Source organism: Crassostrea angulata, chromosome 8, assembly GCF_025612915.1.
Source record: "Crassostrea angulata isolate pt1a10 chromosome 8, ASM2561291v2, whole genome shotgun sequence".
In the NCBI taxonomy this organism is placed as follows: Eukaryota; Metazoa; Mollusca; class Bivalvia; order Ostreida; family Ostreidae; genus Magallana; species Magallana angulata.
In genome coordinates this window covers 4,826,172-4,952,558 of record NC_069118.1, presented here as the reverse complement: position 1 = coordinate 4,952,558, position 126,387 = coordinate 4,826,172, and the positions used below count along the sequence as shown (strand labels likewise).

General features: G+C 33.1%; 12 protein-coding genes, 1 long non-coding RNA gene and 3 pseudogenes across 17 annotated transcripts in view; 7 read left to right on the top strand and 9 right to left on the bottom strand.

The window, feature by feature from the left end:
- The first annotated feature begins 1,293 nt into the window (after positions 1-1,293).
- LOC128159439 (glyoxylate/hydroxypyruvate reductase A-like) lies at positions 1,294-9,141 on the top strand. Its single transcript, XM_052822537.1, has 11 exons — positions 1,294-1,382; positions 3,688-3,892; positions 5,071-5,226; positions 5,506-5,537; positions 5,820-5,959; positions 6,323-6,399; positions 6,535-6,619; positions 6,885-7,005; positions 7,295-7,362; positions 7,497-7,626; positions 8,673-9,141. The coding sequence occupies exons 2-11, from the start codon at positions 3,757-3,759 to the stop codon at positions 8,757-8,759; spliced, it is 1,032 nt and encodes a 343-aa protein (XP_052678497.1). The 5' UTR covers positions 1,294-1,382; positions 3,688-3,756; the 3' UTR covers positions 8,760-9,141.
- A 2,765-nt stretch (positions 9,142-11,906) lies between these two features.
- LOC128161466 (E3 ubiquitin-protein ligase TRIM4-like) lies at positions 11,907-13,995 on the top strand. The gene has a single exon (XM_052824743.1). The coding sequence runs from the start codon at positions 11,962-11,964 to the stop codon at positions 13,837-13,839; it is 1,878 nt and encodes a 625-aa protein (XP_052680703.1). The 5' UTR covers positions 11,907-11,961; the 3' UTR covers positions 13,840-13,995.
- On the bottom strand, positions 13,994-18,576 carry LOC128161467 (glyoxylate/hydroxypyruvate reductase A-like). The gene is made up of 10 exons (XM_052824744.1): positions 18,422-18,576; positions 18,184-18,297; positions 18,045-18,076; positions 17,537-17,679; positions 17,233-17,306; positions 16,983-17,070; positions 16,237-16,357; positions 15,903-15,970; positions 15,586-15,715; positions 13,994-14,398 (listed from the first exon to the last, which is right to left on the bottom strand). Exons 1-10 carry the CDS (start codon positions 18,534-18,536, stop codon positions 14,312-14,314), a joined length of 972 nt encoding a protein of 323 aa, XP_052680704.1. The 5' UTR covers positions 18,537-18,576; the 3' UTR covers positions 13,994-14,311.
- Positions 18,577-20,723: 2,147 nt separating this feature from the next.
- On the bottom strand, positions 20,724-52,769 carry LOC128158924 (serine/threonine-protein kinase Nek3-like). 3 transcript variants are annotated; one of them, XM_052821916.1, is made up of 11 exons: positions 52,562-52,769; positions 48,776-49,039; positions 48,573-48,676; positions 48,366-48,462; positions 30,155-30,262; positions 29,732-29,872; positions 28,900-29,388; positions 28,575-28,611; positions 28,395-28,452; positions 28,086-28,170; positions 20,724-22,251 (listed from the first exon to the last, which is right to left on the bottom strand). In XM_052821916.1, the coding sequence occupies exons 1-11, from the start codon at positions 52,661-52,663 to the stop codon at positions 22,126-22,128; spliced, it is 1,611 nt and encodes a 536-aa protein (XP_052677876.1). In that variant the 5' UTR covers positions 52,664-52,769; the 3' UTR covers positions 20,724-22,125. The 3 variants fall into 3 exon arrangements, 2 of the variants coding, with proteins under 2 accessions (XP_052677876.1, XP_052677877.1); XM_052821917.1 differs by lacking the exon at positions 28,086-28,170 and adding an exon at positions 27,952-28,036; XR_008240067.1 differs by having other exon boundaries at positions 22,113-22,251; positions 27,952-28,170.
- On the bottom strand, positions 39,543-48,312 carry LOC128158925 (uncharacterized). Its single transcript, XR_008240068.1, has 6 exons — positions 47,528-48,312; positions 44,275-44,345; positions 43,107-43,194; positions 42,662-42,781; positions 41,195-41,453; positions 39,543-39,844 (listed from the first exon to the last, which is right to left on the bottom strand). It is a non-coding gene; the product is annotated as an uncharacterized LOC128158925 (long non-coding RNA).
- A 1,613-nt stretch (positions 52,770-54,382) lies between the features above and the next one.
- On the bottom strand, positions 54,383-58,464 carry LOC128160558 (uncharacterized). 2 transcript variants are annotated; one of them, XM_052823897.1, is made up of 7 exons: positions 58,368-58,464; positions 58,070-58,145; positions 57,286-57,344; positions 56,555-56,757; positions 55,488-55,585; positions 55,024-55,141; positions 54,383-54,699 (listed from the first exon to the last, which is right to left on the bottom strand). In XM_052823897.1, the coding sequence occupies exons 1-7, from the start codon at positions 58,369-58,371 to the stop codon at positions 54,505-54,507; spliced, it is 753 nt and encodes a 250-aa protein (XP_052679857.1). In that variant the 5' UTR covers positions 58,372-58,464; the 3' UTR covers positions 54,383-54,504. The 2 variants fall into 2 exon arrangements, with proteins under 2 accessions (XP_052679857.1, XP_052679856.1); XM_052823896.1 differs by having other exon boundaries at positions 55,024-55,148; positions 55,489-55,585; positions 58,368-58,460.
- Positions 58,465-59,089: 625 nt separating this feature from the next.
- Positions 59,090-62,410, top strand: LOC128159879 (uncharacterized). Of its 2 annotated transcripts, none has more exons than XM_052823095.1 (6): positions 59,090-59,811; positions 59,937-60,007; positions 60,129-60,217; positions 60,451-60,577; positions 60,718-60,839; positions 62,065-62,410. In XM_052823095.1, exons 1-6 carry the CDS (start codon positions 59,696-59,698, stop codon positions 62,314-62,316), a joined length of 777 nt encoding a protein of 258 aa, XP_052679055.1. In that variant the 5' UTR covers positions 59,090-59,695; the 3' UTR covers positions 62,317-62,410. The 2 variants fall into 2 exon arrangements, with proteins under 2 accessions (XP_052679055.1, XP_052679054.1); XM_052823094.1 differs by having other exon boundaries at positions 59,094-59,811; positions 60,442-60,577.
- Positions 62,411-62,633: 223 nt separating this feature from the next.
- On the bottom strand, positions 62,634-65,152 carry LOC128159880 (ryncolin-2-like). Its single transcript, XM_052823096.1, has 5 exons — positions 65,000-65,152; positions 64,301-64,437; positions 63,296-63,392; positions 63,041-63,205; positions 62,634-62,917 (listed from the first exon to the last, which is right to left on the bottom strand). Exons 1-5 carry the CDS (start codon positions 65,109-65,111, stop codon positions 62,682-62,684), a joined length of 747 nt encoding a protein of 248 aa, XP_052679056.1. The 5' UTR covers positions 65,112-65,152; the 3' UTR covers positions 62,634-62,681.
- Positions 65,153-68,649: 3,497 nt separating this feature from the next.
- Positions 68,650-77,272, top strand: LOC128157778 (uncharacterized). The gene is made up of 5 exons (XM_052820400.1): positions 68,650-69,341; positions 69,622-69,773; positions 75,176-75,338; positions 75,643-75,772; positions 76,583-77,272. Exons 1-5 carry the CDS (start codon positions 68,820-68,822, stop codon positions 76,753-76,755), a joined length of 1,140 nt encoding a protein of 379 aa, XP_052676360.1. The 5' UTR covers positions 68,650-68,819; the 3' UTR covers positions 76,756-77,272.
- On the bottom strand, positions 71,997-74,596 carry LOC128157777 (protein unc-13 homolog C-like). The gene has a single exon (XM_052820399.1). The coding sequence runs from the start codon at positions 74,417-74,419 to the stop codon at positions 73,364-73,366; it is 1,056 nt and encodes a 351-aa protein (XP_052676359.1). The 5' UTR covers positions 74,420-74,596; the 3' UTR covers positions 71,997-73,363.
- A 1,516-nt stretch (positions 77,273-78,788) lies between the features above and the next one.
- Positions 78,789-80,998, bottom strand: LOC128157729 (ryncolin-1-like). The gene is made up of 5 exons (XM_052820333.1): positions 80,840-80,998; positions 80,169-80,305; positions 79,768-79,864; positions 79,500-79,664; positions 78,789-79,080 (listed from the first exon to the last, which is right to left on the bottom strand). The coding sequence occupies exons 1-5, from the start codon at positions 80,949-80,951 to the stop codon at positions 79,025-79,027; spliced, it is 567 nt and encodes a 188-aa protein (XP_052676293.1). The 5' UTR covers positions 80,952-80,998; the 3' UTR covers positions 78,789-79,024.
- A 1,760-nt stretch (positions 80,999-82,758) lies between these two features.
- Positions 82,759-85,852, top strand: LOC128159192 (uncharacterized). The gene is made up of 7 exons (XM_052822254.1): positions 82,759-82,777; positions 83,514-83,580; positions 83,973-84,061; positions 84,630-84,854; positions 85,050-85,131; positions 85,494-85,558; positions 85,665-85,852. The coding sequence occupies exons 1-7, from the start codon at positions 82,759-82,761 to the stop codon at positions 85,850-85,852; spliced, it is 735 nt and encodes a 244-aa protein (XP_052678214.1).
- A 938-nt stretch (positions 85,853-86,790) lies between these two features.
- LOC128159190 (fibrinogen C domain-containing protein 1-like) lies at positions 86,791-91,565 on the bottom strand (annotated as a pseudogene).
- LOC128157730 (uncharacterized) lies at positions 91,526-97,094 on the top strand (annotated as a pseudogene).
- A 3,417-nt stretch (positions 97,095-100,511) lies between these two features.
- Positions 100,512-111,495, bottom strand: LOC128158183 (techylectin-5A-like; annotated as a pseudogene).
- A 13,299-nt stretch (positions 111,496-124,794) lies between these two features.
- LOC128160514 (uncharacterized) overlaps positions 124,795-126,387 on the top strand; it is a 16,163-nt gene continuing 14,570 nt past the window's right edge. Inside the window, exons 1-2 of the mRNA XM_052823844.1 lie at positions 124,795-124,815; positions 126,284-126,359. Of these exons, the coding sequence (XP_052679804.1) occupies position 124,815; positions 126,284-126,359 (77 nt within the window). The 5' untranslated portion in view covers positions 124,795-124,814. The remainder of the gene's footprint in view (positions 124,816-126,283; positions 126,360-126,387) is intronic.

Genomic DNA, 126,387 nt, shown 5'->3' with positions numbered 1-126,387 from the left:
CTGTAAAGTGAAGTGGTGCAGTTTGTTAACATTTAAAATTGGCGACTCTCGAGCACGACGTGAATTTAACATACTTTAATTTCCGAGATCGGTAAGTTTGAGGCAAGTTAAGTACCGATATCAGTAGTAAATTGAATGAAAAATTAAATTGTGTTAAATGTTTTCACAGAATAAATTCGGAAATAAGGTAAATCAGTCAAAAACTAGCGCAAATTTTTTGTGCGCCGTAAATTGCAGTTTTTAGCCGGAGAGTCCTGGCAATCGCCAATGTAACTATAAATAGCACAACTTCAAAAGTAAACAAAAAACCAAACAGCGTCAAAGTAAAAGCTTCCGCTATACCAAATAGTTACACAAAGAGCCACGTTTTGTCAAAAGTCTTTTGTTTGTTTTTTTTAATTTCAAGAGAATTGTCTATCTTTTTTAGATTTTTTTTATTAAATACGTGTTTTAAAAACAAGACTATGCATTTTGGACACATACAGTGCGCATGGATTTCCATGAACTACTTTGCTGTGCATCGAAGAAATGGGGATTGGATATATAACGCTTGTTGCAAAATTCAATGCAGCAACTGTTGAATTTTTTTCTGCTAGACAGACATATTTTTGTTTATAACCGCTTACAAAATTTGGTCTCTTTCTGACGCTTTGCCGATATTGAAAGCATATGAGAGAGAGAGAGAGAGAGAGAGAGAGAGAGAGAGAGAGAGAGAGAGAGAGAGAGAGAGATTTTCAGTCTTTACTACACAATATGCATAAAGACACACCAAAAGAGTACGGCTTTCAGTACTTCAGTACTTTGATTTACTATAGGAGGCACTGTAGCTCCCCGGTCTTCCATCCGATTTTTTTCAGACCGGGAGCTACAAACCTGCAGCTACATCACATAATAAAATGTGCATGTATTAATAAACGCTATCTACAGTATATTTATAAATCAATAAAACCCGAAGAGCTCTACTAATGGATTTAGCCATGCTTTACCAAAATTTTCACTTCATAATATTCAAAGAATGGCTTCTTATAACTTATATTTATTCATTTTTAGCAACTGTACGATTAAATGTCAGAATATTGATAAATACTCATGTGATTTTCATTTCTAGACTTTTAATCATGCAAACCCCGTTCGCGCCTCAACAATACGTAATTCGAATTTACTGGACTGTAAATACAAAATTAATCTGTAGTGTTATCACAGGCAAAGACACTTAAAAATGTTAATATTGAGATTTAAACTTTACCGCTCGAATATACACATGTAGGTAGAAATCTTCTGTATGGAAGATATAAAAGTCTCAATTTTGCTTAGAAAACGAAACTAGAAATGTGACTATCAGCTGTATAATTATTTTTGGCCATGTCCTTTGTATTTCGTAGGTAAGACATAGATCTTATGTATAAATACTTTTCATACAGTTGTTTGTTTACACATTTTTAAGGCATTCATTGATTAAATAACAAGAAGCATATTTGCCATCTTCGAGTGTTTATCATTACATGATCATCTGGTGCTAAACGCTATTACGAATTAGGATGCTTTTGTCAGTAGATTTGATCGAGACAAGCATCGTGCAGACGCGCATCCATGCTTCCAACGTAGCTGTTAAAAGTCTGTCCATTATTGTAAATGATTTCCGGTGAAAAGACCCCTCCCACATTTATGTGCATGCAATGCAGCTTATATTCATACCCCGGTGTGTGTGTTTGTGTGTGTAGATAGATAGATAGATAGATAGATAGATAGATAGATAGATAGATAGATAGATAGATAGATAGATAGATAGATAGATAGATAGATAGATAGATAGATAGATAGATAGATAGATAGATAGATAGATAGATAGATAGATAGATAGATAGATAGATAGATAGATAGATAGATAGATAGATAGATAGATAGATAGATAGATAGATAGATAGATAGATAGATAGATAGATAGATAGATAGATAGATAGATAGATAGATAGATAGATAGATAGATAGATAGATAGATAGATAGATAGATAGATAGATAGATAGATAGATAGATAGATAGATAGATAGATAGATAGATAGATAGATAGATAGATAGATTATATCTATCTATCTATCTATCTATCTATCTATCTATCTATTAAAAGCTGAACATCGCGCTCGCAAATAGGCACTGTCACGCAGGTACCTGGTTTATAAACCTTTCGATTCCGTTACACCCGATTGCACACCTGAAACTCCTGGCAGACGTGTAGTGTTCCTTTCGTTGTCTTTGGACTTTTATGCATATAATTCTAATTTTATGTGAATATTATGTTTGTAAATAATGCATTGACCAGTTAATTTGATGTTTAGTACTATCCTGGTTTGAGAAAAGTGCGTAAAACTTTATAGCATAATCGCGACCGAATAACAGGGCGAAGCAAGATCTTCGTCCACACAGGTGAGACCTCTACAGCAAAGTACTTTAAACTGTTAAGGTACTTCACTACACCGAGACTTATACTTTTTAAGACACTACGTCACAAGGTGGCGATTTAATTGTTTTGCTAAACTGTTTGTATCAATCGATTCAGGTGTATATAGTCATAGCTCAGTGGTTAAAGTATCAGGTTTGTGAACCGCAGGTCATGAGTTCGAGTCCACCTTGGGCTTCTGTTTATATTTACTGAATGAAATTTTTGAAAATACCATTATTTATCTAAAATTGCACATTTTCCCCCTATTTGATATATATACATCTTATTTATCATGCTTTCTATCATAATCAAGTAATTTGCTGCTAATTTCAAGGTGTAGTGAGGCACCTTAAATGTGGCTTATATAGGGGTTGTAGGGAAAGCGGTGCTGAAAGAGAAATATGGGGGACAGTGCCTATTTACGAGCGGTGTTGGGCTTTAATAAGAAAAAAAAATGAAGGGACTGTCCTCCCCTTACCCTTCCTTGATCGCAACTGGGAACATGTTAGAAATTGTAGATACCGTTTAATTAACAAATTAAATATAATATTATACTGGGTACAATAGGAGTTAGGGGTACAATAGGCCTATACACTGAACCCCCCCCCCCCCCTCCCATGTGTTAATACTAACGTATTGCTTTGAGGGATTGTGTATTTGTAGCTGTTTATTTCCGTACTTGCAAATAAATGTATACCCTTAAAATTGCATATGTGTATGATCAGAATTTAAGTAAGTGTGCCCACCCCCCCCACCCCCCCCCCCCCCCCCACACACACACACACACTTTCAAAAACAGTGTTATGCATGTGTCTGATTTAGGGACGCTGAGTGCTTGTTATGTTAAATTTAATGGTTATAAACACTATACATATTATATAAAGTTACAATCTCATTTTTTGTTTGAAAAGTATTTTGAATCTTTATATTTATTTTTTTACAAATGATTGAACAGGAGGAGGTTGGAGAGGCTTTTTATATGCATGTACTAAAAAGTTGATGGATAGGCCTAGATAAACGGGAATAGGGTCTTTTGTAAAGAAGTCAACTTTCCTTCTTTATAAGGTGTTTAGCATTTTTATTGAGAAGGCCTAGATAAAGTTAAGGCCTAAATAATGTTAATGCCAACAATTGATCGCATAAAGTGTACACGTGCCGTGTGTATGCATAAGGTTTTGTTTCATTTCCCTAATAATAAATGCAAAGTTGAGTCATGAGTGCATTGGCTTATTTGTATTCACAGTCACAGTGACTGTCTCTATCTTCAAGTACATAGTACCCACTGGGACTCGCTGATTTCCGGTTGTAGCTTGAAGCGATGAGCGGCGTGAATCCACAACCTCGGGACCATCAGCCCCATACTGTGTACATAGTGTCACCGTTATCCCGCTTACCGGAACTTGTACGGACTCTCGTACCCGACCTGAATGTCCTCAGTTATCCAATACCCGAGGGTTTGTATAACAAGGGTTGTGTATAAAATAACTTGATGTTTTGCCTTTGTTCTCGTATTTTCAAAACATAGATTTGGCAGTCCGATATTAGTGATTTGATATTAAACTCGATCTGACTATTCATTAAATACGATTTATAGTATTATATTTACATCTACCAAGTATGATTCCCTCTATTTCTTACGGAAACTTATAGTTAATTCATAGCTCTATAGAAACAGCCAGACTGAAATCGACACGCCATTTTTATCAATTGGTCAAAACCTACAGCGACCTGAGAAAAATCATGGACTGCACGAACTAATCATCATGATCAGATGTCTGACTCAAAGTCTCACAGGAGACGATTTGACTGTTACTTTTAGCTAACATACTTGTGTGCATTAACAGTAGGCCTAATTTAGTGAATTTTACTTACTTTTCATAATCAATTTATTTATTAACTGAATGAAAAATAATATTATGAACAATAAAATGCTTGCTTTCTTTGATGATTCATGCGGGTTATGAAGGTAGCGATTATTCCAGAAAAAACATTTACATAACCCGCTGGCGCGGGTTATTTATTTTTTCTGCATTGTCAAAACTTTCATATCCCGACTTTACAGCTTTGTGTAAATTAAAAAAATTCATATTTTGATGCATTTTTCTTGAGATTTAAACTTTTATAGTGACATAATTATTCAATCATACTTAAATGATTAAACAATTTAATCGGGAAGTTCTCTAGCCTCGCCTACTATAAATGTAAAGTTAAGTTACATGTGTATTCGGAAAACAACAAAACATTGCAAATTATGCTATTTGATGCATGTTGTAGTTTCGGCATAACATTAACTTATTTCATAATACTGATAGTTCATATCACATGCCAATCATTTCTTTAAAAGGAATACCTTGTCTGTACCGTTTACCGTCAACTTTACAATTACAGCGCCTTTGAACTTATATGTGTCATATGGCACGGAATCCCGATCCCGATTCAGATAAACTTGTGCTAGCCTGGTTCCCTGCGCTACCCATTACGCACAGGAACCAGGCTAGCTCATGCGCAGGCTGAATTTTCCCCATAGCATCCGGTTTTACCTCGCTTATATATTTTCTGCGTGGACCTCAGGGTCCACGCAAAAAACATCATTTTGTGGTGAATGCTACAGACATGAGTCTTCTTATTTTAGATTTCCGCATAGATCCATCAGAATATTCCAAACTTGCAAAGCTCATTGATGACAGCAAGGCAGACATTATCATTACTTTTCATACCACATTACGCAATCTGGTGCAGAGTGGCCTCTCGTGTGATGATCTGCGATGGTTCCAGTCATGTAGCGCGGGTAAACTTTGAATAATTTAAATTTGTATAACAAATACTTCCGCATTTTTGTAACAGTGGGTGTTTTTGAAAGCAAAGTGAATTTGAATATTAATTTCATTAAAGAAAAGTAACTTGTAGTAATTTATATCAAATGAAAAATGTATTTATTTTAACCAACTGCAGAAACAGTTTATCCCGTGTATTGTAATGCATTTTGAATAGCAATTAATGGGTATCGTTTAAACCAGTAATTATATTCATTCTTAATTCTCATCATCTTTTTGTACAAAATATAAAGGTATTGATCAACTATTTCGAGCATTTCAAAAGGTAACCTTTTTCTTCTCATTACAAACAATGAAAGTAGTTTGCATTAATTAAATAAATCTGCATCGTTTGTTATAATTTTTTTTCTTTTACCTTTACTTATAATGATTTCAGATCACGTTAAACTTTACAACGATTATAATAGTTATCATGAAATACTTGGTTTTCCTTTCATTATCTTTATAGATCTAAAGATGAAATTAAACGTCAGTAAATACATGTACCAATAAAGTTTACGTAAACAATCATGACCTGTTTGCGATTAATCCCATTCACAAATTGTAGCCACCAGAGCACATGGTCTTCACACGTATGGGTGAAGGGTTTGGGGAGCTCATGGCCGAGTACGTGCTGGGCCAGATTATTTCCCGGGAACACTACTTCCCTCAGATGGCGGAGTACCAACGACAGAAGGTCTGGAGCAGGTTCAGTATCCGAGATCAGTTTGTTTGTTTTGTTTGTTTTTACATTTTTCAGTAATAGTCCACTCGCATTTACTCATTCCATGGTAGAACCAAAATGTACATTTATAATTGTGTATTTGAAAGTTTTTTTAAACGTATTTTTTATTTATGCACACATTTGTTCTATCTGAAATGTACATTTATGCTCAACAATGCAGGCTGGTAAGTAGTGAGGTTCTCTGTTGAGCCTTCGACGATGCATTAATGGTTTGGGTATAAAATAAAAAAAATTGAAGTACCAACAAGAGAATGTAATATTATAAAACTGAGATTGTAACAATTTCCGTTTACAGATTAAGTGCATTTAAATACTTTTTTTTACAGATCCAAATTTATCCAGAAACGGTCTCTATCGACCATGACTATTGGAATTCTGGGAACTGGTGCCATTGGCTCTAAGAGTACGGTATACCCTTGGAGATTTTAAGAACACTATGACATACGTTACAATGGCATGATTTGTATTTAAATATGTCCTAAATGTTATACTTAGTTAGTAAATGCTTATGTTACTAAGTATTTCTTATTGGGCACAGTTGCTGCAGCATGCAAAGCTTTTGGAATGACCGTCAGGGGACTTTGTAGAACGAAAAAGCGATTACCAAACTTTGACGTTCTTTTGTAAGTAACAACTTACTCTGTGTACCTATATACATAAATAGTACATGACTAGTACTGCTCAAGCTGATGCTTTTATAATTGTGTACTGATTCCATTATTTCATTTGCAATTTATTGTTAAATTGACACGACTCAAAATTTTCTAAATCTTTGTACTATATATTTGTGAAATAGTTTCCTGTTAATGCTAACAATTAAATGTTGTTTATATAATTATAGTCATATCTAGTATGATGGGGTATATTAATTATAATTTTTCATTACAGACGGAACGAAGATCTCTCCAAATTCCTCACCGGATGTGATTATGTCTGCAGTATTCTACCAAGTACAGCGGAAACTAAAGGAATGTTATCGGGAGATGTTTTAAAAGCTTGTCAAGATAAGGTAAATTTTATATAAGACAGCGTTACATTTAATTTATTATATGAAATTGAACCCGGATAATCATTATAATCTATATTTCATGACAATAAAAAATGTGAATTACTCTAAATTTAGAATTTATGAAGTACTGTAACAAAGTTTTCCAAGAAATTAAAAAGCTAGAGTTACCTTGTAATATTATCATTAAAGTTGTATATGTATCAGTTATACCACTTTATTGGTAAATACATTAAATAACATACTTTAGAAATTGTTCCGATTTTTATCCCTATTTTAATCAAATTTACAGAGAAGTGTGTTTATCAATGTAGGCCGAGGTGACGTCATTGATGAAGCTTCTATCGTGAGGGCTCTCAAGTAAGATATCCATACAATATACAATTTGATATTTCACAACATGAGATTAATGAAATTTAACTATGGATCTTTTACACGGTTTTTAAATTGTACAATGGTGTAATTCTTAAAAAGGCAGTTTTTTATCCTTTTAGCAATAGCTGGATAGGTGGCGCCATTTTGGACGCCATAGACAGGGAACCACTACCCGCGGACAGTCCGCTGTGGACACACCCAGATGTCGTAATAACGCCTCACGTATCCGGACCTCCGTCCACAGACACGGTATACATCATTTCTCTTTTTGAGATTTTGAGTCCCGAGATGCAATTTATTCTACTACAGTTATTGCCGAGATCAAAGATATGCCGCGGACATTATTCTCCAATATACCACGAACGTCATCAGTAAATTATCAGATCAGAAATACCTATTTGTCTCGCACTGATCATGAAAGTACAACTTCATACCTTAAAAAGTTTTAATACCATGTCAATTTCACGTGTTAGTTCCAGTCAAAACGATGTGTACTGCCTCAAATGTTTATTTTTAAGAGATCAATACGGCTGTTCCTAGGACTTCCTTAGTACATTTTCACTGCGTGTTTTTGCATAAAATATTTAACGTGTAGTAGTAATTAATAATCGCATTAAATTGCCCTTAAAATATTAGGAATATGATTCAAAGATATTTTATAAATAAGGGAAGAGTTTTAAAAATCCGAAGGAAAAAAAATGTCGTCTGCATGTGATTCCTTTGATCGATACACATATAAACATTACCAACAAAACCGTTGGGGTTACACGGAAAAGCCGTCAAGATCGTCTCTCTATAGGAGAAACGATCTGTAGAAATACTGGGCTGTTAGTAGAATAGAAATAAAGTTCGTGTTATCGTGAATGTTGCAGAATAACCTCCTCGATATCGAAATGTTGTTTGAAATATAAAAGCATCGGCTTTTATATTTCAAAACAACATTTCTCGACATCGGAGATTATTCTGCAACATTCACGATAACTCGTACTTTATTTCTTAAACAAATGCTACTCTACCAAATGATTGCTTACCCAATCTTAGTGTAAAAGTTTGAAGGAGCAGTTTTACAAATCGAACTTTAATTGGATGGATTCTAATTTAACATTACTTCATGTGGCTGTAATTTAATTTCTCAAAACATAATAGAATTTATATTTGATATTTGATTTTAAAAAAATGGTTAAAAACTTTTAGTAATATCTTACTACTTACTGTTTAATTTCTTAAGCTATAACACTTTTACAATACCTAATTGAATACCATATACATTTATAATATTATATTTTTTCACGCAGATTGCTAGAGTATTTGTTTCAAACTATCAGAAGTTTATCAGAGGGGAGCCTCCGGATTATATGGTGGACTGGAAGCTGGGATACTAGCGTGTTGTACACTGTATAATTATGTATATCATGTATTAACCGATACGTGGAAATGTTCATATCTAGTACTACTTTAAATGTGTTTGAACTATTCTAGATAATGATAAAGTTATTTAACTTCATCTGTATCGATACACATTACATATGTAATGTATTTATGCCGTTTTTCTGTCCAACTGTGTAGAATACGTAACAATGTGTGTTTCAAAGGTACTGAGTATTTATTTTAGAGGAAAATTGTGATGATGCATTATTCAGGAAATCAGTTCTTATTTTTGTTGGTCAAGTAAGACATTGATCAAACTTTAAAAAAATGATGAAGTCAAGCTTGAGTATTTTGTTTTCGTTAATTAATTAAGATAATTAAAACATCTAAACACTCCTGTTACAGTTATCTTTTGTAATTCTGTGTAAGACTTTAGTGTTGAGATTGTATTTTTAATTTGGTATTTTACCTTTTCAGACATTTTAAGAAAATATCAAACGATATTTTTACACGTAAACGATGTAGCATACCCGTACTAACTTAAACAATAAAATAACTTTCTTTGGTGATGTATACTTGGTATGAGGGTATAGCTACCTTTGCAAAAAAAAATTATCAAAGAAAGCATTTTCTTGTTTATATTTACATCTTTTCATTAAGAAATTGATGATTTAATCGTACAGAGTAATTAAATGCAAGTATTTTATCGTTGATGTACAGCAGTACGTTAGATAAAAGAAATTATAGCCAAGCCGTCTTATATGAAAATTTGTCAAACATCCTGATTATAACGTGCAGTCCGTGACTTTTCTTAGGTTGTTGAAGGTTTCGACCGATGGATAAACTGGTTAGAAATAGATACGGGGTGCGTTCAGAGTATTTCCAGTGGTACCAATACCAGTTTGCCAATGGTAACAATTTGTGCCATTGGTGCCATTGGACCCATATATACTCTGAACGAGTTTTGGGGTACAGATAGAAGGAAATTTACCAATGTTAACAATGGTACCTTTGGTGTACCATTGTTAACACTGGCTGATTATTTAGCGGAAAATGTCAAACCAAGATGCAATATTTTTGCCTTGTTAATCATTTTGCATTCAAAATTATAATTTGTGTAAAATAAAGAATTTTTTTCTTACAGATTTTTCTTCTCCCGTAAAACGTGTGTATATCTTTGGAAAAACATGGCTAGAGCGAGTCATACCTATGCGATTACTTTAATACCATAATATAGACACCCGATGATTTTGATACCGTTTGTCCAGGGACAAATTTGAAAGTCAATGCTATGGTTAATACCGACAACAATTTAAATGGCCCCACCCCTAATGTTGAAAAGGAACTATTGATGTTTTGTGGAAACTACGTTTGAGAACTTTCGATGTATGGCTGAACGGTTTTAGAACATCTTCAAAAGAAAGTTTTTTATAGAGTATTTTCTCCTCTTTAAAAAATATTAAGGCCAAATAAATAGCCTTCATCACAATTAAGCAAATAACTGGAGAAAACTTTCAATTTCAAAATGTTTTGGTGCTTTAGATGGCAGTCATATTCAAACCAATAACCCCCATACACCTGCAACATGCCTACATATACGGAAAGATTTTTTTTTCAGTTGTATTTTTGGAATATTACAATGCTTTAAGGACTTGTTCAGCTACAACAAGGTTTAAGGTGGAAACGCTGTGAAATTACTCTGTTGCCTTCAGTGCATACAAAATATCCGCCATTTTTGTGACGTCATAAAAAGAGTTGCCATCGCTAACAGAGCTCTAGATCGTCTGCAGAAATGTCTACCTATGGTAAATTTTATCGGCAAACATTGGTACCGTTTGTATACCAATGGTAAAAAAAATTGCCAGTGGTAACTTTTGTCTGCCAACGGCAGTACCCTGAACGCACCCAATGTAAATTCAGCTCTCTCAGTATCTATTGCGCTGTGAATTACAGTCGGTTGATGTAAACATATGTTCCTTTATTTCCTATGTCGCTTATAGCGCGAGATCTTCTTGGTTAACAAGCAGAGTGTAAAAAACACACCATGTGACGTCACTATAGTGGTAAACTTCCTGTTTTTGTTTTTGTTGTTGTTTTTTTTTTTTTTTTTTTGGCGGGGGGGGGGGGGGGGGGGGGCTTGTCAAGATGTTTTTGATGAGTCCCCCCCCCCCCCCCCCCCCACACACACACACTTTAAAAGACGATGCTACGTGCCTGTTAATCTAGTCAGCACTTGCCTGTTCAAGAAAAATTGCAAATTGCAGCTACTTGAGTCTTAAATAAATTATAAATGTAATACTGTCGAAGTTGTTTTCCGCTTGTCTAAAAGACACTGAAAGTTGCAGTTGCAATTTAAGCAAAAACATCGATATTCTGATTTCGGGGGGGGGGGAAATAAGTCCACACTGATTGATTTACAATTCTTACCTGCTATACACCCGAAATAAACCCGATATAAACTTAATATATAGATCACCCTAGACAATTTTTACATTAAACCGGAAACAAAGTCAAACTTAAGATAGGAGCAGTAAGGCAATAAGGGGTGGAGATAGATCTATATGACTTATAAACATTTCAGTGCAAACATTAAGCTTAACAGAACTCGATAATTATTTCATGTTGACTGTAAGCGCCATATTCTAAACAAAATTTCTCTACTGCCTGGCACTTACCAAAAATGATATTTCACATTAATACAAACAACATTCTAAAAATATTGCCTGTTTGGGAGGCCCCATGGTAACAGTTGAAATTCACATCCCGAGAAAATTAGTGTCAACCGACGCGAAGCGGACTGTGGTTTACAAAGGTTTTCGAGGGTTCAACAGGTACCGTTTTAGTATAATGAATGTCTTAATTTAAAAAAAAGCTTTAATGCTTTTATATAAAACGACGTGAATTTTACGGCGAACCGTATGCGCAAAATTTACGCGCACGTTGTGTTACCCAGTGCCAAGGGTGTTGCTAACACTGAGCGTAAGACAACGGATTATAAACTGCGTCTTAATCAATCAGATTTCAGTATTTAACATGAAAGTATAATAAAATATCATGTTACAACTCTATTAACTACAGTGTAATATATTGAAAATCTATCTGCTGTCTTCGGCATATTAAAAAGACTTTCTTCAGAAGTTAAATAAATCATTCAATCGGGATCGGAAAGCATTTTATATCAAACATGAAAACAATCAGCTGACCAGATCATCAGATATGGCATTTGCTGATAGTAAAAGTAGATTTGGAGATAATCTAGGCAATATGTTTTTATGCTCCGTATGTTGTGAGAAGTTTAAATCTCCAAGAATTCTGCCGTGTGGTCATTCCTTCTGTCATTCGTGCATAGCCTCGGCTGTAAACTCTTCCTGTGAACACAAAGAGGCACCTGTGGGGTTCAATTGCCCTTTATGTCGAGATTTTATTCCTTGTTTCGGAGATCAAAAAGAGTGGGTAAACCATTTTTTTCTAAATAAAACATTAACGCATGTTATAGACATATCTGAGAAAAATCTTTGCGGAGCTTGTGAAATCGAAAATGAGGAAACTCAAGGCGTTAACTACTGTTTTGAATGTTGTGAAGCTATGTGCGAAACGTGCACTAAATTTCACAAGAAAAGTGCAGCATCTCGAAGACACACCGTCTGTCCTTTTAGCAGCGCTTTGGATGCATGTATGCAACAAAATATGAACAATTTGTGCGTAAAGCACCAAGAAAGACTTGTTGAATTAGTCTGCAACGACCACGATGAACCTTGTTGTTTGCTCTGTGCAGCAACTCAACACAGAACATGCCACAGTGTCGAGCCAATAGATGTTGCTGCAAAGAAAATCAGAGAAAGTAGTGTCATTCAAGATATCGTCAGTAAGTTAAAAGCTTATGAGCAAAAACTTTCAAAAGTAAAATTTTCGGAGGAAAAAAATATTGATGAAATTGACAAAGAATCTGAGAGATTAGGAGAGGAGGCTGAAAAGTTGGAAGAGGATATAGTAAGATACGTCAGTGAATTAAAAAATACATTCCTTAATAAACTTGCGAAAATGACAAAAGCTAGCAAAGAAAAAATCAACAAAAGCACAACAAGCTTAAATGACCAGATACAGTGCATCAAAAAATGTCAACATTCGCTATCAAACATAGTCGAAACCTCAGATGTTGCGAATCAAGTCGTAGAAGTCTGTAAAGCTAAACAAATTGTTGGTCAATTAAAATCGTTTCGAACAAAGGAAGTTCACATTTCTTTAGCAGCTCAAGAGGTTCCTGGTTTCAAAGAGAATAAGAAGAAAACGTTACTATTTCCTAAATTACAGCAATTTGAAGTCACAAATGACATAGTTCTTGAAATTGATATTAGGACAGCAATGCTAAAAAAAGGAGTATCATTTTCAGTAAGTGGTAAACAGATATATAACGGCTCGTTTCTCCATGACGGAACTATGATGTTTCCGCAATACATTAAGAGCGGACAATGCTTTTTATTTAAGAAAAATGGCACACAAATAAAGCAAATTGAGTTTGGTCAACATCCTTTATGTGTTCGAAATGATGGAGAAGAAATTTTTATTACAAGGGGCAGAGAAATGAAAATCAGTGCAATTTGTTCCAAAACATTTCAACATATTCGTTCATTTTCCACGACGAAAAAATGCTTTGGACTTGATGTTTTCAACAACCATCTGTATATTGCATGCATAGACTCAATAGAAGTGGTGGACAAAAGCGGCACTCTAATTCAATCGCATGCTGTTGAGAAAAGTGTTGAATGTGTTATTGTCACCAGGCAGGGAAATATTGTTTACAGCGCCTGTGATAAAGACAAAGTGACATCCATGGATAATACAGGGAATACATTATGGACGTACACAAGTCCAAATCTGAGATTTCCGTACGGCTTGGAGAAAGATTCAAAGGACAATATATACATTGCGGGCAAGGACAGTAACAACATTCACGTGGTATCACGTGATGGGGATCCCCTTAAAGTGTTTGATAACATCGAGAAGCCATGGTTCATAATGATTCCCCCTGATGACGACAGTGTTTGCTGCATCTGTAGTGATAACACTAAAATGACCGTCTATCGTATAACATAAGTGTTCACGGCTGCGCTGTATAAATGGAGAAAAGCAGTCAAACACAAACTTTATTAACAGTCATTATTAATACTGTAGAGAACACGCACAGTGTTGCATCTAAAGAAGTCTTAAGAATAAATGTAATAAAACAATATCATTTTTTATTTAAATTTTTTGGCAAATGTAAATGAATATTTGAACAATGAATCTGTAATGTAACTGTTATTTTTTCTTAAAAGCATTTACAATTACTGAGTATACATAATAATATTAAAGGTAATTTCCCGAAAACACAAAGACACTGGATTTGATTAATTATATAACATGAGTAAACGTAAATTTCGTAAAAGATTAATGCTTCAATCAATTTATTGATAAATGTTTCAATTAATTTCTGAATTGTGTAATTTATTGTATGTTTACAACATATGCTACATGTAGGTCTTTATCTATTTCTTGTACAAAAATCAATAACAATAGACAAAAACGTTCAATAGCCTTTTTCCCAATTCACCACGTGATCTAAGCTCTGGTTGTTGACGTATTTCTCGTAATTCCGAACGAACACTTCAGCAATCTGAAGAAGAATGAAAAGAGCTGTAAGTATTTTAAAAGTTTTATAAAGAAGATGAGGGAATAAGGTATGGCGCGAATGCCCATTCGGTTTAGTCGTGAAATACAATTTCCCAATTAAATCTATTCAAATATATTACTAGTATAATAAGAGTTTGCAAGAGCACAATTTCTAACTATATTCAGTTTTTAATATATTTAACAAAAAATAAGAAAAAAAATTTGCCTGAAACTTTGGTGGTATCGAACCCATACCATAAAAAACCTAGATATACAAGATTAGCCTTTGTCAGGAACTCTAACCATTGAGCCATTTCAAACACAACAAAGTAGGCTATTTAGATATTATGTGTCACTTTGGCAACGAATTTACGGACTTGTATTATTTTTTCAAAACGTTCAATTGTTGGGATACAAAACAATACTTTTAACATCTCTCCACGTTTTTGTTGATTGAAATCGGTTTGTTTTCCATTAGACCTTAATTAGACTATGAGAAAAATATGGAGCCCAGACCCACTCTATAAAAGAAAATGCTTTAAAAGTTCTAAAAAATGACACTAATTGCAGGTTTTGATACGTAAACGCCTGTTTGAGTCAACATGTTCCAAATATTGAACATATTTATAGGTTTAAAATCAATGTTATGTTAAATATATATTGTTTTAAATGATTTTTTAAAAAAGAATATAACATTTATTGATATTTTAATTTTTCAGTAGCTTGAAAGTTGTCCGACCGTGTATGGGCAATTTACACGCCTTATCCACCCGTCTTCTTAAAATAAATGCATATTTATAGTTTCTATGCATACTCCCAAATACAAAACCGTAAAAAACGTACTAGTAAACCTATAAATTACAAACAATCCCTAAATGAAAAGGTCGCAGTAGCCAGGACACGCTGCCTTACAAGTACCTCTTCGTCCCACTGATCCATGCATGGACGCCAATTCACCTATTGTCATTGTATATTTTTATACATTCGCAGTGAGTGAGATATTCAGTGTACGCCAGTGCCCTTTACATGTATCACTGCACTGTATGTACGTTTGTTATATACATGTACATTCGTATCTCTTTATGGGTGGATTTTGATAAACTTAAATTAACAAAAGTTACACTCGTGCTTTCTGTCCATCATTGACCCGTTTAAATGGACGTTAACGCAATTAAAAATAAACAAACTTACGTTTTCTGCCACACTTGGGCCAGATATGTGGGGAGTAACCGTCACTTTTGGGTGTGACCATAAGGGGCTATTTACCGGAAGTGGCTCCTCTTTAAACACATCCAACACCGCACCACGTAACCAACCATTCCTTACGGTTGTAAAAATGCAATTACATGACATATTGTATGTGTTACGCGACAAATATTTCAAGGGTCCGAATCACTTTTGTAGCATTCATATTTATTTTGCGATAAATAATAATTAAATTATTTTTACATGAAGCATTTTCGTGTGATGATTATTAAATACTTAAATATATAGGTTTTGGTATTTACTCGAGAGCAGCAAGTAGTGATTCCTCGCTGATGATGCCTCCACGTCCGACATTGATGAAAACCGGACTCTGTAATAGTAATAACAAATTTCAAGTATTTATAAATAAGCGCCATACACGTACATATATACCTAGTTTCAGTGAAAAAAAAAATGAATTTGCTCACATCAAATTGAACAACAATTGAACCTGCACGGAAATACCTATTAAATGTTGCTGTTTAATAACGGTTTACTGGAAACACTTTATCCAAAAAAAAACTCAAATAAAGAGAAAGCGACGATCATTAAACCAATGACAATTGCTGATGCCGTTATTCGTTATGACCTTGTTACCTTGGACTTGCAGCATGATAGAGCGTCTCCCGACAGTAAGTCCTGGGTCTCTGTCGTACTGGGGAGAACGTTACAGATGTAGTCACACCCCGCCAGGAACTCGCACAGGTTACCGACCGTTCTGTGTAAGATATTTCCAATAACATTGACAATTTGACAGTTATCGTTCATTGGCAGAGACAGGAATCTAGTTACATGTAATTGAGCATAATAAAGACAGGAATCTAGTTACATGTAATTGAGCATAATAAAGACAGGAATCTAGTTACATGTAATTGAGCATAATAAAGACAGGAATCTAGTTACATGTAATTGAGCATTATAAAGACAGGAATCTAGTTACATATAATTGAGCATAATAAAGACAGGAATCTAGTTACATGTAATTGAGCATAATAAAGACAGGAATCTAGTTACATGTAATTGAGCATAATAAAGACCAAATACGGGCATGGGTACACAAACATGTACTTGTTTTTCGCTTTGAGCAAAGTCGTGATTAAAAGCAAACAAATATACGGTCTCGTGAGGCAATAATATAGTTCCTGTGTATTTTTTGAACATGTAATTTCTATGAGACTAAGATCATTTATTGATGCCATTTATTTGTAATTTAATTTGTAATTAAAATATTTCTCCTTTGTAAAGTGGAATAGAGGACTTTTTAGGCATTCCAGAAGAGAAAAAAAACCCATTCAATGTATAAATCATTACATGCAATGCAGTTATAAATGCTTAATTCTCACGTCAGACGATTAAATTCCGGCCTGGACTGTTTTTTCGCTCTACATAGTCCCCACACTGTCATTCCGACAGCCCGACTCAACCGGGCAACTACAATAAAAATGTTGACATCACGTGATATGAAATATAAAAATTCACAAGAAAAAAAAAAGGAGTTAGAATAAGCATAGTCATATTTTCGTCTTGCAGCTTATTCTATAATAATATCTTTTTAAAATGATAATCAATCAAAAAAGATTTTAAAAAATTTACTTTCTGTACTGATGGATCCGACCCCCAGGACACCAAGGGTTATTGAGGTCAGCATCCGTCTGTCCTCTGCAGGGCTAATTAACGAAAAAGATCGTCTATACATGTACATGTACTTTTGCACGTGGCGATTTGGTATTCTGTCAATTGGCTTATTTATAGCAACACAGGATGCAACGGGAACGATATGATTTATCATTAAAATAACATTGTGAGAGATGCATGAAAAAGTTTCATTTACTGTAATTCTATTTGTTTATTATATATAGTTACTGATATTTTTTTTGTGGGGGGGGGGGGGGCATACCTTTTGTCCCACATGTTATTCTGCTGTTGCTGGCTGAATTTCACAACAGAGAGCTCCCTGGATAAGATATTGCCGACGACATACTCTGCCATCAAGCGACCAAACCCGTCACCCATGCGTGTAATGGACACCCCTTCCGGAGGCTTGGAATTATATTTTACAATGTTCAGACAAAAATTACCAAATCAATAAAGAAAATTACTTTAAAAAAGAAGAAAAGAAATCTATCATCATTACTCGTTGAACGGTTATTTGTTATTTTTTTATGTTAATTTTTGAATGCGTTGTTTAAACTGTTAAACATATTTTCGTAATTTTAACCGCCTTTCATTACAATCAAACATATTCATAAAATATAAGAAGATTTTATTTTCCTGTTTGTTACGCAATGAAAATTGTTTTATTTTTTTAAAGGGTGGGGCTGGGGGGTGTTTTCTTTTTATGTACATGTATATGCTCGTTGAATTACATTTATGATGCGAATAACAGATTTTAACTGTGAACTTACCGTTGGAAAGGCTCTAAAAAGCGCTTCAACGCCTTTAATAAAGAAAAGATAATCAGTTGATACCGTAGCCGTTTATTTTATAAATCATCAGACAGATCGCCAAGAAATAATGTCAACATTCTTGATAGGCCTAACTCACCTGCCCAGGTGCTTTGTGCCCATTGCAGATTAATATGGCCGTCTTTTATACAAGTAATAATAGTCGGGGTATCACCGAACAATATTTCTGTGTTAGCAGGAATTCGAGATCTGCCTGCAATAAAAGTTTGATCCTCCACTGAAATATGTAGCAAACTAAGAGAGGTAACTCTCATGTATTCTTGCTGACCGATTTACTGATAACTACACTGGGAATTTTTAATACCATTTTTACTTACCATCCTCACCCGGGGTTGCTTCCAGGATTTCTGCCGCCGGAAGCAACTGACGGACGACGGCAGCGAGTCGCGGCACGAGACTCGAAACACAAACCACCGGAAGTTTTGTCGTCATTTAGCCGGTCCGCTGAAAATTCGGTCAGAATGCGCAAATCCGAATAGTTCTTACAGTTGTGGTTCGTCTTATTACCCGGAAAAGGGCAATAATAAGGACGGCTAGTAGCGACATTTTGAAGGTACATGAAACTTTCCAACAAAAGGGCATGTTATCATGAACACATATACACCAGACAACCAACATCACCTGTAAAATTTGGAATTTATTTTTCGTGTAAAACAAATGTAAATCACTTTTTTTTCATTTTCGCAGAAGTTTAAAATTTATCATAAACAGCTTTTTTAAATCATTTAAAAATACTGGTCCTTAAAATCCATATTTACAAGTAATGATGATTTAGAGTACGAATTTTCCACTCGTATGAGAGTTACATGTACAGCAATGGCGGGGATAAAGCTCGAGCCGATCTAGAAATTAAACGAACTTGTGACATGACCTCTCTATGATCTCTCTTCATCTACATATGGATGCAGATGGGTCAGACGTTCTGCAACATTTTATCTTTGAAACCATTGACGGTATTCAGAATAAAAATAAATTAAACATTAAAATACCCGGTAGTTAGTGATACTAGCATTTTAGCAATGCAATATTGTTTACGTTTGCAGTACTTGGCAGTTGTTAATTCCTGCAACTATATATACTATATGATTCAAATAGAGAGGTCTGGACGTTGACTGGTTTGATTTTCCGATTATAAATTGGGACTATAGTCTGTCGATCCCAAAATATTCATGCTGCACATTTGGACGATTTTGAAAAAAAATACACATACCTGTAAAAGATGCAATTGAAGTCTAAGGATGAAACGGGAAATATCCAAGAAACTTCACCGACACATTGTCATTTTATATATTTACATTTTCCTGAGTGTCTTTGCCTGTGATACATGTAACACTACATATCGATTTTGTACTATACATGTATATATATAACCCATACCTTCAAATGACGCCAAACTGAGGTGCCAGCGTGGACTATTTTTTCTCTCATTTGGCTTTGTAGTGCTTAAAAAAAATAAAGTCGAACGGTGAATTATATTGAAGGGGGTATGAGGCAATACAAATTGACGTCAAAAATATATATTTTGTTCGCAAAACGGGGAAAATGACCATTCTGTAAAAGAACTGTTTTGCTCATCTGCATACGAAATGTCATCCCAAACTGTTATTTATCGTACATGTTTTATTGTACAGTAGTCATCAATAAAGGAAAACATTCCAGGTCATAAAAAATTGGAAATACAGCTTTTTTCCAAAATCTTTTAATATTTTTTTTTCTCCTGTCCAGGTTTTCAATGTTAGTATTGAAACGTTATCCAATATTAGTATTACGCCAAAAACAGTCGTATTTTAATCAATTAATTAACTATTGTCATATTTTATTAACAGTAAAGCCGCAATTATATAAGATCAATTCTTTCTAAACTAAGTATATAAAATGTCTGATGTAATATCGATGTGGCAACTGAATGATTAAAAAGTCTAACAAAAATAACGCTCCAATTAATATTTTTCATACACATGTAACAACAGAAATAAAAATTTATATCGAATGTAAAACACGTTTTGCATAAATTAAATATGAAGTAAAGAAAAATATCTTTATATATATATATTAAATTGTATATATGCGTAAAATACTGGTAGAACTAAAAAATAATGAAAATTCTGAAGCTTCAATTTGTTAGTGATACACGCAGGAAATTTAGTTTTATTAAGGAAGAATTCTTTTAAATTATTGACAACGACTGCAAAAATTAAGCCACATCATTTCATGAGGTTGCTTGTTTTTTGATTCAATATTGTCCCACCTCTAGCTGTTATGATGCATGTATTTGACAGGACAATTATAAAAAATTAAGATGGTTGATAAAATCAATTGCACATTTTTGTTTACATTCCAATGTGGTACACGTAGATTTTTTTAAATACAAAATTTCCTTCTGATTGCTGAGGATTTTAATCTCCATTTTCGTTTTTCTTTTGAAAAGGAAGGGGGGTAGGGTACAATTGGGTGTGGTTAGATATAAACTAAATTAATTGGAAATACAGAGATCTGTCATATTTCAACACATCATCCTGAAACTAACTAAAGGAAGGCTTCAATAGCTCTTTTTCTTTTAAGAAAATGTTAGGGTACCTCAGTCTTAACTTTCATAAATCGAACTAAAAACATCGGATCATTTTCAAAATTTATTTGTGATGACTTTTTGCCAATGCATTTATATACTTCAAATTAAATATATATTCAACAGCACAGATTATTTGTTTAAAATAACTGTATATACATGTATTTCAGAAATCACTACTACATATAATGTATTATGTATCTGAAATTGCCTACCAAATGCGCTATGGTTTGTTTAAACAGACTATCCATCAAATCAAAAACTGACACTACGGATACATGCACAGTATAGGGTGGTATTAACTTCACTGGGAATACAGGGTCACAACTGTAAAAATGATGAAAGAGATACAATATTTTGATTACTTTAACCTACTAGAATCAACATTTTATTTTTCATTCCATAATCCAAACGTTTAGTCATATATGATTATCATATATAAATCTAACATGAGTTGCACAGCATATACATTTACCTATATTCCAAAAAAAATTACAGATCAAAACAATCTTAATATGTATTTTCTGATAACACTTCTAAAAGCAGGCAAATATCAGTCCAGATATCATGCAAACATGAAAAACATACATTGGAAATAATTCATTAAATAATACAGCATGCCTTCTAGTAAGGCACAATCTCAGCCAATTTTAAGGGACATGGCCTGCAATACTAAGTGGATGGTCAAATTGAATTTTCTCTATTGATTTAAAAAAGGTACAAGACAAAGCATTTTCTTTGGTACAAGGAAGCTAGTTCATAATATTATGAATAAACAAACTTTTGGACAAAAATGCTATCCTGGAAACTCTTATGTACAACATCTATCAACTTGTACATGTAACAAATAATAAACAGTACATGTCAAGTAACATACCAAGTCTTGCTGAGACTTCCAAGCTTCTCTTGTCACATACACTGTACATGTAGTTTTAATTATCATTTTTAGATTTATCAATTCAACAAGATAGAGTTTTCTAGACTAGGATAATTGTAATATACAAATAGCACAATATTGTTAGAAAGAAACTCAGCAACAATTTAGATGTTCATAGATAAAATATTTACATGTGTCATGTATAGACAGCAAGAACATCAGGTCATAGTCACATATACATATGTATATTCACATACAGGTAAATATATACTGGTATATAATATTATACAGTTACATGTATGTACACCAAACTACCTGTTAGCCCAAGAATTATATCTATTGGCTTTATTAACCAGCGTCTTTTACAGCACAATGTGCAAAAAACCAGCATCAATTATAACCTAGTTACTATGTGAAATTAGTCGTTGTACAAAGAAACATGAATAAATACAAAACAAAACAAAGACTTTCGTGAAAAGAAACACAATAATATATAAATTTTCAAAGTCAGTTAACCTGGTACATCATTCACTCAATGTTATATCTAGATAAAACACCCAGCCAATCAAATGGCTTATCTACGCGGTTGAGTGTCCTCTGCCATCCTTTAGCTTCTGCAGATTGTACTCGAAATTCTTGCAATAGAACAGCTGTACTCCGACAACTGCAAACTTCTCGGGGGACAGGAGACGTATGAGCTTCTCCTGAAATGTCAAATATATATGAATGTTATTGTCTAAGCTAGGCTATATTTAATTATATGTCTGAATCTGAGAAAGAGAGGGTAGGTCTGGACAAGTCTATCAAGATTGGTGCGTGAAAAGGTTTCATTATACGCCAGAAGGAAAAAAAATCATAAATCCTTCCAGATATCAATATACAATGCAGATAAATACAACACAATATATTGTATTGAAAATAACATACTTTCATTTCTTACTTTCATACTTTCAATTTGAAGGGAAACTTAAACTGGAATTACATGTAATTAATATCAAAATATGTGGAGTTCTTTCTGGAGTCCCTGAAAATGATCTGCGTATTCCATGCAAGCAACAGGATACAATTATAGCTAAACGGCAACTGCATGATTATTTTATGGGAATATACATGTATGAGGAAAATATGAGCAATGCACACACAGACTTATAATATGAGCCTTCCGAATAGTAAATTCAAATATGTTTTAAAAAATGATAGTCAGACAAAAGAAATGAAATTAGATGAATTGATAAAACAAAATCCAAAACTTCATGACATTTTCATAATATATAAAATCAAATAAGCATTTTTTGTTTGACATATAATGAACCATCATTCTTCCTGCACTATAAGTTAATAAAGTGCCTCTCATTGAGAAACTTTATAATCATACACAAAAATAGATAATGGAAGGAAACTGGAGTGGATAATGTGTATCATTTTTGGATTTCATGGAGTCAAATTAAGTACACTTTAATAATGTATCCCACAAAATGTAGAGAATGAAAAAAATATGGAAATAAGTGGTACTCATGATTACACTTGCTCCATTACCAGTGATAAGCAAAACAACATAACTTGACTTGGAGGTTACATTGTGTATATGTATAAAGCAGACTGAGTTTAAATTCTTTGCTCATACTGTGCTTGGAATACAATATACTCCTCCCATATTTACGCTTTTACTTATTTACGACTGAATTTTAGGTATGAGAATGAAATTTGAGAGAATGGAGTTTAGGTACAGGGTACCTATAACTAAGTTAATATTTTTTTTATCTACAGACTAGAGCAGCTGGGATGGCATGACATAAATAACTGAGTCTGTCTCTAATTCCCCCTGACAACCCAATACAATTTCACTCCAGGCAAAGGAAACAGTTACAGGATGTAGGAAACTTCTAAATAAAATGAAGGATTTGTTTTACATGTTTCTATATACACTACAGTATTCACACAAATGTTTTTCTCATATCATGAGTATGTAAGCCACTTTTTTAATAAATAGGTCAATATATATATGACATAGCGGTGGTATGCCACAATGCCAGTCTGTCGTTATTAAGTATGCCCCTCTTGATAAAACCATCAATTTATCCTATTATCATTGTGATTATACATACTACATATTGGCACCTCATTGTGAATGTATATACCACATATTGGCAACTTTGTCCTGATTTCTGAACTATTTACATGTTTCCTTGTTTTGTTTTGTTTAAATCAACTTAAGAGTGTTTTATATCATAATCATGATCTTAAAAAAAATAGTGTATGTGCTGTCAGTGACATTTACCCAACTAACATAAAACATGTAAAGGATTATGCCATTTCTGATATCACTAGAACACATGCATCAGTACTTTAGTACCCTGCCTTTAGTTCCTGTACTGACAGGCAATGATAGGAGTGTAGCGGTAATAAAATCTTTATAAATCTTATTTTATCTCATACGTGTGGTATATATTACTCGTATGATAAACCTTTGCTAATTCAAATGGCTGATGCTTTATCAAATACTTCCAGTCCGAACTAATTTTGACACAGCCTCTTGCTTCAACGCTTCAGTGACCTATTTTCAAAGATTTGCTAGTACCTTCAACATAACTACATCTACTACAAAAATTGATATTGCTGTATATGGATTTTGTCAAAGATTTAAATTACAAATATGAAGGAAAACACATAACTGCGTAGCACAGGCGTCGGACTGGGGGGGTGGGGGTGGGGGGGGGGGGGGGGGCTTAGCACCCTCCCCCCTCCCCCCCCTTTTTGCAAAGGTATACATATTAACTGTAACCATAAGATCCTTTTTTTACTTGTTTTTCAAGACTTTATTTATAAGTTTAACCCCCTTTCAACTTTTAATTTGCTTTGTGTAGTTTATAAAACTGCAAATTACGTTAACTATCAAGGAGTTCATCCTGACGATGCGATGAAGGTTGTGTTCATATATACAAGAACTTACCGAAATAATGTTTTGTAAGACTATTATTCCACCTTATTCAAGCATCCTTATTCACTATTTTCAATTTCAAATCATTAGGCTAGTGTTTGTTTTATAAAACGTCAACAACTGTTCCTCGTGCGAGTCAATTCAAACTAACGAGCATTCCCAACTTTGTGTATGTCAACAAACTTGATTATTCAAGTCTTCTGATCAGTGCATTTCCATTTCATCAAGTGAATAAGCTCTAAGAAAAATTATTTAGAGCTGAAAAATTATTTCAAGATTTACTTTAGTGAAACTTTACATCAAAACAGTTAGATTTATCTCAGAAATGACGTACTAAATTGTATTGTGCAAGGTCACAATAACCGCGTAACACAACGTTGCATCATCGTTCTTAATCTTTGAAAAAACTCAATTCGGGTCATAAAAAGGCCCTGTCACACCAAGCTGCGTCCCCACGGCGTGTTCATGGCGTTGTAAAATTCATGGAATCGCCCTACGATAGCAAGGAAAATTTTAAAAAAATGTACAGTTTTATTTGAAAATTTAACAAGTGGAGATGTCATGGCATCCTGATGGCGACCGAGGCGTTCTTACGGAGCTCCAACGGCATGTAACTGCATTTCCATGGAGTTCTACTTGGCGATTAACTGCGCTCTTGTTGAGTTTTTACCGCACGTCCACCGCGTGCTCTGCGCACTGACTGCATGCACAAGACGTTATTTACTTCTTGGTAGGTTAATATTAATTTGTATGGGAAACAAACAAGAATTTATGACTAGTAAAGAAATGATTAAAAAATTGTTTTGATTTTATGAAATCATTGACATTGTAATTGAACCATAACTACTTCAAACCAATTTGTGAAGGACTAGGACAAAACTCTTAGTAGTTAGGTCTACAAAAAAGATCCGTTATTAGTTGTTAGAAAACATATAAAAGATGTGAAAACATCAGAACCAAATGGCATGAATTCCATCTACGTCCATTGATAGGTGTTGGAATATTAGCAAATGCTACTTTTTACATAGTCACCTACATCCAGTTTGATAATAATTACATCGCTTGCTATTGTACAACAGCCATTGTTCGAGTTTTCGTGGTCTTAATGACAACACACTAGAAACACCGTGGGAGCGCGGTATAAACGCAGAAGAAACGTCACGAGAGCGCGATGAACGCAGCAACAGCTCTTTGGGGTCGTTGTATGAACGCAGCCAAATGAAAAACAACTTGTTCAAATGCTGTGGATGCGCAGTGAGAGCGTGATAGAAATGCAGTGAAATCCCAAAGGACTCCGTGAGGTCTCCGTGCAAGCGCAATTGACCTATCACTGTGCCTTCACTGCGATTAGCTGCGTTCCTTGAGTGCACCGACGGAGCTCTCTTGGCACTGTTGGAGATCTTATGGCGCTGTCATGACGACCTCACTATGCTTCTACGGCGTGTTTATCAGAACGCAGAGCCATGGCACGTACTTTGTGCATGTTCTAAGTGCGCGCCTTCGCATGGCGTTCTAAAATGTTCGAGGCGATCCTACTGCGATTGATGAAGATGCCGTTGCATTGTTACTGCGTTGTAGGAGACTCCACTGCGTTTACCTTGGCGTTTTACATTATTTAAGGATGCAGCGGGATCGCCGTGAGGACGCAGCTCCGGTGTGAGAGGACTTTAAGGGACTGTCTCAAAAGCTTCATAATATAAATCAAATTGTATGAGATATATAGAACATCTATAATTGTGTGATTTTATATTTGCTTTATCCAACTCGTTGAAATGGTTATATTCACTGTGCAAGCCTCGCGAATATATACACCATTTCAACTCGTTAGATAATTAAAAGCAAATATAAAATCACACAATATAGATATCCTCTATCTATTACATATATTATCATAATTATAAATAAAACAGTATCATGATATCAGTCGCTAAAAAAATCAACATGTGCTGAAAAATATTTATTTTAATTATCATTTTTTTCAAAAGATGTACTGTAGTGACTAGCAAAAGCATATGCAAAATTCTTAAAGAGCACCAAGCAACTTACATGTATAATGTAATTATGCATGTATTCTTACTATATTTTAATACTCTATTACACAGTAAATTTGATAGACTGGCAATTGTTTCTTTCAATCAAAACATGCACAGGTACTTGCCACATAAACTAAAAGTCAATCAAGAGACACTTTCAATGCTGTACCTGTTTATTGTTTTATAATTGTTTTGGGGGTAAAATGGATGTATTTGGGTTTAGGATATGGATGGAGGTTGTTGCAGAAAGGGGGGAGGGTACCCTCATTCCTAAACCCAAGAAAAACTTGAGTATTTGAAAAAAAGATTTTATAGACATGCACAATCCATAAATGTTGTCTATTAATTCTACAGTATGTTATGTTTACCAATATATGCAAATAAACCTTAAAGCTGACATGAATTCATAAATAGGCATTATTTCCCTTTTATCTCCGACTACCGCCATATTAGTTGTCGATTTCTATTGTTCTGCTCATCGCTACACACCCCCTATATAAGGCCGAGAGCACTATTCATGCTTCACCGCATTCAGGAATTTCATACACCCGAACACGTTACCTTGGATGAAAAGACTTGTAAAAACGCGTTTTTAACAAAAAATAACATGACAACCACTGCACTGGCAAGATATATCCAATAAACGATGAAATAAGACAGAGTGAAATCCAGGCGCAGATACTTCGAAAATTCCTCGATAATTGTAGACCGTTTTCCTGTATATGTTATAACATCACACATGCGCGAACCACACACTGTGGCAGATCGAGCAAAATAAATTATCGCATTGATTTTAGAAATGGGGCGTTTTTGTAGGAACGGATTGAAACGCTGTTACTTTCTTGGATTTACTATCATTTAGCTACTGTGTTGGATGTAGTGTCGCCGGGGTTTTCAAGAAGATGCAGACGTTATGCAAGACACACGTGTTCGATGTGCATGCGAAGTAAAACAGCACTGTCTGTGCATAATAATACAGATACCTTGGACATTTTTTCAAAGAATAAATACATTTTGTATTTCATTGATTGTTGTTTTTTTTATTCTTTATTACTACAAGGTGTAGTTCATGCATTTAGAAGTCCGTGCAACGCGAATGCCTCGATCGGAAAGCAACCGACCGTAACTTTCTCAACCAGTATATATACCCCAGTGGCAGTAGAGGAGCGATTGAAACTAATATGGCGACCAAATGCTTTTATGAATTCATGTAAAATAATGTAAAAAGTGAAGTTTTTCATTTAGTGAGTCTTGTCACAAAACTTTAAGAATTCATTAATTTTTAGTGTCTACATTAGGAATCTACAGTATGCACTGCAATGGTTTAAGCACATACTAGAAGTCGTATTAATCAAGGTCAAAGGTTTATGAAAATACGGCAAAATTTGTGACAAAAGTCGGTGCAATGCAGGGTAAATAGACAACCCCCTCACCTCTAGCTCGACATCTTCAACTCGACTCTCAAGTATAGCATAGGACTCCTGCAGTGCAGGTAGCCCTATACAGTGAGCACAATATCTGTAAGAGAGAAAGCTGAGAGGTCAGAAACAGAGGAAATGTGAGTTACCTCAAGCTGCATGTTGTCGTCCGTCTGATCCAAAACATCATAGGCCTTGGCAAACAGTTGGTACCCTAGAACCTGGCAACAGTGCCTGAAGTATAAGGAAATTGTGTTGATTATATAGACGCCTTGTAGCTGCCCAAAAAGACGTTATATTTCTTAACTTCTTAGATTTTTTTTTAGAACATAGTATTGAAGAGCTATATAGCATTTTCACACTTCCATCTGGCCACTGCCCAATAAAGCACATATCCCACATCATTTACAATACCCGGTATTTGGAATTTAGACATCTGTGAGAGAAATGATACCTACTTCTGTAGCTGTTCTATTTGATGCAGCAACATGGCCTCTGGGTCACTTCTTGTAGAATCTGACATAATAATAATTACGGTCGTATCTTAGTATATGTGTATTCAGTTAATATCTTTCCCTGTCAAATTATGATATTATCTTATGAATTTCATTTCATTATTGGTACAACAAGAGACTTACCTGGTATACTAATCTCCCCACCTGATGCCCCGCCTCCCTACAAAGTGAAAGTGAAAGTAGGCTGAATGTTTTCACTATGTCACCAATCAAACCACCACATAATATCTACATTTTTAAAACATGTTTAAGGAACATGATGTAATAAAATATTGGCTGTGGTTGATTGTAGTACATGTACTTCTATTATTTGAATACATTTTACAAAGAACTTGTTTTTTTAAGGTCTTATAATTTTTTTGTCCAAACTTCTTTTTTGCCTGTTGAGATCTATCATTATGTTAGACAAGGAAAGACCAGGATCGAGAACTTGTAGATAATACTTCACCTTGGGAAACACCTGTGTGAGAGTCCTGACCACCAGGTTCATCATCTGGAGGGGGTCTGGGGGTGGGGGCAGGGCTGCCCGAGCCTCATCGTCTGCCTTCATTGTACTCTCTAGATCATCCTCTTCAAGGCTAATGTCTGAAGCACTGGCTACAGATCTAGCGCCCGGGTTCTTGCAGAACTTCCCTTTTTCGTGCAGGCCTTTTTTCATTGTCTTGTCTGTGATTGTCTTGTTCCCGTCTTCATAGGTAGAATTGAGAAATTTACTGTGCACACTAGCTGTGTTGATGATGGAGCTGAATCCATCTGGATTGGCAGCCTTGATTTTTTTCTTCTTCTTCTGGCTGATTTTTTCACTGAGGGTTTCCATGAGATTGCTCATATCAAACTTGTCTCCTTTAGACTGATTTAGTTTACTAATAAGAATGGAGTTCCCTCGCATTGACTTCATGCCCAAGGCTCCCTTCTTATCTGGTAATGAAGGTGGTGCCTACAGAATCAAGTAAACCATATGATACCAAAGATCAAGTCATCGAATCTTTGTTCATTGTTAAAATCTAAGACAAATGCAGGTAAATACACATTTATATCCAATGAAAGGAACTTTTCTTGTTCTATCTAATGTCTCCTCCAATTATTTGCAAGCAGTGATACCTCATAGTAGGTGAAAATTATAAATTATAAATTTTGTTTGAGGTCTCAATGTTCAAAGAGATTTTTACCAAAATTTTTTGGAATTATGTAAAATTATATCACTCTGAAGCAAAAAAAGCCATTGTTAAACTATAATGCAGAACTAAATTTGACGTTTGATAATTTCTGTATTGTCTTACTTGAGGAGATTTATGCTTCTTGAAGAGGACATCTTGCAGAAGCTCTGTTGCTGAGGGTCTCTTGTCCGTTTCCCGACACATCATTCTCTCCATGATGTTGATCAGCTGTGAACTGTACTTATCCTTGGGCATCGGGGGTAACTATATATCAATAAAATATTCTTAGTTAGTGAGAACTATACACATAATGCTGACAGCACACTGATGAAATTTTATTAAAAATTTCTTATTTTCAAATTCATGAAGTGTAATAAGAGCAAAAGGTAAAAAACAACCTTAGGCTAGTAATTAATGTTTAGTTTCTTAAGAACTCTGAGGCTAACACAATTATATATCTTTTGGTCAAACTTATCATAAATAAAACACTCTACAAGAAAAATAATATAACATTTAGATGAATTTGAGGATCAGGATCTAGCTCACCTGACCATGAACAATTTTAAACACCAGCTGCTGCATCAGCGTGGCATCAAAGGGTCGCTCCAGGGTGGCCATTTCGTACACACACACTCCCATTGCCCAGATGTCACTCTGCATAAAAAAAACCCAATTTTTGTCTGTTAATTTTTTTCTTGAGCTAATAAAAATAATCTAAAATAAGATTCTACTTTTTAATGAAGTCAGAAATATCATTACATACAATTACTTTTATAATCTCATCCCCTGATCACATTCATATGTAGTAAATAGAGAACATAAAAGCATCATTGTTATAATACTGTGATACTGTCAATAAATCATTTTATTAGGATGTAAATGTTAATTGAAGGACAACTTTACTGTACATGTATTAAATAAATCTTAAAAGACTTAGACAGCTATGATATAACTGTTAATTGAACATGTTGAAGGACAATTTCACTATACATGTATAACTGAAGGTTTCATATGCATGACTATGCTGAAGGTACACTATTTATACTGCTCATATAATGTAATATATGATACATGTATACATATATTTCAGGATAATCACAAAAACACGAAGGGAAAACTTCTGACTATAAAATAAAACAAATTTGATACAACCTCATTTTTTATGCATCTATAATGCTTATGCAAGATGCTATATTTTTCTTAAATGCACCTTTCCAGGAAATAACAGAATATTCTCAGATATAATGGTCATAGATAAGAATACAGACAATTGGAACTCTTAATATTCCATAGTCATGTAAATGATTGGTAATTAAAAGCCTCACCAATGTTTAATCATGGTTTATGACAATGTCCACAGTGCTAAAAATCTTAAATGGATAACATGGATATTAATTTTGTAAGAATTCAATGAAAAATCATGTTGTCATTGGTTTCAATACATAATGTATTTATATAGTTAGATAGCATTATGGATAACTGCCACAGGTCAAGTCTATGCTTTGATCATACACCAAGATAAAACATCCCCAGGTCTTTATGTCTATTAAGTAGGGTAGTAAAATGGCCTAAAATACACCTATTAGGCTAATTCATATTTATGTGTAATATGAGATAAGAGTAACAAGAGGCCCATGGGCCACATCGCTCACCTGAGGAACAATAGGTATGATAAAATCAGCTTAATGGAGTCATAATACAAACTATCTGGACAATGTACAATAATACATGTTGATCCTGTATAAATAAAATCCATTTTCCCCTGGATATTCTTATGTTTATAATCATAATCCCTTTTCTAACAAAACGATTTTATAGTCATATCATATGTTGAGTATTGCAGTTCTCAAAAAGATCCTTAACAATTGTTTATATATGGGATATAAACGTACATAAACTCTGAACCTTCTTGTGAGGCCAAAGAATTGTCCTGGGGCCAAAGTCTTAACAATTATAAAGAATCATCTGGCTGATTAGTTTCTGAGAAGAAGATTTTTAAAGATTTACCATATATATTCCTTTGTTAAACTTTGAACCCCCATTGTGGCCCCACCCTACCCCTGGGGATCATGATTTTCACAACTTTGAATTTACACTACCTGAGGACGCTGCCACACAAGTTTAAGCTTTCCTAGCTGATTAGTTTCTGAGAAGAAGATTTTTAAAGATTTACCATATATATTCCTATGTAAAACTTTGACCTTCCATTGTGGCCCCACCCTACCCCCGGGGGTCATGATTTTCACAACTATGAATCTACACTACCTGATGATGCTTCCACACAAGTGTCAGCTTTCCTGGCTGATTAGTTTCTGAGAAGAAGATTTTTAAAGATTTACTCTATATATTCCTATGTAAAACTTCGATCCCCCATTGTGGCCCCACCCTACCCCCGGGGGTCATGATTTTCACAACTTTGAATCTACACTACCTGAGGATGCTTCCACACAAGTTTCAGCTTTCCTGGCTGATTAGTTTCTGAGAAGAAGATTTTTAAAGATTTACTCTATATATTCCTATGTAATAAAACTCCGACACCTCATTGTGGCCCCACCCTACCCCTGGGGATCATGAATTTCACAACTTTGAATCTACACTACCTGAGGATGCTTCCACACAAGTTTCAGCTTTCCTGGCTGATTAGTTTCTGAAAGGAAGATTTTTAAAGATTTACTTTATATATTCCTATGTTAAACTTCTACACCCCATTGTGGCCCCACCCTACCCCCGGGGGTCATGATTTTCACAAATTAGAATTTACACTACCTGAGGATGCTTCCACACAAGTTTCAGCTTTCCTGGTCTTATGGTTCATGAGAAGAAGATTTTTAAAGATTTACTTTATATATTCCTATGTTAAATTTCGACCCCCAATTGTGGCCCCACCCTACCCCCGGGGGTCATGATTTTCACAAATTAGAATTTACACTACCTGAGGATGCTTCCACACAAGTTTCAGCTTTCCTGGTCTTATGGTTCATGAGAAGAAGATTTTTAAAGATTTACTCTATATATTCCTATGTAAAACTTTGACCCCCCCATTGTGGCCCCACCCTACCCTCGAGGGTCATGATTTTCACAAATTAGAATTTACACTACCTGAGGATGCTTCCACACAAGTTTCAGCTTTCCTGGTCTTATGGTTCATGAGAAGAAGATTTTTAAAGATTTACCCTATATATTCCTATGTTTAATTTCGACCCCCCATTGTGGCCCAACCCTACCCTCGGGGGTCATGATTTTCACAAATTAGAATTTACACTACCTGAGGATGCTTCCACACAAGTTTCAGCTTTCCTGGTCTTATGGTTCATGAGAAGAAGATTTTCAAAGATTTACTCTGTATATTCCTTTGTAAAACTTCGACCCCCCATTGTGGCCCCACCCTACCCCCGGGGGTCATGATTTTCACAAATTAGAATCTACACTACCAGATGATGCTTCCACACAAGTTTCAGCTTTCCTGGTCTTATGGTTCATGAGAAGAAGATTTTTAAAGATTTACTTTATATATTCCTATGTTAAATTTCGACCCCCAATTGTGGCCCCACCCTACCCCCGGGGGTCATGATTTTCACAACTTTGAATCTACACTACCTGAGGATGCTTCCACACAAGTTTCAGCTTTCCTGGCTGATTAGTTTCTGAGAAGAAGATTTTTAAAGATTTACTCTATATATTCCTATGTAATAAAACTCCGACACCTCATTGTGGCCCCACCCTACCCCTGGGGATCATGAACTTCACAACTTTGAATCTACACTACCTGAGGATGCTTCCACACAAGTTTCAGCTTTCCTGGCTGATTAGTTTCTGAAAGGAAGATTTTTAAAGATTTACTTTATATATTCCTATGTTAAACTTCTACACCCCATTGTGGCCCCACCCTACCCCCGGGGGTCATGATTTTCACAAATTAGAATTTACACTACCTGAGGATGCTTCCACACAAGTTTCAGCTTTCCTGGTCTTATGGTTCATGAGAAGAAGATTTTTAAAGATTTACTTTATATATTCCTATGTTAAATTTCGACCCCCAATTGTGGCCCCACCCTACCCCCGGGGGTCATGATTTTCACAAATTAGAATTTACACTACCTGAGGATGCTTCCACACAAGTTTCAGCTTTCCTGGTCTTATGGTTCATGAGAAGAAGATTTTTAAAGATTTACTCTATATATTCCTATGTAAAACTTTGACCCCCCCATTGTGGCCCCACCCTACCCTCGAGGGTCATGATTTTCACAAATTAGAATTTACACTACCTGAGGATGCTTCCACACAAGTTTCAGCTTTCCTGGTCTTATGGTTCATGAGAAGAAGATTTTTAAAGATTTACCCTATATATTCCTATGTTTAATTTCGACCCCCCATTGTGGCCCAACCCTACCCTCGGGGGTCATGATTTTCACAAATTAGAATTTACACTACCTGAGGATGCTTCCACACAAGTTTCAGCTTTCCTGGTCTTATGGTTCATGAGAAGAAGATTTTCAAAGATTTACTCTGTATATTCCTTTGTAAAACTTCGACCCCCCATTGTGGCCCCACCCTACCCCCGGGGGTCATGATTTTCACAAATTAGAATCTACACTACCAGATGATGCTTCCACACAAGTTTCAGCTTTCCTGGTCTTATGGTTCATGAGAAGAAGATTTTTAAAGATTTACTTTATATATTCCTATGTTAAATTTCGACCCCCAATTGTGGCCCCACCCTACCCCCGGGGGTCATGATTTTCACAAATTAGAATTTACACTACCTGAGGATGCTTCCACACAAGTTTCAGCTTTCCTGGTCTTATGGTTCATGAGAAGAAGATTTTTAAAGATTTACTCTATATATTCCTATGTTAAATTTCGACCCCCCATTGTGGCCCCACCCTACCCTCGAGGGTCATGATTTTCACAAATTAGAATTTACACTACCTGAGGATGCTTCCACACAAGTTTCAGCTTTCCTGGTCTTATGGTTCATGAGAAGAAGATTTTTAAAGATTTACCCTATATATTCCTATGTTTAATTTCGACCCCCCATTGTGGCCCAACCCTACCCTCGGGGGTCATGATTTTCACAAATTAGAATTTACACTACCTGAGGATGCTTCCACACAAGTTTCAGCTTTCCTGGTCTTATGGTTCATGAGAAGAAGATTTTCAAAGATTTACTCTGTATATTCCTATGTAAAACTTCGACCCCCCATTGTGGCCCCACCCTACCCCCGGGGGTCATGATTTTCACAAATTAGAATCTACACTACCAGATGATGCTTCCACACAAGTTTCAGCTTTCCTGGTCTTATGGTTCATGAGAAGAAGATTTTTGAAAATTTCTCGAAAATTTTCATAAATTCCTAATTATCTCCCTTTACAAAAGGGCGTGATCCTTAATTTTCACAAATTGAAATCCCCTTAGGCTAAGGATGCTTTGTGCCAAGTTTGGTTGAAATTGGCCCAGTGGTTCTTGAGAAGATGTTGAAAATGTGAAAAGTTTACAGACAGACGGACAGACGGACAGACAGACAGACGGACAGACAGACACACATTTAGACATATATTGGGTACTTAGTGTCCAAAACTTTATTGGGTATCATTATTGGGTACATAATATGGTTTCACACGAGAATACATTTATTGGGTTAAATTTCTTTGCAGATGTATTGGGTATCAACAAATGTCCATCAACTTCTTGGGTACATAATTCTAGATATTACCATGCATTTTTGATATAAACTTATTAAAATAATTATTTTTATCTAATTCATGAAATTTTTTAAATAATTCACAAAGCATAAAATAGTAATTTTTTTAAGTATATTTTTACAGTACCCCAACAAAGCATAAGATAAAGTAATACTCAACAGAGAACGAACAGGCCTGTGACCTACTTTGTTTTAATCTAGTATAGGAATTTATTTGATTAGGAACATTAAAGAAAAGGGGGGGGGGGGGGGGGGCTACTAGGTCATAGATATGGGGATTACCATATAAAGTGACCTATAGGGTATTACCCAAGTAAGCATTGATCATTGTCCATGTTTCGTTGGGTAATACCCTATAAGTCACAGACTTGTCCAAGTTTTGTTGGGTAATACCCTATAAGTCACAGACCTGTCCATGTTTTGTTGGGTAGTACCCTATAAGTTACAGACTTGTCCAAGTTTTGTTGGGTAATACCCTATAAGTCACAGACTTGTCCATGTTTTGTTGGGTAATACCCTATAAGTCACAGACTTGCCCATGCTTTGTTGGGTAATACCCTATAAGTCACAGACTTGTCCATTATTTCTTTGTTTATACCTTATAAGTCTTACACTTCTCCATGCTTTCCTGGGTATTGTTCTTATAATAACCCAATAAGTAAACAGTAAGTAAAACACTCACTGTTTTTGGGGGTAAATACCTATACTAGTATCCATTACCCATTAAGTCAGAGACTTGTCCATGCTTTTTTGGGTTTATTCCTTATAACATTTACCCAATAAAGCATGGAAAAGTCAGTGGCTTACTGGGTAATACAGAAATGTTCAATTGTAGCCAACAAAGTAATTCAGGGAAACATCTGAGTTAAAGTACGGTCTTTGCAACATGTATGCAATACCGCATATACGGTAATTTTTGCAATGATCTACATGTAATTTTCGCGACCACTTTTATATCTTAATTTTTTGAATTCACAGAAATAATATCCCGTATTCTTTTCTTTTAGAAATTTTTCAAAACGCAAGAAATGACTGACGCAAATTAAAAATATTACATATCTCTCCCATTTTCGCAAATTTGTGACACGTAAAAAAATCCTTTATGCGGTATTTTAACTTGCAGTTATGTATGCTTTTCCTTCGAGTAATTTTTGTGAGTTGATTTTAATCAACTCTCCTATGCAGTTACTATGGCAAACGGGAATTGAAACAGAGTTTGTACCTATGCACACATCATCACTGCTGACAAGACTTTGTACTTGGAAATAATTAATAATTTTGTTGTAATGTATTCAGAACCATTGTTTTTCACAGAAACTTATTTATAAATACCTTGAAAATAGTCAGATTTTAAATGGTACGAACAATTTAGATATTTTTTGTAGTCGTATGTATTCCTTCGCCAAAGTTCAATATTGCTGGGATGCAATTTTGAAGATATATTTCAATTACTGATACATAATGCTTGGCAGAGTTTGATGGCGTTAAATCTATTCTTAAATATTATACAACATTATTCACGTGGGGTTTTCCGTCTATAGCTCAGAAAAGCCGGTAATTCATAGTAGAAAAATTGTTTTAATACAGCTATGAAACTACATATTATACTTACCATACAAAATTACACATCGTTGATTTTAAGATAAACAATAATCAATAAAATTAACTCCCGTCATTACTTTGATTTAAAAAATTTAACACACTCAAGTTTTTGATAACTTCATCTTTAAATGCATCGAATATACTGTGAAATCATTAAAATTCGTGGATTGCTTAAATTTTACAAGTTTGCGGGGACGTTATTTATAACCCTTAATTATTTATCCATGGAGGACGTTAATTTGTGGATAAGAGGCACCCATAAATTCAACGAAAATTGAGCATCATTAATATTTTATTAAGGAAAGTGAAAAACAACAACTTAAAGGAACTTTAAACAACAATTTATGATCATAAACTCAAAATTAATCAATTTACATAACTGTCATAAACTTTGAAAATCTCAACATTATCAACAATTTCAACAATTATCATCAAATATGAAATATTCACAAATGCATATGCATGTACACAAATTTATCAAATCTTGCAGAAAGATTGTCAGACATCTTACATGTATGGTTAAGAAGATCAAACAGACCATTCCATAAACCTTAAAACTGGCATAATATTCAGCTCGCATACAAAAATGCAGAGAAGGTTTAAATATTCAACAGTTATTGGCTGACTCATAAAAATACACATCCAAAAATATTCAAAAAATGTTCATATCCACATACTGGTACATTTCGGTTTTTTTTTTAAAACAGTGACAAAGATTTTTGTATGTGTGGAATTACAATTCACATACTGTAACTCATCATAAACTTTGAAAATCTTAACATGATCAACAATTTCAATACAATATTTACTGGTATTACAATGCATATGCGTGATGTTCTTTTCTATGAGCACACACATATATTATTAACAATTTCATCAAAGTTATATGTACACTAAGACATAACTCAATCAAAAGTGCAAATCTTAGCTAATTTATTACTTTTTTACTATGTTAAGGTCATTCCATATTTTTTCTTTATGGTCTCCCATATATCCTTTTCCACAATATTCTTCTGCACTTTTAGTTACATTCTGTAAGTCTTGGGCACATTTTCATTCATGGGAGTGTATTTGATGTGCAACAGTCTGAAAAATATTCCCTTACTTCCTTTTCCTCTTGTTTGACCATTTTACTCTTGTTGCTATATATAATATATAATACAAAAATATGGAATGTTTTTCCTGTATCAACACTCTGTATTGAAGAAAATTGTAAATGTTTATCTTCATAACCACCCTCTAAGGTCATGACCTACACAATGAACAAGAATATTTATTGTTTAGGGGTGAAGATCCCATTTGTTTTTAAGGAGATATTTGGTCATCATTTCAAGTTTATGGGGGTTAAGATTGTACAATTAATCTGCAAAATTAAGATGTCCCTATCTTCAAAACTGTTGGGAGGAGTTATTTGCACAAAAGATGTACCCTATAAGCAAATGACTAGTTCAAAAGTGGGTATTTTTTGCAAAAATTTATAAAGTTAAAATCCTAGCAATAATGCATATCTCGATTATATATACAATTGATCTGCAAAACAAAAAAACCTTAATATCTTGAAAACTGTATGAGTTGTCCAGACAAAGGGGGTACCCTTTTGGCAACCGCCCGTCATTTCACCACTTCAATTACCAGGTTTTTCTGATGGTAAAACCCATTAAACGCTTTCTAACACTAGCTGTGTATTTTTCCTGCAATGCTCTCTACCTTCCTATCCACATGAAACGCCTGAGTATAGTCCACTGATGCATTTTCCATAGGCGGTAGGTATTGTAAACATTCCGATTCATAGTTCCGGCCCTACTTTTCGTTCAGCAACGAGGGACCTCTTGAATGAAAGCTCATCAAATTGCCTCTTTCCTGTTAAAATTTTATGGTGTGAAGTCTGTACTGAAAAACTCTAAAAATGAAAGTAAAAGTAGGGAATTTCACAGTTTTGGACAGGGTGTACATCAAACAATTTCAATTCTTTCCTTCAAATGATAATTTAATTATGACACTTGCTTTTAAAATTGCAAATCCTTTTTTCTAACATGTGTCAAGCATTCTGATTTCAAATGTCCCAATAAATGTATATACACTCTGCAATTTAGCAATTTTTTTGCTTAAAGAGGTTCACTCCTTAGGTTTTGGGTATAGCCATTTTGGGTCATCTCTAGTCTGAAAATTCTGCATCACATATTAATTCTAGTAGTATATTCATATTTTCAGGTTTTCAAGAAGGAAACTCACTAGTTTTAGAGTACCGGGTACTGTTACTTTAGCTTCCTAATTTTCAGCGCAGACCAAACTTCTAGATAGTTTGTGTATTACGATATATTCATAATGTTCTAAAAAACATATTAAAACAATATTTTGATATTCCTATCGGTATATTTTGGCATATTTAGCTTATATTTCATAGAAGTTAAGAAAAAATTAACTCCAATTTTGGCCTAATATTAGCTTATTCCATGCTTTATCTCAAATTTTTGAGATGTGACCCCTTCTTGTTGTACTTTTAAATGAGACATTAAATGTATGTCTTTTTGTATGCAAAGTTTTGGAAAGATGACAATTTACTATAACTTTTTAATTTGCGTTATAATTTGATTACTCCAAAATTTTGTAACATCTGTTGTTTAGTTCATTATGTACTGGCCTTTGAAGCCACAGTAAAGCAAGAATTTTTAAACTTTGACTTAGATTTTACTAAAAGAATAAAAATACCCACTAAGTCTGTGAAATATGTATAATCAATATAAAGTTTCCCAGTAATTATCTGCATGTCAAATACTGAATATATAGTTTTTACAGGTTCCTTCTTTCAAACTTGGACAAGTGTAATTACCCGGTAGACATCATTGTTACAAAAATAAATTTTACTTCATCTAGTGTGTCTCATTGTTGTGTTTTAATCTTTGATGAAGTTCCAATTCAATATACAAGGTATCTAAAATGAAATGTTTTGATTTATTTAATACTCAGAGAGAGAGAGAGAGAGAGAGAGAGAACAGCTAGACAACAAACAACTACTGTAACATCTCCGACACATTTGTACAACCTAAACACCAACACCAACACCCCCCCCCCCCTTCAAACATTCAATATCAACCCCCACCCCCAAAAATTAATCTATTGTTTTAAAAGTGTGAATAGATAAATACAGGTAATTATCTAAATAAAATGATTACAGATAATTTCATTCAATATTTTGATTATGAGGCCTAACAAAAAAATAGGTTTGTTTCCGCTTTCAGGCTAAAAAAAAATAGGGGCGGTAGGTCGGCTTCTTTTTTTTTTGTTCTTTTTTTTTCCCTCTCCATCTGTTCAATTGTGCATATTAAACCATTTATCTATTAAACTGGGTAAGATAAAAAAAACAACCCAAGTATTTGTTGTCATTGTTTAAATGATCTGATGAACTTTTTCCACGGCTGGTGGGAACATTTCTCGACCTCAACTGGCACGACATGTGCTGCCATTTGTAAATAACAAACCTCTACACAAAACTGATCACATCTAAATAAGTTCTATAAGCATTTTTATGACTTAAATTCAGAGGAAACAATAAATTTTTAAATCCGATAAAAACGAAATTTTAACAATAAACAGATAAAACGGAAATTTACGAAAAAACTCGAAATTTTTTTTTGGGTCGGTGGGTTTAAGTATGGGTCGGTCGGGAAAGCAGAAACAAACCTTTTTTTTTGTTAGGCCTGATTAACAAGGATAGGTTTTATGGATTAAGTACTAAGCAACATGGTAGGCTTTCACATATTAAAGTGTGCATACGTACATCTAAAGTCATGTCACATACATGGCAGATTTGTTTACACAAATTTAATGCACATCTATAATCATAATCATAGAATTGGAACCTACCAGGCATTAAATGCAACTCCCTTACAATGCAAACTAATATTACATGTAGATAGCTAGACACTGCTTAAATGAATTATTTTCCTAGAAACTTTCTACTTATCTACGTTCACTTTTACTCGCTTGAAATGATCGCACTAAAAACCAAATGCGATATTTTTTTTAATATAAAAACTCAAAATAAATTACATTCAAGTCAAAATCAGAATTTCTTCAATTCATTAAATTGGTTTTCTGAAAATCCCAAAGGGGATGGGGTGGGGGTGGGGGTTGTGATGGATTTTTTCTTATAGAATGAGTTATTTAAATGATTGAATTTCTTGGAAATTTAGGTTGTTCACATAATTGAGAAGATGTACAACAGAGAAAATTAATGCATGTTTATCATAATAATTGTAAATAAACAAGGAATATACCTTACCAGCATGGAGTTCAATATTGGTATAGTCCACTAATGCATTTCCATAGGCGGTAATGTTAACGTTCAGGTTCATAGCTCCAAAGCCTTAATTTTCGTTCAGCAACGAGGGACCTCTTGAATGAAAGCTCATCAAATTGCCTCTTTCTTGTTAAAATTTCGTAATGTGAAGTCAGATTCTTTTTCCGGCAAAATGTGTCTGTATTGAAAATGCAATGTAGTGAATTTCACAGTTGTAGGTCAGGTAGACTGCTTGCTATTTCTGCAATTGATAAAAAAATATATTGATTAAATATTGAAATCAAATTTAATTTCTATTTAAATAACATAGATGATATCCCGCACAAGCACTGGAATTTGTACACTAATATGATACAATGCTTCATGTACATGACCTTTATTTATTCATTACAAATTGTTTTATTTTATATCAAATCAGGGAGTGGATGTATACTGTAGTGCATCATATCTCTCTCTTTTCTAATTTTTTTTTAGGTCAATTTTCACGTTAACTATTATCACTGTCCCAAATAAGAATTTTCAGATAATTCAACTTCCTTGTTTTATGCATACATCATCTATTTATACAGACAGAGAATTGTTAACACAATCTGTTCATGGTTCACAAATTAACGTACAAGCTTAGAGTACATGTACTACCGATAAAAAGTGGTATAAAAATGTATGTAATTTAAAACTAATTTATATACATACATAATTATTTATTTGCAGATCTTAATTCAAAATTTTCAGATCCAAGGTAACTGCCCGATGATTAACCCTAATAATATATATCATAAATCAAATTCATAGGGCCTATAAAAAAAAATGTTTGTTTCCGCTTTCATGCTGAAAAAAAGTAGGGTCGGGTCGGTCGGAATTTTTTTTTTATTATTTTCAAATATTTTTTTTTCCTTCAATATTGCAGTATCCATACATGTCGGTTAGATACTGACACTGCTGAATGGTATTAAATGCGAAATACTTTTCATATCATTCCTGACTATTAAGCTGGTCTTAAGAAAACACAAAAACGATATTATATATCACATACTTCCTCTGACAACGATGAGAGCATTATTAAAATCTATAACACATGGAAACATACAGCCATTTTGAAACAAAACATTTGTGTTACACTGATTTGAGAAGAGTAACTGCTTCAAGCGTTTTTGTGACCAAAATTTTGAGTAATTTTTTTCAAAATCGGATAAAAACGACAATAAACGATTTTCCATCAAAAATCCTTTAAAAAAGTTTTGAGTCGGGGGGTAAAAGCAAGGGTCGGTCAGGAAAGCGGACACAAACAATTTTTTTTTTAGGCCTAGGATAAACCTTTGCCCTTCTGAAAGTTAACAAAAACTTGACTGAATGACATATTTTTGCCAGAAACCTTTCAGTTCACAAATAGCAGTTTTCTCTTATGATTATTTTTACACATAGGAACCCATACATATTTAATGCAAATACCTTGCCCCTGGCCTCAACAAGGTCTTGCGTGTCCAAGGTTTCTTTTCCAGAGTTGAAAGGTCTGCATGCAGTGATTTTTCTGTGTTGCTAACCTAAATTCTGTTCACAAAAACTTTCAACCTACAAATTAGAATTAATATTTATGTGTGTGTGTTTCATATGACCGCTAGCATTCTTTTATGATTGTGTACAGCTGACACTTCACAATGAATCAGAAAATTTGTCTTTGTCTCCAATAGAAATAATGCAATATAATAAGTTAACAAATTACAATAAAAGTCTTTTTTTTTTAAAGAATGTATTTAGGTATGTTTAGAAAATTATTATTTATATTATCCAAGGTTCAACTCTTTTTTCTACAGAATCAAAAAAAACCTTAAATTGTTTGACAGGTACAAGATAATATAATTATATACATACATAATTATACAAGTGTTGTACAAACCTTTAAACTGTGAATCTAGGCCTCGATCCACTTTTGCTCTTTGTCCAGATGTCAGTATAGCTCTGATCATCATCATCATCATGTGATTCTACAACAACAAAGAAATATTTCAGATTTTTTATAAAGTTATAACACAGGCACTTGACTTTATATAATTTTCTTGTAATACAAAAATACTCTTATATTACACAATTAAGGTACACCTCGCCGCCATTTTGGATTTTTCTAGGACAGTCATACCTGCAGGAATTTCGGTGGAGATTCATTGATAAAGTTAATTAATTTGCAATACTCTCCATCTTCAAATGGTCGTTCGACATCTACATAAGCTTTAACTAATTCAACCAAATCAATGCATTTCATCTGTCAACAATGAAAATGACCCCTCATCCTGCATCTACTGCTTTTGATATGGGATGAATGGTTAAACAGAGGACAGAAGTTGACATTTTAATGTCATACTTAGGGTAATCCCTTCCAAATAAAGCAATGATACAGATACCAAAAATTCAAGGCTTACTTATTTACTAGACCCCCAATATGTTCTGAAGAAAAAATGGCACACTATATATACAAAAGCCAAAATCTCATTGGTCAACACTTTATGATTAACCAATGAAAATCAATGAAACATAACATTACGGCAGGGAAATTGATGTCAATCATGGTATCACTGAATAAATCATAAAATCTCTCCCGAACCAGGATATATTAACCAATATAATTATAATTATTTAAGGCAGTTAATGTGAATTTAATAACAACAAAGAGGTTCATGCTGAAAGGAAAGCTGATCCAGAACATGATATTTATAAATGGTAGTCGACGGAACTCGGAAAGGTCTTAGTGACGGCACTTAGCCTGTCTCCTAGTATGGTCATTTAGAAATTGAGTTTAATTAAATGTATATGAAAGACTGCAAAACCAAGAGGATCAAAAATAGTTTTATGATTGAGTTTCAGGCTTAAAATCGGACTGAAGTGTTAGTTTTGAATAAATTAATCCAAGCTATTAGATGGCAGCGATGTGTACCTTGTGTATTTTTAGGTATAGGGTATATTTTTTTATTATGGAAAAGATATATTACATCATGCAGGTGCCTGTGAACATGAAACATGTACATACATTACACAAATGTTGTACATACATCGTGCATGTGTTGACTTACCATTAAAAAGCTTATCCAGGCTTGACTTCTACTTCCAGGTGCTAAATCAAAAGGGTCATCATCACATGATTCTACAAAAAACAAAGAAAAAGTATATGGATATGACATAGTTAGCTTATTTGTTCATTTTGGGGTCCAAAGAGGTCCATACAACTTTCCTACTGCACCCAATATATACATGTACATATATAGCCATTAGGTTTCTAAAGATCCCATACCAATGAATCTTATCACAGGTAAATATTGGTAGCTCGAACAAGAGATATCTCGAATACCCTGCTTATGTTGAAGTCTAACGCTGGTCCCGACCGTTTAATCTCTATAAAAATGTAATGATTTTAAAAACTCCTGATATCTCGAATATGGTACATATTTTCGATTACCCTTCTTATGTAAAAGTATATTGAAGGGCTAAAACGCTAATTTTACCTGATTTATCTAAAAGTGGAGTAATTTTTTTTTAACAGCTGAACATAATTGCATGGTATCATTACTTCACACGGCAATATTTACACCTTTCAAAACTATTGTTACCTCAATCTTGCGAGACATAGTTTATTAAGATGGCAGCTTGTGTGTTTTGGGCATGTAAGGTGGTGTGGGGCACATCTTTTTTCAAAAGCTTTTTTGGGGTTCAATATTGTAAAATTTGAAAATTCTAAACCGGTGAAAGTATTCTAATTATAATTAATAAATGTACTTGAATCCACAGTAATATCGACAGATGTCCCATCCCATACCACCTTATTACATATCTATAAAATTTAGATTAAACACAGCCATGATTATCGCAAATGTGTTTAATAAAACACACGTACTGTATACGGACATATTGAATACACAGCTTGTGAAGTGACTATGATTTATCATACATGTGAAATGTTTCCACTTTTCAATAATATGTTTTACGGTGTGACCGTTGGGGCGAGCGCAGAAGGAACCACACATCTGTCATCATTGTTAAATGCAACCCGTGGACTTGCCCTAACCAAAAAACTTTGGCTTTGTCTCGAAAACTTTTACCACCGCAAGGAACCCGAAATTAACAAACTCCTATTCCAATGGCCCCTTCCTAGTCTTATACACTTAAACAAACTACCACTGAGCATTAATAAAATGTTAAACAGACTTACATTGTATTAAAATATTTTGATAAACACAACGCCGTTTTTTTTTTATGTAGATACAATTATGTTTTATCTTTTCTTTACCTTTTAATAATGATCATTAAAATCAGTAAAAATAAATTTTGTTTGTTATTTCTCATTTTGTTCCTTGTTGTAACCCGTGTTTTAATTATTTTCATCAGTGACATTAATTTTGTTTTAAATCTTTTTAATTTTTGTACGCTATATAAGCGTTGTAGACATGTGCCCTCACCCCTTTCTTAGTGTGTAATATCCAATATTATTTGACCACATATGCAACTATATAACAAATACATATACCGGTAGATATTTTAACAGTTTAATTCTTTTCATTTATCTATTCATTACAAAATGACGTGGCTGCACGTAGATCTAATAATGATTAGACTTTTCTTTCTTAATAATTTTTTGTCACCTACCTAACGTATGCATATATGATTGGATCAATATGACAATAAATTTAGCATGGAACTTGCATGTGTATTTACTAAGCAAAAAAAAAATCATCAAAACAAAACTAATCAGCCAAAGAGTCACCGTTAACACTGATACTGAGTACTTAAAAATTCCTACATGATCCAGTACATATGCTTGATCCACCTCTAAATGTATCGCGGGAAATATTAAAACGCGAGATCTTTGTGACGTCATAGTTAACATTCTTTTGCGCTCGACAGTTCTCGTAAATTGTCGGACAAATTCGGAGAAGGAAATGACATCATATGTCAGCAAAAGTTCAGTTTTTTTACGTAAGCTTATGTGTTGTTTACTGTAATGTTTTTAGAAGGATTTTTTTATTGTTAAATGAAAATGATGTATGCGATGTAGAGGTAAGAATTTTCCGTAGAAACACTTTCTGTTCTACTATGTTGCTATGCACCGCAAAGGATCACTGGGATAGTAGAACGTTTTCACGTGGCCTTATAAAATTTTCTTTGAACAATGTGCAGATTTCAACTCGAATTTCCTCCGTTCGTACACGTTGTCTATGGAGCTCGCTACGCGAGCGGCGCTTCGCGCCGCCTCGCTGCGCTCGCTATAATTACTAGATATGAGGACTGATTAGCACAATAAATTAATATAAAATACATTAGCTTCACAAACACAATAAATACAAAAATATACTGTGTGTATTAGCTAGATAATAAAAATTATATGTGTTATTTGTTAAATTTCAAGCCGTATTTTTCATTTCATACGTGATAAATTTCAGTAATTACATGGTAAGTGCTTCATCCCATTGCAAGTTGTAAACTGTCGAGTGACAAAAATTTTAAGTCATATTTAAAAGGAAACATTGATTTAATAATCAAAAAATTTAAGTCATATTTAAAACGAAACATTGATTTAATAATTTATATAAGAATGGAATTAATCAGAAAGCCACTTTAGATATCTTGAACCCCTGGATATTTGTATCTCGAAATTTTGTTGAAGTCACCTCAATTAAGTTCAAGATACCAATGTTTACCTGTATTTTCAATCTATTACCATTTACAATTTTCCCGAAATGTTTCTATGTTAGACCCCAAGAAGTGGTTATAAAGTTGATTTGGAACAGCTAAAGAAATTTAATCATTGAAACAATGTCAATTTTTAAGACAAAAAGTTAATTAAACAATTAATCACTATGAAAAAAGTATTAAAGGGACAATGTCACGATTTTTGTCATAATTTATTTTGCTGTTTTGAATGCACAAATAAGGCATTTAAAATGATTAATCGAAATAATTGTCAGTTGTTAAGTTTTATGCAAGATAGTTCACTGTGACACAATTTAAGGCTTTGTAATGTAAACAAGGATTGTGCAATGATTTTGTTTACATACATTAAAGACCAGTTTTAAAACTGAAATCAATGTGTAAAATGATTGGAAATGAAAATTTATGCCAAAAACAAACTAGCAGATAGAAAAAATCTTCTTGATGGAAAGTTTTACAATAAAACTTCTTTAAAACAAACACAAGAAGCATTGACAAACTTGTTGGGTACTTAGACTAATTCTTCCATATCAGTAGTGTTGTTTATGATTAAAATAGATTTTGTCAATATATCTTTAAAAATATGAAAAGAAAAGAAATATATAAGACTTTAAAATAACTTACATTCTTATCCAGATAGCAATAAGGCCTTGAATGAGTTTTTTCTAGTTCCAGGTGATATGTTCATCTAGCATCTGTTTCAGTAGCCATTGCTACTTTCTGATTGGATAATCTTATCACATGTCATAGTTGTTTGGAACTCTTCTGAATTCTTCATTGTTGATGATAAAACCAAAGGCATTCCGAAAGAATTTGATTTCAACAAACAGTAAAGTCCATTAGATGGACTAGATTTCATAGACAAATCTCAGACAAACATTTATTGGGTTTGTGTTATCCAATACCCAGTAAATGTCTCTGGAACACAATGAAAGCAATTGGATTATTGGGTATACCCAATAAATCAAAAGTACCCAATAAGTGTTCCAATGACATAAATTGAACCCAATAAATATTCTCTCGTGAACACAGACGGACGGACGGACGGACAGACAGACAGACAGACGGACGACAGACAAAATGTGATCAGAATAGCTCACTTGAGCTTTCAGCTCGGTGAGCTAAAAACCAGTGGGTTCCTTCACTGCCATCTTAAAAATATCTTAAATTGATCAACAATGTAAAAACTTATCCCAAATATTTGTGTGTAGTACTCTAAATGTGGAATTGTTTGTTTGAAAGAATTTTTTTTTACAAATTGTATGATACATGTAAATGAAGTTTTGCAAAATTTAATCTTTAACATTGGTAAAAATATTTCTTTCTGCAACAATAGCATTGACCTGAAAGCTTTGATAAATTATTATAATAAAACACAGAATTCTATCCCATGAATATTATACAATTATTTGTTTTAGATGTCGGATTTCAGGATTTTTAATAATGTTAAAAATATGCTTACCTTAGAGTCATAAGGTTTACAAGCAAATATTTCAGGACTCATGTAGTACGGACTACCACAAAAAGTGACAGCTTTCTGTGTGGGTTTCTCCAACACTCTGAAACAGATTTTGATCGCTGCAGATGAAAACTGGTCTGTCAAATGATTAAATAATTGACAAATATTTCAGACTTATTATAAACTTGTGTGATATCGAATTTTACATACTTAGCCAGGCCAAGATCTCCCAACTTAGCTGTCATTTCCACACCAGTCAGGAATACATTTTGAGTCTTCATGTCCCTGTGAAGGACGTGTCTTCCATGCAAATACTTGGTAAGGGAAAAATTGATTATTCATGATATACCGGTATAATCACTGTATATATTTGATCAATATATGAGTAAATGTACATATTACCAACTGTTTACCTCTAAAGCGCTGCAGATTTGTCTAAACCATTCCACTATCCGTTGCTCATCTAGCGACACCCCATTTCTACTCTCCAGGAACTGTGCTAGATCCCCCTTGTCACAGAATTCTGTCACTATACACAGTGCCCCCTGTTCCTGGAATGAGGTCACAGCATGCAGTATAAATTCATGCTGCAGATTTGTCAACAATTTGGCCTCTTTTTCTGCCAAGTCACGTTCATCTTCTGATGACTTTGTCAGATCTATCACTTTCATGGCATACTGAAAAGGAAAATTAAGTCTGATTCACAGCAACAATGTCACACTGTCATTATTAAAATTTTACTATGTTAATATAGTTTGTATAAAAATCAATTTCTATGTTCTATGAATATATCCATGCATATAAAAAAATATCTTGTGTGCACCAAAATCATTTTATGTCAACAATTTTCTTGTAAGGTATGCATTTATGATCATTAAACGTTTAACATCACTGGAATAAAGGCCCATCCCTTAGAGAAAAGAACTGGCTTTTTCCCATTGAAATTCCATTGAACTTTCATTGATTTTCCAGTTTTCATTGAAACACCATTGATTGTGCATTTATTTTTCTTGTGTCTTCATCTGACCAGTTTAATACCTACCAGTTAAATAGCAGTTTTCAGATAACTGCATTTTCAATGGCCTGCAACTCTCAGTGAAACACCAGTTTTCCATTTCACTTCTTAAACTTCAATGTTTTTGTTTCCCAGTAAAATACCATTTATTTTCAGGAGCAGTTAAATGGAATTCTTATACACATTTCTAGATTTACATTGTATTTCAAGCTGAGTTGCCAATCTGGGTCACTGGCCTCTGCCAAATAAACTGACCACTCAGAATTAAGATTACTGCGTGACAGGAAGTTGAGTTGCAAATTTTGAATGTTCATCTTGGAGCCTAAATGTGATGTACATTGTAAGGAAAATGTGTTATTGTTGGGCATCCTGCTTTTTGTGGCATATTTATACAGTGAATTTATGGAACTTTTTTGGGGGATATATTCTTGATCACTTGAGGTAATATTTTTTATATTAATTAAATTCCGACTCTTGTATGATTTGATACAAATTTGTGTAAAAAGACTAATTAACATTTATACACACTATCAAGTGATTTAAGTGAATGCAAGCAGCTAGTGCATGGATGTATTGAACAAAAGTTATGTAATATAGCTTCATGTCTACCATTTTAGATTGTATTTGGAAGTCAATAAACTAGTAAATAATTTAATTATGCATGTAAGTATGCATGTGCATGCATGAGAACATTTAGATAATATTTACCTTTTTATATCAATATTAAGTACAATTAAGTTGTCCTTATTTATTGCTCATATGAATTTTGTACACTTACATGTATAACATTAGAATTATGGGGAGATTTGAATTGATCTATATTGAGATTTCTTCTCTGGGTCAGTATTCTGCAAAATGTTCAGGGTTATCTTATGATGCAACTTGATCTTGACCTACTTATCTTCTATAAAGCAATCAAATAATAATCAATAGAAAATCAATGGGTTTTCAATGGGCTTTCAATGCATTTGTGTAAACCATCCTTTTTCCATTAATTTAGCATTGAAAGATGACATCATTTAACGGGTGCAAACTGATTTGCATAAGTATTCATTTTCAATGGTGTTTCAATGGATTTTCACTGAGTTTTCACTGTGTTTTAACTGGAAACTGGAAATTCAATGGGTTTTTTTGGTAGACAACAGGCTTGGGGTAATGCTAAATGTAATGGTAATGCATTGCAATGCATTACATGTTTTCAAAGTAATGCCAGTAATGTGTAATGCCTCAAAATTAGCATTACAAGTAATGCTAATGTAATGCATTACTTTCCAAAATCTAGTGTAATGCTGGCATTACATGGCATTACTTTGCATTACTATGCATATTTATGCATGTTCACTTTAAAAATTGTGATGAATAAATTAATAGTTGAAATTGAATTTGATTAAATTTATTTTTAAAGAAGAAAGAAATAATTCTAATTGAGAAAAAAATGTTTTAATTGTACAAGTTTTATTAAAAAGGGTTTTATAAAATTCATTTTTGAATTGTTTATATTACTAGAGATAACAGCAGAATTTCATAACATTTTTAAGAGTGTTGTTATTAAGAGTTTTTAATCATTTAAACAATTTACTCAAATTAGTTTGCACTTCAATAAGAAATGTGTCAACAACACACTATGCCCCCAGGATAATCTAAGTATAAAAACAATCTATTGTTATAAGAAGTGCTAAACACCCCAATCCCCTTCCCTTCGCTATGTCACAATAGAATAGGAGACAGACATGCACCTTTAAAAGCAAAATGAATGCACTGTCCATCCATGATGAAAATCAATATCACTTCCAATATTATAACCCATTTGAAAATAATCTTACTTATTTTTCTCTCTCTCTCTCTCTCTCTCTCTTGTATATTAATTACACTGTACATTAGTTTGGACTGATAGAAAATACAAGATTTATGTATTTAATCTATTATTGCACTTAATATATCCTAAGATAAAGATCGTCAAACAGTATTTTCCAGTCCAAGCTTCGACTGCACCTGCAAAACATTTATTTAGTATATCCCGGAAGATGGATGCATTTAAAAGATGATCCCTTTGAAACTTCGATCATAAAGTGCAACGGAAATCTTTAGTCTTAAAGTATCCTCTATAAAAAGAAATACGATTAAAATATATTAAGAAATATAACTGGGAAAAATCATCTGTTTATAAATTAATAAAATTAAGTGTCCAAAATTATAAAGATTTGTGTAATCTGGGGATATATCTATATTTAGCTTTTAAAAACTGCAACATTATTTCATAAATTGTTTTTTGTTACGCATGTTATCCTGTGTCTCTATTTCATATCTGATATTGTATCATGCCAAATGTCTATAAATATCATTTTACTTATGTAATATGTTGTTCATATTGCCACAATATGATTATATATTGAGCAAATAAAGAATGACTTTTGTTTATTCATTGAATTTGAACCTGATACTAAGCAAGTAGCTGTAGATATGTTAAAGAGTGTTGTATATTTGAAACATTTGCAAAAACTCTTTATTAGCTTTCCTTTAAAAAAAAAAAGTAATGGTAATGGTAATGCATTACTTTACTCATGTAATGGTAATGTAATGCATTACTTCAAGAAAATCAAGTAATGGTAATGGTAATTTAATGCCCAAATTCATGAAGTAATGGTAATGTAATGCATTACTTTACAATGTAATTCGCCCCAAGCCTGGTAGACAATATATAATGCCATTTTATGTCACATCTTGGTAACTGGAAAAGCAATGGGGTTTCAATGATCAGAAATAAACTGTGGAAATAATGGAAGTTCAATGGCATTCTTTTCTGTAAGGGCAGGGACTAAATTGCAAGAAATCAGCACAAAATAAACCAATTTTTACTGCTTTTACTACTTTCATGGAGCAAAAAAGGATGTGTCTTGACCGACTATATTTTGTAGATAGGGTTAATACTAAATATACAACATTGTATACTTCTTGACTAAGGACAATACACACTGCGAAGATATATGCAAACCGAAACTAGGAAATCGATACACAACACGTACAATAATTTCAACATTTTTATCATTCTTGCAGAAATTACAAATTTGAATCGAATTTTCTAGCTTTTGATTTCAGAATTCAGTATATCTAGAATGAAATAAAAACATTGTAAATCCTTCAAATGTATTTTTAACAATTACAAATATCGCACTAGGCAACACACCTTCTTGTCATTATCGCTTCTGTCAAAGCACTCATATACTTTGCCGAAAGCTCCTTCTCCTAAAGTGTCTCCGATTTCAAAACGAGTGTCACTAGTTGCCATCTTCACTGTATTTTAAAGGAACTCCCTAATATTATCGTCTAGAGCTAAATGTTCTTTCCATTTCAATTCACGTCTCTTCACGAGCGCGGATCTTCCTGTTTCTATAAATAGCTTTAGCAGAAAAACGCTGAACATCGAGCCCGAGTTTAAAACAGACCCCCCCCCAAAAAAAAAAGAAAGAAAGAAAGAACAAAAACAAACAAACAAAACAAAACCATATAAGACAGTCTAGCTGCATGTCCCCACTATGGGCCCTCAAAAGATGTCAAAAATTGTAAAAATAAATGTTAATTTACTTTTATCAAAAATTGAATTCTTGATATTAAAATTCATGTTTGGTATTAGAAATTCTATTTCTTTAAAATAGAAAATGGTTTTCTGATATCAGGAAGTCGATTTTTTATATATAAAATAAAAACAGATTTTAAGTATTTATACATGTAATTACGATCGACTCAGTGAATACTCTGATGCAACTTTCATCTTCCAGCCATTTTTTTTTTCGAGTTTGTAAATGCATGCCGGGAACTTAAAACAAGAGGTACATGGGCCATATCGCTCAACTGAACAACAATATGATAAAATAGGCTTAATGGAATCAAAATGCAAAATATTTTGACAGTGTTGTATAATACAATCATGTAGATCGGATCCTGTATAAATAAAAATCCCCCCCCCCCCCCCTGGATATTGTATGTTTATAACCAAGTCTCTTTTCTAACAGGATGATTTTATAGTCATATCACATGTTGGGCATTGCAGTTCTAAAAAAGATCCTAAACAATTGTTTATATAAGAGATATAAACCTACATTAAATTCTTAACCCATTGTGAAGTCCTAGAATCGTCTAGGCCGAAGTCTAAACACCTTTAAAGAATCAGCAATATGTAAAAATGCTTGCATATAAGTAAAACAATACATAATAACATTTCAGTTTTTGTGAATAATTTTAAAAAAACGTTTTCCTTTGTACAACTGGATCCCCAATGTGGCCCCACCCTACTCCTCAAGATTTTGATTTTAACTATTTGAAGTTGCTTTGAATTCACTAAAGTTACAGCTTTTCTAGGCATTCCTTTTTTAGAAAAAGATTTTTAAGATCTTTATCTATATATTCCTATGTAAAAATTTGTCACCTACCCCTGTTGTGACCCAATGCTACCCCCAGTGATCATGATTTGAACAAACTTGAATCTACACTACCTAACGATACTTCCACACAAATTTCAGCTTTCCTGGCTGATTGATTTCAGTTGGTTTCTGAATTGAAAATTTTTAAAAGACTTCTATATAAATTCTATTCCTATGTAAAACCCCCCACAGTGGGCCCGCCCTACCACCTGGTGGTAATGATTTTCCCAACTTTAAATCAACACTATCTGAGGATGCTTTCGCATGAGTTTCAGCTTTCCTGGTTCTTGGGAAGACGATTTTTTAAATTTCTCAAAAAAAAAAATTGATACTTCCTAATTATCTCCTCTTGTAAAAGGGCGTGGTGGTCCTTAATTTTCACATATGGCGAAACATAGCACAGTATAATATATCATTTTTTTTTAAAACCTACGACATGAATTTATGTAAGTTTTATGTCCTACAGAATCCACGGAATTGAGACTTACAAGTATTGAGGTTATGTGTATCTCGGCATCCTTCACATATGATATTCGATTGGCTGTTAAAAATTAAACACCTTTTAAATCATTCAATCAAAACAAAGATAAAAGTTTTTATACATAATGTATTGTATACTCATATATTGTATTTATTTTTTCTGAACATACAATGGTTTGTATTTAACATCCACTTGTACACAGAACGCTGATCAGTTTGTTGGTGCTCTCTACTCATGGTACTTTGCCACTGGTATGTTTTGCAGGCAACTGCCAATCCTCGATGGAAATGCTGTCCATACTGCCTTTTTGAATTTTGCCGACATATGGCATTTTGCATGTCTAGCGAAGCAGGTTCCGACGGCTCCTTTGGGCCAAACACACGTGTCTGTGTCCCCAGGACACTCGGAATCGTGGTGGCAAATCTGTGACCAAATTTAATACTTATGATTTAAAGATCTACAGTGCATTCTCACAAATGTATCGTTGTTTACAACATTTAGGTTGAAAGCATGCAATAAAAAAGATACTTCGTCCTTCACCGTTCGAATCTTACACACAAAATCTGATATTGTCTCGAATATTTACAATATATGTGGCATTAATTTACATTCTAATTACGCAATAATTGTGATACGTTGTAATAGGACAGAAGTCTATATGGTTGATTTCATCAACATTTTTGAAGCTTTAGTAAAATACATAGTTACCTACATAATTTTGTGTCTAAACATGCATTAGCAACATACCTTTACATCACAACTGTATCCCCCAGATTTTAAGCTGATCTTCTGGTAAAGAGATACGTCACTGTTCCAACATCCTGACCAGTCACAGACGCCGTTATGAACGACCCCGTGGGCATCAAGTTCCCCTGTATGAACAATAGAGAGTTGTGGTTTAATATAATCCAAGCGAGATTCTTCGAGACTGAAAAATTTTGAAGGACGTTTGAAAAGACTTCCGTCAAAATTGTTCAGTCTCGACGAATCTCGCTGAGATTAGCTAGGTTTGATAATACAACCTGTCCCCGATGCACTGTAAGAACTGAATTTTGCAAAAAAAAAAAAAAAGGATTGACACGAATGAGAAAAATGAACTGTTGATCCCCATTGGATTCTGTTGATATATCAAAATATATTATAGTTACTTCTGTCATGTACTAGTATATCAAAAGTCACTCTAACATGGAACACGAGTGTGCGCATGCGTACCTGTGACGAGATAGGTTTGGTTGATGGAAAACGAAGAGGAGCAACCTGACATGTATTCATGGACATCAACATTTATTTCTGAATCTGGTAAAATGTCCTGTAAGTAAAGGACAGTAGATGTGTTGTCATTATACTGGTTTTAACTTTTTCACGCAAAGATGTATTCGTAAATAATTTGATGCAAAATTATCATCAGTTATAATAGTACTTGATCGCATTCAATTTCCATTTCATCCAAACTCAAAATGAAATGCTCTGCGAAAGAAAAAAAAAAGAGAATATATTCTTTAAAGGGGCATGGTCACGATTTTGGTCAATTTCTATATTTATTTTTTTAGTATTTACAATGCTTTAGAAATGCATTTCTAATGATCAAATAAAATTTGAGAGTCATTCGTAGAGTTTTAAGCAAGATACGTGGCTCACAGTTCTCTTGTCATGTAAACAAGGCTCGTGCCCTGTTTTTGTTTACATAGGTTCAATATACCAGTAAAAAATGTTTTTCCAGCTTATTTGTCTATCTTTTTATTAACCTAAGGCATTGATGAGCAATTCCTAACGTTTAACACATTCGTTTTAGGTTTTAAACTGGAATTTTTTACTTCAACGTTCAAAATGTAAACAAACGCTTTGTTTACATAGCGAAGAATTTCAAGCTCTGTAACTCGCTTATAACTCAACAAATGACACTCAAATTTCGGTTGCCTATTGAAAATGCCTTTCTGAGGCATAGTAAATATTAAAACTAGAAATTTAAAGTAATTTTTGACCAAAATCGTGACCATGCCCCTTTAAAAAATCAATTCAAGAGAAATGTGTGTGTGTATGTGGGTGGGGGGGGGGGGGTCATTTAAAATTGTAAAGACCAATATTCGTGTAGTTTCTCAAAAATATAAGATCATGAAAATATGCACACATTGAATGTTAACAGTATAATATCTCAATATAATTCTATAACTTAAAGTTTTCAGTTAGCAGAACAATCCCTACTCCCCACTCCTACGAAATATGAAATGGCATTAATTATGAATCGGCAAACGGAATGGAAATTAGGTAATGTACTTACGCCTTTAAACACTTCCTCGACATGGAACTTGTATGTCATGGTCTTCCGGGTCATCGGTTGTTGGTCGGAGAGTTGGGGGGGAGGCAGTAAAAAGCTCCGCCTTTTTCTGAAGACACTGGAGGGATCCCGTATTAGCAGGGGACGAATTTTTATTGCCGGGGCAGCTGATAGGGTGAACACTCTGAGCGCACGTCCCTTGAATGCTATTAAAGGAACCGTTAAAATGCACAATTAAATATTGAATCATTTTAACAACAGCTTGGACTTTGGGTATTGGTGTTTAAGAGCAATGTGATGTTGGTCTGTCTATCTCGTTGCTGGCCACTCTTCAAATCAACAATATTTGTCTGGCTTTTGAGCTAAGACTACGCAATCTGTCCATATTGAACGCAAAATTGGCACTATTATTAACTTGTTTTTAGGCAAGATATAGATAGTTACATTATACCGAAAGTCTAAGGTCTTGTTAAAATGGTTCTATTTCGGCTTTAAACATTGTACAATATAGATAAAAGGAAGCTTCGTGATCACTAAAGTAAACATCGGATCTCGAAAAAGTAATCAACAAAGGTCGCCTCTCTATATACTCTGAAAAGTATTAGTCTTATTATTTGCGCACTTGTACCAAAATTACAAAATCCCGAATTCATTAACGAAAATTACTTCATATTTTGCTGAACTGAAACAAAAAGTGATATGTTCATGACATGCACACAGCCCTCTTTACTAACCTGCTTCTGATGAACAGAATTTTTCCTGCGGATGTTTAGTAAAACAGCCACAGTCATCGCTAAAATAATGATAAAGCAATATCATTTATTATTGTTTTACCGACAGTCAACTAAAATACAAATTATAATGAAACCCAAAAATTTTAGAGAAATATATATCATAGCTAAATATTTTCATCAGAGGAGATGTAAATTAAATAATACAGCTAATCGTAAGTTATTTGTCAGCTATCTTTAAAAATAATACTGAGCATGATTTTGGTCAATCAAATCTAAGTTTGATCCCCCTAAATCAAACAAAGCAGAATAATGAAAATTGTCTAGTAAACAGCGTACAAATTCACTCACATATATTGTATATTGATAATTCATATTATGTAAAACAGTATTGATATCTTAAGGAATTAATTGTTTGATAATACTCTTCTGTGTTGAGGTAAACCAAGAACTTGCAGATTTAAACAAAAATTGGCAAGCTAACAAAAGATTTAATTAAAAAAAAATCATTTATGCTTATACAGTTAGAATATGGCCATTATATTTGTAAATTAATCGTATCCACATTGAATATTTTGTTATTGTTTCAAGTACTAGAATTCTACAGTAAATTTTCGATATTATGCCATTTTTCTTAACTGCAAAAAAGAAAGAAAACGGGGGAAATAAAGCAAAAAATAAAAACACCCCAAAAAACCAACAATCAAACAAACAAAAAACAAAAATCCAAAATAAACCAAGGTAACCCAATGCGTCATTATCATAGTTCACTGATACATGTACTTACACAGTGGGGTCCTCGCCGACTGTTGGTCCGTAAACAAGTCCCCATACCAACACAGCGCACAACAGATGACGGTACGCTGTCGTAGATGTTAGATTCAAAAATAACAAAAGTTTAACATCATTACATGGACAAATTTACTGCCGAAAACCCAATCACTTCGTTGCTTGTGTATGACAAAATTAACAGTCATGTTTCCATAATAAACAAACCTGTCTATACGAATGAGCTCGCTTAAATCTATTTGAATAAAGAGTTAAAAAGATAGACAATAATTTTCATTAAACTTGTAACATCTTACCCATGTATCTTGTCTCAAGTCCACAGTGTAAAGTATTTACCTCTATTAGTACAGGAATATATATTTATTCAAAATTTTCTTTAAAAAGAATACCATACAATTCAATCAATGGCCATTTCAATATTTATTGCTTTTAAGGTAACCGCCCAAATTGTGTATAGCGATTCAACTTTCATCTTTTCTTCATCATTTTTCGATTATTTCGAAAAAAGGTATGGTCATTTATTCTATATTAGCTGGTAACATCTTTTATCCTTGTGGGTCCAAATTCGTATATATACAAAAAATCATAATTACCAAGAAAGTGAATGGCCAAAACCCTTATTTTTATGTTTAAGCACTTACATCACAAAGTGGACCAAATTCAAATCGAATGTAATTGAACACTTAAATATACAGTACAAACATTCTTTTATTATTAAACGTGATTGCAAAGGTACTTTCAAAACTTAAGATTGTAAACAAAACAATGCATAATATACATTAATATACAATGATATACAGTACTAATAATATTTTACATAATAATATACCTATAATAAGTATTGAATACAATATACAAAAATATTAAATATAGTAACATAATGTAAAATTAATGTACTTTAAGATATAATAAATTGTGATACTAAAAGTATACGTATTTCTCTGTTAATGAACGGTACCAATTATTTTACTTTGAATTGATGATAATAGTTTCTCTAATCAGATGACCAGTGTCATTTATATAATATGACCTATGCTTTTATAAAGGAGGAATCACTTTAACAGCTTTCTATAGCAGCTTTCAATTATAAGAAATGAAAACGAATGTCGCACACATGATTTAATGTAAGAGCCTTTTTTATATTAGGAGAGGCGTCATCTCATTTCTAATCTATCATCAACAGCCATGAAATCAAACTGTTACATTCCACGTTTCTAAAGAATATACAGACAGAAAAAAGTCCAAATGTCCATTAAACGCAGTAATACACGGTTTAATGTTCAGTTTGATAATGAAAACAACATGTTTTTACTTATACTCAATTAGAAAACATAATAAAAAGTTTTACCATATGTAAAGCACATCTGGAGCCAAATATTTGTGGTTTCACCTTGTTATATATATTTATTGAGAAAATTCCCTGGAAGAATTACGCGAGTTCTCAGGTAAGACGACGGTATAGCGCATTTCTGAGTTTACCCATTAATCTACATTAATGTTTGACTTAAGCTATCCACCTTATTTTCAAAAAATAGAATACACAGTATAATACGTTTATAGAAACATTATTTTATGTTTAAAACGTATTTATTTCACATGTTACTTACATTTAATATAAACCACAATGAACACTGTACACCACTTGTCTTTACACAGAACAGTGAGTTTGTACGGAGAGAGTTCTACCACAATGTTGAGACTTATAATCACATCAGTACTGGTGTACTTAGTTTGGTCTCAGTAAGTATTCTTTTGTTTTTTTTATATAAGTAATTATGTGTTAGTTAAAATGTCAGTAAAAATATATATATAAAAACCAGGCTTATTATGAATACATGTAATATTCTCTGTTCTCCTTTGATCAGGAAAAAAGATTGTGTCCCTATGAAAATGCTTCAAAGAAAACTATGTCAGGCTATGGAATCTGGTCAAGTTGGTAAATGCTCATTTATGTTTGTCTTCAACTACATGGATATCATATTGTACTTCCCGGTATAGTCTACTTGTTGCAAAGTCCTTAAGAAAATAATTTGCAAATAATCATTTTTTCTTACTAGTTTTAAAAATGAAGGTTCGGAAAGATCTCACGAACTCCCCTGAGGATAACCACAGATACAGCATGAAGATCATACGCAAAGTTAATAAAGTAAGTAAACATGTTATTCTTCACAACAAATAAGATGTTTTTAAAAAATGTTTTGATCAACATATATTTAGATTAAAAGATATAAATATCATCTAGCTCTACAAATCATTATGTGTTCGATGCTTCAGTCAGTAAAATGTTTAGGAAAAGTGTTCATTGGCAGCATTACTAACAAAAACTGTTCCTAACCAATAAATAAATCATATGATTCTATCTTTATTGAGCTGTTAAAGGAGGATCACATCATAAGACTTCAACAGTACAGTACTTCTGGTAACGGCATACTTCGATGTAAATCTTGTGTCATAGAAATCCCAAGGGAGTGTAATTTGGATGTTGGAGCAAAGTATCTTGTTACCGGTAAGTCGAGGAGAAAATAAATAGAAATAACAGACCAAGTTTCTTCTAGGGTAGAGTCAAATCGAGTAAAAAAATTCAAAACCACACCCCCCCCCCCAAAAAAAAAACCCCACTGCAAATGATCCCATCTTCTCTTGTAGCCTCCTATCAAACAGACAAAGCTCTGTTAATAGCTGGTTGTGACGATGTTATAGAGTGGGCGGATCTTTCCAATTTCCAAAGAGGACGCCTACTTGGGCACGGATATAGCTGTAACACAGAGGTAAAGACATTCTCTGACAATAACACACATGAAGAGTAAAAGTGGTCTTGAACCCTATATTTGTATACCCTTTTTATATTATTGACTTTTTTCAAGTTCATTCTTCTGTCTCTATTGCATTTTGTTTTCGACTGAAATGTCACATTTTCATTGGTTTAAACATAGCACGTGATTGCCTCATATATCTCTATAATGTTCTGTGAGAAATAATATTAGGCAATATGGCCGTCATTGGTCGACGCTTCGCTTACTCATTTCGACATTTCATAGTATTTAATACATAAACCGCTAGCCGTAAGTTCTTAAAGTATTTGGAGTAGTTGCCCTTTGAAATTCTTTAAAATTAGAGTAGTTGTCCTTAGAATATTGACGTCACATTGTTTTGTCTGGAGCAGAACAAAATGGCAGGGTCGAAATTTGCTCAAATATCTGCAGAGGAAAGGGAGAAAAACATTTAAAATTGAATAGCAACAAAACATTGTAAGTAAACATGGGTGAAGCAAGGATTTTTAACGAATATTTGAAAGGTGAGATTGAAAATTTGGAAGAGTTTAAATGAGTTAAATTGGACGAGATGTTAGGCATCTTGTACATGGCTTTACGTAGATCATCGCTATTTGTGAATAAATATGTCTCTTGATAGTCCTCGGGAAAACAAAACACTTATTAGGTTAGTTACTGACTCACTACGGAAATATATTGAGTTGATCAATCTCATAGACGGCTCGGCTTCGCCTCGCCATCTATGAGATTGATCAACCCAATATATTTCCGTAGCGAGTCAGTAACTAACCTAATAAGTAATAATAATGCGCCTTGTCAAAAATGAACATTCTGCTTATTTGCTTCATATTTTGCTAGCTTGTTTCATACATACATGAATATCGTTTATATAATCATATAGTTAAGTTTTATTTATATTAATCGTAACTTGATCTATAGTAACCTATTGTGTCATACAGTTTATCATACCTATTAATAAATCAATGCTATCATCATTTGACTATACATGTATGTAATTAAGACAACCATTTGATCCCACCGTTTTGTAACTATATATAAAAACATGTGTGAGATTTATACAAAAACTTTGATTTTAAAATAAGAGAGTTTTTCTTGCGCTCGCGTACCTTTTTACCGATACACGAGCTGAGGAGTGTCATAATAGTATTGCATTGGGAATTTCTGTATATGTCATTAAGTGTATGCTATTGTATTATAACAGATCTGCTATGATGACTGTATAGATGATGAGAGGTGTAAGAAGGACGCCGAACCAGTGGCCTGTCAACTAAACAGAGATAATTTCGATTGTTACGACAAATACGCAGAATGCTCGACCAATCAGGACAGTTCTAACGGGGATTGGAATATGCTGACACCAGAGTTTAATTCTTGTCTTTTATTGGATAATTCTGATCCTTTTCCAACAAACCCACCGAACTCGTCCAATTCAACAAACGTGACATCTACATAATAATCCTGTAAAGCTATAAAAGCTTGACTCTTGTGTTTAATGGACAGCACTAATCTCGAGGGTTCCTATATGTTAATTACTGATACAATAAAACGACATCCAATAAGGTTCAAGCATTCCATTTAATATATGAACTACATATTGATTTCATGGAATAGAAAAGTAGACTAGATCATATCTTTACTAACAGATAAAAACATTGATTTGACTATCTTAAACAGTGCACAACGATGACAGTTTTTAAAGCGAATCTTCAAAGGGCAATGTAAATCATTTAAAATGTTCGATGCTGAAACTAGCACTCATAAACAGACACCCTGATTTTATTTTGATTTTATTGTAAAAGTAGGCATAGGCCCAGATCTTTACAATCGTCTGATTTTCATTTCGGTGTATTTAAGAGAGTAATTGAATCCATGCCAGGTTTTCCACTCGATGCCGTCGGCAAAGGACGAGTGGCTGCCTTTCAGGTAGACTCCGTTGAGATTGGCCTGATGACAGTTTGTGTACCACCAGCCGCCCTTGAACCGGGCAGCACACGTATTGTAATCATGGTCCTTGGTGTAGAACTGGGAGCCATTATGAAACGACATGCAATCTCCTTAAAGAATAGAACTATTTTGTCACGAATATCATAAGCTTACAAAACATATTATTTCCGTATAGTACAACAATGGAATCCAAGAAAAGATTTGTATGTAATTTTCAGCCAGAGACATACAACCTGCATTTCCAATGTAGTCCTCGATTAAAAGCTTAAAGCCCTGACTCTCATCCCCGACAGAAAATCGTCGGTAAACTGCATATCGACTCTCTCCGGCGAAATCGGACATGTCAATCCGAAGTTCGTAAAATCCCTGACTGACAATTTCATTGATACGATGGTTTCCTGAGAAAGACAAACCAATTTTATTATGTCTTAAATCTTCAGACTCCTTATATTTTGCGTCATCTATATAAATATTAAAGAGGAATTTACCTAGCCAGAACTCTCTTGATATGTTTCCAAAGCCATACTTGTAGTCTGTCAAGTTTCTGAAAAAATCTTCAGATCCATCCTCTCTCCTCTGTATAACCTGTTTAGAGTTTGATGATGCTCCTTAAACACGTACTGTCTTTGAAAAACTAATACTGAAGTATCTAGATACTACTCATGAATATAATGCATTATATGCATATATGGTATGGTATACAATTGCAACGACTTTATCTTTACCTAATGGATGAAATAAACACTATCAGGTGAGTTTTTTGTCAAAGCAATATCGGCTGCATGTTTGGTCTGTGTTAATTAAAACGTTGCTTTAAAAAAAAGAAAAGAAAAAGGCTTTTAGAATTTGTAATTTTGTGGTTAAAGGTAATTCATAGGTATTGATTCAGCTAAATTACCTTTTGTTGTCATGCGACAATTTTTTTTTGTTTATGAAATGATTAAAACTCCTCATTTAGATATGATTTTACAGTCTTGTTTTATATTGCTTTAATCATAATCTTTAAATGAACCTCTTTACAAAAAAGGAAAAATTCAAGTTTGAAAATGTTTACATCAAATCAATTTTCAGATTATCCAAATTAGCCACTTTAACAAAAGTCGACATTATAAAGTTTGTCTTAAGTTTTACCTTTAATCTCTAAGAGCAATTGAAATAAAGATTCAGATGTATCAGTAACACGCATGAACTTTACTTAAAGTCAATGATAGATATGTTACGATTGTTTGTATAGGAATTTGTTTAGAAAACATAACATAAATCTGGAACGTTAGACACATGGTTTACAAAAACCTTCAGTCATAACCGTCACGGTTCTTACAGCTGAAAGTAAAGTACCTTAATATGCACATGGTAACAGTTTTAAAAACACTTTTAGGGAAGAACAGCCAATTAGGCCATGCTGGCTCATTTACAAATCAAATAAATAATTTAAAAAAAGAACAAAAAAAACCAAAACAAAACAAAAAAACAAAACAACAACAAAAACAGACCGTCCATCCTCCTCCATCAGTTTGCTGGTCACAGTAGACATTCAGTCGTCCGCCTTTCTGGGGATAGATGGTGTACAGTCCGTTTTGACTATATCCCTCCCATTGGTAATCCTGACAGTCCCTGGGGGCCGGAAATACTGGAATTAGAAATTCAGGTCATTTGATACCCCTTTTAAAAATGGTGGTATTGCTTATTGCTGGTATTTCAATATTCATACTTTTGTACAAAATCGGCTAATCAGTTAAATCTATGTATCTATATGTAGAACTGTTCATTTTATTTGTATCATGCATTTACGATTTAGATTCGATTCAAGAAAAGAATCGGTAAACGAACATCAACGTTTAAGTCTAACATTGCCAATTTATTTCTTATCTATATAATAGCGAATGGTATTTCACTTGATACAGCAATACAACAAATTGGCAAGACATTCATCACGTTTCTCTTGACACCATATCATGACCTGTGATCAGTAACCAATGTTTCTGGGATTAAAATTTGTTAAACCATACGGTTCGTAACGCTCCTTCTACCGAGCATTATATTGTGCATTGTATAATACGTTTGTAGAAATCTTTAGTAAATTACTATCCAATTATAATAACATATTGCTCATCTGTTAAAACATAAAACATGTTCTTTAAAAAAAACCAAATTCAATGATAAATAAACAACTTTAGAGTATATGTATTTACCCGGGGCATTAGTTGGCTGCCTTGTTACATGTATGGAATCCAAAAGAAGTCCAGAAACTGTCGCAAATGGCGAGAGCAGTACCAATAAGCAGTTAAGTACATGTACGACCATTCTGTATGTTATGGTTGTACGGACACTTCCTATCAGTTAGGTCAAGGTCAATCAACTGTGTGTTATATACAGAAGATTAAGAGTAAGAAAAGTTCCTGAAGTGAAGTGCCATTCACTTTAGATGAACTATTTTTTACACACGAAAAGTAATTACATAAAGATATCTAGTATATATGAGTGTTATAATTAATACTTAAAAATTTACTTCCAGTATGTAAGATTTCCTCGTTGTCAAAGGGAGAATTTAAGATTGGGCGAATTCTATATTGCAAATAATATTTTTGTTAACACAACTGCATCTAGGCGAATTCAGGACAGGGCGAAACAGTTTGCAATTGCTAATGGGCGAAAATAACACCTATACAGTAGTTGTAATTTATAGATATATAGAAACTGCAATTCTGACCAGTTCACGATCGGTGGAAGGATTCAGAAAACTAAGAGAAATCACTGACTGCACGAAATAATCCTGATAAAATAAACTCCCATCAAAGACTCTTTGGCTGTTTCTTTACTCTAACATACTGATGTACATTGCTAATGGGCGAAAATAACAACTACATGTATACAGTAATTGTAATTTATAGATATATTGAAACTGCAATTCAGTTCTAACCAGTTCACGATCGGTCGAAGCATTCAGCAAACTAAGAGAAATCACTGACTGCACGAAATAATCAAGATAATATAAAACTCCCATCAAAGACCCTTTTGCTGTTTTTTTTAATCTAACATACTGATGTACATTGACAATACTTGAGTTCATTTGACTTACTTTTAACGATCAAATCATGTTAAAAGAAGGATGTAATTATAAACAATATAATGCTTTATTTGATGACGCACTGACGCGGCTTATGTATTTTTATTGCAATGTTGCTTCCTTCATATCACCCCCCCCCCCAAAAAAAAAATAGTGTTTAAATAAAGCTTCCGTACAATCGTTACATACAACATGGTCGTGGTCATTTACTTGTTAATGTTGTTTGCATCATTCGCGCAGCTTCTGGATTTCGGTTGGATCACCTATGTAGGAATCGGTCAAGCACAAAGAATCCGAGAAGTAGTGTGGTGATGTTTACATATTTTGTTTTCAAAAATCAACAATTATTTCAATAATTGAAAACTTATTATTTGTAGGTGGATATCATGAATAAGGGTACTCCCTCCCCCAAGGTCGATCAATGATCTCCAATCCCCCTATCCCCCCCTTCCCCCATCTCGGTGTTCTTTCCATATGATTTAAGACGGTTAACTGATTTGCGTATGTACGATATTTTATTCTTTTTTACTCCTTTTAGAGACTGTTAAAAATACTTTTGAAAGCTGAAATGTGTTTTCTCCTTCAATATTGAGCGTCATTTCCTGTGTTTGAATGAATAGATAATTCATATGTGCCTCCAGCCCCCCCCCCCTCCACTACAAAACCAATTCAAATACTATTCATGCATGGGGCTGTGCTGCTTCAAATAGTGAATTAGTGAAAGACTGTGGTATATAGAGATTTATTTCATGTTTTGAATGTTTATTTCACTATTTATTGTTCATATAAAAACAATCTTTGACTCTAAACTCACTACCACATAATAGTAAGGCCATTCCTGGTTTTTTTTCTATGTTTAGCGTCCGCGGACAGATTGGTTTTGAGATGTAAAAAAAACAAAAAAAAAACCACAATTGTTGTTCATAAAATTAGATCGCTTTTTCATATGTCGGGCTCAGGATCGCATTTTTAAACTCCGGATCAGAAATCAAATGAAAAAACATTAAAAATGGAAATCATTTAGTAGGTATTTGTTATTTTTGTTACAAAATAAAGAAAATATTTCAAAATGTATAACAAATTTTATTTTGTTGAACCTTTAAAGTTGTGTGTTTTTTTTCTAAGGTTTATGTTTTTTTTCCTGATAGAAAGACAGGTTTTTGAGTTTTGGATGGACGTTTAACAAAGAAAAAACTTGCAATGGCCTGAATTAAAATCATATGCATGCATTTAAAAACATCGCTGGTAAACAAATTTTACTGTATTGATTATTTTTAAATCAATAATAATGAACTTAGAAGTTTAGCCTATCGAAAAACGACAAAATATGCTGCATGCAATTTGAAAAAAAATGATGATGTGTTAAAATGATTATATATATGTATTTATGCATGCACTTTTAGTATTTATTGATTTTGCAAAAACCACTTAATTCTGCAGAGTTAGGTCACAGACGCAATCTAATTTTTAAAAAAAAGAGACTTGTAAAACCGCTCTAGACTTGCTTTTCCAAAACTGAAAATATGCCTGATTATTGTGCCGGGTTTACCAGATGCCAAGCTGACATGCTACCGTGTACTCGGAGATGGACTAAAAATAATCATGGGATTTCCAGTTTTTAAGTATTTCCATACTTTATTGCCTTGTTGTGAAATGAAGTTGGTAGGAATGAAGTTGATAAAACTTTACAACTAAACATGTACGTATAAGTATTATTTTGCCGTACGTTAATCAGGGATATATTTACACCACGTGTTTACGATTATTTACCAGGTTCGAAGTTCCCTAAATATAAAACCAGTTGCTAATATATTTCCCTAAATGAAAATATATTTCCTGATAAATATGTATGTAGATCGTTTGGTGTAGATCGTTTGTGTGTGTATTTCTGAACGTATATAGACTAAAACGTCAAATAAAAAAATGAACAGGAATGTTAAAATGTTTACCTGGATATGAACTTGGGTAATCAAATATTGCAAAGCCCAAAAGGCAGCCTTTTCAGATTCAGATTAAACATTTTAAACTGTATTTTATGTGTATCATTGTGACGTCAAAACATCGCACAGGCTGTTGTTGTAACGATTGCATTATCAAAACATTTTTACACGGTGGTGTTTATATTTCTGAACGATTTAGAACCAATACCTATCCCGTGAATTCTTTAAATTCGTTAAAAAATTAACGGGATAGGAACTGGGTTCTTACGTACGTGGTCAAATCGTTTAAGAAACCGTTGGTGAACTTTAACCTGTTTATTTTTTTTTAAATAAAGTTACATAAGGATTTATTTCTATTTCAAAAATATTTCTGTTGGCCCAGTTGTTCCACCTTGAATGACATTGAATCTGAAGTGGAAGTAAAGATCAGTATGATGCCATAACACCAGGGTATCAGAAACACTGCGAATAAGGAGCAAATGGAACCCCATGATATGATCCATATTGTTTTTGTTTATGCCAAAGAAGATTACGACACATTTATGGATTTTTTAGGGTGGTTTAAGGAAATTTTACGAACGCTAGAACATGGCGATACTGTAATATATGAAACACACGATAGCGAACTGTTCCCAGAACAACAAGATGACAATCATTGTAACATTTGTGAAAGAGCAATATACATCTTGCCATTTCTCTCTCCTTCCTATTGCTCTAATAAAAGGATCAGATTTTTCACCAGTGACGCGATTGGCAAGACAAGGTTACGATCAATTTGCCCTAAAGGAGCACTGGAAAATACCTTAAGAAAGCAGAAGAAGTACGCTGTGAGACCTATCCATACTGCAGACCCCCGTAGTGGTACATATCGTATTCCAACTGGGCTTACTATGATGAAAGGGATTGAATTTTACAGCAAAGATAAATATGTTGGATATGTAAAAAAACCAAGTAACGGGAATAATCAAAGAAGCTATCAGAAAGTTTGATGAGAGAAAGGCAGCCATGGACAATGCACTTACTGGTATTGATCAAATCCCGGAAATAGTTGAAGAAAGATCTGAGAAACAAACTGGGTCTCGTCTAATAAAACCAGACATTGGAATCGTTTCACATAATAATCCAAATGATCTGGCTCTCACAAAAAATGGATTTGGTGTCCAAGAAAAACCGGTTAAGAGTCTGGGAAGGGGAGAGTATTCAACTGAAATGACCACTGAATATATGACTGCAGAAACTGATGGTAACACTTTCTTGACCGACAATGCTTCATTATATACTCAAGGATATAAACAATTCTATTATGCAACGGCTTTGACTAACAGAAAGACAAATTCGTCCAAAACAAGAAAAACTTCTGAAGGTGAAACGTTAAGATTGTTGGAAGAGGCGAGAAATGTCTTCATTGATGACCGTGATGGTTTTAGATTAGCTACGTCTCATAATGATGTATTACTGGAAATAGATAATGAATCACTGAACAAAAATACAGTACGAAATGCACCACTGAAAGTGGCAAAAGCCCAGGTAATTATTTCTTTTATCAGTATTTTATTATTGCAACAAAGTTAATTGAGCAATGATTTTTTTTAATTTGTCTTTAAAAATAACAGTAAAAAATAAAGGGTATAATTGTTGGATCATGATCAATTTAATTTGCTTTAACATTATTGACAAGTTTCATAGGGCAAGATACCTTTTCGTATTTAGAATATAGAAACAGTTTGTTGCTTGAGACCTGTTCAACTGTTGATTTGAGGATAACTATATTCTGTCAAATACCTTTTTTTTTATTTTTTTGGACCAGGAATGCACAGACAGAGCCCTCAATATTGGTCTCGGGGTCAGATTAAGCAAAGACTCTGGGAAGGGATTGAGGACCAATTATATGTCTTGTACAGGGTCCACTGTTTATAACAACACTGAAGAAAATCCAAGAAATAATTGCCAAATAATCACGTTAGTGAAAATATGTTCAATTCTTTATTTCTTTAAGCTTTACAGCTTATCAGTATGACATATGTATAACATGAGGTGGTAGTGTATTTACAGGAGAACTTGTGCACGTACAGATAATAACATTTACTGTTACATATACAGGTTGAGAAAACAAAAGACTACAATTATGTAATACAGTTGTCCCTTAATAACATACTTTTTGAGATGAATTTGCCAAGATTACGGAGATCTTTGACATTGTCAGTATTAAAAAGTTGAATTAATTTAAACATACAAGGTTTTTTATAATAATATTCTTTCATGTATAATCTGCGCAATGTTCTGTATAGAGGACAAACAAATAAAAAATGGAATTCATCTTCAACACTAGATTTGCAATGTGGACAAAATCTATTTTCTCTATTTGTGTTATTATATCTACCAGTTTCAATAGCCAGGCGATGTGACGATAGTCGTAATTTAGTTATATATTTCTGTAATTTAATGGGAATAGATTTTCTTAAATAGTATTGAAGATGTATACCATCGATAAGATATTTGTAAAAAGAACATTTCTTTGAATTCTCAATATTTGCAAAAATATCTTGTTTTGCCTGATCAAAAATTCTTTGTTCTACAAGTTGTAAAATACCATTGTTTATTTTTTGGTTAGACCATATATCAAAAAAACCGAGGTCAATGAGAATTTTCTTTACAAAGAAAACCCAGTTTTTATAACCGTGTTCTTCACAATTAATATACATAACTTCGTAGCAATGTCTAATTATACAATTGTCACTAATTAAGACATTTTTCCAAAACTTAATAATGTTAAACATTCTATAATGTACAAGGGGCACACGGTCTAATTCAGCATATAAGTAAGCAGTATTTGTACTTTTCTTCACTCCGAGAATTTGTTTACAGAAGTCTGTATGAAGTTTCTCGATATTGCAACCTATATTATTTCCCCATATTTCTGAACAGTAATTAACAATTCCACCAATAAAACAATCAAAAAGCGACAATAATGTTTCTATATTAAATGACATTCCCCGTATATTCTTTCTAAGCGCAAACAATGCTTTTCTACCTTGTTCAGATAATTGTTTTTCAGCTTTGGTAAACTTGTTGTTAAAGTTGAAAAGTATTCCTAAGTAAGTGAATTGTTGTACAATTTCTAAAACATCATTACCAATATGCCAACACTCACTATCTTTTACTCTGCCATTGTTTCTAAAAACCACAATTTTTGACTTTTCCGCATTAACATGCATTTTCCAAGTATTACAATAGCTATGTAGTTCATTCAAAAGACATTGTAAACCTTCCACAGATTCAGAGAACAGGACCATATCATCAGCGTACATTAAAAGAAACAGATTTAGGGAAGATAACTCGTAAGACAAACAACCGGCATTTAAAAAGCTATTTTCGAAATCGTTAACATATAAATTGAATAAAATAGGTGATAACACTTCGCCCTGCATTAATCCTAGGTTATTACAAAAACATTCACTCAAAAATCCATCAACACCAATACAGGATTTCACATGACGATATAACGCTTTAATAACTGACAATAATTTTCCTTCAATGCCAACCTTTGAAAGTTTAAGCCACAAAAGTCGTCTATCAATAGAATCAAACGCTTTTTTAAAATCGATGAACGCACAATATAACCTCTTCTTTTTACATAGACTGTTACTAATAATAGAATGTAAAGCAAAAATAGCATCACGTGTTCCACAGCTTGGTTTAAAACCAAATTGTGCATCCGTTATAACATCATTATATTTTGACCATTCCAATAACCTTTTGTTTAAAATTGAAGTAAATAACTTACACATATTACTAACAAGACTTATACCCCTGTAGTTGTTAGGGTCTGTAGAATCACCCTTTTTAAACACTGGAATAATTATTGAGGAAGACCACGTACTGGGAAAAATACCAGTATTTAATATACAATTAAAAAGATTATGTAGTATAGGTAAAAAATAGTCTTGAAATTCAATAAAATATTCGTTCAAAATTCCATCTTCACCGTGGGATTTTCCAGGCTTTAGATTACCGATAGCCTCTTTAATTTCATCAATACTAATGTTTTTATCTAGCTCTTCAAAAATACAATTAATATCTAAACCTTCATTTCCACTTTCGATGACACCGTCATCCTGCGTGGAAGCAATTGATTTAAAATGCTCGTAAAAATTTTCCAAAGAAATATTTGAAGTAGTTTTAGACCTTTTCTTAAATTTGGCGAAAAATTGTTTTGGGTTGTTTTGTTTTAACAAAGATAATTGGTCACCTTCAGTATTTTTGTAGATACGTTTGGCTTTGGCTTCGTGTTTTTTGTAGATACGTTTTTTACTTAAAAGATCCGCATGGTTAGAATTACATTTATAACTGTTAAATTTGCGCAACGCGACAACATAATCCTTATACAAAGATTTTAATTTCCCATCAAACCAGGGCTTATCGTCAACCGATAGGTATACTGTACGTCTATGGGTACTGCGTACTGTATTTGTTTGTTTCGGATTTTTGGATTGAAGCTTAAAATGTTGGCCAAAAGAGGAGTCTAACAAATTAACGAGTATTTGTAGACGTTCGTCAAGTTCGCCTTGTGACGTAATACACTCAAAATTTACGGTATTGCTGATATTTTCACATGCAAAAAGTGATTCTTTACACAGATCTAAATAGCAAGGATCCCATTTAAAAACATCACGGGATCTTAAAAAATCATTGTTTACAATATTGTATGCATCCAAAAAGCAATGAAGTTCAATATGTAGTGGAGCATGATCAGAAAACATTGTAAAATTGCCAACGATATATTTACTAATGGTGTCAAACATGTCAGATGTTGTTAAGAGATAGTCAATAGTGCTTAGTCCACGCGCACCGTTAAAAGTAAAGTCATTCGAATAGCCTCCTTTGTGTCGCCCGTTCACAATGCGCACGCCTGTGGCCTTACATAGGGACAATAGCCGTGTTCCATACTCGTTGTGACCTACATCTGGGTTGATCCGCTCAGTCAGCTGATCGTCATTTGAATACGACAACACGGAAACAGAATCATGAACAGCATCATTTTCAATGTAATCAGGCTTATTTCTTGTTCTACTGTTAAAATCCCCAAATAGAAACACATAACCAAAATCCATATACTTACATAAATGTTTTTCTAATTCAAAAAATAAATCTACATCATTTTCTTTAAAAAACACAGAGTTACTAGGAGGTAAATATGTAAAGGCTATAAACAAATCTTTCTGAAGTTTTACAAGACTTTTGCTTAGCTTAAGCCATATTATGGTATCATATAAGGATTCAACAACAGATATATACGGGGTATATTCAGTTTTTATCAGAATAATTGAGCCTCCTCCCTGTGTTGATTTGGATTTCCTAGGGAAGATATATGCTTTATAATCTGGATCGTCCATTGTGAATTCCTTGTCGATCCAACACTCGGACAGACAAATTATGTCGTACGTACACAAAAAGTTCTTAAAGTTTCTTTCTTTCCATTTATTTTCAAAGCCTCCGTGGATATTCCATCCTATGATTTTTAGGCCCTTTAGGTTGTTCTCCTGACCTCCTTAGCGAGTCCTGCGTCCCCTTCCGCCACCTCTCGTATCCCTTCTCTCCCAGCGTCCGCCTGGAGAGCTATGGCCCTCAGCTCCCTGCGCCGGTACCGGTGCGTCCAAGTGGTCAGCTTCCGTTGCTGGAGGGTGGTATGGTTTCCCATCAATAAAGAGCTTATCCTTTATAAGGACCGCTTTTCGCTGCCTATCTTTTGCCTCCTTCATCACTGGAAGCAGTTTCTTTCTTCTCTCTTGGATGATTTTAGGGAATTGTTCACCAATCGAGATATTAGCACCTTTGAGCTTGAATGCCGACTTTCTGACGACCTCGCGTTGAGGAAATCTGGAGAACTTGGCTACGATAGGGCGTGGTCGATTGTCATTGGGTCTGCCGATTCTGTGAGCTCTTTCAATTAGAACATCATCTGTTATATTCAGAGAAGAACGACATATATCAAGAACAATTTTTTCACAGTCTTCCATTTCCCCCCTTTGGGCCTCAGCCACCCCGTAGAACAACAGATTATCCCGCATAGATCGGCACTGGAGGTCAAGAATTTCCTCGCTTAACTGATTGTTGGCTCTTATTGAGTCTTCAAGTGAAGTTTTGAGATTGTCAAGCTCATTAAGGGCTATAGCATTGGTTTTTGTACTTTCATCGTAAGAGTTTGAAATAAATTGTTGACTTTTCTCTACTTCTAAGACACGGGTGCTCAAACTATTAAGTTCGCCCTGCATGCGGGAGAGAGAAGTTTCAATGGAATCAAGCTTTTCAAGTTTTTTATGTACACTCTGAATTTGTAGGGAAATATCTTGGGCCCACGGTGGGGGGATATGGGAAGTGTTCGGAGTGTTCGAATAGGTTGAGTTAGGGTGGTTTTGAAATGATGTAGAGCACTGCATAGCTTGCTGCATAGGTTGTATATGTTGCATCGGCTGCATTTGGTGGTATGTTTCGTTGCCGACTTGAATAATATGCTGCATGGGACTACATGATGGATTAGAAATGGGAGTCGTACCTTGGCACTGTGCTTGTCCTTGTCCCTGTCCCTGTCCCTGAGCGGCAGCCATCTTGACTTGTGATTTGGTTTTCTGTTTTTTTCTTTTTTGGTGGTTTCGAGGGAGACGGAGTACCAAAATTCATTAGAGTAGACAATTGACGCACACTTACACTAACCTCCGACTATATACCTATCATAGGAGACACCAATTGAAAGCAGTCCTTAGATTCCAAAACACTGAGCAGCACTCCAGAGAAACACGTCCACCTCCATGAAGGTCAAGGTCAATGCGTCATTGTTTACAATGTTGTAAAATATCTCTTTTGATGTTGTGCAAATATAGTTAATTAGGTATTATTCATTATTCACTTTGTACAATACACCGGTATATATTATCTTTGAAACAATTATATTTTAATTATGATAAGTACAGGGTATAGGTTTCTTTGTTATTACAAAGGTGCACATTAGAGAAAGATCTCTTTTTAATACAAAAATTAGAGGTTCATGTACATGTACTTGCAATATCATCAATCAAGTTGTCTTTTCCACCAACACCCACACCCTCTCTTCCTTGATCTATTTGTCACCCCTTCTATTACATAAAAGTACAAACTTGGTACTGAATTTAGTATGTCTTTATTGCTTTATTTTTACTACTAAATGGCAGTGGATGTTATGTTAAAACCGTGCTGAATTATCATCAATGGTGTAAAATAATACAATTTTGTGCTACAATATATAGACATAGACTCTTTGTGACGATTGCATGCTTTAAAAATTTAGTATCACAAATAAATGCAAAAAAAATATTTTCTTTTGATAGGAAGTACATGTATGCTCAATACAATTATCCGTGTATTAATGAAACAAAATGTAATGATACCGGCTCAACCACACAAAATTCTGAGAGTGAGACCAGCTGGAATGTTCTGAGGTTGACTGAGGAATCCTTCAGTGAGACCAGAACTAAAATCGTGACAAATGAGGTAAATCTAGAGATAAATGCATGGAATATATTACATAAAGAAGCTATATGAATTAACCCTAAAAAATGCATGCACTTGCTTAAATCATATAATCAATTGTATAATTAACATGCATCATAAAAAGGTATATGGTTATGCGTACCTGATGTTCATTTGTTTTCAAAATGTGCAAGTCCGTAAAAATAAAACGAATTATGTTTAGATCGGGTTAAAGTCAAGGCAAAAATTATGTCGTATGAAAAAAGAAAAAAACGTCTTTATCTTAATAAAGTAAATTTACACTCTTTTTTATTATATTCTGTAGGACACCCTAAGCAAAGGATTTGATACCACAGACATTGATAATGATGGTTGTTTATTTGTTGACAAATTTCCAAATAACTTCAGTCGTACATCACAAAATGTCAAACACTTATCTCAAGGTGAAACCCACAGTAAGTTTTTTAGTGCTTTCAGGAGGTACTTTTTTAAAACGTTATACAAAAATAGGGGATACCTCTCGCCGGCGAATGTCAGGTGCTTAAAACAAGGATATTGCAAACTTTGTAATGGATCCTACTTTTTTATCTTTCAAAAATACCATCAAGTTGATCTGCCTTCTAGGTGGTAAAACAACAAGTGTTAGTAGATAGCTATTAAAGGTAGGGGTTAAAGGTAGGGATTTGTAGTCTTGGTCGCAAAGTAGATTGCCTCGCACGACTTATGTACATATTACCCCCTTGCAAACCCGTACAATACATAGCATTCTCAACTCCATTGGGAGCATAAAAGCAGAGCTGCCAAATTTCGGTGCTAATGCTTTACATTCACAACACCAGCTCCTCTCATGTGACATGTACCCATTTTAACACCTGGGTGGAGAGAGTGCACTAGTAGAGTTGATTAATTTGCCCAAGGTTACAATGTTACCGCGATAGCAACGGACCAGACTCAAACTTGGGACTAACGCGTCTTAATCGGTCGACGCTCTCAAATGAGCCTCTCTCAGAATTTATGTTGTTGTTATTTTTATTTGTGGACGAAGAATTGAAAGCCCGATCATTAGAATATCTAAAACCTTATAAAGAGGGAATGCGTTGCGAATTTATTATTGGCATTAAATGCGTGAACATTTCTTAATTATATGAAATATAAAACTGACCATTAAGTTTCTATTGATAATAAATTTTATTACAAATGCACGTCGTAGGATCTTGGCAGTGTATTTTCCATTATGCTGATCATTCTATGATTCTACCTTCCAGGCCCTCTTAGGAGTACACTTGACTCCTATGAGCCAGTACTGAGACTCTGTAAGAACACAACAAAGATATTTGGTTCCTTAAACAATGGATATCACACAAACTTCAGTCACATCTACAAGACAAGTCTGACTCGCCGCCCAGGGACTGAACAAGATGACGACGAAGTGGATTGATGACTGTGTTTGCTCAATCAGATTTAAAGATTTAATGGTTTATGATTAAGATTCTGAATCTGTATTAGGTATCTGAGAGTCCATTAGCAAGTCTGGCGGTTGGAAAATGTTGTCTATTTGAGGAATACGTCAAAAGCTTTAATGATAGAAAGAGGAGCAAATAAATGTTTTGTTTTGCACAATCAACTATTACATTTCATATACTTTAAGCAATTTTTTTCTGGATCATTTCAATAATGTTAAAAGTCCAGGAATGTAAACAGCTTAGAACGAATTGCCATAAATATTCTTAACTGCTTCATTTTCTTAATGCAGATTCTGATTCAGTGTCAATTTGAATTTAAAAAAAAGAAGCACACAAAATGGGAATCTATATCAATCGAATTTATCTAAATCATTTCAGAAAAGAAATATAATCTAAACATTTTCTTTTTTGATTTGGTTGCCAGAATCAGTACCCTATCAAATGATGTTCTAACAAAAATGTCAATAGTTTGAAAAATATGATCCAATAAAGATTTTTATAACAGTTGTTCATGTTTGATAAAACAAATACTATTGTTACGAATATTTGTTAAGGCTGCATAATTGTGGTGAAATAAAAATCTTGGGAGGGATTTATTATGGTAATTATTTGTGTAAAAAAAACTGTTTTCATCGCGTCTTTAGAATTAACTCTATGACAGCTATGGTGATATACAGTTTTCTTAACTACATACCAATGTGTTTTACTCAATTTTTTAAAGTTTAAACCTTTTCAAAATCCATCATAAATCAATTTTGAATTGTGGAATATCCAGCAAATCTCTGAAAACTAGATCACTGAAGCATTTAAGCAAGGGGCTGTGTCAAAAATAGTTCGAATGTATTTTATAGAAGCATCACCCGTTAGTAAAGCAAATGTTTATCACACAGGTAATATACATCACGCATTGGAGATAAATTTCATAAAAATATTTAAAACATATATATTAATATATATAATAAATTGTCCTTAAGTATTTGTTGGATTTTTTTATCTAAAAGAAGTCCAGAAACTGCTGCAAATAAACAGAGCAGTACTAACAAGCAATTAACTACAACCATTTTGTGTGTAATGGTTAAGGTCAAGGTCACCATAAGTTATATATTCAGAAAAGTTGTACATGTTCGTGTAAGAAATGATCATCCAAATATTTTTCATTCACGTTATAATTGTACGTGAAATGACTGTTAGACTACATGTAAATAAAACAAAATCTCAATCAATTTTGTCTGCAGTTATGGATATCAAACAACGTCTAGTACATCCTAGATTTTAAGACCAATGGTATGCATGAGAGATGAAAAAATGACAATAACAAACCGTCAACCATCTCAAAAATCCATAAAAAGAAACGAAATACAAATTCAAAGCAGAGCAACACTGACCTCCAAAACGATAGAACAGGATCAGGTGCCTAGCAGGAGTGAGCATCGTCTGCTGACCGGGCACACCCGCTGTGTTCTTAATCGGGAAAAAAAACAGAAAAATCCGTAGACAATTAGTGTTAAGTAATAAAGTTATTTTCGTAAGTTACTGTACACTCCAATATCTGTATATGTAAAAAAGCTTTTCACGCGATACCATCAGCATAACTGGTGCGGATGAAGCCAACAACACCAACAATCAGTTGACTACAACCATCTTGTATACAATGATTATGAGGAAGCACCATATAATTGAGGTAAAGGTCAACTAATGTTATGTAAAATTACAAAAGATCCGAAAACTTTAAAGTAGTAAGGCTCCTTACGATTTTTTATTCATCCTGTATGTCAAATCAATCAATTTTGATTGCAATTATAAATTTTTTCACAATGTCAAATGCACTTCAGATTTCAAAACATATAATAAAATTTTCTAGCAATATTTATTTTCAATAAGGCTATATTTATTGTCTAAGTTGATGTACATCCTGTTAATGAATAAATGGAATCAAATTTACTGACATTCGAACAATTTTAAGTAATAGTGTTTTAGTAAAATAAAACGAATAACACTGGCACTGTTTTATTTATTTTTATTGACACAGGTAATTTTTAATTCACAGTGATAAACCAAAAACTGTTATAGTCGCCTAATCTTCATTTCTGTAAACTTCAGCGAGTAATTGTAACCATGCCAAGCTTTCCACTCGATACCGTCGGCAAAAGACGAGTGACTACCATTTAGGTAAATGCCGTTCAGATTGGCCCAATGGCAGTTTTTGTACCACCAGCCGCCCTTGTATTGAGCAGCACAAGAGTTTTAATCGTGGTCTTTGGTGTAGAACTGGGCTCCATTATGTCCCGACATAGAATCCCCTTTCAAACAATATTTCATGAAAATATTGAAAGTAAAATTCATTCAAATCTGTTAATAACGCTTCAAAACAAAATACCAATTTATCTTTCCCCACAATTATCCAAATGTTGAAGCAAACCTGAATTAATTCTTCTGAGTTATATGTTAGAATATCATATCTTTGATAACAAAACAACAAGCAAGTCGGAAGGAGAGATGTTTCATTGCTTTGAGAATGAAAATTACATGCAAATTTTTGGGAGTGAGTGATGACCTCTCTGTAAAGCTCATACAGTCAGAAAATTTAGTTTTAAAATGAAAGTCTAAATGCTCAAATTTTTATGTGCAAAGTAAGTAAGCAATTGCGTTGCAAAGTACTAGTATGTAACCTTTTCTTTGATTTATATTTTCATTTGTTATGAACGATTGGCAATACAACCTGATGTCCCAATGTAGTCCTCAATTAAAAGCTGGAAGCCTTTATTTTCGTCCCCGATGGAAAATCGCCGGTAAACTGCATAGCGACTTTCCCCGGCAAAATCCGACATGTCAATTCGTAGTTCGTAGAATCCTTGACTGACGATTTCATATATGCGATGATTACCTTCAATAAATCTTACCAACATCATCAATAGTAAATAAACATTAAATGGTCATTTCATTTCCATTGCCAGTAAGTACCTTATTTTTTACGGGTTTACACCTACCAAGCCAGAACTCGTTAGAAAGGTTTCCAAAACCATATTTATAATCAACCCAGTTTCTGAAAAAGTCAACCGAGCCATCTTGACGTCTTTGTATAACCTATCAAAGATTTAATCGTCTTTTTTTGTTAAAATATTCCTAAACTAAAGGTTTAAAGGTTTTTAATTTAGTAATTATCTTTTATTCTAAAAAAAAGATCCAAATTTTGGTTTACAAAATGAATGAGATGTTTGAAAAGTAATCCAATATGTTATAGATAAACTAAAACGACTCCAAAAATAGGATATCTAAAACATACCTCTGTGAAACGAATAATCAAATCCATATAATGTTAGGTGCTTTGTAAGACGCAATATTTTATGTTTTTGATCATTTGTAATAAACAACTTGTGTTTGATATTACCGTCCATCCTCCTCCATCAGTTTGCTGGTCACAATAGACGTTCAGTCGTCCGCCTTTCTGGGGATAGATGGTGTACAGTCCGTTTTGTCTATATCCCTCCCACAGGTAATCCTGACAGTCCATGGGGGCAGGAAATACTGAAACAATTTAATATTTTATCTGCATTGCGTTTTTTCTTTCAGTGGCTGTATACGAATTGTTTGATACGCTTAAATTAAGAAACATATTTATCTGTAGAGTTCAATTCTAAAGTGGGAAAAGTATGTCGTGTCTGCGTGTTATATAATCTACGTTATTATCAAGAGCATTTGGTCGTACACAATCCTAGTATCTCGTTCCATACCTGTTCTAATACAGATATACTATCAAAACTCTTATTTTGCAAAATGTTATTGAGACGACCTTCGACAGATATGGTTCACTCTTTTTGAACAAAAAATATCTGGTGTGACGTGGATAGCTATCAAAACATGTCAGCAACTTTAACTGATAAGATTATAATCGAAAAGCACAATTAAGTGCCAACTTATATATAAAACTTTCTCTGCAATCAAATACTGCTTTTTCACTTAATCCATTAATTGATATAAATATGTTTTCTCGCGATTAATATGAGGCAGAAATAAAGATTAAAACACAAAGTCAACAAAATACAGATATGGCAAGATTACCTGGAGCATGAGTTGGATGCGTTGTTACATGTTCATTCGTGGGATACAAAAGTAGTCCAAAAACCGATGGAAATAATGCAATAAAAACTATAGGGCGTCCAGTCACTACCATGTTGTCGATATACTGTTGTTGATAACAAGTGTACGCATTGGAATGTGTCCTATCTTTTAGGTCTGGGACAAAGGCTTATTATCTCTGTACAAGGAAAACAACAAACTCAAATTTATGCTTCCTTTGAACATTTTTAATAATTAAAAACCCCTGCATAATTGATTCTTGATAATGATTATTAATTACATGTACACAGTTTTTCAACCGGATATAATTCATCCTAAAATATACGACGGATGCCAATATAAACCCATACACATCGTTTTTGTTACAGATGTTTTAACAATACATCTTAATAACATGTACATGTACTAGAAGTAAGTGAATACTAAGCTATTATTAAGGTCTTCCGTTTCCAACGGAAGACCTTATTGTTATTCTTCGGTTTCTTTTTCCCTATTATTATTATTTTTCTTTTTTTTTCTTACAAATTTTGTGCACGCGATTTCTCAAAAACGGTTCAACTGATTTCCATGAAACTTTCAGATCTGATAGATAATGATCGAAACCTTATAGGTTTTTTTTTGATGATGTCACTTCCGTTTTTGAGAAATTGACGTTTTAGCGGTTTTTAGAGGGGTCGCTTGTACCTCTATGATCTCCTTAACTTTCAGGGATAGTAGACAAAAGATTGTAGATTTGTAATTTTATTTTCATTTTGATCTGTCTTGAAAGGCGCCGAAGCTCGCCTGGACCCGAAAATTGAGATGCAAAAAACGTCGTAATTTTTTCTGGTTTTCTTTAATTATCTCTTTTCTGAAATATATTTTGTTAAGACATGTAAAGTAAAAAACGTTTCTATTTACATGACCTTTTCTTTGAAATCAAGAAAAAGGGACTGGCCCCTCAAATAAGGGGTCCAAAGGGCTCTAAAGTCTTTAATCTGTAGCCCTTTACTGAGAGATATTTTGTTAAATGTTATAGAAGCAAATATGTTTATCTCACAGTTATATATCTAAGTAATAGAAGGATATTATCATGTGTTATGTAATTAGGGGTTTTTAGGGGCCAAAAGTCCAAAATTTTGATCACCCATATCTCAGAAAGGAAAAATATTTTGTAATGCAATACAGAAGAAAAGTTGTTCAAAATGATGTTCTTAACGAAATGCAAACTTCAAAATTTCGTCAAACGGCCCCTATAAGGGGATAAGGGATCGGCCCCTAAAACCTTCTTTCTCATATATCTCCAGAACATTAACGAATTTCTAAACACTTGTTGAACAAAATGTGTATAAAATTAGATGACCTTTCATATGATATCAAGAAAAAGGGGCTGGCCCCTTAAAGAAGGGAACCAAAGGGCTCTGAAGTCTTTTACATATATCTTTTTACTCAGGGATATTTTGTTAAATGTTATAGAAGCAAATATGTTTATCTTACAGTAATATATCTAAGTAATAGAAGGATTTTATCATGTGTTATGTAATTAGGGGTTTTTAGGGGCCAAAAGTCCGAAAATTTCGATCACCCATATCTCAGAAAGGAAAAATATTTTGAAATGCAGTATAGAAGAAAAGTTGTTCAAAATAATGTTCTTAACGAAATGCAACCTTCAAAATTTCATAAAACGGCTCCAATAAGGGGATAAGGGATCGGCCCCTAAAGCCTTCTTTCTCATATATCTCCAGAACATTAACGAATTTCTAAACACTTGTTGAACAAAATGTGTTTAGAATTATATGACCTTTCATATGATATCAAGAAAAAGGGGCTGGCCCCTTAAATAAGGAGACAAAAGGGCTCTAAAGTCTTTTATCTGTAGCCCTTTACTGAGAGATATTTTGTGAAATGTTTTAGAAGCAAATATGTTTACCTTACAGTTATGTATTCAGGAAATGTAAGAATTTTATCATCTGTAACGTAATTAGGGGTTTGTAGGGGCCAAAAGTCCCAAAATTTGATCAACCATACCTCAGAAAGAAATTTTTGTTTGAAATGCAGTATAGAAGAAAAGTTGTTCAAAATAATGTTCTTAACGAAATGCAAACTTCAAAATTTCGTCAAACGGCCCCTATAAGGGGATAAGGGATCGGCCCCTAAAACCTTTTTTCTCATATGTCTCCAGAACGATAACGAAGTTTTAAACACTTGTTGAACAAAATGTGTTTAGAATTAGATGACCTTTCATATGATATCAAGAAAAAGGGGCTGGCCCCTTAAATTAGGGAACCAAAGGGCTTTAAAGTATTTTACCTATATCCTTTTACTCAGAGCCATTTTGTTTAAGGTTATTAAAGCTAGATTATGTATAATACGTTAATAAATCCTAACAACATAATGATTTTCTTATCTTTACTATCTGTATTGGAAGAGTGCAAGTATTTAAAAAAGCAATGTCAGAGAACTTATAAAAAGAGGTACAACAAAAACATTAGTACTCCACTCCTTTTTTCATGTCATGTTTTGTTGTCGAAAATCAAAGTCAATGACGTCACATTTCCTTATAATAATCGTACGGAAGACCTCCTCGTTGCTCGCAACGAGATCGTGTCTAGTTCTTATTTATAGTTCATTATCAAGAAACTACAACCTTCAAAATTTACCTTGCATTTATTTTCAGTGTATCGAGGACTAAGTGTAATTCTCCTTTATGCTACTGTCTTGTGTATTGGGGGCTGTAATGGAAGGTAAGATGGTTTGAAAAACGAATCTTCACATAATTTACAAAATAACTGTTACAAAGCAGACTTATTAAACATATAACAATCTTTTTTTTTTTTAATTCTTTTTAGATAGGATTTGATATATCATGTCTCAAACGTTTTGAATAAAAAAAATAAAGAAAACCTCTTAGAATAATACGACTATGTGTTGTCTATGATTTTATTTTATTCTTTTTAATTTAAAAAATATTGTCAAGAAATAACAGAAACTGCCTTTTTTCCAGCATTAACACAAAAACATTCATTATAGATGCAAACTAATTGGCAATCATCATAGAGACATTTCATTTATTACACATGTGGACAGAGACATGGTATGTGAGTTAAATACTAAACTAAAAATACTTATTTTTCAGCGCTACTTATAACCACACAGGAAAAAATGATGAAAACCAGAAAATCAACAGAATGACATTTTTAACAACATGGATAAATCAAACGGACAGTATGTTTTATGCATTAGTACTTGTGATCGAATATTTGAAATTATGTTTTATTAAGCAATATTTATGGACAAACTATTAGCTCTACATTCAATGTGTTTAGACGTTAATTCGACAAACACTTTTTTGATGGTCCATGTGGCTGGAAATGTTGTGAGCATAAAGGACCAAATACGGGTCCCGGGTGAAATATTGTTGTTAGTAATGTCAATTGTCAAATTTGCAATTCGAAAGATCAAAGAAAACATATCAAATTTTTACATTTACAGTTTTTCATATCGAGTTACTGATTTATAGAGAGGAAACATACATATTTTGTTAAGTAAATATAAGTGCATATGTTTTAATCTAGAACAATATGCTTCCGCGTCAGTATTTGTTTTCATTATGATGTAAGCAAGGACATCTCTCTCTCTCTCTCTCTCTCTCTCTCTCTCTCTCTCTCTCTCTCTCTCTCTCTCTCTGGATGTGGGATATATGGGGATGTCTAAACGGTCTAGACATTTCAGTAATTAATAGAATCAAATATTCATTGTGGTAATATTTTATCTTCATCTAACTTACATCTAGATCACAAACAAACACACTTGTTGGAATACCTAAACAACAAGACTTGTCCAGTGAAAGTGATAAGAAATGACATAAATACATGTTTGTGTACAACCGAAGTGTGCGCCAAAATTGAATGTATTGGTTCTGAAAAAGGTTCCCATTTATCCATCAATTGTAAGATAGAGATGGTTCTTGTAAATCATGTGGATTGTTCTGTTTTTGTTGTGATCGACGACCTTTCATGTAAGTAAATTAAATAAGATTACAAAAATTTGAATAGAAAATAAGAAGTAATCTATCTATCGATCGATCAATCTATCTTTATTTCTCTCTCTCTCTCTCTCTCTCTCTCTCTCTCTCTCTCTCTCTCTCTCTCTCTCTCTCTCTCTTAAAAGAATTATATTTTAATTATAAAATTATTTGTTTGTCCAAATATAGATGGACCTATAAGAAAATACATTTGTACATCATGCAGCAGAAAAATGTTTTCCATTGAAGAAATTCGATTGCAAGGAATAGTGTAAGAATTTTGCACCTTTTTCATCTTCTATTCATGAAACGTTTATTTACTTGTTTATATATTTTTTTTCAAAAAAAAAAAAACTCGTTCCGCAATAAATCGAAGATTTTGTAGGTATACATTGTATTGAGTCGTGAATTTTGATAATCAACAAGTTGATAAAATTGAGATGAAAAGAAAAGTCCAAAAAGCTCAAAAGATATTACCGGACACGGGCTATACGTGTTAAAATATGCATAACATACAAAAGTTATTCCTTATTCTTAATTAAAATGCAATTAGTTTAAAAAAAAGTCAATAAAGCAAAACTACATACATAAACACGCTGGTATTTGTAATATCTATATGTAAGGGTTTTATAGATTATCAGATTGGGACACACTTACCACTGTAAATTTAGGAGAACGAGATGATATGAAATCGCATGGTATGTACATCTTGGTCACATCATGTGCGAACGAACTTCAAATTCCAATGGTGTCCTAGTAGAAAGAGAGTTAAAATGAAACAAATTTTATTTTTAGATTCATCAGAAGGAGTTTTTGATGCTTTTCGAGATTGTAGCGATAATGCAGATATCGCTGCATTTTTTACAATGAGAAAATCAGTATTATACTTCTGTGTCACTGGAAATTGCAAGAATCTTTGTATCATATCCAAAGGTAAAGTAAGGATTCAGAGCAGTCAAAAAACCATTTGGCATTCAGTGTTCTCCAAGTAAATATTTTGGAATACTTTTTAAGTGAAGTACATGTATTCTTAGTCGTCTTAAGAGCAAGCTGTTTGTAGTCGTTTTTTTTCTATCTCATTCGTAGGACCACTCCATATAATTGAAGTTTAGTAGAAAAGCAAGCTTTGATATTCGGTCATCAAAATCGGTCATGTCAATTCGTAGTTCGTAGAATCATTGACTGACAATTTTATTCGATGATTTCCTACGATAAATCATCATATCCAGTTTAGAAACATTAAATGACCATTTTATTTTCGTTGCCATTATTACCTTATTTTTGATAGATTTACACGTACCAAGCCAGACTATTAGAAAATAGAAATCTATTTTATTTAATGCCTGTCCTCCATAAAAAATGACAATTGTATAGTAATCCTCATTGTCATTTTAATCATTAAATCATTATCATTCGGCTGAGAAAATCATCTCTAGATACCAAGTTGTAAACAGTCTTTAAATAATTTGAATGATATGGATGCATGATATTGATTCGTTTCAAGAAGTGACTGTACGAAGTAAACGAACATCAAACTTATATTCAAATCTTTATTTATAATGAGGAATATTTTACTTAATACAGGAAATACATATTTTGACAAGAACTTATCACGTTTCTCTGGAAACTATATCAACAATAAATATTTCTGATAGTAACATTTGTTTATAGGATAGTTCGTAACGCTTCTGCTATCGTGCATTGTTCACCACGTTTGTAAAATTTTAGGTACGATATACTAGTAAGTACATTACTATCAAATCAAAAATAAGATATTAATAATTCCGTGAATAAAAGAAAATAATTATGACATCATACGCTATAAAACACCTTTTCTATGTAAAAAAATAATAAATAGAAAAAATCCACGTTGAATATATATACTCAGGGCACTCCCGGTTTGCCTTGATTCTTGAATTGGTACCAAAAGAATTCCACAAACTGCTGCAGATGAAGCTAACAACACCAACAAGCAGCTGACTACAACCATCTTGTATACGATGATTGAAGGAAAGTACCATATCATTGGGGTAAAGGTCAAATAATGTTATGTTAAATATACAAAAGATCCGAATACTTTCAAGAAGTAAGGCTTATTCATCCTGTATGTCAAATCAATCAATTTTGATTGTAATTATTAAGTTTTCACAACGTCAAATACACTTGAGATTTTCAAACAGTGAGATTTTGTCGTAAGTAATTTGGGTATATTTATTGTCTAAGTTAATATACATCCTGTTAATGAATAAAATTGCTTACACTCGAAAGATTTTAAGTAATAGTGTGTTTTTAGTAAAAAAAAGAAAGAAAAAAAGAATAACACTGGCATAGATATTTATTAATTAATCTTTATTTATTTTCATTGACAGTGATAAATTAAACGCTGTTATAGTCGCTTAATCTTCATTTCTGTAAACTTCAGCGAGTAATCGTAATCATGCAAAGCTTTCCACTCGATACCGTCGGCAAAAGATGGGTGTCTTCCATTTAGGTAAATGCCGTTCAGATTGGCCTCATGGCAGTTTGTGTACCACCAGCCTCCCTTGTATTGAGCAGCACAAGAGTTTGAATCGTAGTCTTTGGTGTAGAACTTGGCTCAATTATGTCCCGACATAGAATCCCCTTTAAAACCATTTAATGAAAATATTGAAAGTAAAATTCATTCAGAGCTTTTAATGTCGCTACAAAACAAAAATCACTCTATCTTTGCCCACAATAAGCTCAAATGTTGAAGCATACCTGAATTAATACGTTTGAGTCACATGTTACAATGTCAAATCTTTGATAATATAACAACAAGCAAATCGCAAGGAAACATGTTTCATTGATTGGAGATTGAAGATTATATGCACATTTTCGGGAGCAAGTGGTAACTTTATTAAATAATAGTAACTCATATATTCAGAAAACAATTTTAAAATTAAAAAAAAAATCTCATTGCTTTGTTTTTTATAGGCAAAGTACGCAGATACTTTGGAAAGTATTGGTATGTTTGTTTCTCTATGATTAACATTTTAATTTTTTTAGGGATGATGGGCAATACAACCTGCCGTCCCAATGTAGTCCTCAATTAAAAGCTTGAAGCCTTGCTTTTCGTCTCCGATTAAAAATCGACGGTAAATTGCATAGCTACTGTCTGCGGCAAAATCGGACATGGTCATGCTACCTTGACCAACTTGTCATCCTTCCCGAGGAATTGATAATTACAGGTGATCTTAATTTTCACGTTGATGATCCAAACAACATCGATGCAGGAAGGTTTCTGAGAATTTTGGATGAGCATGGGTTAACGCAGCACGTGAAAGGAGCTACTCATGTCCATGGTCACACCTTGGACTTGATTATCACGCGAAACAGCAGTCACATCCTTAGTAGTGTGCCTACAATCCAAGACCCTGTCTTCTGTGATAACAACAGCAATGCTGGAGGTGACCATTTTGCCGTAAGCGTTCAGTTACTAGTACATATATCCAAACCTTTAAAAGAACGCAAAACCATAACTTTCCGCAAACTCCGTAAGATCCATATATCAAAATTTAGAAATGACTTAACATCATTGCACAAGCTTCATGATCTCAACAGGTCCTTGGGTGTACTAGTTAAATGTTACGATCATGAATTGCGCACTCTCTTGAATCAACATGCTCCTGAGAAATCCAAAACTGTAACAAGACATTCAAACACAACATGGTATAACGATGAACTTCGAATGGCAAAGCAAGACCATGACAATGAAGTTCTGAAGAACTACCGCCCAGTTTCCAACCTGTCCTTCCTATCTTAAATCCTGGAAAAGGTAGTCAATGCACGACTTGAGCATCATCTTGTGTCAAACAATCTGCAAGACACATACCAGCCTGCATATCGGGTATATCACTCTACAGAGACGGCTCTTTTGAAGATACACCATGATATTGTGACAGCGCTAGACTCCAGCTCATGCGCTGTTCTTTTGATGTTGGATCTGCCAGCTGCTTGTGATGTAATTGACCATTCCATCCTTGTTAAGCGTCTTAAATTTTCCTATGGAATAGGCGGCGACGCTCTGGGGTGGATTGAATCTTATCTCACCAATAGATATCAGCGAGTTGCGGTCCTTTCGTCTACGTCGGCTGCGTTCCAACTTAATTATGGTGTACCACAGGGGTCAGTTCTAGGGCCAAAGCTCTACTGTATGTTCTTCAAACCCATATGTGAGATTTGTCGCAAGCATGGAATATCTTTCCACAGCTATGCTGTTGTCAAACCAAGCCTGGCATGGGACACAATAACACGTAGACTTCAGGCATGCCTTTCAGATATCAGTGATTGGATGAAGACCAATATACTTAAATTAAATGAAGACAAAACAGAACTTATTATTTTTTCACCTAAAAACAGACTTGGTCCATTTGAAAACTGCAAAATGAACTTTGACGGTCAGATTATTGATACAGCTTCCTGCGTTAGAAACCTTGGGGTGCTCTTTGACCGGACGCTGACTTTACGTGACCAAATTAGTTCTATTTCTAAACAGTGTTTCTACCAACTTCGAAATATTGGTCGAATTCGTAAACTCATTTCGGAAAATGCTTGCAAAACGTTAGTGTGCTCCCTTCGCACATCAAGGCTTGATTATGGAAATGCATTGCTGTATGGGTTGAGCTCCAGCTCCTTGTCAAAGCTACAGAGAATTCAAAATACAGCTGCCAGAATAATAACAAGAACCAAGAAGCATGATCATATCACACCGGTGCTGATTGCTCTTCATTGGTTGCCAGTGGAATTTCGAATTCAATACAAACTAGTTTTGACCGTTTTCAAGGCGTTGCAAGAGAAGTCAGCGGCATACATTCAGAACCTTGTTAATGTATATTTTCCATCAAGATCACTTCGATCAGAGAACTCGAGATTTCTGGTTAAGCCCAATGCATGTACCAAATTTTATGGAAATCGGCCATTCGATGTCAGTGCAGCTGAACTCTGGAACTCTTGAACAATCTTCCCGCAGTTTTAAGACTCGAAGAAAATCTGACCAGTTTTAAAAAGTTACTCAAGACACATCTTTTTAAATTAGCGTTTTATAACTGACCCTTTCATCAGTTTAATTAGATCTTCAGTCTTTAATCTGTGCTGAAAATGTTTTATGAATATTTTAAAAACTGTTTAGCCTATTTTCTATATTTAGACCTCTTTTGATAGATTTATATGCCTATAATAACTCAATCAATTTTATTTGTGTATGCTCGTTGTGTAGTTTTAACTTGTTATGTAAAGCGCTTTAGAGTAATTTTATTATATTTAGCGCTATATAAATGTTATAATGATAATAATAATGTCAATTCGTAGTTCGTAGAATCTTTGATTGACAATTTCATATATGCGATGATTACCTTCAATTAAACTTACCAACGTCATTTCTTGTGAATAAACATTAAATGGCCATTTCGTTCGCATTGCCAGTAATGACCTTATTTTTTAAATTTTAAAAAGCCAGAACTCGTTAGAAAGGTTTCCAAAACCATATTTATAATCCACCCAGTTTCTGAAAAAGTCCTCCGAGCCATTCTGTCGTCGTTGTATAACAGATCAAAGATTTAATTGTCGTTTTCATTAAAATCTTAATAAACTGAACGTTGTTAACACAGTAGGTAACTTTTATTAAAATATATCTCAAAAATTTTGTTTATTAGAAAGATGTATCAAATCTAATCCAATATGGTATCGAATAAAATAAAAGTAAACGTCTCTAAACATTAGATATCTATACCATACCTCTGTAAAACGAATAGTCAAATCTATATAATGTTCAGTATTTTGTTTCAGGCGATATTTTGTGTTTGTGATCTGTTGTAATAAATAACTTTGTCTGATATTACCATCCACCCTCCTCCATCAGTTTGTTGGTCACAGTATATACAATTTAAAAGTGGGAATATTATGTTGTGTCTGCGTCTTAGATAATCTATGTTATTATCAGGAGTAGTTTGTCGTACACAATCCTAGCATCTCGTTCCATATCAGTTCTAATACAGATATATTATCAAAACTCTTATTTTGCTTAATATTATTGAGACGAGCTTCGACGGATGTTTTTCATTTTTTTAACAAAAAATATCTGGTGTGACGTGGATATTTATCATATACATGTCACTTACTTTAACTGATAAGATAATTATCGAAAAGCGCATTTAATTGCCAAATTAAATATAACACTCTCTCTGCAATCAAATACTGCGTTTTCACTTATTAACTAGCTTAGATAAATATGTTTTGTTGCAAATAATATGACGCAGAAATAAAGATTTTTTTGAGTCAAAAATACAGATATGGCACGATTATAGGAGCATTAGTTGGATGCGTTGTTAAATGTTCATTCCTGGGATACAAAAGTAGTCAAAAAGCTGATGGAAATAATGCAACAAGAAATGAAAGACGTCTAGCCACTACTATGTTGCGATATACTGTTATTGGTAGAAACTGTGCACGTCAATGTGTCCTATCTTTTAGGTCTCGAACAAATGCATATTTATCTATGTACAAGGAAATATCAAACTCAAATATTTATGTTGAATGTTATTTATGCTTCCTTTGAACATTTTTTATAATTAAATCCCCTGCATAATTGACTCTTGATATGATTTTTCATTATATGTACACAGTTTTTCAACCGGATATAATTTATCCTAAAATATACGACAGGTGCCAATATAAACCCATACACATCGTTTCTGTTACAGATGCTTTAACCATACATCTGAATAACGTGTGCATGTACTGAAAGTAAGTGAATAATAAGCTATCATTCTTATTTTCAGTTCATTATCAAAAAATCACAACCTTCAAAATAAATCTTACATTTATTTTCAGTGCATCGTAGTGTATTCTTCCTTTATGCTACTATCTTTTGTTTTGGGGACTGTAATGGAAGGTAAGATGATTTGAAAAAAGAATTCTCGTATAATTTAATACAATATAATCACTAGCAAAATCACTTACAAAGCATACTTAACTCAACATATAACAATATTTATTTTATTTTGAATCTCATTATAGATAGCATTTCATATATTATGACAAAGTTTTTAAATTAAAAAAAAAATTCAAATACCAAACTCGTACTGTTTTGTTTTCACCTTAGAATTACTGCAGCAGATAAGCCACTCACATAAACTTCACAGATTAAAAAGGAAAACTCTCAGTATTATACGACGCTGTGCTGTCTATGATTTTATTTTACTAGTCCCCTACCGGTTTCAACGGAGGGGACTACAGCTTTCATCTGCGTCCGTCTGTCTGTCTGTCCGTACGTCCGTCTGTCTGTCCCACTTCAGTTTTCCACACTTTTTTCTTTATGCGTTTGAGGAATAATCTGAAATTTACTGAACAGCTTCAAAATGTCAAACTACAGATAAAGTTTACACTTTTGTAGCGTCTGGTTGACATATTTTCAAGAAAATTAATTTTTTATATTCCAATTTTTTTTAAAGTTTGGGTTCGTTATCGGGTTTGGTGTGTATTGAATAAACGAGGCAAGTATGTAGTCAGTAATAATATCGTGCATTACTAGGACCATTTTTTATTTTTCTAACAAACAAATAAGTTCAGTAAAATAGTGTCAAGCATTGTGTTGTAAATCGACAGGGTTTTTTGTAATATTACAATCGGGTTCGTTGTCGGGTTGGTCTGTTGATTCGGGGTACAGAAGACGGTAAGAAATGTTATTCTGCATAACAGTGCATTGTTTTCACAAATTACTACTAGCAAATACTTGATGGACTTGGCGAAATTACAGGAGATAAAATAAAGAGTAATATTTTACCCATTTTTTATTTAATTTCTGTTTCAATTTCCTCTGTTCTTTTATCTCTGATAAAAGCATAACATCCCGTTTATAATACATGTAGTTTTGAAATAGATGCATTGCTTCGAAGCTTTCGTAGAATAATACAAACCGGTACGGACGTGTATTGCTTATGCAATACTCTCAGAATGCTTGTTTTATTCACTTTTTAAAAAAGTTGTCAAGAAATACAAGAAATTGCCTTGTTCTAGCATTAACACAAAACACTCATTAAAAATGCAAACTTATTGCCAATCATCGTAGTGATATTTCATTTATTACACAAGTAGACAAAGAGATGGTATGTGAGTTAAATACGAAACTAATTGTTTTCTATTACGACACATCAATGCCTAAAGGATACTTATTTTTTCAGCGCTACTAATGGCTCAAGAAAAACTTATGAAAACCAGGAAATCAACAGAATATCATTCTTAACAACATGGATAAATCAGACTGACAGTATGTTTTATGTATTAGTACTTATGATCGATTTTTGGAAATTATGTTTTAGGCAATATTTACGGGCAAACTATTAGCTCTACATTCAATGTGTTTAGACGTTCATTCAACAAATACTTTTTTGAACGTCCTTGTCGCTGAAAAGGTTGTAAACATTACGGACCAAATACATGTCCCGGTTGAAATATGTATTCTTAAAAAATGTCAATTGTTTATTGTTCAATTCGAAAGATCAAATAAAGCAGGTCAACATTTACATCTAAAGCTTATCTAGAATTCGTATCGAGTTACTGATTTATAGAGAGGAAACATACATGTTTGTTAAGTGGATATTTGTGCATATTTTTAACCCAGCACAATATGCTTCCGCATCAGTATGTTATTTTCATTATGATGTAAGCAATGGTATTTCTCTCTCTCTATCTATCTATCTGGATGTGGGTTATATTGGGATGTCTAAACGGTCTTGACACTTCAGTAATTAATAGAATCAAATATCCAATGTGGTAATATTTTATCTACATCTACCTTACATTTAGATCACAAACAAACACACTTGTTGGAATGCCTAAACAACAAGACTTGTCAAGTGAAAGTGATAAGAAATGACATAAATACATGTTTGTGTACAACCGATGTGTGCGCCAAAATCGAATGTAATGGTTCTGAAATAGGTTCCCATTTATCCATCAATTGTAAGATTGAGATGGTTCTCGTAAATCATGTGGATTGTTCTGTTTTTGTTGTGATGGACGACCTTTCAAGTAAGTAAATTATATAACATTACACAGATATGAAGAGAAAATATAAAATAATATTTCGTATCTATCTATCTATCTATCTATCTATCTATCTATCTATCTATCTATCTATCTATCTATCTATCTATCTATATATCTATTTGAATAATAGATTATTCAAATAATTAATAATTAAAGTTATTCCTTAATTAAAATGCAATCAGTTTAAAAAGAAACATGCAATAAAGCAAAACATAACATATATAAATACGCTGATATTTGTCTTAAACAGTTTATATGTAGGTGTTTTGTAGATTATCAGATTGGAACACACTAGTCACTGTTAATTTAGGACAACGAGATGATATGAAATCGCACGGTATGTACATTTTTGTCAGATCATGTGCGACAGAACACCAAATTCCAAAGGTGTCCCATAGAAAGAGAGTTAAAATGAAACAAATTTTATTTTTGATTTCAGGAGGCGTTTTTGATGCTTTTCGAAATTGTAGCGATAGTGCAGATATTAATGCATTTTCTACAGTGAGAAAATCAGTATTATACTTGTGTGTCACTGGAAATTGCCATAATCTTTGTATCATATCCAAATGTAAAGACGGGATACAGAGTAACGAAAGAAACAGTAAATACTTTGGAATACTTTTAAAGTGAAGTACATTTATTCTTGTTGTCGTAATAGCAAGCTTTTCGGTGTTGTTTTTACTATCTCATTCATTGGAACATTCCTATTACAGAAGTTTAGTAGAAAAACAAGCTTTGGTATTCTAATCTACGTTAATTATGACATTGTTTTTAAAACTACATTTCTAACTAAATCCCGCTATTTATTTATTCAGTTGGTCTATATTTTGGTGTCGGCAACTTTTTTAAATGGAATCTTAAAAACAGACAAAAAATAGCGTTTTGTCTGTTTACTTTTAGATCGTAATAACAAACAGAAAATAATTGCAATCTTCCTAATTCCAAGAATATCTCGACTAATACATAAACAATATGGGGATTTTTGGTCATGATCAAATAGACAATAATCTACAATCTAAGGTTTTATCAACATTTGAATTTATAACAAATGACAAATTTTCTCTAAATTTTTACCGGTAGATTTACTGTAAAAGAACACCGAGTATAAGGTTGGTATGATGTATATTCTAATCTGTCGAATCAATCATTATATTTTATTTCCGATGTTTAGAAGAAATCGCCTTTGTCATCTCTGGAATATTAGTTTTTGTTGGAACTATAGGATTTTTGATGGGAGTGAAACGTTCAAGACATAGGTATACTTATATTTTTCATGCTATGTTTTTATAAAAAAAAATAAATAGACATTTATTATTCATAGAAATTCAATATAAATACATAAACAATACATTCTTTTTTTTCAGAAAAGCGAAACTTCAAATTACCAGAGAAGTATCACGTCAACATCATCCCCATAATTCAGCACTGAGTGCAAATATCAATATTAGTGAACCACCTCTAAGCAGCGGAGCACAAAAGGTTAAAAAGATTTATTCATTATATTATTCATAATTATGTTTATTTTTTCATAAAGATAAATGTTTTGTTTCTTTTCTCCAAACGTTTTTCATTTTTCTTTTCTTTTTGCACTATTATCTTCATACTGCACTGAAACACGATGCGACTAAAAGCATTCTATTTAGACTTAATCGTCTGAAAAAGAGCAAACAGAAGTGCCAAATATAACATGTGTACCAACTCCTCAAGACATTGGGATTTTTTGCATAAGTTCATAAAATAATAAGTAAAAGAGTGGATTTATTTTTTTGACTTGATATGGATTGGAATGCGAGAGTTTTGTAATTTTTATGGGGGGGGGGGGGGTGAGAAATTTGCATAAGCACTAAACCGCTTTGTTGCTTTTATCTTTTTTTTAAAGCTAAGCATATCTGTCCTTTTTGTAAAATATATCTCTAAACGAATACCTACTAAAATATATAATTATATTTCACCACAAGTATGTTATTTTTCAAATCTCACTTTTCCAGTTTTGCTTAACTTAACTCTCACCAACATTATTATTTACCATGAAATTGATATATAAATGTATATTTACTTTATCATAGGTGGAAAAAGAAAATGTATTAGAAAGTTTAGAGCTAGAAAACATTATGTCCACAAGAGTTACTTCAACCGACTGTTTGGTTCCGAACTTCACCAGTAGACACAATCTGGACGATGTCTATAATAGTTACAATGTCTTAGAACCAAATTACGGATAAGAGGAGGTTCTTAAACCAGTTATTTTGATTAAGAGAAGCACGAAGTATGGAATATAGAAAAAAAATAAAACAAAACTATAAAATGTTATATGTCTTAATGAAAGCATTTATCGAATGGAATATCAGTAAACTTAAGCATTGAATTTCTTTTTTATTTCACTGAAGGAACGGAAAATAAACAATCGATATTGAGATGTTTCATTGGTCTTTATTTGGATGATTTTGTGCTTAGATTTCTATTTTGCCATACAACGAAACGTTATAATTCAGTATATTAGAAGGAAGTTTTATTAGTCCAAAAATGTATATTGTTTATTTACAAAACTGTTAATAATGCAACTCCGTATTTTAAAAATTGACTCTTATATTGTGCACTACGTTGAATGCATAATTTTTCAGTGCATTGTCCAATAAGTGAAATTATCTGTGTAGAGATGGACCACTTTGCATAAATACATACTTACGTATAGGGTTTTTACATACCAAACGTATCACTTACAAAATATAGTCAATTATAATTTCCCTATGATTTTTTAATCAAATTCATTTATTTTCCATTGAAAAATTAAAACAACATCAAAGTTCTTTTTTCAAAAAGCATCTAATTGTGAAAAAAATATAACATTTTCGTATTATTTTGTTCTTTATATCATTTTTTATTTGTTTTTACTTGACGTGTCTTTTTAGCTGTTATACATAATTAAAAAAATACTGTGGTTACATCAATTTTCGTGGATATTCTGAAAAGCCACAGTTTCAAGGATACGTAAATTATTAAATATTAGTTGAAATTGAACTTCAATAAACATTTAAATTTGGGGATCAACTTAAAACGAAATCTACGAAAATTGGTATTCAACGATTATTGCTGATACCACAGTAATAAATTTTGCATAGATTCATTTAAATGATAAGAATGATTTTCTTGTGTATATTTACATGTTTATAAAAATAAACTGCATAAAAACAATTATAATATCATATAATTTACAACTTAAGTAAAGGATTATATCCCATAACATATGTAACATATGCCATCGGCCATTTTGTAGATTGAATAATGAAGAAAAAACTAACATGATTTTGAATATTTTAAAATGAGAGTGAGGAAAACTTACCAATACTGATTAGTGGCATTGAAACAGTCAATTTTGTTCATTTATATGAATAAAATAAGAATACAATGGTTTGATTCCAGTACAAAAGAGAATATGTTAATGAAAAAATTAAGACTTGTATACATATAACGTGCATTGTTTATTGCTAGAATTTCCCAAAAGGGCAACTTGACAATCAGAAAAACCATTCGTTGGAAATACAACTTAAATATAATGCATTTGCATAAATTAAAGGTAGTTGCATGTATATAGTCACGTCGAACACACTTACCGAATTGTATGTGACACGCTTGGTACAGAGGAACATCCTTATAAAAGGTTATGCAGGTTCATAATACATAAACATGACCAGTTTATAATAGGGGACACTACCTGCACATTTTATGTCAATATAGGGGTCGTATATCACATCTTCCTTTACCATGTACAGTAAACTTGAAACTGCGATTGCACTACAACTTTACTTTAAGTTCGCGGCCAGCCCATGCAATTCCGTGGTTTACAATAAACCCATTACTGGTAAACTTGGTTAGGTATTGGCATGCATTCAATATTGTTTTTTGTGTAAGTATTCTAAGTATACAAGAAAAAAAAAACCTGTTCATTATGATGGTTTGCAGAAAAAAATATGTTAAGCCATAGAAGCAAATCAAGTAGTAATTGCAAAATGTATGTGTTGTTTTTACTTATATACACTGCACCAAAGTTCTTAATTTCAATCAATATAAGTTATTGATAATGTGAAATAAACACATTCTTTTGTCCATCTAACTCTCGGGTGGTTAAGAACGGTGAAGCTATCCTAATTATTGGCTGCGACCTGATACCTAGGCCTTTGCTGGATATCATAAACACTTCACTTAAGCTTAGTTAAGCTTTGCCCAGAGATTTCGGATTGTTGGTGGTTGTCGATGGAAATGATGATTCTGTAAAACTAACTTTTAATACGGATTAACAAATATTTAAACAATTTCAAGATCGAAATGAAAAGTAGATTTAAAGTGAGTACCACATATCGTACAACAAACCAGATACCATCATTCCAACGTATCTGGTGTTTATCCTTAATGGTTCTTAAGTGTTTTTGTTTGTGACTCTCGCTAAAGACTAAACAAATGTAACTCCCAAAAAGTTGTCATTAGGCATGTAGAACGTGCTGCAAAATATCAAGTTCTGTTTCGGATTTTATCCCGGGTAATTGATTACATTCAGTATTAGTTTTAACTGTGATATTGTTGAGAAAACATATCGATACGAAATGTTGAACATTTCATACATCTATCACTTTATTTCATGACTTTTAAATGAATATATTTATCATTTTGATCACTTAGTAATTTTGTTAGATGTAAAACAGACTACATTTTGGCGTATCAACGCTTTGCAATTACGTAATGTATCTGTGCAATTTTCCCTAAACACTAAAACTCATAGCCCTTATACGATGTATATTATGCATATCAGGTGCATGAACAAAGTCTTATGGTAATGAAATTTACAAAAACAGAAAGATAATCAACTCCTTAGCTGGTATTTGTCTTAAACAGTTTATATGTAAGGGGTTGTAGATTATCAGATTGGGACACACTAACCACTGTAAATTTAGGAGAACGAGATGATACGAATTTGCACGTTATGTACATCTTTGTCAGATCATGTGCGAAAGAACTCCAAATTCCAAAGGTGTCCCAGTAGAAAGAGAGTTAAAATGAAACAAATTTCATTTTTAGATTAAGAAGATGGAGCTTTTTGATGCTCTTCGATATTGTAGCGAAGATATTGCTGCATTTTCTACAATGAGAAAATCAGTATTATACGTGTGTGTCATTGGAAACTGCAAGAATCTTTGTATCATATCTAAATGTTAAGACGAGATACAAAGTAACAAAAGAAACAGTAAATATTTTTCAAGTGAATTTTTGAAATACTTTTAAAGTGAATTACATGTATTCTTGGTCGTCGTAAGAGCAAGCTGTTTGGTGTTGTTTTTTCCTATCTCATTCGTAAGATCACTCCATATAATTGAATTTAAGTAGAAAAGCAAGCTTTGATATTCAGCCATCAAAATCGGTCATGTCCATTCGTAGTTCGTAGAATCCTTGACTGACAATTTTATGCGATGATTTCCTATGATAAATCATCATTTCCAGCTAAGAAACATTTAATGACCATTTCATTTTCGTTGCCAGTAGTTACCTTTTTTGATGGATTTACACTGACCTAGCCAGACTATTAGAAAATATATAGATATTCAGTTGTAAACAGTCTTTAAAGTAATTTAAATGATATGGATACATGATATTGATTCGTTTCAAGAAGTGGCTGTACGACGTACACGAACATCAGACTTATATTTAAAGCAGTGAAATATTGTCAATGTCGTTTTTTTATTTCTGAGGAATATTTCACTCTCATTCAGGAATTCCATAATCTAACAAAAACTTATCACGTTTCTCTTGAAACCATATCAATAATAAATCTTTCTGATAGTAACATCTGTTCATAGCATGGTTCGTACACTTCTGCTATAGGACATTGTTTAACACGTTTGTACAAATTTTCGGTACGATATACTAGTAAGTACACTACTATTAAATCAAAAATAAAATATCAATAATTCTGTGTATACCTGAAATTAATTATGACATCATACGCTATAAAACATTTTTTTTCTATGAAAAAAAAAATTATAAATAAAAAAAACCCACGTGCAATATATTTACCCGGAGCACTCCTGGGGTGCCTTGTTACTTGTATTGGATCCAAAAGAAGTCCAGAAACTGCTGCAGATAAAGCCAACAACACCAACAAGCAGTTGACTACAACCATATTGTATACGATGATTATAAGGAAGCACCTTATCACTGAGGTAAAGGTAAACCAATGTTATGTTATATATACGAAAGATTCGAATACTTTAAAGAAGTAAAGCTCCTTACGATTTTTTATTCATCCTGTATGTCAAATCAATCAATTTTGATAGCAATTATAATTTTTTCACTACGTCAAATGCACTTGAGATTTTAAAACATATAATAAATGATAATTTTCTGTCATTTTTTTTTCGTAAGTAATAAGGCTTTTTTTCTTGTCTAAGTTGATATTCATCCTGTTAATGAATAAATGGAAATCAAATTTGCTGACATTCGAAAAATTTAAAGTAATAGTGTGTTTTAAGTAAAATAAAAAGAATGACACTGGCACTGTTTTACTTATTTTTATTAACAGTGATAAACCAAACACTGTTATAGTCGCCTAATCTTCATTTCTGTAAACTTCAGCGAGTAATTGTAACCATGCCAAGCCTTCCACTCAAAACCGTCGGCAAAAGATGAATGACTACCATTTAGGTAAATGTCGTTTAGATTGGCCGAATGGCAGTTTGTGTACCACCAGCCTCCCTTGTATTTAGCAGCAGAAGAGTTTGAATCTTAGTCTTTGGTGTAGAACTGGGCTCCATTATGTCCCGACATAGAATCCCCTTTAAAACCATTTTTCATGAAAATATTGAAAACTAGACAATATCTCGTTGCGAGCAACGAAGTGGTCTTCCGTCCGATTTCTAGAAGGAAATATGACATCATCGACTTTGACTTTCGACAACAAATATGATATGGAATAAGGAGTGAAGTACTAAGACTTTTTTGTATCGCTTTTTATGAGTTCTTTTACATTGCTTTTTAAATACTTGCATTTCTTCCAATTAAGAAAGAAAAGATTAAACTTCTTTACCTCTGGTCCCTAAAAACCCTAATTAGGTAAAGAAATAGAGAAAATCGTTATATTGTTAAGATATATAAACGTATAAATGCGCAGGGGAAATATTGCGCATGCTCAACATGTAGGACGCTTTTCTTTTCACGCACAAAGAAATTAACCGAAAAATGAGAATTTAAAAGACATCGAAAGAAAAATGTTTTTGAAAATGTTTGCAGAAAGTTAATAAGGTGCGTATGTGGTTCTCATATTACAAAAATTGACACTAGTATATAAGATTTGCTAATTTTGTATGAACCAGCTGATCTTCCCGAGAAGAACTCACTGTCCTTTTTCTACGTGTCTGTGTTTGTGATTCTTGTACCATTACCTGCTACCTGTGTTGTGATTCTATACTATTACTGTGTGTTTACCTGTGTTGTGACTCCAGTGTAGATATCTGTGTCGCAGAACCTATTGTGTACGTTTTTGACCCGATTGAATATGTCCTCAGAAAACGCAAGAAAAAACGCGGATTAGATGAGCTGAATAGGTCGGACTCAGGTGAGAGCTCTTTCGAATATCATGGTGAAAGTAAAATTGAAAACTTTCAATTAAGAGATATAATGCAAGGAATCACAAGCATTCAAACAACATTAGCAAACTTTATGATCCGCCTTGACGGTCAGGGCAAGCACATAGACGAACTTACTAAAGAAATAAGAGGCAAACATGGTATACAGGAACGATTAGAACATGTACAAGAGCAGGCCAATGATACACTGTACATTGTAACAGAACTGGAAAACAATTAGAAGAAAATGGAGAGAGAAATTCGGAGGCTACGGGATTATGTAATCCGCCTAGAGTCCAAAACGAACACGCACAGTGCCCAAATTATTGACCTTAAGTCTAGGTCAATGTAGAACAACATAATTATAAGTGGACTAGAGGAAAAAGTGACGGAAAGACGAGTCTCGGAAAATCTACCCAATGTCATCAGGAATTTGTTTATTACAGAATTGGAAATGAAGGATGGGGACGCTGACAATCTACAAATTAACAAACTATTCCGCATGGGAGACTTTGACCCTCGGAGAAAATATCCACGCCCAGTATGCGTACAGTTCTATGACAAGACCAACAAAGACTTGATCATGAGCAGAGTTAAAATACTTAAAAATAAAAGATCCCCCATTAGGATAGCTCAGCAACAGCCAGACGAGATACGGGAAAAGAGAAAACAACTATTCCAGGTACAGAAACAGTATGCAGACCGAGATATCGAGACCAAAATTTAAGGAGATAAGCTGATCTTCACGCAGAGCAACTCAATCTACAGAGACAAGGTGGGGTCAAGACCAACAGCTGATGAAGTCATCACCTGCGACGACGTGACAAAAGAAGTGTTCTCGGGAAAGTCAATGGAGGACAACGGTAACAGGTTCGTCGCACATTCCGCGGCCGTAGATTCCCATAAGCAGGTCAGGAGATCAATAATTGAAATCATGCGTATCGACGGTGTTCCGAGTGCCGCGCATAATGTCTATGCATACCGTTTTGTAAGCTCCGACGGGACCATTCATGAAGGTTTCGATGACGACGGGGAACATGGCGCGGGACGACAGCTACTCAGGACCCTGACAGATAACGAGGTGAAAAACGCGCTCGTGGTAGTGTCGCGATGGTATGGGAGCAAGATTGGACCAAGGCGTTTCGCGCATATCAACGAGACCGGTCTCAGTGCCGCAAGGAAACTACCCGTATCTGTGTAATTTACTGGCCTCGTAAATTACTCAATCCATACATTTGCAAGTGTTCATCAAGTGCTACTAGTGAGTTTATAATTCTACGAGTGAGTTTATAATTCTATTATATATATGAAACGCAAAAAAGTGTATTATTATACATGTATTAATGAATATTATATGTTAAAATGTATTAACGGAAGGGCTGAGTGTTTGAAAAGTTATTAATCATTAGAAGCTATGGTTTCTCTGCACTGTTTATCTATTTTTTTTTGTAATTCGTAATTCTAAATCAACCCCCCCCCCTTTCGTTTCAGCCCATAGTTGATATGAAGGACCACTGTTGTTTTTTTTTTTCTTTTTTGTTTTTTTTTTCTCGTTCATATTTTTTATATAGAAAACAAATATGTTTTTTACTATTTATGTGGGATCAAAAAGAACTACATAAATGTGTCAAAATTATATAAAGCACTGGATTTTTTATTGACCACGATGCCGGAAATAATGTGTTCCAGCCGTCTTGACTCCGTTGTTAGTTACTACTTTATTATTTTCTGTTTGAGGTGCTAACGGGACACATTCTCGATGTACACATGATTCATTGATTGTAAGTTTTGTTCCTTTTTTTTTTCTTTTTGTCATCCACAATTCACACCACGTTGATGGAACATTAATGTAGAGTGGAAATGTCATGTCCATTACTAACGTTAAAAAAAGTATGTAACTCAAGTTAAGGTTGTGTGTCTCCTGAGACGTTAACAGTGACGACTTGTATATATTTACTGATGCTACCTAGCCAAATCACAACCTTCTCGTATTACTATATTTATTTTCTTTTACGAAGAGTTACTCTACATTTAATATTTCCTTTACGCCGATTGTTATTAATCTTTTTATTACATACACATTATTCTCTTAAATATTAGATCCATAATGATTTTTGGTTAATCTTCTCTGTGCAAAGTTGATATCTAAATCATGTTTTTTGGTTCACCCGTATGTGCATCCTGGATTCACGACTTATTTTTTACTCTTCTTTCTCTATCAACACAATGTGGGGGTGCAATATTCTTTTCCACTTTTGTATATCATGGTAGAACAAATAAAAAAACACCAAGAAAACCTCCTTAAAATTTTAACAGTAAACTGTCAGGGCCTTGGTGATGGAAACAAGAGGAAAGACGTTTTTCAAACCCTTAGAAACAAAAATTATCATATATACGTTTTACAGGATACCCATTTTACAGAAAAAGAAGAAAATATGATTAAATCAGAATGGGGTTATAAAGCTTTTTTTAGTTCTTGTAAGTCAAACTCCAGGGGTGTAGCTATTCTTTTTAACAACAACTGTGAATAAGAGGTTCACAAGACATTTAAAGATGATAGTGGCAACTTTCTTATTCTTGATGTTTCTGTTGATGATTTACATGTTCTACTGGTAAACGAATATGGCCCAAATCTAGATACACCTACATTTTATACAAACTTATTACAGCATATTGAGAATCTTTTTACGAACCAACGTATTGTTCTTGGTGGTGACTTTAATTTAATTTTTGATAAAGAATTAGATTCAATGAATTACAAAAGCTTGAATAATCCCAAATCAAGACTTGAATTACTAAGACTAATTGAAATTTTAAACCTTAAAGACTTTTTCCGTGAAAACAATCCAAATCTGAAAAAGTATACCTGGAGAAGGAAAACCCCAGTAAAACAAGCCAGGCTGGATTTTTTCCTAATTTCAGATACATTACAAAATATGAAGAAATTAGGAATATTAGATTAAAAGGTCAATGTATACGATCAAAAGCAAATTGGATAGACCAGGGAGAAAAACCAACAAAATATTTTGCTAATCTAGAATCAAGAAACTATATAAATAAACAAATATTGTTAATTGAGAAGGACGATGGATCAATAATAAGAAAACAACAAGAAATTCTAAGTAAAACAAAGACATTCTATGAGGACCTTTATACAAGAAAGGACATAATAGAAACAGAAAATATACATGAAAAACTGAAAAACTTTAATATACCTAAACTAAATCAAGAGGAATCAGAAAATATCGAAGGTCCTATTACAAACACAGAAGTTTTCAATTTTTTAAAAAACATGAAAAATGATAAAAGTCCAGGACCTGACGGATACACTAGTGAATTTTTCAATTTTTTTTGGAATAATATTGGATCTTTTATTACGAGAGCAATTAATAACTCAAATGAATTACTGCATTTTACAGAACCAAATAAGTTAGGAATCATAACTTGCTTGCCGAAAGCTGGAAAACAAAAACAGTTCCTAAAAAAATTGGCGCCCAATAAGTCTTCTAAATGTTGTTTATAAAATAGCATCAGGATGCATTGCTAATAGGATTAAGTCACTATTAGACAAATTAATAAATAAAGACCAAACTGGTTTTATCAAAGGAAGGTTTATTGGAGAAAATATAAGACTCATATATGATTTAATGAATTATACTGAACTACATAGAATACCAGGTTTATTAATGCTTATTGACTTCGAAAAAGCATTTGATACTATATCTTGGAAATTCATTTTTGAAACACTGGATTTTTTTTAATTTGGACCATCTATAAAAAAATGGATAAAGACCTTTTACAATGGCACCAAATCATGTGTTTTGCAAAATGGATTCACTTCTGACTATATTTATCTTCAAAGGGGCTGTAGACAAGGTGACCCCATTTCTCCATATCTTTTTTTATTATGCGCTGAGATCTTAGGGATTTTAATTAGAAATAATAGGGATATTAGAGGAATTGTTATAGATGGAATAGAATATAAGCTTTCTCAATATGCTGATGACACCTCTCTTATTTTTGATGGTTCGCCTCAGTCTATGGATGGTATTTTAAGAGTTTTAGATTATTTTGCAGATCTTTCAGGACTAAAAATTAATTACACAAAAACTAAAATGGTTTGGATTGGGAGTAAGAATTTTTCAAGAGAAGTATTTCACCATACAAGATGGAAACTAAATTGGAATAACTCAACCTTTGATTTACTAGGAATAAAATTTTCTGTAACTCTAGATGAGATGTCTAGTATTAATTATGAGCCTAAACTGTCAGATATTAAAAGGATTTTAAACCAATGGAAATTAAGAAAACTAACCCCAATTGGTAAAATCTCAATAATAAAAACATTGATTCTGCCCAAATTAAATCATCTGGTGCTCTCTTTTCCTAACCCAGACTCTGATTTTACAAAAATTTTAAATAAGGAAATTTACCAATTTTTATGGGGAAGCAATATTCACAAAGTAAAAAGAAACACTATTATACAGGAATATGGATATGGTGGTTTAAAAATGATAGATTTTACAGATTTTAGCTCTGCTCTAAAGTCTAGTTGGATAAGAAGAATGATTTTCTCTGACACAAAATGGATAAATCTCTTAGAGGCAGAATTACAAACAAAAATTAAAAACATATGGGTTAAAGGTATGGACTTTACAGCTAATTTATGTAAAAACACAAAAATTATTTTTTGGAAAGAAGTTTTTAACAGCTGGATTTTAATTGTAAAAGCAACTAGACAAGAAGTTATGAATGTTCCATTTGAAAACATTTGGCTCAACCCAAAAATAAAAGTTAATAACCGTTCTTTTTTCCTAAAACACTATTTTAATGCTGGTTTTATACATATACAAGATCTTTTTGATAATGAGGGTGTTTTTCTTAGTCTAGAAACAATAGAAAACCAAAATATAAAAACAAATTTTATTGAATATGCAAGCCTAAAGGGAGCAATATTTGAAAGATTGGATAAAGACAATATCAATGAAATCAAATACAAGTCTGGCCCAAGTATACCCAGTCATAAACATATCTTCTTCACCAATAAAAAAGGTTGCAAAGACATGTATAACAAACTTATTAAGGAGAAAAGAGATCCAATTACATCTGTAAATAAATGGCTAGAAAGGGGCATTATTTTTAACAACAAAGACTGGAACAAAATATTTGAACTTCCGTTTAAAATTACTAAAGAGTCAAAACTACAATGGCTACAATTTTAAATTTTACACAGAATAATACCAACAAATGATCATCTTCACAAGATTAAGGTTAAAGAATCCCCAGTCTGCTCCTTTTGTAAAAGAGTTAATGAGACTATTGAACACTTATTTGTAGATTGCTATTGTGTAAAAGAACTTTGGGAACTATGTGAGGAGTGGTTGTTAAGGAAATTGGAAATGCAAGTAACATTTGACAAAAACTTAATTTTATTTGGAAAATATAAAGAGAGAAATTTGTATAAAGTACATAATCTTTTAATTCTAATAATAAAACAATACATATTTGTAAGTAGATTTAAAGAAGTTCCAAAGTTGAATTTTGGTGCACTCGTAAATGAAAAACAGAATATCCGTGGAGAAATATATTTTGCTTAAAAATTGTACATTCTCAGAGTTTGAAAGGCACTGGCAAAAAATATGTGACTTATTATTATGATATACTAGCTATATTTATTAGATTCAATAGGTTATATAATGTACTACCCCCCACCCCCCCCCACCCACTCAGCATTTACTGTTCTTGAGATATATGGGAAACAACGTTTAAGGGGCCTATCCCTTATCCCCTTATAGGGGCCGTTTAACAAAATTTTGAAGGTGGCATATTGTTAAGATCACCATTTTGAACAACTTTTCTTCCGTACTGCATTTCAAAATATTTTACCGTTTAGGAGGAGGCCCCTGGACAAGCCGACCCTCTGAAAATCGCTAAAACGTCACTATCTTAAGAACAGAAATGACGTCATCAAAATAAAAAAAATTAAATTAAGTTTAGATCAAGATCTATTTGATCTGAGAGATTCATGAAAATTATCCGAGCCGTTTTTGAGAAATCGCGGTCACAAAATTTGTAAGAAAAAAAAAGAAAAATAACTAGACATGACCTCGTTGCGAGCAACGAGGAGCTATTCCGTGTGATTTTTTGAAGGTAATATGACCTTGACTTTGATATTTGAACCTTTATCTCCTTATCGGGGCAACATAACACAATTTTGATGGTTGAATTGTGTTAGGAATATCATTCTCAGCATTTTTTATTTCTATATCGATTTTCAAAATAATGCTTTTTAAAATATTTGTTCTGTTTGAGATATGTTATCAATGTTTTGGATTTCTGGTCCCTTAAAACCCCTAATTACGGAACGCATGATAAAATAATTATAATTTATTGTTAAATAAATGTGAGATAAACATTTTTGCTTCCTAAACATATAACAAAATATTTCTCAGTAAAGTTCTGTAGATTAAATCCTTTAGAGCTCTTTTGAGCCTTAATTTGAGGGACTAGCCCTTTTTCTTGATATCAAATGAAATGTCTTTTGATATTAAACATATTTTGTTCAACAAGTGTTTAAAAATTTGTTACCGGTCTTATGTAAAGACGATTTTAGGGGCTGACCCCTTATCTCCTTATTGGGGCCATATGACAAAATTTCGATGCTTGAATATTGACTAGAGCATCATTCTAAGCATTTATTATTCCATATTGCTTTTCAAAAAATTTGTCCTTTTTGAGTTTTAATTGATCAAACCTTTGGACTTCTTGCCTCTTAAACCCCCTAATAACGTAACGCATGATGAAGTTTTTATAATGTATAGTTCAATATGTGAAAGATGAACATTTTTGCTTCTTAAACATATTACAGAATATTTCTCAGTAAAGTGCTCTGGAAGAATAACTTTAGAGCCCCTTTGGGTCCTTGAATAAAGGGCCAGCCCCTTTTTCCTGTCATCATATGAAAGGTCTTTTGATATTAAACATATTTTATTCAACAAGCGTTTAGAAATTGGATACTGTTTTTTGAGCTATCTGGGATAGGACATTTTAGGGGCTGACCCCTTATCTCCTTTTTGGGGCCATATGACAAAATTTTGATGGTTGAATATTGACAAGAGCATCATTCTATGCATTTATTATTCCATATTGCTTTTCAAAAAATTGTCCTTTTTGAGATATAATTGATCGAACTTTTGGACTTCTGGCCCTTTAAAACCCCTAATATCGTAACGCATGATAAAGTTTTTGTAATGTATAACATTAAGTCTGACCCCTTATCTCCTTATTGGGACCAGATAACAAAACTTTTATAATTGAATATTGTTTAAAACACCATTCTAAGCACCTTTTTTTATATATTGCTTTTTAAAATATTGTCCTTTTTTGAGATATAATTGATCGAAGTTTTGGACTTGTGGCCCCTTAAAACCCCTAATTACGTAACGCATGATAAAAATTTTATAATGTTTAGTTTTATATGTGTAAGATAAACATTTTTACTTCCTAAATATATTACAAAATATTTCTCAGTAGAGTGCTATGGAAGAAAGACTTCAGAGACGTTTTAGCCCCTTAATTGAGCGGCAAGCTCCTTTTTCTTGATGTCCACTGAAAGATCTTTTAAAAATAAATTTTAATTGTTCTACATGTTTTAACAAAATATTTTCGATAAAAAAGATACATAAAGAAAACCAAGAAAATTCGCTACAATTTTTACATCTCAATGTTCGGGTCCAGGCGAGCTTCGGCGTCTTTTGTGCCAGACATAAATGATTCACTTTCGACAAAACTACAACTATTCGTCTACAATTCCTGAAAATTGGAATTTGATATCTGTTGTCATTTAGGAGGAGTACGACGGACAAGCTGACCCTCTAAAAATCGCTAAAACGTCAATATCACTGAAACAGAAATGACGTCAATAAAATTAAAAAAAATTCCAATAAGGTTCAGATCAATATCTATAAGATCTGAAAGTTTCATGAAAATTGGCGGAGCCATTTCCGAGAACTCGCGTGCACAAAATCTGTAAGAAAATAAACTAAAAATAATAATAATAGGGAAAAAGAAACCGTACGAAAACAATAAGATCTTCCGTTGGAAACGGAAGACCTTAATAAAATTCATTCATTTTAATAACGCTTTAAACCAAAATATCAATTTATCTTTTCCCACAATTATCCAAATGTTGAAGCAAACCTGAATTAATAATTTTGAGTAATACGTTCGATATCATATCTTTGATAACAAAACAACAAGCAACTTGCTAGGAGACATTTTTCATTGATTTGAGATTGAAAATTACATGCATATTTTCGGGAGTGAGTGGTGACCTCTCTTTAAAGCTCATACAGTCAGAAAATTTTGTTTTAAAATGAATATCAAAATATAACCTCTATAATATATTGATTTTTATGTGCAAAGTGAGTAAGCAATTACTTTTCAAAGTACTAGTATGTTAACTGTTATTTGATTAATATTTTCATTTGTTGTGAACGATGGGCAATACAACCTGATGTCCCAATATAGTCCTCAATTAAAAGCTGGAAGCCTTGATTTTCGTCCCCGATTGAAAATCGCCGGTAAACTGCATAGCGACTTTCCCCGGCAAAATCCGACATATCAATTCGTAGTTCGTAGAATCATTGACTGGCAATTTCATATATGCGATGATTACCTTCAATAAAACTTACCAACATTATCACCAGTAAATACACATTTAATGGTCATTTTAATTCTATTGCCAGTAATTACCTTATTTTTGATGGATTTACACCTACCAAGCCAGAACTCGTTAGATAGGTTTCCAAAACCATATTTATAATCCACCCAGTTTCTAAAAAAGTCATCTGAGCCATCCTGACGTCTTTGTATAACGTTTCAAAGATTTAATCGTCTTTTTTTGTTGAAATATTTCTAAACTAAAGGTTTAAAGGTTTTTAATTTAGTTCGTTCTTTTATCTTAACAAAAAGCTTTAAATTTCGGTTTATCAATAACATTTTTGAAAGGTAATCCAATATGGTATCGATTAAACTAAAACGACTCCAAAAGTAAGATATCTAAAACATACCTCTGTGAAACGAATAATCAAATCCATATAATGTTAGGTATATTGTAAGGAGCGATATTTTATGTTTGTGATAATGTTGTTATAAACTTGTGTTTGATATTACCGTCCAACCTCCTTCATCAGTTTGCTGGTCACAGAAGACGTTTAGTCGTCCGCCTTTCTGGGGATAGATGGTGTACAGTCCGTTTTTTCTATATCCCTCCCACAGGTAATCCTGACAGTCTTTGGGTGCCGGAAATACTAGAACAATTTTATATTTTATCTGTATTGCGTTCTTTTTCATTTAGTGGCTGTATACTTATTGTTTGATACACTTAATTTTAGAAACATATTTTGTAGACTTCAATTTTAAAGTGGGAAGAGTATGTCGTGTCAGCCTGTTATATAATCTACGCAATTATCAAGAGTATTTGGTCGTACACAATCCTAGTATCTCGTTCCATATCTGTTCTAATACAGATATACTATCAAAACTCTTATTTTGCTAAATGTTATTGAGACGACCATTTGACCGATATGTTTCATTCTTTTTGAACAAAAAATATCCGGTGCGACATGGATAGCTATCAAAAACATGGCAGCAACTTTAACTGATAAGATTATTATCGAAAAGCACAATTAAGTGCCAACTTAAATATAAAACTTTCTCTGCAATCAAATACTGCTGTTTCACTTATTCCATTAGTGTAGATGAATATGTTTTCTCGCAATTGATATGACGCAGAAATAAACATTAAAACACAAAGTCAACAAAATACAGATGTGGCAAGATTACCTGGAACATTAGTTGGATGCGTTGTTACATGTTCATTCGTGGGATACAAAAGTAGTCCAAAAACCGATGGAAATAATGCAATAAAAACTATAAGGCGTCTAGTCACTGCCATGTTGTCGATATACTGTTGTTGATAATAATTGTACGTATTGCAATGTTTTCTATTTTTCAGGTCTGGGACAAATGCTTATTATCTCTGTACAAGGAAAATATCAAACTCAAATATTTATGATCTAGTGTGTTAAATATGTAATGTGTGTTTCCTTAGAACATTTTTAATAATTAAAACGCCTGCATTATTGATTCTTCATATAATTATTAATTACATGTACACAGTTTCTCAACCGGATATAATTTATCCTAAACTATACGACGGATGAAATATAAACCCATACACATCGTTTCTGTTACAGCTGCTTTAACCATACCTCTGAATGACGTGTACATGTACTGAAAGTGAGTGAATAATAAGCTATCATTCTTCTTTTTAGTTCATTATCAAGAAACTACAACCTTCAAAATGTATTTTTCATTTATTTTCAGTGTATTGTAGTGCAATTCTCCTTTGTGCTATTGTTTTGTGTCTTGGAGACTGTAATAGAAGATTTAAAGATGGTTTTAAAAAAATTATAGGAGAATTTATGATATCATTATTATAAAGCAAATTATTTAATATATAAAATCTTTATTTTATTTTGAATTCTTTTATAGATACCATTTAATATATTGTGTCAGACATTTTAAATCAAAAAATTATTCAAATACCAAACTCGTACTGTTTAAGTTTTTATCTTAGAATTAATACAGCAGATAAGCCACTCACGGAAACTTTGCAAACTAACTTTTACAGAATAAAAAGCAAAACTCTTAGAATTGTACGACGATGTGCAATCAATGGTTTTATTAAATTAATTTTTTTTTAAAAAGATGTCAAGAAATACCAGAAATTGCCTTGTTCAAACATTAACACAAAAACATTATTTGTAGATGAAAACTTTTTGGCAATCATCATAGAGACATTTCATTTATTAAACATGTTGACAGAGACATGGTTTGTGAGTTAAATACTTAACTAGTAGTTTCTGTTTTTTAAATTCCATTTAAAAAGTAAGCGACTTCAAATATAGACCTAATGAATAACTAAATAGTAGTATTTTGCATAAAAAGACCCTTCTATATTTAGTTCAAAATGTGAGTTTAGCAATGCTATCACAAACGTAGATTTGAAAATCAAAGATTTTTTTTCAGTTAGAAAATGTTTTAGAAAATGTAGAGCGAGAAAACAATATGTCCGCAAGAATTACCTCAACTACTCATTTAGTTCCGGTTCCAGTTACAGCAGTAGATCCAGTCTTAACAATTACTTACAACGTCTTAGCACAAAATTACGGATAAAAACATTCTTGTTTAAATACTTATTTTGATTCAAAAAGAGTGTACACGGAGAATCAAAGTACATGTGTATGAAAAAACCAAATTGAAAAATCGTCTTCTCTATAAAAATAAAAGCATTTACCAATGGAATATCAGTGAGCATAATATTTTTTTTTCGATTCAATAAAGGAAGAGAAATTAAACTGCCGAGAGTAATATGCATGATTTGTCCTTATCTGTGTTTAGATATCTTGATTTGCCACACACGGAGACGTTTTAATCCAGTATGCTTTTGTGTTTGTATTAGATTTCAATATTTTTTTATTCTTTTATCCTTATATTTTGATATTTTATAACAGCTAATTTATAGGTTTAAAACTACACTAAACGTCTTATTTTTATAAGACGTTTATTAGTTTAAAAAAAAAACATTTTGTTTAAAGAACTATGAGCATTGTATATGATCATTTTTTTTATGATAATAAAAGCGTAAAACAAAAAAACTGGATGGAAAGATGGATGGATGGGTGTGTGGAAGATGGATAGATAGACAACATGTTCTGATTTTTTTTCGTATTTGTATGTTCCGGGTTGTTTTGTTTGTTTTGTTTTTAGGGATTTTTTTCTCGATATGGTACTTAATTCATGAAAAGAAAAGAAGAATATTTTTCAATGAACTAAATTTATGACGTAATAATTAAGTAACACAAAAAGCATCGATACGAATGATGTTTGGCAAAAGACCTTGATCAATATCATGATTATTTTGAAACAATGAATTGATCAATTTCATAGTATGTGTTTTGTAAAGTTCTATTTTGATACAACAAAAAGGGACATCTACTAGTACGAAAATACTAACGCAAGGTCATTCTGAATATTTTCGTCTTCGTGTGATAAATAATATTGAAAACATCTGATTTGAAATAATTTATAGTTTAACAGAAGTTGTCACAAATGTAACAGAAAAACACTTCTAACAATAGTTAGTTTGCATGCCGAAGTATGATTGTAAAACATGTAAAACCAATATGTTGTCAGAAAAGTTTCAACTGTAATTGTAGAAAGCTAACGCCTAATCGATTTAGCTATTGAAGAAAAAAATTAAAATCTCTATATTATTTTGTGAAAGAAAATCGTTTTCATAACACTATATAGTATAATCAGCCTTTTGTATATGAAACAGTGTTTGAGGCGGTAAGGGATACCTCCATATTGTGACGTATTTCCAATCAAAATAAACAATAAAATAGGGTATAATTTTATATAATTTGTTACCTGCATATGTGTTACCTAACAGTTCGTGCAATGGTCAGTAATTACGAATTTGTTAGTCACGAGATCGAATCCGGCAGAGTCCTTTCATAAAAAAAAATAATTCTTTGCATTTTTTTTATTCAAACATATTTTTGGGTCAAATATTGTAAAACTACCAAGTTCTAAAACGGTCAAAGTATTTTAATTGTACTTTTATTCAAATCATTATAGACAGGTGTCTCATACCACCATAGTTTTTTTTTTCATAATAAGTGTTCCTCATACCCTGTCTTTCAGAAAGCATATTAATGACCTAAAGTATTCAAATCTTCATATATAAATATCAGGAAAAGGAAAAAAAAGTATCAAAAATTTTTTAATCTCATAGTTGGTCAAGCTAAATTTAAAGTAAAGACAAAAACATTCAAGCGTTAAGTATTATTTATTTGTATTTTCTTATTTATTTGAATTTCTGTTCGGGTATATTTAAAGATCGACATATACTAAAAAAAAACTCCGCGGTTACCGAAGACAACATACTTTAAAGACAAATACTTTTACTTAATTTGATAGATTTTTAAAGAAATGTAAACTTGCATTGTGAAGACAAGAAACGACATCCATACCATACTTGTAACTCTAAGCTTTATGCAGTAATCAGTGGATCCTTTAAACATTATTGAAAAAGTTACAGAAACCCTAATACTATAAATCATTTGCTTTAATCTTTTAGTTTCATTTAATTCTGATACAAAGTGTTACAAATGTAATAATTTGGAAAAGAAAAAAAGATTTGAACTTGGAACTTGACCAATCGTGTTTGTGACTGTCATTTAAATATAGGATCTCTCATGATTTACGATGGTATATGATTTTTATCCAATATACCATCGCAAATCATGAGATATTCTTTTTATCACATGTTTTACCTTGTTAAATCTTAAATTATAATTGTTAGCCGCACAACACATTCACTGCAAGACGTCAACTACTTTAAGCGTGGAAAAAAGTTCCTTAAAGATAAAACAAATAAACATTTCATTTTCGAGCATATCTTTATAAATTCTTGGGGGGAAAACAGCATCAAATGCTTCTCATTTATAACTCTACACTTTTTAATTGAATTGTTACTTTTTTAGTCTACGTAAATCATCCGCCTGAAGCTATGCAATGTTTAATTATGAGTTCACGTGGCGTAAGAACACATAGTGGAATATAAAAAAAAATCATATAATGAGTGATATCAACTGCATATTGAGGTAAACATGTGATAAATAATTATACATGTAAATATTTCTACTTAATGGTGTGTGGTAGATCGATATTTCGTTTCTATGTATTATTATTAGCATTCCGATACCGATATGATTTTATTCTATTAGTTTGGTAAAGCCCACTTTATACGATAGCCAATAACTCAATGACAGTTGTCTTTGTTCTCTTTTCCGTATATAAACCCATGTAAGTCCTTATTTGACGAGGGAAACAGCTGGTTTCGCTAGCTACTTTTCTCCTGAGTCCCCGTCTCGTCTGTCTATTTGAGGTCCGTGTTAAAGTTAGGTTTTAGGGTTGGGGACTTTAAGTACTTGCTATTGACTTGCGTTCTTATTTTGTTATAATAAATTTATAAAGTGTTGCTAATCTTGGTTTTCATTTACTTTGAGCTTGATTTATTATATCTGGTTTATCTATATTGAAAGTAAAGTCGTTTTCATACCTTATCTATAATTTAGTAAGGTTTAATTCTTAATGTAGAGGTCAAAATCAGTCTCAAAACAAAAATAAACACAACGCGAAGTACTGATAAAAACCTACACAGCACTGACCTGCTACAGGTGTCTTGATTTCAATGATTCTTTATCATCTCGTAATTAGATTATCTATAATACGGAAGCCCATTTAGGACCTATCAAAAAATATTTTTGAATTTGATATAACGAATTCTTGAATTTGTTAAAACGAATTTAAATCGTTATAACGAATCGTTAAATCCGTTATAACGAATTAAATTTGTCATAACAAATTTTAGGAATTCGTTATAACAATTTTAATCTGTTATAACAAATTCGCTGAATTCGTTATTTCAAATTTTGAAATCTGTTTTAACAAATTAAATTTGAAATAACAAATTCTTGAATTCGTTATTTCAAAGTTTTAATTCGTAATTTCGGTTTTTAAAATCGGTTATAACATATTTTCATCCAATTTGTGGTAACAAATTTCATGTTTTGGGGAACAAATTAAACGGGGCGGACTTCATTTGTCCCATATCGGCGTACGACGAAATGTGCCGATCAATTGATCGGCGATAAACGGCGAAATGGTAAATAAAGTGAACTGGCGTAAAAACAAAAGTGGAGGGACATATTGTCACAGCTGTTGCTGTAACCATGGTAACAGATGTAACAAACCCAAAAGACACATTACTTTATCGGCTTTGCTAGAATTCCTACATTGATAGAAACACAATATTTAAGAACTGCTATGTATTTTCACAAAAAAATACCATGCAGGATATACAGATTTGTTTCGACGGGTTTCTGCTCAAAATTCCCCAAAGAAGATGGGGGAATAAGATGGCGCCAATGCCCATTCGGTTTAGTAGTGAAATACAATTTTGAATTTATTTTTTTTTCCAATTAAATCTATTCAAATATATTATAATACAAGTTTACAAAATCACAATTTCTAACTTTATTCAGTTTTTAATATATTTAACAAAAGAAAAGAAAAAAACAATATTGTTAGACATTTTTGCGGTATCGAACCCATCATATAAAACCCTAGGTATTTAAGGTTAGCTTATGTCAGGTACTCTAACCACTGAGCCATTTCAGACACAACAAAGTAGGCTGTTCAAATACTATGTCTGACTTTAACCACGAATTTACGGACTTGTATTATTTTTTCAAAACGTTGGATTGTTGGGATACAGAATGATATTTTTAATGTATAGTGGGTCATCTCTCCACGTTTTTGTTGATTGAAATCGGTTTATTTTCCAATATACCTTATTTAGACTATGAGAAAAATATGGAGCACAGACCCACACTATAAAATAAAATGCCTTGAAGTTCTAAAACATGACTATATTTGCAGGTTTGATACGTATACGCCTGTTTGAGTCAACATATTCCAAGAAATGAAAATGTTTATGGGTTAAAAATCAATGATATGTAAAATGTATATTGTTTTAAATAATTTTTTTTAAAATATCAGGTTTATTGATATTTCAATTTTTCAGTAGCTTGTCCGACCGTGTATGGGCATTTTACGCGCCTTATCCACCCATCTTCTTGTTCAGTTAACGCGTTTGATCAATGAGCATGTTGATTTATTAAAGGGTACCTGCAGCCCAGCCAATGTTGAACTTATATGTCATAGAATTTATTTACCAGAATTAAATGCAAAGAACGCATCGAAATCGATGCAAAAATAATGGAGTTACGCCTCTTTAAAGTGCCTATTTTTACCTGCTTTTAGAAATAAAATCAAGAGAAAATGAAATTAGGCGATAACGAGGCTTCAGTGACGTCACGAGGTCAACACGAGGGAAATTTCCGTATAAAGCTATGCAAAATAAATTCGATTTTACAGCAAAAATGATTGATAGAGGTCTGATGTTTTGACGTATCTAGTTATTGAATTTCTTTTTAAACGATTTTAAATTTGCTATTCTAATCGCCTTTTACCGATGAATACAATATCTTTAAACGCTTGCATGGGCAGATTTATGTTTGTTATTCATATTCATTTTGGTCAGTGCGTGTTCAAATCCAATAAAGCTTAAAGGGCTTTATGATAGATTTGATATGCACGCTCCGACCAAAATTATCATCTCATAATATTCAAAGAATTATGTCTTTTTGCTTATAAATCTTCATATTATTTTCAACTTCTACACTTCAAAACAACATTTTAAAACCAGGGTTTTTTTTTCATGCATAGCACATGTTATGTATTATTGCAGCAAATACTGTTTCTCAGTTATGATGTAGGACACGACCATTTTGTGTCGCTCATATTTTATGAAATTATTGGGCTATAGTTATCAAAATTGATTTGTAATGTTATCGCAGTAAAGGACACTTGAAAAATATAAATATGATATTTTATATGACAAAGCCAGGTATTATAACCAGGATGTGCGCATGGGAGAATCAACTTTCCATCGGGATTGGTAAACGTTTGGGAGGAAATCCGATAGCTTCCTGGAGGAACTTCGAACTGATGATAGGTGCCCCCCCCCCCCAAAAAAAATCAACAAAACAAAAAAACCAACAAAACAAACCAAAAAACAAACAAAAAATCGCGTTTTTTATATCATATAGTCATTAAAAGTGATAGGAATGTTATGTACCTTTGGTTTACACTAAAAAAAGTTAGTTAAATATTTGCGAGGACAATAAAGGCAATGTTACAGGAACACAATAGACATGTAGCTTCAAACGGGTTGGAGGGTGGGGGTGGCAGGGAGGGGCCTGTCCCTATGCAGTTGCCCCCCCCCCCCCCCCTTCATAGCATTTTCGGAGCATGTAAAAAATTGAAAGTGACTGGGAGAAAATAAACAGTGAAAATTAAGTTTAAGGTAAACTTAGCATTTCTATAGTTACCCCCACGGTGTTCAATTTTCACGGTTTCAAAATATCACTGTTTCCTTACATATACCAGTAAGAAAGAATTAGGTTTATATAAAAACCAATATTACTGTATCTCATACAAACACCTACGCTTAGATTCAATATGAAAAAATCCAAGGTTAGGAGGAAAGGGATAATTTATTTTGTTTTTCTTTTCTTTTCAGGGGTTATGGGGGAGGGATAAGGGTGGTCAAAACACCGACCCCATGTAGCTCTATCCATAACCCCTCACCAAGGTCGATCTGTGTGCCCATCACCAGGGTCTGTATACCCATCACAAGGGTAGGAATACATAATACCAGAGTCGGTGTACGTATCACCCGGTTCTGTATACACATAACCAGATTCAGTATACCCATCATCAGGACACCAGGGTCTAAATACCTAACCCGACGGTCAATGTGTCTTTGTGCTCATCACCAGGGTCTGTTTACCCATAGCCAGAAATCAACGTAACCATCACCAGGGTCCCAATGCCTATCAACAGGGTCAGTGTACGTTTCACCAGGGTCTTTATACCTTACATCAGGGTCTGTATACTAGTATTTATTATTAGGGTCAGAGTGCACATCAGTAGCGTCTGTATACCCATATCTAGAATCAGTATACCCATCACCAGGGTCAGTTTACCTATAACCAAGGTTAGTGTACCCAATTACAAGTGTCTGTACATGTATACGCGTAACCAGAGTCAGTATACCAATCACCTGGGTCTCAAAACCTATAACAATATAAGTTTTGAGACCCTGGTAATGAGCACCAAGCCCCTGGTGATATGTATACTGACCTTGGTGATATGCATTAAGACCCTGGTGATGGGTCTACTACCTTGGTGATGGGCACACAGACCCTGGTGATACGTTCACTGACCCTGGTAATAGATATAGACATCCTGATAATCGTAATACTGACCAAGGTTATGGGTATACAAGCCCTGGTGATACGAACACTGACCCTGGTGATACGTACACTGACCCTGATGATACGTACACTGACCAAGGTTATTTGTATGCAGACCCAGGTGATGGGCACCCAGACACTGGTAATACGAACACTGACCCTGGTAATAGATACAGACATCATGATAATCGTAATACTGACCCATGTTATGGGTAAACAGACCCTAGTGATAGGAACACTGACCCTGGTGATATGTACACTATGCAATTAAAACATTTAAAAATCCTGATCCGTGGGGGTAGGGGGTTTAGTGAACCTTTAACTTCAATTTTACAGTTTATATCCTCCCTTTCATTTCAGTTTTTACCTGGTCCCAAAAACATTTTGGGGGGAGGCAACTCTTTGTTAATTCACATTTTATATATAAATTTAAGAAAAATGTTTGCTGCAAGAAAACGTGTGCTGAAGGGGGTAGTCTCGTCCCTCTGCCCCTGCATAACTCCACCCCCCGTCCCCTACTCCAATGCTAAGTGCCTGTTGTTTTCCTGTGACATTGCTCTTTATTGTTATCTCAAATACTAATATTTATTCAACATTTTGGTGTAAATCTAACGTACACAACATTCCTATCACTTTTAATGAACATTTATAATGTAAAAATCGAATTTTCCTATAGTTTTTTAAATTGTGCAAATATCAGTTCGAAGTTCTTCCAAACAGCTTTCGAATTTACCGAAAAGTTGGTACACGCATGCACACATCCTGGTTATATTGCCTGGTTATGTGTATAAATCAAAGTACTGAAGTACTGCCAGGATTTGATTTTATCGATTATTATTTATTCTAATATCAACGATATGTTATTTTGCATGGCACGTAAATTCCTATTAGTATTTGAATTACGCACATTTTTTAAAAATATGAATTCTCTTACAGGAATTTCGTGAAAACCCAATATCAATCAAGTTGTGTAATATTCAAAGAATTATTTCATCAAATTACGTATCAGTAATCGAAATAGTTATGAGAAATTGTATGGATCCAAGCAAAATTGAACTCTAGCCTCGTTCAACCTGACTCTCAACTGTATCCATTAATCTCCGACAAGCAAGAGAGATTCTCCGCTTGTCGGAACTATATTGAACTTTGACGTAGGAATACATAAAATGGACGACTTCAAAAAATATCTAAATTGTTAGTACCATTTAAAATCTTACTATCTACACGGTATCTCTTAATGACTTCCTTTAAAAACAGTGCTTATAAACTCATTACATCGAATTTATTGATTAGAACTAAACGTTGTCAGCGGTGTTGATTTGTGCTTAGGTCCAAACACTGTTTCACTTTCGGTTTGCCTGAATATCCTTTACTTTGATAACCCTGCACAATAATTTCATTTAAAAAAAGCGACAAAAAATGGGCGTACTAGTAACCGATAAACAGTATTGGCTGCGCTGCGTAATAATACATAGCATGTGTTATGCATTAAAAAACGTTGGTTTTAGAATGCTGTTTTAAAGTCTAGAAATTGGAAATAATATAAATATAAGTATTAAAGTAATAAGGAATCATTCTTTGAACATTAGGAATTGATTATTTCGGTCAGAGCGTGGTCAAATCTATCATAAAGCCCTTCGAGCTTTATTTGATTTGAACATGTCCCGGCCAAAATCACCTGAGACTAGTAATACTCAAAGACTGATTCCCTATTCTTCAATTAATTCTATTCCAAACCGGTATTTCTTTTAAGTATGGCGTTATCTCACGGTTTGGTGATGAAATGAGATGAAAAATGCAGATATATGTTAATAAATCAGCATGCTCATTGATTGATAGCATTAGTAAAACAAATTTTGGGAATTTTGCGCAGAAACCCGTCGAAACAAATCTGTATATCCTGCATGGTATTTTTTTGTGAAAATACATAGTAGTTCTTAAATATTGTGTTTCTATCAATGTAGGAATTCTAGCAAAGCCGATAAAGTAAGGTGTCTTTTGGATTTGTTATATCTGTTACCATGGTTAGAGCAACAGCTGTGACAATATGTCCCTCCATTTTTGTTTTTACGCCAGTTCACTTCATTTACCATTTCGCCGTTTATCGCCGATCAATTGATCGGCACATTTCGTCGCACGCCGATATGGGAAAAATGAAGTCCGCCCCGTTTAATTTGTTCCCCAAAACATGAAATTTGTTACCACAAATTGGATGAAAATATGTTATAACCGATTTTAAAAACCGAAATAACGAATTAAAACTTTGAAATAACGAATTCAAGAATTCGTTATTTCAAGTTTAATTTGTTAAAACAGATTTCAAAATTTGAAAGAACGAATTCAGCGAATTTGTTATAACAGATTAAATTCGTTATAACGAATTCCTAAAATTTGTTATAACAAATTTAATTCGTTATAATGGATTCAACAATTCGTTATAACGATTCAAATTCGTTTTAACAAATTCAAGAATTCGTTATATCAAATTCAAAAATATTTTTTGATAGGTCCTAAATGGGCTTCCGTACTATAACAATTTACAATGAAAATTACTTTAGAATAAGGCGAAAAAATATTTGCTGATCTTTTGGTCGAAACATTTCTTGCATGAAAAACTTATTAGTTTTAAGATATTATATGAAACAAACTGTGCTACTCTTGTACATTTGCTCTTGCATTGGTAGCATGAATAAGTTGACAGCTGTTTTCAATGTTTCTGCATTCAATTCAAGCACTCTAATATTTAATTGCAACATATGAATACTACTATGCAAAAAGCTAGAGAAAGAACTTGCAAACACATGGAATAACCTTTAACAAAGTTTTTCTTAAATATTATATGAATTCTATGAGTGAGCAGGTGTCATGGTTTTTGTGCAAATGGGCGATTCAAATGGTGATGTGCTGTGATATTCCTTAGAGATTTGTGATAAAGCCCTTTAATAAAGTTTGAGTTTGTTTTGAACAAAAATGGTTTGTTAATTTTTATTCCTTGTACTTAACTAAAGTTGTGATAAAAAATTAAATAAAATTGAGAACAGTGTAAAACAAAATCTTGTCTTTGGTGCTATAAATTTTGACAAGTTAATCTATTCTTTTCTGTTTTATAATGTAAAATACTATTAATGTTTTGGATACATTTTATAACGTACATATTTCTCTCTCTCTCTCTCTCTCTCTCTCTCTCTCTCTTTAGCTCACCTGAGTAACTCTACTGACATATTGTTATCTGTTTTCGTGCGCTAACATTAAGTAATTTTTGTTTTTTCAAAAATAAATGCTAAGATTATCTTGATCAAATATAATGTGTATCTTCTTAGTTATTTGCAAATCAAAGAAAAAACTTAATTTTGATTTTTTTTTTTAGTATTTGTCTTTTTTTAATCATTTAATTTAGGTACTGACCGAAACCCTTTTTTAAACATAGATATTCTGTTTTTCTGAGACTGTTCACTAAAGCATTAAATGCTTATTTTTGGATGTCGTCGGTCATATAACTCACCAACCGTGTGCAAACATATTGAATACCACGCTTACGCCCGGTAGGATTATTTGTCTGCACAGCATCAGTGTGTAATATGACTGACGACATCCAAAAATAAGAATTTTATATTTATAATTTTATCTATATTTGTTAATTTGTGTATCGGCGCTTTAAAGCCATTATGTACGCTAAGCCATAATAACATGAAATTTAGCACGAACCCGCGACTTTAAAAAAATATAGTGTCAGGAACTTTGTCAAGAAAAATTCTTATAAACAATGACATTTATATTTATGATTATGCGCCCTGAAAAGGCAAGTGTGGTTAATGGAAATTAAATGTCAAAGAATTACAATGTAAACATAAGGGGGAAATACACACTGAATGTAAAACATAACATTTGGTCACGTTGTTAGAATGATCTTTCTCAACTCGGCCTGTTTCTGAAAGGTTGTTTCCCGTTTCATTTATTTGCAGTTTCCCGGAACACTATCAGGCAATAACATACAGGATATTTCAAAGTTGGCATAAATTGTTGTTATCAATTGCTGACTATGTTCCGCTAAAATCATTTCCTTGTCAATTTTGTGGGCAGATGCGACAGGGGAAATATGCCATTCGGTGACCTTGATTTTCGTTTTGACTTTAGATTTGATGTATCGAGGTTTCGACGATTTTTTTTAAGTGTGTGGTTTTATTTAGGGAAAAAAGTCGCTTTCTAGAATTCCTTCTGTGTTTCAAGAAATCAGAGATGATTTAATGCTAAAAAGATAACACATTGTCTATTTGATTCTATCTTTTTACATAATAGCAATGCGCGACGTTAACAGAAGTGTTGAATTTGCGACTTTGTTACTAAAATCGATATTTTTAAATAGACGGGTTTAGCTTCTAGACTTTTTTATTGCATTGGAACCCAAAACTCCTTAACGCATTATGTGTAACAACAGTCACTATACTATTTATTTAATTCAACTGCGTATTAAAGGTTTTATGATGTTCGTCAAACATCAGATACAGATATGTATATTATTCTAGGTTTGTAATATACATCATTTAGATTTTTTGTAATGTTAAACAAGTTGAAAGGCCTTTGTAAGGTAGTATGCAGTTCTCGCCTCCAAACTTAAACTTCCATAGAGAGATTGCTATAAGGTTGACGATAGATAAAATCATATTGAAAATAAGTATGTAATACGAAATCATCCCAATGACGTCATAGTGTTTGAGTGACGACGTTATGAGCATTGTCTTATTTTGATGAATTAATGGTCGGGAGCAAAAAAAGGTGTTTTTCGAATAAAAAATAGCGAGCGCATGTTTGCTTAATTACCATGTTTAACTATGATAAATGTAATTGAAAAGAACAAAAACATATGTAAAAATCGTATTAGAGAAGACCTGCGTTCTATACTATTAAAGGCAAAATATGAAGCAAAAAAAAATCTTTTCCTTTGTTTGCAAAATTTGCCTATTTTTGTGACGTCATAAATGAAAAGCTATTGGATAATGTTTACCTTATATGAAGATTATTGTAATAGACATCCTTTGTTTAATGTTTTATGAAGATTTGATTTTAATACCTGGTATTTCAAAATTAGGGCAGATATTTTAAAAAGAAAGACAAAAAGGACAAGAACAGGTTAAAAGGCGAGGAAGGAAATGGAGGTATGGAAATATAACCCTTTCTTCCTGTTGTACACACTATATGTAGCTGTTTCGCGAAAGCTCTTTATATTCCTCGCGTGCACAAAATACACACGGACTCAAAATTCAAGTACGTATTATCGGAACACAATTATTTTTTTTTTATCAAAAATTGTTAATTAATGAGTATCTCTTTTTTTTTTGTCTGAGTTGTTGTTTATGTTTAAAATTTTGTTTAAGGTTTAATTGAATCAAACTTTAAATACATTGAAATTTAAAAAAAAATACGATTAACTCTACATGTACGGTTTAGTCAAGTTCTCAACTTTATCAATACCATTACGTAAAATTTATCATTATGCCTTCAAATGGTAAAAAATGTTTAAAAAATAAACTAAGATTTCTTTTAAACCATTTTTGGCAAGTAGCATAACCTAGTTTACTTGTTCGTTTTGCTTCGTAAAACTGACTGAATAAATGTATGCTTAATATTCATACAAAAAGATTGTTTTAGTTTTTCCCCTAAACTGCTGAAATTCTCGCTTGAGACACAGCAAGTCAAAAATTTAAACAAATATTATAATTTAAAAGTAAATCTAGGCACTTAATGATATTTCTACATTAGGCAAATTAAAAAAAAAAATTCCAGTTATTGTTTTTTGGGTGGTTCTTTGAACGCGTATCTTATCTAAACAAAGGGATAGTCTCTAAGGTATACTTGTTTTACCCTCAATTTTAGCAGTTGTGTACAGTGTTTCCATAGTCCATAACATATTAATGCAAAAAAAAGAAAATAAATAAATGATTTTGATTACCAACTTGTTAAGTAATTGGATTAATTAACTGCGAGAATGAATATTTGTTATCCACACAATAGTTTGTGATAACATATTAAGCTTTCTTCAGTGAATTTTCTTGCCTTAACTCGGGAAATGATTTAGTTACATCAAAATGTTAATAAATGACGAAAAGTTATTTTTTTCAAATTACCTACTCGTTATCGTTCAAAAAGAAAGACTATTCATTTTAAATGTTATCAGATTTGGACGAAGTGTTTGATTAATTGATTGAAAATAAAATATAAAGATTTTTGATAGGTCATTGACATTTTTTTTTTCATGCTTACAAACTAAATTTAAAAAATGCTATTTTAAAGGAAATGGCTTTGGTTATTTGAAAAAGAAAGACATTGTCACTTTTTAATTTAATATAAATACTATGTCAAGCTTAATGGCTAGTTAATATTTGAAAGTTTTTTTTGTTATAATAAAACTAAGAACAAAATAAAAGGTGTAGATTATTTAAAAAAAAAATTATTGGATTTGAAATCAAAAGTCTTGCAATGATATTCATACATCATTGTAAAAACTCAACAGACATTATCGGTGTATTTCCTCAAACACATTCTCGTTTTCTTATGTTCCCGTTGTCCTCTTCACATTTTCGGGTTAGTAATGCAATAGTTGAGATTGAAATGCTGAAATTATTGATAATATAGAATATAACACGCGTAATCATCAAAACATTGCTACGTTAATGATTTATAACCATAATATTTGTTTCTTTACCACTAATATTATCGCTTGGGTTTTTTTCAGTGGATTTTATGTGCCTTGTTATCTCCATTTTACTTTTTTCTTGGTGCAGGGAATGTCAGAGCTTTTTCAAAAGCAGGTAAAAATTTGATAAATGTTGCTGTTTC

What these genes read in the sequence shown, in the direction of transcription:
- LOC128159439 (XM_052822537.1), top strand. Translation starts at nt 3,757, where the DNA reads ATGAGCGGCGTGAATCCACAACCTCGGGACCATCAGCCCCATACTGTG. An exon ending in TCTATCGTGAGGGCTCTCAA is followed by an intron (nt 7,363 to 7,496) that starts GTAAGATATCCA and finishes TTATCCTTTTAG; the next exon opens with CAATAGCTGGATAGGTGGCG. An exon ending in GACCTCCGTCCACAGACACG is followed by an intron (nt 7,627 to 8,672) that starts GTATACATCATT and finishes TTTTTCACGCAG; the next exon opens with ATTGCTAGAGTATTTGTTTC.
- LOC128161466 (XM_052824743.1), top strand. Translation starts at nt 11,962, where the DNA reads ATGGCATTTGCTGATAGTAAAAGTAGATTTGGAGATAATCTAGGCAAT.
- LOC128161467 (XM_052824744.1), bottom strand. Translation starts at nt 18,536, where the DNA reads ATGACGACAAAACTTCCGGTGGTTTGTGTTTCGAGTCTCGTGCCGCGA. An exon ending in TCACTACTTGCTGCTCTCGA is followed by an intron (nt 15,716 to 15,902) that starts GTAAATACCAAA and finishes TACAACCGTAAG; the next exon opens with GAATGGTTGGTTACGTGGTG. An exon ending in GCCCAAGTGTGGCAGAAAAC is followed by an intron (nt 14,399 to 15,585) that starts GTAAGTTTGTTT and finishes ATTCTTCTTCAG; the next exon opens with ATTGCTGAAGTGTTCGTTCG.
- LOC128158924 (XM_052821916.1), bottom strand. Translation starts at nt 52,663, where the DNA reads ATGGCAACTAGTGACACTCGTTTTGAAATCGGAGACACTTTAGGAGAA. An exon ending in GGAGATCTTGGCCTGGCTAA is followed by an intron (nt 48,463 to 48,572) that starts GTATGTAAAATT and finishes AATCTGTTTCAG; the next exon opens with AGTGTTGGAGAAACCCACAC. An exon ending in TGGGGAGATTAGTATACCAG is followed by an intron (nt 28,453 to 28,574) that starts GTAAGTCTCTTG and finishes TTATTATGTCAG; the next exon opens with ATTCTACAAGAAGTGACCCA.
- LOC128160558 (XM_052823896.1), bottom strand. An exon ending in GTCGGCGAGGACCCCACTGT is followed by an intron (nt 57,345 to 58,069) that starts GTAAGTACATGT and finishes TCATTATTTTAG; the next exon opens with CGATGACTGTGGCTGTTTTA. An exon ending in TCGAGGAAGTGTTTAAAGGC is followed by an intron (nt 55,586 to 56,554) that starts GTAAGTACATTA and finishes CTTTACTTACAG; the next exon opens with GACATTTTACCAGATTCAGA.
- LOC128159879 (XM_052823094.1), top strand. Translation starts at nt 59,696, where the DNA reads ATGAACACTGTACACCACTTGTCTTTACACAGAACAGTGAGTTTGTAC. An exon ending in AGCAAAGTATCTTGTTACCG is followed by an intron (nt 60,578 to 60,717) that starts GTAAGTCGAGGA and finishes CTTCTCTTGTAG; the next exon opens with CCTCCTATCAAACAGACAAA. An exon ending in GATATAGCTGTAACACAGAG is followed by an intron (nt 60,840 to 62,064) that starts GTAAAGACATTC and finishes GTATTATAACAG; the next exon opens with ATCTGCTATGATGACTGTAT.
- LOC128159880 (XM_052823096.1), bottom strand. Translation starts at nt 65,111, where the DNA reads ATGGTCGTACATGTACTTAACTGCTTATTGGTACTGCTCTCGCCATTT. An exon ending in CTGATGGAGGAGGATGGACG is followed by an intron (nt 63,393 to 64,300) that starts GTCTGTTTTTGT and finishes AACTCTAAACAG; the next exon opens with GTTATACAGAGGAGAGAGGA. An exon ending in GGACTACATTGGAAATGCAG is followed by an intron (nt 62,918 to 63,040) that starts GTTGTATGTCTC and finishes CTATTCTTTAAG; the next exon opens with GAGATTGCATGTCGTTTCAT.
- LOC128157778 (XM_052820400.1), top strand. Translation starts at nt 68,820, where the DNA reads ATGGACAATGCACTTACTGGTATTGATCAAATCCCGGAAATAGTTGAA. An exon ending in TGAAAGTGGCAAAAGCCCAG is followed by an intron (nt 69,342 to 69,621) that starts GTAATTATTTCT and finishes TTTTTGGACCAG; the next exon opens with GAATGCACAGACAGAGCCCT. An exon ending in ATCTCAAGGTGAAACCCACA is followed by an intron (nt 75,773 to 76,582) that starts GTAAGTTTTTTA and finishes TCTACCTTCCAG; the next exon opens with GCCCTCTTAGGAGTACACTT.
- LOC128157777 (XM_052820399.1), bottom strand. Translation starts at nt 74,419, where the DNA reads ATGGCTGCCGCTCAGGGACAGGGACAGGGACAAGGACAAGCACAGTGC.
- LOC128157729 (XM_052820333.1), bottom strand. Translation starts at nt 80,951, where the DNA reads ATGGTAGTGACTGGACGCCCTATAGTTTTTATTGCATTATTTCCATCG. An exon ending in CTGATGGAGGAGGATGGACG is followed by an intron (nt 79,865 to 80,168) that starts GTAATATCAAAC and finishes AATCTTTGATAG; the next exon opens with GTTATACAAAGACGTCAAGA. An exon ending in TTCTAACGAGTTCTGGCTTG is followed by an intron (nt 79,665 to 79,767) that starts GTAGGTGTAAAC and finishes GATTTATTGAAG; the next exon opens with GTAATCATCGCATATATGAA.
- LOC128159192 (XM_052822254.1), top strand. An exon ending in ATTGGGGGCTGTAATGGAAG is followed by an intron (nt 83,581 to 83,972) that starts GTAAGATGGTTT and finishes CTTATTTTTCAG; the next exon opens with CGCTACTTATAACCACACAG. An exon ending in ATGGATAAATCAAACGGACA is followed by an intron (nt 84,062 to 84,629) that starts GTATGTTTTATG and finishes ACTTACATCTAG; the next exon opens with ATCACAAACAAACACACTTG.